At 45.8% G+C, this 141,864-nt stretch overlaps 5 protein-coding genes across 7 annotated transcripts in view; 4 read left to right on the forward strand and 1 right to left on the reverse strand.

Annotated features, from left to right (window-relative positions):
* Positions 1 to 7,663: 7,663 nt before the first annotated feature.
* Mycl (MYCL proto-oncogene, bHLH transcription factor) lies at positions 7,664 to 14,492 on the forward strand. Its single transcript, XM_090335160.1, has 3 exons — positions 7,664 to 7,744; positions 8,172 to 8,670; positions 11,722 to 14,492. The coding sequence occupies exons 1-3, from the start codon at positions 7,664 to 7,666 to the stop codon at positions 12,318 to 12,320; spliced, it is 1,179 nt and encodes a 392-aa protein (XP_090191286.1). The 3' UTR covers positions 12,321 to 14,492.
* Positions 14,493 to 35,027: 20,535 nt separating this feature from the next.
* Trit1 (tRNA isopentenyltransferase 1) lies at positions 35,028 to 78,899 on the forward strand. 3 transcript variants are annotated; one of them, XM_090335153.1, is made up of 11 exons: positions 35,028 to 35,207; positions 49,544 to 49,684; positions 58,028 to 58,126; positions 58,823 to 58,971; positions 63,244 to 63,386; positions 68,428 to 68,539; positions 68,936 to 69,048; positions 69,281 to 69,358; positions 75,243 to 75,352; positions 75,665 to 75,782; positions 78,065 to 78,899. In XM_090335153.1, the coding sequence occupies exons 1-11, from the start codon at positions 35,034 to 35,036 to the stop codon at positions 78,229 to 78,231; spliced, it is 1,404 nt and encodes a 467-aa protein (XP_090191279.1). In that variant the 5' UTR covers positions 35,028 to 35,033; the 3' UTR covers positions 78,232 to 78,899. The 3 variants fall into 3 exon arrangements, with proteins under 3 accessions (XP_090191279.1, XP_090191280.1, XP_090191281.1); XM_090335154.1 differs by having other exon boundaries at positions 68,434 to 68,539; XM_090335155.1 differs by lacking the exon at positions 69,281 to 69,358.
* Positions 78,900 to 112,651: 33,752 nt separating this feature from the next.
* Bmp8b (bone morphogenetic protein 8b) lies at positions 112,652 to 137,546 on the forward strand. The gene is made up of 7 exons (XM_090335159.1): positions 112,652 to 112,988; positions 124,203 to 124,392; positions 124,807 to 124,955; positions 133,309 to 133,503; positions 133,923 to 134,002; positions 134,508 to 134,618; positions 136,260 to 137,546. Exons 1-7 carry the CDS (start codon positions 112,652 to 112,654, stop codon positions 136,407 to 136,409), a joined length of 1,212 nt encoding a protein of 403 aa, XP_090191285.1. The 3' UTR covers positions 136,410 to 137,546.
* Oxct2 (3-oxoacid CoA-transferase 2) lies at positions 126,819 to 128,610 on the forward strand. Its single transcript, XM_090335144.1, has one exon. It carries the CDS (start codon positions 126,867 to 126,869, stop codon positions 128,406 to 128,408), a length of 1,542 nt encoding a protein of 513 aa, XP_090191270.1. The 5' UTR covers positions 126,819 to 126,866; the 3' UTR covers positions 128,409 to 128,610.
* Positions 137,547 to 141,631: 4,085 nt separating the features above from the next.
* Ppie (peptidylprolyl isomerase E) overlaps positions 141,632 to 141,864 on the reverse strand; it is a 13,853-nt gene continuing 13,620 nt past the window's right edge. The window contains exon 10 of the mRNA XM_090335167.1: positions 141,632 to 141,864. This exon is cut by the window's right edge and continues 2,697 nt beyond it. The gene's annotated coding sequence lies outside the window, so the exon portion shown is untranslated.

Here is a 141,864-nt window from a genome sequence, read left to right on the forward strand (position 1 = left end):
ACATATTGTATGAGTCTGATTATCCGAAAGAGTTCAAGTAGGTGAATCTATGGAGACAGAAGACAAATAAGTAGCTGCTAGAGAAGAGGAGCAATTTGAGAGAGAAGAGGAGTAATTGCTTAGTGGGTATAGGTTTCTGGAACGATAACAAATATTCTGGATTTATAGTAATAGTGTTTGTTCAAGAGTGGTGATGTGTGTGTGTGCATGGTAGGCTTGAACTCAGGATGTGGGTGTTGTACAGAGCTCAAGGCTAGTACACCACTTTGAGCCACAGCTGCACTGCCAGTTTTTGGTTTTGCTTTTGTTTTGTTTTGTTTTGATTTTCTGCCAGTTCTGGGCACTGAACTTCTTTTGCTCAAGGCTGGCGCTCTACCACTTGAACCACAGCATCACTTTTGGCTTTTTCTGTGTATGTGGTACCGAAGAATCAAACCCAGGGCTTCACACATTCACACGTGCTAGGCAAGCACTCTTATCACTAAGTCACACTCCCAGCCCTCCACTAGCAGTTTTTGAGTGGTTAATTGAAGATAAGAGTCTCATGGGGACTTTTTTTTGCCTGGGATATCTTTGAACTGTGATCTTCAGATCTCAGCCTCCTGAGGACAGGCATGAGCTACCAGCACTTGGCTAAAGGAGTGAATTTTGGTGGGGGGTCATGGGGCTTGAACCCTGAGCCTGGGTGCTGTCCCTGAGCTCTTCAGCTCAAGGCTACTGCCCTACCCCTGAGCCACAGCACCACTTCCTGTTTCCTAGAGTTAATTGGAGATAAGAGTCTCATAACTTTGTAGGCTCTGTAGTGCCTGGGCTGTCTTTGAACCTAGATCAAATTCATGTCATGTGAATTTTACCTCAATTTATATAAAGATCAAGTGGGCTCAGTTGTACATGCCCAGCATCCCACTTGCTTAACTTGCTAAGACAGGAGGGTCGCTTGAGCCCAGGAGTTCATTCAAGGGCAGCCTGACAATATACCAAGACACTTGGCTTAAAAAAAAATTTTTTTTTAAGTAAAGAGAGAAGAAAATGAGAAGAGACAGTAGCAACTGAGATGTCTGCAAACCTTGAGAAACTGGAAAGCAGACAGATAAGGACTAGCTGACTCAGCAAAAGGTCAGAGAAAGCAAGAATTGTAACTACTGATGATGAGAGCAGAGAGAAAACACCGACAAGAAGCAATCCCTTAGTGCCTTTGAACTCAGCAGCCGCACAGAAACTGCCAGCAGGCATGGAGCACGGGTTGGAAGGAGTTAATCTTGACCCTGTCTCCACATGATCATGCTTCCTCCCACCTGAAAAGAGATAGCTTGAACTGAGAGGCTGTGGATTCAGGAACACCAGGCACAGGACTAAGAGACTGGGCAGAACTGGAACTTCCCCTTCTCCCCTTTCTCTTCTTGTTTCCCAGGAGACTGCCAGCTAGGCTTGTAACTCATCCCTGCTAGATTACAGGGCATCGCTGAGGAAAAACCAAAGGCACTTGAGGAGTCTCAGGTGAAACTGTTGTACTGCCCTGAAGAGAACTCAGCTGTTAACCTTACCCCAGACGCCCATGCATGCAGCTTTCAATCTGCTTCTAATGCTTTTCTCTTTCATGTAAAGGAAAATGGCAGCCAACAGTCATCACCCAATGGATGATCGCTTCCCACAAAATAGCACAGGGCACCAGGAGGTGGTTCATGCTTGTAGTCTTAGCTACTCAGGAGGCTGAGGTCTGAGGATGGAGATTCAAATGCCAACCGGGACAGGAAAGTCAATGAGACTCTCATCTCCCATTAACTACTAAAAAGTCAGAAATGGTACTGTGGCTCAAAGTGGAATAACACTAGCCTTGAGCACAAAAGTTCAGAGACTGCATAGTCCCTGAGTTCAAGCCCCAAGACTGGCACAAAAAAGAAAAAAAAAAGTTTTATTTTCCAAGTACTAGAGGATGTGTTTTACCAAATTGAGGAAGTAAACCAAGAAAGAGGAAGAAATAAGCTCCAGAAAACAAGGATCCCGCACAGGACAGAAGCAGAGGGGATTTCCAGGATCATAGTGAAGGGAAGTTGCAGGATAACCGTTGTGAAACAGGCCAACGAGACCAGTAAGTTCAGGTTGGAGGCATTTGGTGATATGATACATGCCTGTAATGCAAGTACTTAAGAGGCTAAGGCAGGAATATCACAAGATCAGAGCCAGCCTGAGACCCTGTCTCGAAACAAAACAAAACAAACAAAAAACATGTAATCCTACCCACTTAGAAGGTTGAAATCTGAAAACTGTGGTTCAAAGCCAGCTCCTGAAAGCAAGTCTCTGACATGCTTATCCACCATCAAAAAGCCAGAAGTGGAGCTGTGACTCAAATGGGGTAGAGTGCAAGCCTTGAGCAAAAAAAGCATCCAGGTCTTGAATTCAAGCTCCAGGAGCTGCACAAGAAGAGAAAAAGGAAAAGGAAAATCAAGTTCAGATTTGGAACAGTAAAACGAAGGGCTCATAGAGAAACAGTTCTAAGAGAGGAATGGGGCAGGGGACAACTTTCTACACTGATTTACCTGGATGTTGATCATGATCGTATGGAATGATCTTTGTAGCTCTGGCAGGAATTAGTACGGTTAAACTCATAACAGATATAGAAATATGTAAGCAAAAAAAGAGAAAATTATATGAGAAGATGGCCTCTGGTGGCTTACACCTGTAATCCAGGTACTCAAGAGTCTGAGATATGAGGATTTTTGTTCAAAGCCAGCCTGGGCAGAAAAGTCCTTGTGAGACACACTCTCTCTCTCTCTCTCTCTCTCTCTCTCTCTCTCTCTCTCTCTCTCTCTCTCTCTCTCTCTCTCTGTCTCTCTCTCTCTCTGTCTCTCTCTCTCTCTCTCTCTCTCTCTCTCTCTCTCTCTGGGAGGGTTTTGTTTTTGGTTTGGTTGGCCAGTCCTAGGCTTGAGCTCAGAGCCTGAGCACTGTCCTTAAACTTTCTCAAGGCTAGAGCTCTACCACTTGAGCCTCAGCACCACTTCTGGCTTTTTTGTATGTATGTGGTACCGAGGAATCGAACCCAGGTCTTCATGCATGCTAGGCAAGCACTCTACCACTAGACCAAACCCCTGGCCCTCTCTCTTTTCTTTTTTTCATATATTTTTTATTGTAATTAATAGAAGGGTTACATTATATTCACCAGATAGAAGGTGCATTACTTCACATACATTAATACCCTTTCTCATGTATTGGTCCCCATTTCCTCCCCCCCTCTTGTTTTTGTTTTTAAACGGCATTTTAGGCATTTTTTTTTCCATATAGAGTTTTATTTTTCTCTCAAGGCTGGTTTTTCTCTGCTCACAAACCATTAACCTTTTGGTCTCTCTTCTCTCCCTCCTTCCCTCCCCCTCTTTCTTTTTTCCAGTCCTGGGGCTTGAACTCAGGGCTGAGCACTGTCCCTGAGCTTCTCTTGCTCAATGCTAGCACTCCACCACTTGAGGCACAGCGCCGCTTCTGGCTTTTTTCTGTTTATGTAATATTGAGGAATCAACTCCAGGGCTTGCTGCATGCTAGGCAAGCATTCTACCACTAAGCCACACTCCCAGTCCCCTGTGAAGCTTTTTTTTTTTGGTGGGTCATGGGGCTTGAACTCAGCCTGGGCACTGTCCCTGAGCTGTTCAACTCAAGACTACCGCCCTATCCTTAAGCCAAGCCCCACTTCCCATTTTCTAGAGGTTAATAGGAGATAAGAGTCTCAGGTCCTTTTGTGCCCAGGCTGGCTTTGAACCTTGATCCTCAGATCTCAGCCTCCTGAGTAGCTAGGATTATAGCCATGAGTCATCAAGCCAGCTCCCATGAGACCCTTATCTCCAATTAACCATCAGAAAACCAGAAGTGGTGTTATGGCTTAAAGTGCTACAACACTAGCCTTGAGTGAAAAAGCTCTTGGACATTATCCAGGTCCTGAGTTCAAGCCCCATGACCAACAAAAAAAAGAAAAAAGGAATGGTTACTTTGAGGGAGTAGAAATAAAGGTGGGAAAAGCAAGCAGAAGATTGCTTGCCTGCCTGCCTGCCTGCCTGCCTTCCTTCTTTTCTTCCTTTTTCTTTCTTTTTTCTTCCTTTGTGTCCTTTCTTTCTCTCATGTGTATGTGCCTGGGATCTTGAATTCAGTTTTCAGGTTCTTGCTCACTTTGCATTTTTGCTCAATGCCAGTGCTCTCCCACTTGAACCATGCCCCCACTTCCCAACTTCTGTTTTTTTCAAATCTTGTCATCTGTATAGTTGATTTTTAAATGTATGCGTGTTGTTGGGATTAAAATGTTTCAGGAGAGTGGAGAACACACTTAGTAGGCAGGCACTAGGTTATAGGTTGGATCCTCAGCATTACCAAAAGAATTAAAAATGTAAGCCAGGTAAGCACTGGTGGTTCATGCCTATAACCCTAGTTAATCAAGAAGCGGAGGCAGGGAGTTTGGCCTAGTGGTAGAGTGCTTGCCTAGCATGCACGAAGACCTGGGTTGGATTCCTCAGTACCACATACATAGAAAAAGCTGGAAATGGTGCTGTGGTTCAGGTGGTAGAGCTCTAGCCTTGAGAAAGTCTGATGACAGAGCCCAGGCCCTGAGTTCAAGCCTCAATAATGGCAAAAAAAAAAAAAGAAGAAGAAGAAGAAGAAGAAGCCGAGATCGGAGGCTGGTTCAATGCCAGCCTGGGTAGGAAAGTCTGTGACACTCTTCAATTAACCATCAGAAAGTCATTAGAGCTGGGGTTCTAGTGGTAGGATGTCAGCCTTAAGTGAAACACACACACACACACACACACACACACATTAGCACTTTCTGCCATCTTCTCATGCTCTACAATGAGATCATTGAAGGTTTTGTTCTCTAGGCTATCTTCAAAATCACCATCTAGTTTCTAACTGCTGATATAGTATAGGTACATGGCTGGTTTTAAATCATTGATGAGCACCAAGCTGGGAAAATTGTTGTTACACTCACCAGAAACCAGGGTGAGGTAATCAGTCCTGGATTTGATGTGCAACTCAAAGACCCAGAAAAATGCAAGAAGAATCTACTCTCTCCCACTAGTTTGGTTTCTCACAACCTCAGCTGGAATCACTGACCATGAAAAAGAAAGACAAAAACAGAGGAAGGGAAATCCTGGGATTCTTTTGCTATGCATATATACACTCAGATGCTTCAATTGGGGGTGGGGGAGAGGAAGTGTTATTTTTTAAGGAGATTTTTTAAAATGCAAATAATTTGAATGTCCCTAGAGGAGCATTTGTTACCTTGGTGAATTTATCACCATTCTGGGTCCAGACATTAGCTCAGAAAGCACAGTTGTTAGTCCTAAAAACAGCAGCATCTCTATGGAACAGACACACATTAACCAGGCTCATGAGACTGATATTTCAAATCACATGCCAATTCATTAATTTCTAAGGGGAAGCAGGGCTTTGAAGCAGCCTGGATCTTTCCGTTTGCTGTTGAGTGCATTCTCTCCCTGTGGGCGGATCTACATCGGGGAACAGAATGATTTTCAGAGGGTTGCTTGGTGATCCAGAGCATGAGTCAGGTGGAGAATGAACTAGGTGGCTTCAGAGAATGATGCTGCTTCCATTTCCTTTGACCCTAGGCCAGCATTTTTGTCCCCACAGAGTGCATTGGTGGACGTTGATGATGACTGCCTTGGCAAATTTCCTGATCTCTGGCTTCCTTAGCTGTCCAGAACTCTGCGTGTGTGTGTGTGTGTGTGTGTGTGTGTGTGTGTGTGTGTGTGTGTGTGTGTGTGTGACTACTGGTGCTTGACCTCAGGGCCTTGCATTCTTGCTTAGCTTTTTCAGTCAAGGCTGACACTCTTAACACTTGAGCCACCCCTCTACTTCTGGCTTTTGGTAGTTAAAATTGGAGACAAGAACCTCACGAAATTTTCTGCTTAACCTGGCTTTGAACCAAGATCCTCAAATCTCAGCTCAGAAGGCAATTTAATTTCCCATTTCCTCCTTTTGGAAATGAAGGCACCTCCTGATTGTCTCCAGATAGTGTCTACAATAATGAAAATACAGGAAAGGGTTATGGTTGCTGCTGAGTAGAGGCTCCAATCTAGAAAGAGAAAGCCCATTCTCCAAGCATAGGTGTCCATTCTCCCATGAATTATATACCCACATATTTACCCAATGGCCACTTCCTGCTAAATTTATCAGACTGTTTTCTATCACTTCTAACCAAAAACCATGAGAGGTACTGCAACCATCCCAGGCACCTGTAAACAAGATGACAGTACACAAATGTCTGCTACAAATTATCCTAGGGGCAGTAATTGCAGAGTCACCACTGAGCTTGTTTCTGTCTTCAAAGATGTCCCACACCTACCTTAGACCTGACAAATCCAAAGCTGAAGGCATCATCTTCCCTGCCTTCTGGTTCATCCATACATCAGCTCAAACTTGAGTCCTCTGCTTCACACCAGCATTGTGTAGTTTGGGGTTTTTGAACCACAAAGGTGGGATGGAAAGGGGGGGAGGACAGGAAACACGAAAGTGAGCAGGAATACACGAATACCAGGTAGAGGCTTCTAAATTCCCTGGCTGCTATCTTTAAGTTACTTTCCTTAGACGTTCACCTCAGGCCTTTACAGTTAGTGGCAACACAAGGGTTTTAACAAAGTTTCAAGACTCCAACTTCTTTTTCCTCTACTAAAACAGTACTTAGGTGGGGTTTTTTTTTGGGGGGGGGGAGTGAGGTTGTGATGCGGAAATAGGAAGAGGAAGAGAGGTGGGTGACAACTTGCCTTGGAGAAAATGTATTCCAACCTACCCACAGCCTCCAGACAGGCCCCAGAGACCAAGCTGGAAAGATTCTTCCCCTTCAAACCGGATCCATGGATCCCGACGATTGCTTTCCCTACGTGTTCTTAGCCTCTTAAATCCTCCCCACATTCTGGGAGGTGAGAATCCCCATTCCTTCATTTTACAAATGAACACCAGGCTCAGAATGTGTGGCAGGCACCAAAGCGTGGAAATCTTCACTCCTCTCTCTTTCACTGCCATTCACGTTTGGGCCACCAAACTTGACGAAGCGATGGCCCGGCGAACCCCAGATCCCAGCTGAGGGCCGCCAGGGGGCGCGGTGGAGGTGCAGCTCCCGGAGCCCCCGCCGCGGCCGGGACGGTCTGCACCTGAGGCCGGCGGGGCGCGGGGCGGGGTGGGGGGGCGTAGGCTTGCCGGGTGGGGCGGGGAGTAGTCTCCTTCTCTGACCCAGAGTGGACCGGACCGGGCTTTAGGTCGGCGGGCGGGGACCCCGGGCGCCTCTCTGGAGTACTGCCTCCACCGGGCGACCCAGGGGCTGCAGGAGCTCCGCGCTCCCCAGCGTGCCGTTGATTTAGCGGAGGGCTACCAGGCGGTAGAATGGAGCTGACCCGCGCAGCCAGGGGGTGGGGCCGGCCCCACCTGTCGACTGCGGGGGAGAGGGGCGGGTCAGGGGGCGGGGCTTGCCCCTCAGGGCCCCCCCCCCCTCCCCACGGTCCCTTAGCCCCGGGCGCGCGACGAGATATAAGGCAGCCGGGAAACAATGCGCCTGCAGCTCGCGCTCCCGCGCCGGCTGCAGTGCTCGCAGTGCTCGAGCGTGGCTGGGGCCGGGCGGGCGCGCGCACAGGGAGGGGCGCGCTCGTGAGTGCGGGGCGCGCGCTCGGCGGCGCGCATGTGTGTGTGTGCAGGCTTCCAGGCTGCCCCGAGCCGGCGGGGAGCCAGTCCGCTCCAGGTGGCGGGCGGCTGGAGCGAGGTGAGCTTGCGGGTGGCCCAGGGCATAGGCGCGGGTCCCAGGGACGGTCTGGGGCCGAGGGGGCGGGGAAAGGAGGAAGGGGACGCGGGCTGTCTGCCGGCTGCCCAGTGAACACAGCGCGCCCCCGCTCGGCCCGGCCCAGAGGGGCCCTGGGAGCCGCGCTCCGCTCCAGGCGGTGCTGGCAAAGTTTGCTTTGAACTCGCTCCCCGCTGCCTGCTCCGCGCTCCGGGAGCCGCTTCCCGGGGCGCTGTGACCCGGGGCCGGGCGCTCTGGGGCCGCAGGGCGGGGAGCGAGCCGACCGCAAGCCCGGCGGTGGGGTTGGGGAGGGACCCGAGCCCGGCCCGCCGGCGGTGCCGGGGAGCCTGGGGGGGTGGCCTCCTCCTTGGGGTGGGCACCCCAGTCTGCACGTCCCGCTTCCCTCCCGCAGGGAGCGGACATGGACTTCGACTCCTACCAGCACTATTTCTACGACTATGACTGCGGGGAGGATTTCTACCGCTCCACGGCGCCCAGCGAGGACATCTGGAAGAAATTCGAGCTGGTGCCGTCGCCCCCCACGTCGCCGCCTTGGGGCTCCGATCCCGGCGCCGCCGGGGACCCAATCTCCGGGGCTGGTCCCCCGGAGCCGTGGCCTGGAGGGGACGAAACGGAATGTCGGGGTCACTCGAAAGCATGGGGCAGGAACTACGCGTCCATCATCCGCCGTGACTGCATGTGGAGCGGCTTCTCCGCCCGGGAACGGCTGGAGAGAGTGGTGAGCGACCGGCTCACCCCTGGCGTGCCGCGGGGGAACCCGCCCAAGGCACCCGCCACTCCGGACTGCGCTCCCAGCCTAGAAGCCGGCACCCCAGCGCCTGCCACCCCCTGTCAACTGAGCGAGCCCAAACCCCAGGCCTGCTCGGGGTCTGAGAGCCCCAGCGATTCGGGTAAGGACCGCCCCGGGCCATCTAAAAAGGGGGCACCCCCATGGGTGGCCACAGCTTTAACGCCGGCAGTCTGGACACTGGATCTTCTCAAGCTCTTCCATCACCCCCCCCCTTTTTTTTTGCTAGCTGAAGCTGTCGGGGTAGCCCCTAGCAGTGTCTGTCTGGCACGTGGGTGTGTTGGTAAACAGTTTGGAGAAGTGAGGAGGGAGCCCGCGTCCCTCTCACGGTGATTGGAGCCCCTGCGGACAAGGGAGACTCGGTGAGGGCTGGTGCTTAGAAAGAATAAGACTCCAGCTGGACTGTAGGGGATTTCTGTCCTTAGGAGGTTGGAAGAAGTCTCTTAGGAATCACTCCAAGCTTGAAGCTGACCTCTCTCTCTCTCTCTCTCTCTCTCTCTCTCTCTCTCTCTCTCTCTCTCTCTCTCTCTCTCTCTCTCTCTCTCTCTCTCTCTCTCTCCCTCCCTCCCTCCCTCTCCCTCTCTCTCCCTCTCTCTCTGGAAACGCACACTCCTTTAGGGACAGAAAAAGCTGAGGAGCCTTTTTGCAAAGCCCAAACCTCCATTCTTTAAAAGCAACATCGAAAACAAAAACACTCCATCTTCTGTCTGCTTTACTTTAAAGGGCCAATCGTGTTCTCCTGTAAGAGGAAAGGAGGAAACTATTTCCTCTTGCAGGAGGAAACTATTGTACATTCCTTCACTCCTTGTACATCATTTGTGAAACAGATAAAAGAGGAATAAATATTTCGCTTTAACAGATAACAAAACTGAGGCTTTAGAGATAGGAAATCATTAAAAGTGAGCCTAGCTTTCCATCATCTAGCCAACTTCTTTTTCCAACCCTCCATCCTAACCAGGCACTTCTTCCTCGATGTTTAGTTTGTCTGAGGAAGGTTATCCCTTACCTGCTGCTTTGGCATAAGGTATAATGATGTCTTAGCTTCCTTCTAATACATCTGTGGGCTTCAGCTGCTCTCCTGCTTTTAATAAAAGTTCACTTAGCCCCTTTTCTGTGCCATTGTTGGGTGAGGTACTGGGGTCATAGCCATGGAATTCCAGACCCCCTCCCCAATCCTTGACACAAATGCAAACCACTGAGGACAGACTAGTGTATTCTTCACCAGACTATGTTCAATCTTTTAGTCCTCTCTACCCATGAGAAATATTGGAGAGGGTGATCTTGTACGGTGCAGATTAAAGCTATTGGCACATAATCAAGACAGAAAAAAAAATCTAGCTTTAAAGAATAACAAAAGTGTTTTAAGAGGGAACTTGGATATGGGATGTGGAAGTTGTATGTACTAAAGGGAAAGAGTAGAATAAGAAAAACTAAAAGATTCCCCCCCCCACACACACACAATGTGTTAGTCTTCTTAGCCGGTTTTCTCTCTACATCAAGAGCCTGTGTTTGTTTAAGGCTGGAATAGGAGTCTTGTATCTGTTCAAGGGCTGGTGGTAGACGGATAGAATAGAAAGTATTGTTTCAGAAGTTTGGAAGTCTGAGATCCAGAACGTCACAGAAGTGATAAGTGGTTGATCTAGGTCTCTCAGTTTCTCCCTTTGCAATGCAATTGTCTCTCTGAGGATGATTCCTTATCTGGTTAGAGGCAGACAACTACTCTCTGAAAAGTGAAACAGGCCTTAAATGATTTCTTCCTTACATGGATCTTTATCAGCCCTGGGGTTTAACACTGAGAGTTAAGAGTTTGTGCTAGAGGAAAGCCTTCTGAATCATTTTCTGACCTGCTCTTTAACCTGAACCTGTTTGTGGGCTTCAGGTTCACTCTCTGGCCACATGGCTTAGAACAAAATGCAACAGATTGCAAACAATGAGGGGGGGTGGGGAGTGTGACTGACTGCAGAGATCAACCAATAGCAGCTAGGGGCTGGGTAAAACAACATTCCAAACACAGCTTAGCCAGCCAATCACAGGCTTTGGGGCCAAGAAGGCTGAATGGTCAGGTTTTATTAATGGAGAAATAATGTGATTGTCCACACAATGGAAGCCTTCCTGACAAAGGGGCTCAAGCTTCCTGATATGCAAAAGAGGCTGAGAACCAAGCTCTTCTCTCTGGGGCCAGAATGCATTAAAGTGGCCTTCTGTGTGGGGGCTACAAAATGTGGGCAAGCGAAGGGCTTTTCCTCTAATTGTCTCTTCCCTGGTTGGGTTAATCTAATAGACAGCCGAGCCAGGGGATGGTAGGGAAATGGCCAAATGTCTCCAGGTCCTGGGGGTTTGTATCAGTTATTCTCATGTGTCAGGGTTATTCTCCTGCTCCTCCTTCATTCGCTACCTCTACTGCAGCTCACTTAGAAAAGGTCACTTGTACCTTTGTAAAGTTTCTGCAGCAATTAGTGACCTGTGATTCCAAATCTAACCCTCTTCTGGTCCCAAGAAGGGGGTGGGGCAGACGACCTATCAATGATGGATGACTTTAGGAACCCATTGAACCCAGGAGCAAAATGCTCCTAAGGGAAACCTTTCCTCACCCCTCTGTGGGTGAGAAGGGCTGCTTGTGACCCTCCCTTCTGTGCCTATTCCTCTGAAAGGATGGCAGAATAGAGAGGTGGGAGAATAATAGGATTTATAACTTGTGAAAAGTAACAATTCCCAAGTGCAGGCTGTGCTGGGCAGGAACAAAGGGCAGCTCTGCCCACAGACCCCTCATTTACAATTCTGATGGGGCATGAAAGAGCCCGACTGGGGAAGATCTTTATAGCTAAACTTTGTCCCAGGCCGGTAGCTCTTTCTCTCCATCCCCTGAGTGGGGGAGGGGAGAGCCTGTGCAGACTGGGGGCTGTTGGCTTGGGTCTGCCTTTTGTTCTTTTCTAAGCCTTGCTGTGCAAAAGGAAATTGGAGAATATTTTCCTTCTTGTTTATTTTCCCTTCCCTCTGCCCTTACCCCAAATACAAATGAATCAACTACCTTTCTCCTCACTTCAGTTGGTTGATAATCGACATTGAGAAAAATGTCACCTATCGTCCCAAGTCCCTACATAGAGCGCTAAGGATGCATTTCTAATGGATGCATTTCATCTCTCTTCTTGGACAGAGGGTGAAGAAATCGATGTCGTGACAGTGGAGAAGAGACAGTCTCTGAGTCTACGGAAGCCAGTCACCATCACTGTGCGAGCAGACCCTCTGGACCCCTGCATGAAACGTTTCCATATCTCCATCCATCAGCAGCAGCACAACTACGCGGCCCGTTTCCCCCCAGAAAACTGCTCCCAAGAAGAGGCTCCAGAGAGAGAGCCCCAGGAAGAGACTTTGGAAAAAGATGCCACCGAGGAAAAGGAGGATGAAGAAGATGAAGAGATCGTGAGCCCTGAACCTCTAGAAGGCGAGACTCCTCAGTCCTGCCATCCCAAGCCTGTCAGCTCTGACACTGAGGATGTGACCAAGAGGAAGAACCATAACTTCTTGGAGCGCAAAAGGCGGAATGACCTTCGCTCAAGGTTCTTGGCACTAAGGGACCAGGTACCCACCCTGGCCAGCTGCTCTAAGGCCCCCAAAGTAGTGATCTTAAGCAAGGCCTTGGAATACTTACAAGCCCTGGTTGGAGCTGAGAAGAGGATGGCTACGGAGAAAAGGCAGCTCCGGTGCCGGCAGCAGCAACTGCAGAAAAGAATCGCATACCTCAGTGGCTACTAACTGACCAAAAAGCCTGTCTCTTTTATCTTACAAAGACACAGGTTTATATTTTAACCTCCCTTTCCCCTCTAGTAATTTGCACATTTTGGTTCCAGGCTCAATGGTCTGAACAGTAGGTCCCAGAATGCATTGCAGCCGGTGCACACACAATAAGGGCTTGCATTCTTGGTAACCTTGAAACCGAGCTCTCCCTCCTCCCTCACTCATGGGGAGTGCAGTGTCCTCCCTGGCGCCTCTGGCTTTCTCAGCAGGCAGCTGACTGAGGAGTCTTGAGGTCTGCCTAGCTCACTAGCTCTGAAGAAAAGGCTGACAGATGCTATGCAACAGGTGGTGGACGTTGTCAGGGGCTCCAGCCTGCATGAAATCTCACACTCGGCAGGCTCTTTGGGCTAGGAAAGGATGCTCCCTCTGCTGTCTCTGGGGGTGATGCAAGGACAGCTGGGCCTGGACGCTCTCTGAGGCTCCTTTTTCCAAGAGACACACGAGCTGTCCTAAGTGAAGACTAGCTCACAGACTTGATCAACAATGGACCATTACCTCACTGTCAGACACTTTACAGTAGATGAGGAGTGGAAAACTTTAATATGCATATATGTATATGTGTATGTATATATATACACACATGTATATATGTATTATATACATATGCATACACATATACATATATATGTATATAAATGATGTTTAGGCCCAACACTCTCTCCCATTCTCCCTCAATGCTGCCACCTTGAGAACATTTAAAGAGCTTGGCCTCTGAGTTCTTCAAGTCAGAGCTCTTAGGGCCCTTTCCTCTGAGAGAGGGACCTTTCCATCCCCACAAGGGACTTTTGTTGTTGTTGTTTGTTTCATTCTGCCTTTGTTATGCAATAGGCTGTACAGCATCCTTTTCCATAGGTCAGACATGTTTCTCTAAAACACAGGGAAGTGGATCCTAGCCCGGGGCCTGAGGAAGGTTTGGAGTCTAGGTGCTTGAACTTGTTCCCTGCCCGGTTATTTTCCTAGGATCTTTTAAGGCCAGTCTTGGAATCTTCTCCAGGCAGGGTGGTATAAGCACCTCAGAAGGAAGCTCTGTACCATTTCCTCTTTTTTACCTGCCTCTTGTCTCCGTCCTTGACTGTATTGAAGTTCTACCAGAACCATGCAAAACTTGTCCTCATCATGCAACTCCAAAAAGCTTGCTGGCTCTGTAAGCCACCAGCCTGGTTCTCTACCAGGGTGATAGGAGTCAGATTCCCCTCCCCAGAACCTGGGCCTTCCTGAGGTGCTGGGACGAGCTGCTGGAACTCACCCACTGGTTCAGAAGGTGGACTTGCTTCCTGGTGGTTGTAAAAGCATCTCTAGGAACTCTGCTTAACCTACCCTTATAAATTGCCCCAGCTGGACTTGCAGCTCTGAGAGGTACCCACATGTGCCCTCTAATCTGGGGACCCACCCAACCTAGCAGGTGCTGTGTGGTCAACCTCAGGAACTCCTCAGCCTGGCCTGGAAGAAGAAGCAGCCCTTCCAGAGCAGCAGGGTCAGCCCAGCCAGCAGGATCCTGATGGCTCTGGGCTGGGAAGCGGGGGTACAGGAGGGGTGGTCAGAACGATTTGCTGCTCCCTCCTAACCTACTGTGTGTGGTAATCTGTTTCTGGATTGCCTCCTGGCCTCAGAGAACTTCGGTGGAAATGTCAGAAATAGCCTCTGTAACTACGGAAGCAGGATTTTCAGGAGCCACCTGACTTGAGAACTATCTTGGAAATGTAGGAGTGGAACAGGTTACCGAGGTCTCACCTGAGTAGTTTCTGTTTTATAAGCTGCTGCTGGGTATATTGCTGAGGGAGTTGTTTTGTTTTGTTTTATACTGTATTTTTGTATACCTTTTGCAAAGTGGTGTTAACTGTTTTTGTACAAGGAAAAAAGAAACCTTTTGGGCAAGTCCCTTGTTGCAAGGGTCTGATTTATTTTGAAAGGCAAGTTTACCTGAAATTTTGTATTTAGTTGTGATTTCTGATTGCCTGATTTTAAACTGTTGCCTTCTGGGACATCTTCTAATAAAAGATTTCTCAAATATGTCACTGTGGGGGTAGCTTATACCATATGAGTCTTCTGGATCCAAGGAAAACTATTTCAGGGCAGTCACAAGTGACCCAGACGGCTACATTTCTCTAACCATGCTATTAACCTGCTCATTCCACTCTGGGTTCCTGAAATGCCATTTCAGACATGCCTAAACAATGTCGGCTCAGTACTCCATGAAAATGAATTCTCTAGTGAATTGCAGAGTGCTGAATTTGTGCTTCAGAAGGCTCAAAAGTCCCAGCTCTTAACCACTTCTGTGCCTTTTCATCATGCCTTCTGAAGTCTTAGTTTCCTTACCTCCTATGAGATGGGGATAAATGTTATTTCCCAGGGTTTTGCTCATGATCAATGAAGTAGTAGAATTTGGACTTCTTTTTAAATTGTGAAGTTGTTTTTGTTTTTTTGTGTGTGTGGGGGTGCCAGTCCTAGGGCCTGCACTCTGGACTGGATGCTGTCCCTGACCTTTTGTGCTCAAGGCTAGCACTCTATTACCTGAGCCATAGTTCCATTTCTGGCTTTTTGGTGTTAAATTGGAGACAAGAATCTTACAGATTTCACGCCCCAGATGGCTTTGCTCTATGAGCCTCATATCTCGGCCTCCTGAGTAGCTAGAATTAAGGCATGAGCCACTGGCATCCAGGTTCGCTTAGCTATTTTGCTCAAGGCAGGTACTTTACCACTTAAGTCACGCCTTAATTTCTGGCTTTTGCTGCTGAATTAAAAGTAAGAGTCTCAGATTTGTCTACCTAGGTAGCCTTTGAACTGTGATGCTCAGATCTCAAACTTTTACATACCTAGGATTTCTGGCATATACTACCAGTGCCCAGCAAGTTGTATATTTTTTAGGATAAGGCTTTTCTTATTTTAGTGCTATGATGACCTTTTGCAAGATTTTTTTAAGTTCGTTCAGAATTTTTTTTATGTAAGGTGTGACTTTCCTTTCTCCTTCAATTAATGAAAGGAAAACTAAGGTTCTCCCTGCTGCCCATATTGTTTCTATAAACTTGTTGCAAATGAAAGATGGGAGAAGCCAGGTACCAGTGGTTCACATCTGTAATCCCAGCTACTTGGTGCTCAGGTCCTAGCTACTCTGAAATCCGAGGATCACAGTTAAAAGACAGCCTAGGCAAAAAGGAAAAAAAAGGGCTGGGAGTGTGGCTTAGTGATAAAGTGCTTGCCTAGCAAGCATGAAGCCCTGAGTTTGATTCCTCAATATTACATAAACAGAAAAGGCCAGAAGTGGTGCTGCAGCTCAAGTGGTAGAGCCCTAGCCTTGAGCACAGAGGCTCAGGGGCAGAGCCTAGGCCCTGAGTTCAAGCCCCAGGACCAGTGAAGAAGACAAAGGAGGAGGGGGCTGTTAAGCCTGGCACTGGTGGCTCTTGCTTGTAATGCTAGCTACTTAGGAGGCTGAAATCTGAGGATCATGGACAGCCTGGGCTGTCTCCAATTAGCTATAATAAAACTGGAGGTAGTTTTGTGGCCAAAAAAAAAAATGTGGTAGAGTGCTAGCCTTGAACAAAAGAGCTCAGAAGCTATACCCAGGTCCTCGGTTCAAGCGCCCTGACTGACCAAAAAGAAAAAACAAGTCTGCATAGCTCTTATCTCCAATTATCCACCAAAAAACCCCAAACAAACTAGAAATGAAGCTGACTCAAATGGTAGAACACTGGTACTGGCACAAAAGAATAAAAATGGGATGGGAATGTGGCTTAGTGGGAGAGTGCTTGTCTAGCATACTTGAAACCCCTGAGTTCGATTCCTCAGTACCACATAAACAGGAAAAGCTATGGCCCAAATGGTAGAATGCCAATCTTGAGCAAAGAAGCTCAGGGATAGTACCCAGGCCCTAAGTTTAAGCCTCAGGACTGGCAAAAAAAAAAAAATGAAAATAAATAAAGATGGGAGAATTTGCTACGAACTTCCTCATGTAACTATATTTCATATTATGCTTCATCAGTCACATGTCGGGGCTACGGATGAGGAAACTGGGGTTTTACAAGTAAACAAAACTACCAGATTTACCCAGCTAATGAGTGAGTTGGGATTTAAACCAGCCTCACTTAACTCTAGAACCAGGTCAGTTTGCTTGAACAGCAGGGTAGAGGAGGAGGAAGTAAACATGGAATTACATCACTTTAGCTGTCTCTTTTAGGGCCAATAGTCTGCCACTTACTGAGATTGAATGGAGCAAATGTTCCATGCCACTCAACCTCGGGGCACCATTTATGTACTACTGGGCTTGCTCTAAAGGGGCCCCGCCTGGGACTGAAAAGAAAATGCTGTTCGGAAAGGTCATGAGCATCATGGTGAAAGAAGGCTGTTTCCCTTCTACTAATGTTGGCTTTATAGGAAGGACCTAGGTTGGTATAGATTATCTGAACCCATGGGCCTTAAGTAGGTCAAGAAGTTACTCTGCCTTTTAAATTTTTTTTGTTGGTTGTAGGGTTTGAACTCAGGGCCTGGGCACTGCCCCTGAGATATTTTGTGGCTAGTACTTGACCACTTTGAGCTACATCCAGCTGTACTTGATACTCCTTTTTTTTTTGGCAGTTGTGGGGCTTGAACTCTGGGCCTGGGTGTTGTCCTTGAGCTCTTCAGCTCAAGGCTAGCATTCTGCCCCTTGAGCCACAGCACCACTTTTGGTTTTCTGGCCGTTCATTGGAGATAAGAGTCTCATGGACTTTTTGTGCCCAGGTTGGCTTTGAACTGTGATCTTCAGATCTCAGCTTCCTGAGTAAGATTACAGGTGTGAGCCACTGGCACCTGGCTTTGATACCCTTTTTGTTGTAGTCTGTATAGGGGTTTGAACTCTGGGTTTGAGCTTGAGACACACCTCCTGCCAGGCTTTTTGCTGGTTAACTGGAGCTAAGATTTCATGGACTTTTCAGCCTGGCCTGGCTTTAAACTCCATCCTCCAGACATCAGCCTTCTAAGTAGCTGAGATTATAGGCACATGAGACATAGCCACACAGGTAAGGGGTTGGAGGCTTGGCTCTGAGAGTAGAGTGCCACCCTTTGAACAAAGACATCAGGCACCAAATTTAAGTTCTGGTCCTGAGGAATAAAAAAGAAAAAAGCCAGAAGTGGAGCTGTTGTTCAAGTAGTAGAGCACTAGCCCTGAGCAAAAATGCTCGGGGGCAGCACCCAGTCTCTGAGTTCAAGCCCCAGACCTGGCACAAAAGAAAAACAAAACACAAAACTACTCGATTCTTTACTTATTTTTTTTTTTGGCGGGGACGGGGGAGGGGGGGTCGTCATGGAACTTGCACTGTGGGCCTGGGTGCTGTCCCTGAGTTCTTCAGCTCAAGGTTACTGCCCTACCCCTTGAGTCTCAGCCCCACTTCTCATTTTCTAGTGGTTAATTGGAGATAAGAGTTTCATGTTCTTTAATGCCAGGGATGACTTTGAACCTCGATCCTCAGATCTCAGCCTCCTGAGTAGCTAGGGTTACAGGCGTGAGCCACCTTACTCTGCAATCAGTTCTTAACTTCTGTAAGGTAATCCTTCTGTCCTTTTGTGATCCTAAGCCACAGCTTGGTTAAGTGAGCAATATCTCGAGATTTGATATTTGCAAAATTAAGATTTCTAGTTCAGTCTCTTTCCACTTGGGTTTGATTAAGCAGGTTAGGACACTTTTTTTCCTTTTAGTGCTAGCAATAGGGCTTGAACTCAAAGTCTGGGTGCTGTCCCTGAGTTGTTATTTGTTTGTTTGTTTTTCTTCAATGATCTACCCATAGCTCCATTTAGACTTTTTGTACTCTATTGCTGAAATTCATTCTTGTTTGGAGACCATTTGTTGAGACTGATTTATAGGACTATCTCTCTTTACTAGACTTTGAAAAAAATTCAAGGGCATTCAATAAAATGATAGGGCACTAACAGTTTTACATAACTTTTTCTTCTTCTTCTTCTTCTTTTTTTTTTTTTTTTGCCAGTCCTGGGCTTGAGCTCAGGGCCTGAGCACTGTCCTTGGACTTTCTCAAGGCTAGAGCTCTACCACTTGAGCCTCAGCACCACTTCCGGCTTTTCTATATATGTGGTACCAAGGAATCGAACCCGGGTCTTCATGGATGCTAGGCAAGCACTTTAACCACTAGGCCAAACTCCTGGCCCTCTTCTTCTTCTTTTTTTTTTTTTTTTTCCCTGTGCTAGTACTGGGGCTTTAACTCAGGGCCTAGCATTCCTGCTCTGCTTTTTCTGCTCACGGTTGGTACCCTACCACTCAAGTCACTTCTCCTGTTTCAGTTCTGGCTTTTTGTTGGTTAATTAGAGATGAGAGAATGTCACCCACTTTCCTGCTTGGGCTGGCATGGAACAGTGAACCTCAGATCTCAGCCCCCTGAATAGTTAGGATTATTGTTGGGAGCCAACTCTACGGGTTTGTTTTATATATCTTAGTCCTTACAATAACCTGGACAACCCCATTTTATGGATCAACATGCTGATGCTTAGACATAGTTAAGCCATTTGTCTAAACCCACACAGCTAGTACCAGCTGTGGGGCTCAGAGCAGCAGTTTCTTTGACTCAACTTTGCTAAGAAACTGAGAGGGAATAAAGCCATCTCCTGGGGGGAAGGGAGGGTGTTTCTGGAATGTGAAGTATTTTAAGCTTCTTTCCCAGCTCATTTCTAGACTCCTACCTCTATCTTTGTCTGAAAATAGCCAAGAGTTTATTCCTGGATTTCAGAGAGCAATTTCTACAAATTAGGTTTGCCTCTGAATAGTACACCTAAGGGATTTACATGCCCAGCTCAGCCTGAGAACAACGAGGGATGGCCTGGAAGCCGGCGTTGAAGAAGGAAACAGAGGTCATCCTCTCCATTAGACGATGTAAGGCGCAGACAGACACTTAATTCCTGCCTCTAGGAATAGTTATTTTGGGGGAACAGACAGGTCCAACTCTCTTAGATGTGCTGGATGTGTTTAAAGCGCTCCTGAGATCAGTTTCTCCAGAATATTCACTTTTTAGAAGAGGAAAAGTGGGGGCAAGCTTGAGGGTACCTTTCCTGCTCTGGAGGGTGATAGCAGTGTGTGGCAGAGGGCCCCGTCTAAGGATAAGGTAACCAGTTGGAAGATTATTAATAACAGAGTGACTGGTGATGGAGGGCCGGGGAAGATGTCTAACTGTGTCATTTCTACTGTAAAAAGCTGTGGGCTGCTTTTTTTTTTTTTTTTAATTGCCAGTCCCAGGGCTTGAACTTGGGGCCTGCACACTGTCTCTGAGCTTCTTTTGCTCAAGGCTAGCGCTAGCTCTACTACTTGAGCCACTGTACCACTTCCAGCTTTTTCTGTGTAAGTAGTACTGAGGAATCAAGCCCAGGGCTTCATGAATGCTAGGCAAACACTCTACCACTAAGCCGCATTCCAATCCAGGGGGGCGGCTTTTAATGTCTCTTTAGGACTGCTCTCACCAAAGGGATTGGCTGTGTTGTTACCATTCTCTTGGCAAGGAAATGTAGTCATGTCCTTAAGATCTGTAATCAGGTTTGTTATTAACCTATTAACGGATTAGGCTCAGTGGCAGTAGGTGTCTCCGTAAGTATTAGATTGCCTTTAATGTAATATCCCAATCATTTTGGGGTCCCCAAGCCCTCCAGCAATGAAATCACCAACACCCAGTGAACAGAACTAGGAGTCAGTTTAATAGCAGTGCAGTGGCTATTCTCCGCATTCGGGCTGGTAGAGAACAGCCCCAACCTTCTGTGGGGCTGAGCTTTTAAAGGAGAGCACAACACACAGGTGATCCTGTTCGCCAGAAAAATACCACACGCTGGTGGTCGAGCAGTTGAAGTATTTTCACAAAATCAAACAAACAAAAACAGAGTTAGACATCTAAGCCTGACATGTTACTGCATTTAAGCTTATGGGGAACAGTCCAGTTAAGGGGTAACCCACATTGAATTAATCAATCTAAGTTCCAAATCTTAGCTCTGCAGTTTCCCTGCTGTGTGAGTCTGGGCTGGTTACTGACCTTCCCCAACTCCAATTTCCTCATCTATAAAGTAGGTATGAACCTGCCTCATTGGGTTGAAAGCAATAGTAACTGCTCAGTAAGTGATTAGTATTATTTAAACCATGTTCACAAGCCAGACCCGCAATTCAGATGAGTCATAGTTGAAAGGTGATGAACAAAAGGAATTGGTGTGTATGTGTGTGTATATATATATAGTCTTTCTAGAAGTGGTACTTGAAGTGTACCACAAGAGGTATAAATTATTAGGGAAGGAATCTCAGAGTTTGATGAGACTAAGACAGGCAGAGAAGAAAGGGAGCAAGGACCTGAACATCTGACTGGACCCCAGCATCCATGACCCATGGTGGGCAAAGCCTGTATGTAAATCAGTTTAATATCATCCTTTGGAGGCACTGTATGTTTAAACTGAGATGGAGCCAACTAACACCATTCAGTCATTAAATACTCTAAAGCAAAATTTGTTATAGTGTAATTTGGTGAAAGGCTACATTTTGAGAGGTCAAAATGAGAGGTGACTGCATGTGGATTTCTGTTTCAAAGACCAGCAGCCTAGAACAGAGTTAGCATATAGTTTTGACAGACAAAAAACAAAAACAAAAACAAAAACCACATGCTTGGGGTGGAGACCAAGCCTTAACAGCCTTAATAAAAGTGTCATAGACAGAGCAGACCAGATGGGGATACTTATTCCTAATAAAAGTGTTATTCATTGGGCTGGGAGTTTGTCCTAGTGGTAGAGTGTTTGCCTAGCATGCACAAAGACCCAGGTACCACATACATAGAAAAAGGCCAGAAGTGGTGCTGTGGTTCAAGTGGTAGAGCCCTACCCTGAGCCCAAGCCCAGGATTGGGGGGAAAAAGTGTTATTCATTGGCAAAACCAACTATCCAGGGAAACAATCAGGGGTCTTTGGACCCCAGTTATCTAGGTGAAGCATAGCTTTCCTGAAGCTCAACAACTCATGACATATTTGCAATCCAAAGAATGTCCTCTATAACCTCTAGATTTTTCAGAAAGTCCCCATCTTCTATTAACTTTATTAAGATGTCAAGATGGCATTACTTAGGTGCATTACTTCTTGCACATTGATACCCTTCTCATGTTTTTGTCCCCATTTCCCTCCCTCCACCACTACTCTCCTTTTTTTTTTTTTTTTTGCCAGTCCTGGGCTTGAGCTCAGGGCCTGAGCACTGTCCTTGGACTTTCTCAAGGCTAGAACTCTACCACTTGAGCCTCAGCACCACTTCCGGCTTTTTCTATATATGTGGTACCGAGGAATCGAACCCAGGTCTTCGTGCATGCTAGGCAAGCACTTTAACCACTAGGCCAAATTCCCGGCCCACTACTCTCCTTTTTCAATAGCGGTGATTCAAACCTTAGAGTGTCTACCCACATCCAAGACTCCAGTAATAACTCAGGGCCAGGAATTTGTATTGTTTAACTGGCAGGCAAGAAGAGTGGATGCAGCCAGGTACCAGTGACTCATATCTGTAATCCTAAGATACTCACAAGGCTGAGATATGAGAGTCATTGTTTAAAGCCAGCCCAGGCAGGAAAGTCTGTTAGTCTCTGATCTTCAATTAACCATCAAAAGGTCAGAAGTGGAGCTGTGGCTCAAAGAGCCAGGCCCAGAGTTCAAGCCCCAGGAACAGCACAAAACAAACAAACAGAATGGTGGATGCAGAGCATTAGTCTTAAGAGCACATTAGAAAAATATCTGCTGCAAAGGACTGGGAGTTTGGCCTAATGGTAGAGTGCTTGCCTAGAAAAATGTCTGCTGGTAGTAAGGGCAATATGTTTGCAATTAACCTATGGGTCTTCTCTTTAGAAGTTTGAGTGTGCAAACATGATCATGGAATAAGACAATATGTATCTCAGGCAAGGTAAAAAACTTCAGAGCTCTGAGCACTAGAACTTTGGTAAAGTCATTAAGAAAGTCTCTGACTGGGCATAGGTGACTCACACCTGTAATCCTAGTTATTCAGGAGGCTGAGATCTGCGGATCACAGTTCAAAGCCAGCCACTGCAGAAAAGTCATTGTGAAACTCTTATCTCCAATTAATCATCCAAAAAACTGGAAATTAGGCTGTGATTCAAAGTGGCAGAACACTAACCTTGAGCAAAAGTACTCAGAATGAAGTAAGGAGGCTAAGTAAGTTCTTAAAGCCACCCTGGTGCTTCTTACTGAATAGAGGAGTTCTACACCAAGTGCTAAAAAACCTAGAGTTGAGAGAGGCCTTTCATAGCAGATGCCTAGCTCAAGGTGAGCTAGGAGAACTCTGCTTCAGAGAAATGCAGATGTCATAGCCTTAGGAAAGCTTTGCATAGAGAATGCTCTGATTCTGCCTTGGTTACCTCCCTACATGGCTTGAATCACCTGCTTTTGAGTAGCCTCTAAGATTTCCCCTATATGGAAGGTTGAGGTATAGCTTCCCTAGCTAGAAAAGTTCTGTTGGTACCTGAGCTTGTAACTAACTCCATATAAGGTCTGCTTTTGTTAAGGCATGGTTCAAAGCCAGTATGCTTAGTAAAGTCCAGGAGAGGCTTATCTCTAGTCAACCAGAAAAAAAAAAGCTGGAAATGGAACTATGGCTCACAAGTGGTAGGGTGTCAGCCTTGAGGAAAAAAAAGCTAAGGGAAATAACATACAAGGGAGGGTTCTAGGGACAAAGGGGTCATGGCCCAATGATGGCTTGATTACGAGAGGCATCTGGCCTCTACAACAGGAAGAAAGAAATCACTGTATTATCTACTTAGAGATAGATTTCTTTATTCAATCATTCATTTATTTTTATTAGCATGTATTAGTTGTACAAAGGAATTTCCTTTCTTTCTCTCTCTCTTTCTTTCTTTCTTTTTTTTTTTTGTGGGTCATGAAGCTTGAACTCAGCCTGGGCGCTGTCCCTGAGCTCTTCAGCCCAAGGCTACCGCACTATGCCTGGGCCTGGGTGTTGTCCCTGAGCTGTACATGACAAGGCTACTTACTGCCCTACCTGTGATCCAAACCCCACTTCCTGTTTTCTAGAGGTTACTTGGAGATAAGAGTCTCAGGTCCTTTTGTGCCCAGGCTGGCTTTAAACCTTGATCCTCAGATCTCAGCCTCCTGAGTAGCTAGGATTATAGGCGTGAGCCACCGCCCCAGATGCAAAGACAATTTCATTGTGATTATTTCCACATGTGAATACAATGTATCCCATCAACCTCATCCCTTCTATCATTCTCCATTTTCCCCGACTTTTTTTTTTTTTTGCTGGTCCGTTATTGGTGATCTAAGATGATTCTACCATTTGGCTATTTTGAACAAACCTGATCATGGGTACGACGTAGGTATCTTTCGTGTGTATCTAGACTCCTTTGGATATTACAATGTAGGTATCTTTCGTGTGTATTTAGACTCCTTTGGATATATATTCACAAGTGGTGAGTCCTGGGTACATTTCGTTTTAGTTTTTTTTTTTGAAGAAACTTCATACTGATTTCTATAGTTTACATTCCCACCAACAGTGCAGGAGAGATCCTTTTCCCTTGAATCCTTGACAGAGTGTGTGTGTGTTCACAGGTCCTGAGGCTTGAACGCAGGGCCTGGTTGCTGTTGCTAAGATTCTTTTTTTTTTTTTTTTTTGCCAATCCTGGGCTTCAGCTCAGGGCCTGAGCACTGTCTTTGGACTTTCTCAAGGCTAGAGCTCTACCACTTGAGCTTCAGTAACACTTCCAGCTTTTGTCTATGTATGTGGTACTGGGGAATCGAACCCGGGTCTTCATGCATGCAAGGCAAGCACTCTACCACTAGGCCAAACTCCCAGCCCCAAGATTCTTTTTTTTTTTTCCTCAAGAATAGCAGTCTACCACTTGAACTATAACTTCACTGCCAGCTTTTTGATGGTTACTTAGAGATAAGAGGCTCAGGGTCTTCCATGTCCAGATTAGCTTTATACTGTCATCTTCAGACCCCAATCCCCTGGGTGGCTAGGCTTATAGGTATGAGCCACCAGAACTGGACTTACTTATTTTCTTGATGTTAGCCATTTATGGCAGGATATGTTCAATATCTATAAGGATATGTTCTGTATCTATCTATGGCAGGATATATTCATGTATCTATACGCCATTTGTATTTCTTTTTCTATCTGTTCAAATTAGTTTGTCCATTTATTAATTGGATTATTTGTCCTGTTAGCATTTATTTTTTCAGTTCTTTGTATAGTCTGGATATTAATCTTTTATCTGCTTGTAATTCAGCATTTATTTATTTATTATTTTTGCCAGTCCTTGGGCTTGGACTCAGAGCCTGGGCACTGTCCTTGGCTTTCTAGCATTTGGTAGACTAGCACTCTACTACTTGAGCCACAGCACCATTTTCAGCTTTGTCTGTGTATGTGGTACTGAGGAATGGAACCCAGGGCTTGCCTCTTTTTTATATTTATTGAAAATAATACAATTTCCCTGTCCTTTCACCTATCAGTCTTTCCTCAGAAAGACCATTCAGAGTAGATAGTCCTAAAGATGCACACATTTAAGAGGGGATTCTAGAGGATTCTAGAAGCATATCAAGCTAGAAGTATGGCCTAGTGGTAGAGTGATTGCCTAGCATGCAAGATGCCCTATGTTTGATTCCTCTGTACCACATACACAGAAAAAGCCGGAAGTGGCGCTGTGGCTCAAGTGACAGAGCTTTAGCCTTGAGAAAGCCCAAGGACAATGCTTAGGCCCTGAGCTCAATCCCAGGACTGGCAAAAAACAAAAAACAAAAACAAAACCAAAAACACTGGGTTAGAACACTACACATCTGTGTGTGTGTGTGTGTGTGTGTGTGTGTGTGTGTCTGTGTCTGTGTGTGTCTGTGTGATGGGGCTTGAACTCTGGGCCTGGGTCCTGTCCCTGAGCTCTTCAGCTCAGGGCTACTGCCCTACCCCTGGGCTTAGGCATTGTCCCTAAGCTTTTCAGCTCAAGGCTACGGCCCTAACCCTAGAACTACAGCCCTACTTCCCCTTCTCTAGAGATTAATTGGAGATAGGAGTTTCAGGATCTTTGTTGCCAGGCTGACTTCGAACCTCCATCCTCAGGTCTCAGTCTCCTGAGTAGCTACGATTACATGTGTGAGCCACTCTTATTTGTCCACATATCATTTGTTTTTCTTTGTTGTTGTTTTTCTCATTTGTGTATATGTGTGCTTATTTGTTCAGAACAGCCAAACCAAATGAAACAAAATATACCTCTTCATGCATATGTGCATATCCTCTTCTCTGCTGAGCATTAGGCTTTGGGTGTGAGCTGATTTAAAGGGTATGGGTGAGGGGCTCTGACCCACCCAGCAGTGAATATACGAAAGAAGGGGACAGGCCTTGGAGATTGAGTACTTAGAAAATGTCTGTCTGAAATGTTTTCTTGCCACCCTGGCTTTAGAAGATAGGAGTCATTTCTGGCCAGGGAGGAGGACATAGCTCTCAATAAGCCTTTTGCCCAAGCCTTTGGTGTCCCAGCTGCCTCTACGGGTTCTTCTGCCAGGCATTTTAAGCTGCAGCTGCTCTTTGCCATGGTGGACCACAGTGGCTGCCACACATGTTTCTCTGAGCCTCCCAAGGGAGGTTCCAGCCTCAGTCACACATCTCTGCCAGGTGTCTCAAATAGCTGCTGCTGGCGTCTAAGCAGCCATTGTAATTCTTCTCAGCTTCAACTTTGTGGGGTCATGTCTCTCCATCTGTTTCTGTCCTGTCTGTCTGTCTGTCTGTCTTTGTCTCTCTCTCTCTCCTCACACACAACTTCAGTGGCAAAGTGTCCTGAAACTCCTCTCACCATGTTATCCCTTGTTTTCAGGCTCCCAGAATAACTCAGTCTCTAACAATGGGCACTGTCTCAAGATGACATCTGACATTGCTCTGTAAGGTAAAGAGAGTGACAGGCTGCCTTTACTCCCCAAGGCTGCCCTGCCATCCCTGTCTTACAAAACCCTAAAACTGGGATGAAGCCTCGTGGGATGTGTGGGCTTCTCCCACAACTAGAATTGGCACTGTCACCAAGACTATTTTACCTTGTGAAGTTAAGAAGGCTTGCCTAGCATACATGAGGCCATTCTACCAAACCATTCCAGGGAGCCAAGCTTGGAACCCTTACTGCTTTTCATCAATTAGATTGATTTGTTTGTAGTTTTTGCCTTCTTTTTCCTGGTTTTCTTTCTTCACAATTTACTCTCTCCCTTCCTTCCTTCCTTCCTTCTTTCCTTCCTTCCTTCCTTCCTTCCTTCCTTCCTTCCTTCCTTCCTTCCTTCTTCCTTCCCTTTCCTTTTTTTTTTTTCTTTTTGCTGATCCTAGGACTTGAGCTCTGGGCATGGGTGCTATCCCTGAGCCTCTGAATGCTCAAAATAGCACTCTACCACTTGAGCCACAGCACCACTTATAGCTTTTTCTGAGTGGCATATTGGAGATTAGAGTCTGGTAGACTTGCCAGACACAGTGGCTCACGCCTGTAATCCTAGCTACTCAGTAAGCTGAGATCTGAGGATCAAGCTTCAAAGCCAGCCCAGGCATAACAGAACCTGAAACTCTTATCTCCAATTAGCCACTGTAAAACTGGGAAGTGGGGCTTGGCTCAAGGGTAGGTTGGTAGCTTGAGCTAAAGAGCTCAGGGACAGTGCCCAGGCTGAGTTCACATCACACACACACACACACACACACACACACACACACACACACACACACACACACACAAAATCTCATAGACTTTCCTGGTCCAGGTGGCTTTGAACCTAGATCCTCAGATCTCAGCCTCCTAAGAAGTGAGGATTAGAGGCATGAGCTACCTGCACCAAGCAGATTTTTTTTAATAGAATGAAAATGATAGATGTTTCTGATCTTCCATCTTGCCAAAAATTTGGCAAAAATTCTGAAGCCTACTGGTTGACAAATAATTTATTATAGAAGTCATAAGGATGAAATATGGACACCAGGCTGATTATCCTGCTCAGGAAACGTTTCCTCCCCACTTTGGGATAGCTAACATAAGGAATGAGCATCTAGGGCTCTTAGGTTGTACAGAAAGGTTAGTGTTTATCTTTTCCCCCCCTTTGGCCAGTTCTGTGACTTAAATTCAGAGCCTGGACATTGTCCTTGAGCACTTTTGCTCAAGGCTAGCACTCTGCCACTTGAGCCACAGTACTGCTTCTGGCTTTTTCTGTGTATGTGGTACTGAGAAGTTGAACCCAGGGCTTCATGTATGCTAGGCAGCACTCTACCAGTAGGCCACATTCTTGGCCCATTGTTTATCTTTTTTTTTATGAAGCATTATTTTATATTTTTTATTTTTTTTTGTAATTAGTAAAAGGGTTACATGATATTTGCCAGATAGAAGGTACATTAATTCACATACATTGATACCCTTTCACATGTCTTGGTACCCATTACCCATTGTTTATCTTTTAAAAAGATTTTTGTTTATCTTTATTTTTTTTTTGTTTATGTCGTAACAAGAAATTGAACCAGGGCCTCATGTATGCTAGGCAAGCATTCTACCATTAAGTCACATTCTCAGCCTAGTGTTCAAACCCAGTGTTTTAACCTTGAGTTTTGTCAATGCTAGCTAGCACTCTACCACTTGAGCCACAGAACCATTTCTGGCTTTTTTCTATGTATGTGGTACTGAGGAATCGAACTTGGGTTCTCGTGCATGCTAGACAAGCACTCTACCACTAGGCTAAACTCCCGGCCCTAAAATACTGGCCTTGAGAAAGCCAAGGACAGTGCCCAGGGCCTGAGTCCAAGCCCTAGGACTGGCAAAAATAATAAATAAATAAATAAATAAATAAATACATGTTAAATTACAAGCATTATGGAGGTGGGGGCGAGGGTAATGGGTACCAAGACATGTGAAAGGGTATCAATGTATGTGAATTAATGCACCTTTTATCTGGCAAATATCATGTAACCCTTTTATTAATTACAATAAAAAATTAAAAAAAATAAATTACAAGCATTGGAAGAAAGAGGCTAGCTATCTAAAACTGATCTCAGCTGGGTGAGGTAGCTCACGCCTGTAATCCTAGCTACTCAGGAGGCTGAGATCTGAGGATCGTGGTTCCAAGCTAGCCCAGGCAATACAAAGCCCAAATCTCTGAGACTCTTATCTCCAATTAATCACTAGAAAATAGGAAATGGAGCTATAGCACAAGAGTAGGGCGGTAACCTTGAGCTGAAGAGTTCAGGAACAGTGCCCAGGCCAGAGGTCAAGCCCCATGACCCCCCCCAAAATAAATAAATAAAAATAAAAAAATACAAATGCTCTTTACACTTGTATGGCTATAACCTGGCATGTCTTCTAAATACATGGACAAATAGTAAAAGGAGATTGTAAGTACTCAGATTATTATTGAGTTTGTTACCACAAAAAGTTGAGTCGTGTCGGGCAATGGTGGCTCATGCTTATAAACCTAGTGACTCAGAAGCCTGAGATAGGAGGATCATGGTTCAAGCCTCAGTATACTCTCTCTCTCTGTTACACACACAGAGTTCATGTGGTTAATTTAATTAATAAAGTGAAAGTTTTGCAATTGTTGTAAGGCAGCATGTCTGTCTGGGAAGTTGGGCAATATTATGAGAAAAAAAAAAAGACCAAGTATTTGCAGTACAACACTGAATTTTGTATACCCTAAATATGCATGTTTTTCTACCTCTTTTAAACCCTATATCCATTGGTACTGAGGGAGCATTACCAAGATATTCTTTCTTAGCTTCTTATATCCCTCTTGGTTTTCTGCCATCTTCCTATGTGTATTCTACATGTACCGTGCTGGTTTCCACAAGGAAGGGAGGTAGTGTTGTGAGCATTTAATAGGGTGAAAATATTAGCATGATGGATATAATAAATATAATATGAAAATGGTATATTGTGGGATGCTAAATGAATATGATATAAAATAGTGATATAATAATATGAGAAGAGTAGAGTAATTAAATGAATACAGTAATAAATGAAACTAAGAAATATATTGCCAAAACAAACTTGTACCTAAAGGCTTATGGACATGGGAGATAAACCATGACTTAAGGACACGTATGACTGTAACCATAGGAACAGTCAGGAGCCTGGCTTACAAGATGAAGTATCTTAGGAGCCCAGACACCTGTGCAGAATAGATAGAGCAAGCAACCAGCACATCTCTGGGCACCACTGACCAAAAGGTATAGCCAATCCAGACAGAGCAAGGACCAAGACGTAACCAATCCAAATCAAACACGAAGAGTTTGGGCCAGAGAGAAGCAGGCCAAAGATCAATATAAACCAAGGAATCAGAACTAGGAGCAGCACTTCTGCTGGCCTTAACTGAGACTGCGGTTCAAGGATCTTTGGCCATGCAGAAGCTGTTCCTTGCCCCAGAAGACCGACGGCCCCGGAGCTCACACAGCAGCAAGACTGGGAGCTGCGTATAACATCTGACAGGCAGGCCCTGTTGGACTTTAGGGTTGAGAGATGTCGGAGAGGTGTGCTGGGTGGGCAGATTAGGATGAGGCAAGTTAGGACTAGAATATAGGAATTAGAATATAGTGTCAACTCTACTAAACTATGTTAAATCAATAAACTATGGTGCATCATATTTTCTGCCTATTGGTGAGTTACTTCGCCTGCTCATGACAGGTACACAGTGAGTTACCTGACACATACACTTGGAATGAAAATTAGGTAGCTGACAAAGTTACTACTACATTTTGACAAAACTCCTACATTTTGGTTGTAGCCCTCCAAACTTTACCTATCTTGACATTTTCCCTTTTAGAATTAGAGTTTTTGACATGGTGGTACATATGATAATCCCAGCATTCAGGAAACTGAGACAGGAGACTGGAAATTTCAAGGTCAGTGTGGCCTACATAGCTAGACCCTCTTGTGGAGGTGTGGCTCAGTTGGTAGAGCTAAACCCTCTCTCAAAAACAAACAAGGGTCGAGGGCATTTCTCAAGTACTAAATAGACTGCCTAGCCAATATGGGTCCCTGTATCCAAATCCCAATACCATCAACAAACAAAGCATAATACAAACGCACAAAAGCCAGGTGCTAGTGGCTCACACCTATAATCCCAGGTATTCAGGAGGCTGAGATCTGAAGATCACTGTTCAGAGCCAGAGTGGGTAGAAAAGTCTGTGAGACACTTATCTCCAATTAATCACTAGAAAACTGAAAATGGCTCTGTGGCTCAAAGTGGTAGAGCACTCTCCTTGATTGAAAGAGCTAAGTGACAGTGTCCAGGTCTTGAGTTCAAGCCCCACAAGCGACAATAACACAACAGCAACACCACACAAACACATGCACTCCACAAGCAAACAAACAACAAAGTAAATAAAAATAGGATTTCTGGAGGCCGGGAGTTTGGCCTAGTGGTAGAGTGCTTGCCTAGCATGCATGAAAACCCAGGTTCAATTCCTTGGTACCACATATATAGAAAAAAGCCGAAAGTGGTGCTGAGGCTCAAGTGGTAGAGCTCTAGCCTTGAGAAAGTCCAAGGACAGAGCTGAAGCCAGGACTGGCAAAAAAAAAAAAAAAAAAAAAAAGGATTTCTGGGAAGTGGTTCTGTGGCTCAAGTAGTAGAGCACTAGCCTTGAGCTGAAGAGCTCAGAGACAGGGCCTAGGCCCAGAGTTCAATTCCCACAACCAACAAAAAAAAAAAAAAATAGGATTTCTGGGGTGGGGCTTTAGCTGAGTCCTTGTCTAGTATGGGTAAGGTTTTGGGTTCAACACCTCAAAATAAAAAGTATAGTCAGGCCAGGTACAGGTGGCTATAATCCTGTAATCCTAGCCAATCTGGAGGTAGAGACCTAGATTCTTTAAAACTAACCCAGGCAAAAATGTCCATGAGACTCTGTTTTTAAAAGAGCCAGCAAAAAGCCGGGCTGGAGGTGAGGGGTAAGCAAGCTGAGCAAGAGTTCATTTCTTTCCTGACATAATTTGTAATGCATTAAGTACTTTGGAGATAGGATTCTGCAGTCTTCTTTGCTGAATATATGCATAGTTTTTTTGTAAGTCTTTTTCCTCTTCTAAAGTGTAGTGTGAATTCTTTCACATTTAGTCTTATAGAAGAGGGAGAGGGGTTAAGACCAATACCTGGGCATGAGTACAAATAGCTTTCTGGACTCCCTTGTTCCTTCCTTTGTCTTTTTTATTATCCTGTGAAGCTTCCCAATGCAGGGTTTTATGCTGTTGTTTTGTTTCAGAAATACTAACTCCTGATCATAGTCTTCAATTTCCTAATTTCCCTTGAATTTCATATATCTGATTAGAATTTCTCAATATAAAATATATCTTTCAGGAACTATTTTCAATATAATTTAGAGTCCAGAAGATCATTAGGAACAAGGAGTGCTACAAATAAAATAGCTTAAGGTATTTAAAATGACACGTTCCCATTTTCTTCTAGTCAGACTGGTAGAAATGCAAGGAATGGAAATGGTCTGATGTTTTTCTCACTTCTCATTTGTTTTGGACCACAGGCTCTATTCTGATTTAGGAGTGTTTCCTGCTCAGCATTTCAGCAATAATTCTCCCTATGGTCTACAGGATCCCTGTTCTCCTTGTTTCTATAGCAACAGTCCTGTGTTGCTTGGCTAAAAGCAATTTTCTGCTGCTGTGGTGAAGCCCTATTTTTTCATTCCTTTCTCTCCTGTTGCCTTGGTAACCAGCCTCTTCCTCTTCTAGTCTCTTGGTGGTGAATCCACAACCCCCTCCCCCCCACTTATTTTTCTCTTTCTAGTAACAGTCACCTGGGCATGACTTGGACAGTGCGATTCCACCTGTGAGTGAGAATACTCTGTCATTGTCAGACTGTCATGAAATCAGCCTCCCCTTTCCTTTCTTTGCAGCATTTCTCTAGCCTGCCATCTTTCTGGTGGTTGTCATGGTAACTATACCCTCTGAAAGTCTCCAGGCAAAGGCTCTACAGTTAACAACCATCATGCGAGAGTGTCTGCCAATATTCGGCTACACATCTCCATTTTAAACCTAGCCTCAGGCAGGGTTCCACAAATGAGAGAGAAGAGAAGTTTTCATCAGAGTAGACTGGGTTGAGAGAAGGCAGTACCAAGGCCCACAAACTGATGTTCTCCAAGCAATATACATGACTATAAGGTTCAGGTTGGGTCTGAGGAGATTTAAGTGATTGACTAATGTAAAGGAAGTGCTAGGGAGGCAGAGATGTCATATGCTATATACTTCAGAATTCAGTCCTTTGACACAAAGAGTTGTTCTGGTTCAATCTTAGGTAGAGAGCCGATCTTAGAACCTTGAACTTGGGATCTTACCCTGTAACTCAGCTTGCTTGCTGGGTTGCTTGGAGTCATGTCTCCAAACCTGACAATTTGCTAGGTAATTGGAGGAGCTGGAAGGCTAGTATGTGTGTATAGGGGAAGTGGCTCATCCCTGTTATCCTTGCTAGTCTCCAGGCTGAGATCTAAGGATTTGAAGCAAGAAAATTCATAAGATTCATCTCCAATTAAACAGCAAAAATCTGGACGTGGAGATGTGGCTCAAGTTGTAGAATGACAACCTTGCGTGAAAAAGCTAAAAGGTAGCGCTGAGACCCCAAATTCAAGTCCCAGTACTGGCGTGCACACGATTTTTTCCTCTTTTTACTGGAGAAGTTTTTGTTTGTTTGCGAGTCCTGGTGCATGAATTCAGGGCCTGAGCACTGTCCTTGGGCTTTCTCAAAGTTAGAGTTCTACCCCTTAAGCCACAGCACCACTTCCAGCTTTTTTCTATGTATGTGGTACCAAGGAATGAAACCCAGGTCTTCATGCATACTAGGCAAGCACTCTACCACTAGGCCAAACTCCCGGCCCCTTGCCCCCTCCCCAGTTCTGAGGCTTAAATCTAGAGCTTCGGATCTCAACTTCCTGAGTAGCTAGAATCACAAGTGTGAGCCACTCTGCTGGCTTGTAGTTCATCTTATGTGCTTTTGTTGTTCCTTGTTTTGTTTTGGTGTTGGTACTAAGGCTTAAACTCAGGCTCTAGGCTGGCTCCAGTAGCTTCTTCCCCTACTCTTCAAGGATAGTCTTTTAATACTTGAGCATCACCTCTATTTTCAGTAATTTTAGTCAATTGAAGTTGAGTCTCAGATTTTTCTTTCCTAGCTGGCTTCAAACTGAGATCCTAATATTTCAGCCTCCTGAAAAGCTAGGATTTACAGGAATGAGCCAGTGACACCTGGCTGTTCTTTTTTCTTTTTAGACAGGATTTGATTGTGTAGTCCCTGCTGCCTGCCCTCAAATTTATAGAAACCATACATCAGACATTCAAGTGTTGAGATTGCAGTAATGTAAAATAAAACCTTTGTGTTTGGTCATTGTTCTCATTGGGTTCTGGGGATTGAAGTATGGAGCCTTATGGATACTAGGCAAATGCTCCACTATTAAGTTACAAGCCCAGTTCCCAAACCCCTTCTCTCCTCCCCCCTCAGATCTTAGGGCTTGAATTGGAGACAGGGCACTATCCTAGAGCTTTTTTCTTCAAGGCCAATGCTTTATCATTTGAGCCAGTTTCACTTTGGCTTTTTGGTGATTAATTGGAGATAAGCTCTCGTGGATTTTCTTGCCAGGTCTGGCTTTGAACTACTATCCTCAGATTTTAATGTCCTCAGCAGCTAGGCATGCGCCACTAGCAAGGTCTTTCCCAAATCATTTTTGAAAGGGGTATGTGCAAGTTCCTAAACTTTGGTCCTTTTTGATCCCAAGTTTTCCCACCCTCACTGGAATCTAAGAATTGTCAGTATTTTATCCTTTTTGCATTCTTTCCATTTCTTCTTTTAGTTTTCTAGATTGTTGTTTACTTGCTTGCTTTTCTGTTTTCATCATATCTTTTCCATCCTTTGGCCCAGGAGATGGAAAATTTTGTCCTGCCTTCTGATTACCTCTGAGGTTGGGGAGTGAAAACATTAGAGCAGCCACCCCTTGTGTGAGAATGGAGCAGGTCTAGTTATGGAGACTGCCACACACCTTTTACCTCATAACCTTCAGCACCAAATAGACAAGTCATTCTTCTCTCCATCGAATGATTGAGGTTGGGCGAAGGGAAGAGGGAGGAGTCTATTCTCTACCAGAACTGTGCTTGGTGGGTAGAAGAGTACAGCAATACTTAGAATTTGTCTTTTGTCTTTAAAGTCAGACAATAAAATACACCAGAGGCAAATAGACAAATAGTGACATAAAGAAAAAGAGCTGTGCCTTGAAAGAAAGAATAGTCGGGGCCGGGAGTTTGGCCTAGTGGTAGAGTGCTTGCCTAGCATGCACCAAGACCCGGGTTCAATTCCTTGGTACCACATACTTAGAAAAAGCCAGAAGTGGTGCTGAGGCTCAAGTGGTAGAGCTCTAGCCTTGAGAAAGGCCAAAGACAGTGCTCAGACCCTGAGCTCAAGCCCAGGACTGGCAAAAAAAAAAAAAAAAAAAAAAAAAAAAGAATAGTAGCACAAATCTACTTTAGATGGAACTACCATTCCCCTTTTAAGAGAACAGGTAATTGAAGTTCTCAGAAAGATACCAGCAACTAGTTCAGGACAGTCTTTCAGGGATCCTCCTAAGCCTAGGCACCTTTGTCTCCAAGCTTCTGCCTCCCTAGTGCTTTCCCTGGAGACCCCGAATTCCGCGCAGGCGCACTGTGAGTGTTGCTATGGTAACAGCGGCCCCGGCGCAGGCGCAGTGGATACCAAGATGGCGACGGCGGCTGTGGCACGAGCGCTTCCAGTGGGCCCTGGGCTCAAGGGTCTGCCACGCAGGCTGCCGCTTGTAGTGATTCTCGGGGCCACCGGCACTGGCAAGTCCACCCTGGCGCTGCAGCTAGGCCAGCGGTTCGGTGGCGAGATCGTCAGCGCTGATTCCATGCAGGTATGCCCCTGTGTCTGGGGGCTGGGGAACCCGGGAAGGCGCCTGCAGGCCTCGGAGAGTGGACACGGGGCGCGTGGTCGCAGGGACTGACCCCGAGGCTTCTGCCTGCGGAGGAGGTCGGTGGAGGGACCCCAGGCTTCCGAGGCCCACGGTATGCCGAGCCTTTTCCCCTTGGAGGGCCTCTGATGAACTTGCCACGCCGTTACTCTGGTCTCCATTTACGGAGGCCTGGACCACGGAACCGGCTTTCCCCGCGTCGCGGAGCGCGCAGGAGGAGTGGGTGGTGTTTCCGCTTATAATGAATACTGCCTTTTCGAGTGGCATCTATTCCAGAGCTTTTTGCTGTCATTCTCAACCCACCGGGCCCAGGATAAGTAACATAGCACCCAGTGTGTACGGGGCAGTGGAACGGGGCGGGCAGTCGGGAGATCCTGTATTCTAGGCAGATTCTGTCGTCGGCTCGGGATCCGCGGTGTCCTTTATTTGGGCAAAGCGGAGGAAATGTCGCCTACCTCACAAGGCTGGAGTGACCAGTAAAGAGATGAGGAGCATGACTCCCCCCGAAGAAGGCCATGGGTGTGAGACATGCTCGCACTTTTAAGACTTTTAATTCTGTGGCCGAGGGAGAAGGTTGTTTCCTTTCTTAAGCTGGGAAGCGAGGAATACAGTTTTTCCAGATATTTGCCGGAGAGAATTTGCAGTATGTAGTGTAAATGAGATGTTGGACATGAAGTCAGGCTCTAAACTGAGCACCAGGCACCACCCCTGAGTCTCCTGGCCTGTTTTCTACCCTTATTGGTTCAGTTGGGGGTCACAAGAACATCAGCACGCATGAAATGATAAGGTAATTTACCAAACTTTTTTTGTTTGTAACGTATTTGCTGCTAGTGTTAGAAGACAGAATGTAGCTCGAGTCCCAGCCTTATACAATTTCATCCTCATATCTCTGTAGCTTTATTTTCCTCTTCTGAAAAATAGGAAGGACAAGAGCAGTCATACATTTTTTTTTTTTGCCAGTCCTGGGCTTGAGCTCAGGGCCTGAGCCCTGTCCTTGGACTTTCTCAAGGCTGGAGCTCTACCACTTGAGCCTCAGCACCACTTCCAGCTTTTTTGTTTTCTATGTATGTGGTATCCAGGAATCGAACCTGGGTCTTTGTGCATGCTAGGCAAGCACTCTACCACTAGGCCAAATTCCCGGCCCTCACACAAGTTTTTTATGATTAAATAAGATAACACTATGTGAAATAGTAAATACAATATATAGCACACAGTAAAAACTAAAAATATGGTGACTATTTTTGCAAGATCCTATTGCAAATATAAGACCATAATCCCTGTACTTAAGGAGTTTTAGTCTGGCTAGACATGAAACATGGCAGAGCTAATGCTTATGGTGCTTTGCAAGGTGGACAGGATTAGGAGAGGAGAAAGACTTTAAGGCAGAGGTTTTATGGTAGGCTATTAAATATGCAATTTCCTTTCTTTTTCTCTCTTCCTTCCTTTCTTTTTCTTTTCTTCTTTCTTTTTTTTTTTGTGGGTCATGGGGTTTGAACTCAGCCTGGACGCTGTCCCTGAACTCTTCAGCTCAAGGCTACTTCCCTACCCCTGGGCCTGGGCATTGTCCCTGAGCTCTTCAGCTCAAGGCTACTGCCCTACCCTTGAGCCAAGCCCCACTTCCCATTTTCTAGAGGTTAATTGGAGGTAAGAGTCTCAGGTCCTTTTGTGCCCATCTGGCTTTGAACCTTGATCCTCAGATCTCAGCCTCCTGAGTAGCTAGGATTACAGATGTGAGCCACCACGCCTGTCTTGATTCCTTCTTCCTCCCTCCTTTCCTTCCTTCCTTCCTCCCTCCTTTCCTTCCTTCCTTTCTTCCTTCCTTCCTTCCTTCCTTCCTTCCTTTCCTTCCTTCCTTTCTTCCTTCCTTCCTTCCTTCCTTCCTTCCTTCCTTCCCTCCCTCCTTCCCTCCTTCCCTCCTTCCCTGCTTCCTTCCTTCCTTCCTTCCTTCCTTCCTTCCTTCCTTCCTTCCTGGTTCTGGGACTTAAATTCAGCATGGAGGCACTATCCCTGAACTTTTGTGCTCAAGGGTAGTGCATTGCCACCAAGTCACAGCTCAATTTTTGGCTTTTGGTGGCTAATTGGAGGTAAGAGTTTTACATATTTTCCTGCCTGGGCTGGCTTTGAACTGCAGTCCTCAGATCTTAGCCCCTTGAGTAGCTAGGATTCCAGGTATGAGCCGCCAGCACTCAGCTTAAATACACAGTTTTGGAGAAGAAAGAAATCAGTGAAGGCTAGCGTGGTTATGGAAAATGCTGTAAAACAGGGCTTGAAATATAGATCAAGTTTAGGTGATAAGAAAGAAGACAAAGTATACTTATACCAAAGGAAGGAACATGAATGAAGATTTTAGAAGGTAAGCAATGGGAACGAATATGTAGGGCAGTGAAAGAGACTTCCATAGGGAGATAGAGACTGGATATGCGTAACATGCCGGAGCACCTGTCCATAAGCAGTGTGTGTGATAAATTGGGCTTGGGTAGGTAGGATGGGGCATATAAAATTGTTGTGTGGTGTAATTATAAATATTGTGATATCTCAAGAGTCTCGCGTTAGTGGCTTATGCCTATAATCCCAACTATTTAGGATGCTGTCATAGAGGATCATTATTCAAAGCCAGCCAGGTCAGGAAAGTTTGAGAAGACCCTTATCTCCCATTAACAAGCAAAAGAATAGAAGTGGAGCAATGGCTCAAGTGGGATTGTACTATCCTTGAGCAAAAGTAGCTCAGGAACAGAGTTTAGGCCCTAGTTTAAGTTGTAGGACCAGTATAAAACAAAAACAAAAAAATCTTATGTTTGCTTCTTTTTTTTTGATCCAGAGGTTTTGGTTTGATGCCTCACACTTGATAGGCAGGCTTTCTGACACCTGAATCATACCCTCAGCCCCTATATAGGCTTCTTAATTTTTTTTTTCCCCAGTCCTGGGGCTTGAACTCAGGGCCTGAGCACTGTCCTTGGGCTCTCTCAAGGCTAATGGTCTGCCACTTGAGCCACAGCACCTGCTCTGGCTTTTTCTATGTATGTGGTACTGAGGAATCAAACCCAGAGCTTCTGGCCTGCTAGGTGAGCACTCTACCACTAGGTCAAACTCCCAGATAAAAAAATCTTTATAATCACTTTAAAAGTAGTTATTCTGCTCATGTGGTAGAACACCAAGTGAAATAAAAGGTCCTGAGCTTAAGCCCCAGTATCAGTATGCATACGCACACGTGCGCGCACACATAGACACAACCAAAACCCCACAAAACCCCACTTTGAATCCCCACAGCTCCTGCCTCCTATAAGGGCCTATGCCTGTGTAGTGATAAAGCACTGCTCCTGGGCAGTAGAGGCCTGCGTTCAGCTCCAGTTCTACTATTTCCTCTGAGATTTTGGATCTGTTAACTGTGAAATAATGGTATCTACTTTTTTGAACTCAGAATGTTGCACTTGCTCTGTTTGCTTGCTCACTTAGTTGGTATTCTTTATCACTTAAACTATGCCCCAAGTCCTGCTTTTTGCTGGTATTGTGGAGATGGAAGCTCTGATTTTCCTAGCAGGCTAGTTTCAACCCATCATTCTTCAGATCTCAGCCTCCTGAATAGCTAGGATTATAGGCATGAGCTACCATTGCTTGGCTAGACAGAATGGTGCATTGTCTTTCATAGGAATATGCTACACTTTGATCATGATATAAAAGGAATTTTAGGATTCATGTGGTAAATCATTATTGTGAATTCACAGCAGTATCTGTCAGGTAGAGAGTTGTGCGACTGGTGACCACAGTTACAAGAGATAATTTTTTGTGGGTTTTGTGTGTGTGTTTTCCCATACTAGGGTTTGAACTCACAGTTTTGGACTTGCTTAGCAGATGTTCCACCACTCTAACACTTAAGCCATTCTTCTATAAGTAAGAGAGGATTTGAACGCCAAGTCAGTACCAAAGACAGAGAAAGCTTACTGGAACAAAGGGGAAACTTGACCTTCTGGAGAATTTAGCATGGTAAGCTTCCTCATTAACAGCCACATGGGCTAAACAGTAACTGAATGGAAAAGGAATAACTACAAAGGTTTTTTGTTTTTGTTTTTGGGACTTTGAACTGAGGGTCTGGGTGCTCTCCTTGAGCCTCTCTGTATTAGTATTCTCAAGATTAGTATTCTATCCCTTGAGCCTCAGTTCCACTTCCTGTTTTCTAGAGGTTAATTGAGATAAGATGTTGGGAGCCAGAGTGGAATCAAACTGTACCTTGACTTGCATCAGATGATGGCTATATTGTCTTATTGCTTTCTGGCCCTATTCTATGTAAATGACCTGAGAATTACCATATGAATGTAACACCTGGAGGTTCCCTGGGAGAGGAGGAGGAAAGAAGGGGGAGTGGAAAATAAACGCGGCAGTCTCGGCAGTCTTTGCCTGGACTGCGGACATCCCGGACCCGGTGTGTCTGTCTCTCTTCTTTTTCTTCCTAGTCCTTGTCCCCTATTTCAGGAACCCCAATCTGCGAACCCTGGTTTGCTGCCGGTTGGCCCCGGCAATAAGAGTCTCAGGTCCTTTTGTGCTAGGGCTGGCTTTAAACTGTGATCCTCAGATCTCAGCCTCCTGAGTAGCTAGAATTACAGGTGTGAGCCACCATGCCCAGCTATGCGATCCTTAGTCTTTTATTCCCAACACTGGTTTTGAACTCATGGACTTGAGAGATCCTTTGTCTCCAACTAGCTGTAACTGTAGTCCCCTTCTCCGCTCCTACCAGGGGTGAATCTTTTTTTTTTTTTTTTGGTTGGTCATAGGACTTGACTTGAACTCTGGGCCTGGGCCTGGGCCTGTCCCTGAGCTTTTCAGCTCAAGGCTATTGCTCTACCCCTTGAGCCATAGCACCACTTCCATTTTTCTGGTGGTTAGTTGGAGATAAGAGTCTCACAGACTTTAGTGCCTGGGCTGGCTTTGAACCTTGATCCTCAGATCTCAGCCTCCTGAGTTGTGGAGACTGCAAATTCTTCTGCCCCACGTGATAGCTAGAATTACAGGTATAAGCCACTGGTACCAGGCTAATCTTTTCATTTTAATGATCCTTTTAGATGTAGAAGGGTATCAGGCCGGGTACAGTGGCCCATGCCTGTAATCCTAGCCAGTCGGGAGGCTGAGATATGAGGATCGAGGTTCAAAGCCAGCTGAAGCACTAAAGTCTCTGAGGCTCTTATCTCCAATTAACCACCAGAAAACTGGAAGTGACACTGTGGTTCAAGGGGTAGGGCAGTAGCCTTGTGCTCAAAAGCTCAGGAACAGTGCCCAGGCCCAGAGTTCAAGACTGCAACAGACCAAAAAAAAAAGTGTGCCAGTAAATGAAATATATTGTAAAACACTATCTTAAATGCTAAGTTGTCTTGCATCTCATTGGCTTTTGGTTGTCCTTTGTTCTCCCTTAAAGGTAGGGTCTATCCAAGGAATTTCCTTTCCAGAGGAGTACTTGTTTTAGTAAACATGGATTAAGTAAGTAAGTATAGAGATTACTATGTGAGGCAAAAATATAATGGGGTTGTTGAGGGTAGCAGGTCTAGAGTGGTAATTTTATCTTTGGAGCCTGGTATACACTGACTTGCTTCTGTATCTACCTAGCATCTGAAGGCTATGCATGCCTCTCGTTTCCCATTATTCTTATGCATTGGATTTGTGGAGTATCAGAACTACTTTTTGAGGGCTCACTTACGTAGGCATTCTTGTTGGGCTCTACCATAGGTTTCTACATGGCAGATCTTACAAAAATGAGGAATTTCTGTGATTAATTTTCTCTTTTATCCAAACCCTGATTGTGCCACAAACATATAGGAACATAAATAGTTTCATTCAATAGTTGAGAACCTGAATTCAAGGAGGAATCAGAAATACAATCTCTGTTTTCCAGGATAGAAAAACAGAGGTACAGAAAGATTAAAGAGCTGACTAGAGATCATACTGCAGGATGCCTGTGCACCTGGAAATTGGATCTGGGTCGTCTAACTCATTTGTAGAGTCTGATATATTGCAGGAAGATGATACTGAACATCTTCTTTTCAGCCTGAGTCGTCTTCTTGGCATGTAAATTCACGGTACAATGAGTCGCCTTCAGTGGTTGGATGAAACATTGTACTGAGAAATTTGAAAGCACTTGCTAAACATGTACAATGACTGCCTGGAAATACAGACTCCAATATATGCTAAGAAAAAATAACGTGTTCTGTTTGGGTTTATAAAAAGGAAGTATTTCTGATGCCTCAGTTCTTCTAGTCCTGTGGAGAAACACTAGTCAGAACTAAGAGCACAGTTTCATTTGTACTTTCCCAAACGTACAAGAGAATAAGGAGATGATTTTTGGCAGTCTGACTAGTAATCAGAATATGTGCCATCTAATAGATGTGGAGCTCAGTGTTCTGTCTGCTGTGGGACATAATTTAAGATCAGTGTTTTCTACTAAAGAACGGCCTGTGTAATAGTGCTCAAGGAAGATCTGGGATGCGGGGGGGAGGGGTATGAAAGAGACAGGCTGGTGGATCAGGTCATGAAATAAGAGACACAAAGATGGGTTAACCAGGAGTGGGGGCCTACCCAGAGGCTTTTTGCTGTCACTATCAACTGTGGTCTTATTTATTTACTTACTTATTTACTTATTTATTTTTGTCGGTTGTGGGGCTTGAATTCAGTGTGTAAGTGCTGTCCCTGAGCTTTTTCACTCAAGACTAGCGCTCACAGTGCCACTTGCAGTTTTCTGGTTGTGGGGATAAGAATCATATGGACTTTTCAGCCCCTGCTGGGTTTGAACTGTGATCCTCAATCTCAGCTTCCTGAGTCACTAGGATTCCAGGTGTGAACTACTGGTAAGATAGTCTTTTAAAATGACTCTGACAAGGGGCTAAAAAGGAAATCTTAAAATTTTTTAACTCATCTGCTATAAATACATCTGATCAGTTTTTAGGTCCCTGGGCTCACCTTTATTTTAATTAAATTTAGTTTTTCTTTGGCTATACTATTATGCTGTCTAAGTGGTACATATGTGGTTCCCTTTTTTTGGGGGGGGGGCCAGTCCTAGGCTTGAGCTCAGGGCCTGAGCACTGTCCTTGGACTTTCTCAAGGCTAGAGCTCTACCACTTGAGCCTCAGCACCACTTCCAGCTTTTTCTATGTATGTGGTACCAAGGAATTGAACCCGGGTCTTTGTGCATGCTAGGCAAGCACTCTAACACATAGGCCAAACTCCCGGCCCCCTCACCCCCCTTTTTTTTGGTCGGTCATGGGACTTGAATTCGCTCTGGGTGCTCTCCCTGAGCTCTTCAGCTCAAGGCTCCCGCCCTATTCCTTGAGCCACAGGGCCACTTCCAATTAATCACTTTTTAGTGAATAATTGGAAATAAGAGTCTCACGGACTTTTTAGTGCCTGGGCTGACTTTGAACCCTGATCCTCATATCTCAGGCTCCTGAGTAGCTAGGATTACAGGCTTGAGCCTCCATGCCTGGCTTCTAGTTACTTTTTTTTTTACAGCTACATTGGGAACTTTTGTTGTTGCTGCTGCTTTTTGTGGGTAGTGTGGTTTGAACTTTGGGCCTGGGCACTGTCCCTAAGCTTTTCAGCTCAAGGCTAGTGCTATATCATTTTGAGCCACAGTGCCACTTACAGTTTTCTGGTGGTTAATTGGAGATAAGTGTCTCAGACTTCCATGCCTGGGCTGGCTTTGAACCACAGTCCTCAGATCTCAGCCTCCTGAGTAGTTAGGATTACAGGCATGAACCATGGGCACCTGGCTGGGAGAACTTGGAAGTAAAATCTTCCATGCTAGGAGGAAGGAGAAGTGACTACTGACCAAACAGGAAGCCACAGGAAAGCACAAATGGGACTTGAAGATTCAGTTGGTTCTGTGACGAGTTGCCCTGATGCTTTAGTGCTTGGGGCACGGTGTTGACACAGCTTTGCTTCAAATACAAGCACTGGTTAAAAGTCTACAGTAACTTTAGGTGTAGGTGCTCAACTTGATTTAACCGAATTGGACTCGTGTAATTTGTTGGATTCTTTTTATATATTTGAATTAAACCAGGGTCCTGTTTGCCTTGTTTACCATGGACATCCAGAAGCTTCACTGGTCCATTCTTATTGTGGCAGCTACAGTTAAAGCTCTCACTTCTGTACCAAGAATGGTGAAAATAATACTGACAAAATAATGAGTAATATACCAGACAGCAATCTCACATATTATCACAGAAACATTGTCACATTATTATCTTCACCACAATCTGTTGGGGTAAGCACTGTTACTTTATCCTGCCCAAATTACTTTCTTGAGCCCTTACCTCTGTGCTGTTCTGTATTTTCCCTCTGGTTCTTTTCTTTTTCCTTTTCTTTTTTTTTTTTTTGGCCAGTCCTGGGCTTGAGCTCAGGGCCTGAGCACTGTCCTTGGAATTTTCTCAAGGCTAGAGCTCTACCACTTGAGCCTCAGCACCATTTCCGGCTTTTTTCTATGTATGTGGTACCGAGGAATCGAACCCGGGTCTTCATGCATGCTGGGCAAGCACTTTAACCACTAGGCCAAACTCCCGGCCCCTCCTTTTCTTTTTTCAGAGCTAAGGACTGAACTCAGGGTTTGCACTTGCCAGGCAAGTGCTCTTCCACTCAGCTAAATCCCCAACCCCTCTCTAGCTCTTCTTATTCATCCTTCCTCCCTTATTTCCCCTCTATCATACTTTATACAATTTATCCGTATACAAATAGAAAGAATAATCCTGCTGGGCATGGTGGCTCATGCTAGCTATTTAGGAGGCCGAAATCTGAGGATGAGGATTGCAGTTCAAAGCCAGTCCGGGTACTAAAGTCCTAGAGACTCATATCCAATTAGCCACCAGAAAACTGAAGTGGCACTGTGGCTCAAGAAGTAGGGTAGTCGCCTTGAGCTGAAGAGCTCAGGGACAGTGCCCATGCTCACAGTTAAAGTCCCATAACTGACAAAAAAAAAAATTCCTGACAAAAAGAATAGCACAAGTACAGTGAAGGATGAGTTAAAAGTCAAGGTCCTTTTGTGTGTCTTCAAAGAATGGTCAGCAGCTGTTTGTCAAGAGGATGCTTGAGGGACAGTTGCAGGAGGTGAAACTATTTAGCCTGGGAACAAATTGTTGAAGCCCTCAAAAGCCACTCCATGAGGTTGGGGTTTTAACAGGGAAGTGATATTAAATCACTTTGATGAAGTAACTCAATGTCTGCATGTAGAGTGGGTTAAGGAGGGAAATCAGCGGAAGATTCTGTGACATTAGCTTGGTAGAAGGCGGTGTGGGCTGGCATGGCTGGAAAGATCGGATAACCTATTTTGACATCATTGAAACAATGTCCTGATTTGGAAGCTTTATGAGAAGAAAATAAAATGAAAAAGCCTTTTTGTGTTTGGAAAAAGAGAAACATACTTATTGGAAAAGATCCAAATAATACCAAAAGTGAAAAGAAAATATCTAAGTATCTAGTGGCTGTTTTTAATATCTTGTTATACATATTTCCAGAAATAATCTGCACTATCTACATGTGCAATTTTTTTTTTTTGCCAGTCCTGGATCTTGAACTCAGCGCCTGGGTACTATCCTTGAGCTTTCTCAAGGCTAGTACTCTTATCACTTGAGCCACAGCACCACTTCTGGATTTTTCTGTGTATGTGGTACCAAGGAATTGAACCCAGGGGCCCCATGCATGCTAGGCAAGCACTCGATCACTAGACTACATGTCTGGCCTACATGGGCATATATTTTATATAAGTTGATATATATTTGAGGCTCTGCTGTATTCTGCTTTTCCATTTTTTTTTTTTTTTTTTTTTTTTGTTGGTCCTGGGGCTTAAGCTCTGGGCCTGGGCACTATCCCTGAGCTCTTCAGCTCAAGGCTATCCCCCTTCCCCTTGAGCCACAGTGCCACTTCCTGTTTTCTAGTTGTTAATTGGATATAAGAGTCTCACAGTCTTTGGTCTTTAGTGCCCAGGCTGGCTTTGAATTGCGATCCTCAGATCTCAGCCTCCTGAATAGCTAGGATCACAGGCGTGAGCCAGCACACTTGGCTTCCTCTTAATTTTAACAAGATATTATGTATGCCTTTAGCTGTTTAATGTCTATAACTCCACAGTAGTGGTCTCAACCTGGAATGGTTTTGCTTGCCAAGGGAATATTTGGCAATCTCTGAAAACACTGTAATAACCAATAAGCTAGTTTCCTGGCATTTAGTGAGCATAGAAAAAAAACATAGCTAAACATCTTACTAAGTATAAAATAGCCTCCACAATGAAGAATTATCTGGCCTCTAAATAATAATACTGAAATTTGGGGAAAAACAAAAAAACAAAAACAATGTGAGAATCTATACAGAGATATAACAGAGTTCTTGTACATATTTTGAGTTTGACTTAATATTAACATTTTGTATCATCCTAGTACATTCATCACAATGACAAAACTGACCTAAATGGTAGACCTTGATTTTACCAACTTTTTCACTAGTGTCCCTTTTGTGTGGAAAATCCAGTTCAGATCTCATGTTACATTTAGTCATCCTGTCTTTTGTTTTGTTTTTGTTTTTGTTTGCTAGTCCTGGGGCTTGACCTCAGGGCTTGGGCACTGTCGCTGAGCTTCTTTTGTTCAAGGCAAGCACTCTACCACTTGATCCACAATACTACTTCTGTCTTTTTCAGTTTCTGTGGTGCTGAGGACTCTAACCCAGGGCTTCATGTGTGCTAGGCAAGCACTCTACCACTAAGCCACATTCCCAGCCTATTTTACTTAATTTTATGGTTTTAGCCAGTCTGACCTCAAACTTGTGGCTTCTCTTGTTTCTGTCTCTATAGTGCTGGCTACTGTGCCAGGTTACCCCTGGTGCCCCTGTTTGATTTCCCCCCTTTCTTTGATCTCTGGCACTAAAAGTAATGTTAGATATTTAAAAATGAGAAATTTGAGGTTTCACAGAGAAAGTGACTTCTCTAAATCACAAAGCTGATTTATGTAGGCCAGGTGTTAGCAACATGATAGGGAAAGAGCACTGACTGAGGTCAAAATGGTAAAGATTCAGTTTGCCTGTGCCACTGACCTGTGTGACTTTGGGCAGGTCCCCTAATGCATCTGAATTTTATTTTCCTCATTGATGAAGAGAGGATGTGGAATAGAACTCAGCATCCGTGCCTTCAGTGTTTACTATTTTCCTTAGATTTAGTGCTGTTAGATGCTTGGACTACAGGTCCACATTTCATTTCTTTGGCCAGAGCTTGTACAGCTAAGGAGATAGAGTATTTTAAAGTCATGTTCAACAAGTTCTGTAATAGAGAAAGATGGAAAGTGCAGGGTATGGTGTGAGGATGAGGAGAGACGGGAGTGTGTGTGTGTACATGCGCATGTGTATGCATGGTGTCAGTACTGCAGCTTGAACTCAGGGCCTGTTCCTAAGCTTTTGTGCTCAAGGCTGGCAGTCTACCACTTGAGCCACAGGTTCACTTTCAGCTTTTTGGTGGTTAATTGGAGATAAGAGTCTCACAGACTTTCCTGCCTGGGCTGGCTTCAAAAAAACCCCACGATTCAAGCCAGGCAAGGTGGCTCCTGCCTGTAATCCTAGCTACTTGGGAGACTGAGATCTGAGGATCAACGTTCAAAGCTTGCCCTGGCACAAAAGGACCTGATACTCTTATCTCCAAGTAACTTCTAGAAAATGGGAATTGAGGCTTGGCTCAAGGGTAGGGCCATAGCCTTGAGCTGAAGAGCTCAGGGACAGTGCCCAGGCAGAATTCAAGCCCCATGACCCACAAAAACAACAACAACAACAACAAAAATCTCCAAAAAACAAAAAAATATGATCCTCACATAGTGTGCCAGGCAAAACTAAGCTCATTTACTGTGTTACCTCATTTAATTCTTAAGACATCCCTGAGATGCATGTTATTGTCTCTGTTTACTGGTGAGAGATTGAGATGCAGAGGCTTAGAAATGGAATACTCCAAAAAGGCAGCTTGGCGCCAGGGTTTTCTCCTAACCATAACCCTGTACTACACCTATCTGACACTCATACAAGTAAAGGGAAATGGAAGATTAAAAAATGCTTTTTAGCATCTTTGTGGGCTCTGTGGAATTTATTATTCGGTGCTCCATGTAGAATCAGTGATTACAGAGGGCACATTTAATCCTCAAATACTCGTTCTTATTTTCAAACTATTATTTTCGAATCTGAGACCTTGCATTTACACAAAGTACACTTGAACTTTTTAGTTCAATTGACAGATCAAGAGCTTACAGACAGGATATTGAATATTTTGACTGTATGTGCTGACCCTCGAAAGCAGTAATATGGATAGATCAAAATACTTTTACTAGAATATGGCAAGTATTAGGGACTTTGACTTCAAAGTGTATGTGTTTTATATGTATCTTTGTAGATAGACCAGTTTTCCATAAATAGAACCAGTCTTACATGAACTCTAAAAACCTTTTATAGCCATTTAAATCTAAGAAATATTTTAAGTATTTTGAAGTAGAATTATGAGCAATGCAAAATTTTACCTTTTTAGAGATTTGTGATAAGTAGAATAACTTGTGGTAAGTAGAATGCACAATACAATCTCCTTTCTTTTTTTTTTTAATGTGTGGTTCCTGGGGCTCGAACTTATGGCCTGGGCATGTCCTGGAGCCTTTTTGCTACCACGGGAGCCATAGCTCCACTTGTTTTTTTTGGAGGGGGGGGGGTCTGTCTTGGGGCTTGTGAACTCTGAGCCTGGACGCTGTCTCTGAACTCTTCAGCTCAAGGCTGCCACCCTGCCCCTTGAGCCACAGCACCACTTCTCCAGCTTCATTTCTGGCTGGTTTTGTTGTTGGTGGTGGTGGTAGTGGTGGTGGTAGTAATGAGGCTTGAACTTAGGGCCTGGGCACAGTCCCTGAGCTTTTTAGTTGAAGGCTAGTGTTTTGTTTTGTTTTACCTGAGCCACACCCTCACTTCCAAAATGTTTTGGTACTGAATTGGAGATCAGTCTTATGGATTTTTTTTTTCTTTTGTCAGTTGTGGGGCTTGAACCTCTGGGCTTGGGCACTGTCCCTTGAGCTCTTTTGCTCAAGGTACCACAGTGTCTCTTCAGTTTTCTTTGGGTTAATGGGAGATAAGAATCTGACATGATCCTTAGATCTCAGCCTTCTGAATAGCTAGGATTACCAGTCTAATCTACCAGTGTCCAATCAACTGTTCATTTAAAAATGCAAGTTCAGCCCTGAGAACCTCCTTTTGATCTTGGATAACTCATTCTTACTTGGGCATGGATTTATACCTTCTTCTCCTTCTCCTTCTTTTTTGGTTGGTCCTGGGGCTTGAACTCTGGATCTGGCAGTGTCTCTGAGCTATTCAGCTCAAGGCTACTACCCTACCCCTTGAGCCACAGTGCCACTTCTGGTTTTATAGTGGTTAATTGGAGATAAGAATCTCAATCTTTACTGCCCAGTCTGAGTTTGAACCTCAATCCTCAGATTTCAGCCTCCTGAGTAGATAGGATTATAGGCGTGAACCACCACGCCTGGCCAGTCTTCTTTTTTTTTTTTTTTGCCAGTCCTGGGCTTGAGCTCAGGCCTGAGCACTGTCCTTGGACTTCCTCAAGGCACCACTTCCAGCTTTTTTTTTTTTATTAAATAATTTTTTTATTGTGATTAATAGAAGGGTTACATTATATTCACCAGATAGAAGGTACATAACTTCACAAACATTGATACCCTTTCTCATGACATGGTCCCCATTTCCCTCCCACCCTCCCCCCTTCCAGCTTTTTTTTTATGTATGTGGTACCAAGGAATTGAACCCAGGTCTTCGTGCATGCTAGGCAAGGACTCTACCACTAGGCCAAACTCCCTGCCCCAGTCTTAGTAGCTATTATTTGAAAAACAAGCTACTGTTGTCATTTCTTCTGTGATGTAGCTTTTGTGGATCTAGCTGTCTTTGCAGATATAGGGTAGATCAGTTGTTTTAAGTCAGTCAAGTGTTTGGCAGGAGCGAGGAATACATAATCATCTCCTCCCCTCCATCAAGTTACCTTTTGTGGAGGCAGATGACTTTTCTTTTTTTTTCTTTTTTTTTTGCCAGTCGTGGGCTTGGGCTCAGGGCCTGAGCACTGTCCTTGGATTTTCTCAAGGTTAGAGCTCTTCCACTTGAGCCTCAACACCATTTCTGGCTTTTTTCTATGTATGTGGTACCAAGGAATCGAACCCCGGTCTTTGTGCATGCTAGGCAAGCACTCTACCACTAGGCCAAACTCCCGGCCCCAGATGACTTTTCTTATATTCATTTTCTTTCCCCAGGTCTATGAAGGGCTAGACATCATCACCAACAAGGTTTCTGCCCAAGAACAGAGTATATGCCAGCACCACATGATCAGCTTTGTGGATCCTCTTGTGACCAGTTACACAGTGGTGGACTTCAGGAACAAAGCAACTGCTCTGATATCCTTTTAAAAAGCCAGGTTATGCCAGGCATTGGTGGCTCATGCCTGTAATCATAGCAACTCAGGAGGTTGAGATCTGAGGATCAAGGTTCAAAGCCAGCTCAGGCACTAATGACCCTGAGATTCAGTTTATTTCCAATTAACCACCAGAAAATGGGAAGTGGCACTGTGGCTCAAGGGTAGGTTGTTAGGCTTGAGCTGAAGAGCTCAGAGACAATGCCCAGGCCCAGAGTCCAAGCCCCACACCAACCAAAAAAGAAAAAAAAAAACCAGGTTACAGCTGAGTGCTGATGGTGCACACTTGTAATCCTAGCTATACAGGAGGCTGAGATCTGAGGATTGAGGTTCAAAGCCAGCCCAGGCACAAAAGTCCATGAGACTTCTCCAGTTAACCCCTAGAAAACTGGAAGTGGCGCTGTGACTCAAGTGGTAGAGCGCTATAGCCTTGAGCTAAAGACAGGGCCCAGCCCAGAGTTCAAGTCCTATGACCAACCAAAAAAAAAAAAAGCCTTGAGCTGGACAGGGCCCAGCCCAGAGTTCAAGTCCTATGACCGACCAAAAAAAAAAAAAAAAGGCAGGTAGGTGGGGACAAAGCAGCCAAGGCCAAAGAAGGAGTTTTCTTTCTAGTTAGTTCCTGCAAAGCAAGGGTGTTCCATGACCTAAGCACCAATAGGTAGCATCACTGCCACATTGATGGGGCTTGAAAGATACAGTTCTCTTTCTACTTAAAAGTCTTGGCCAGATGCAGTGGCTCACGCCTATAATCCTAGCTACTCTGGAGGCTGAGATCTGAGGAACAAGGTTCAGAGCCAGCCTGGGCACTACACACTGTGAGACTCTTATCTCCAATTAAGCATTAATAAACGGGAAGTAGGGCTTTGTCTCCAGGGGTAGGGCGGTATCCTTGAAGAGCTTGGAGATAGGACCCAGGCACAGAGTTCAAGCCCCATGACCCACAAAAAATGACTTGGGGGCAAGTCTTGGCCACTCACTGCTGAATCTTAGGTCCTTCTCCAGAGCTACACAATTAGAACCTGCATTATGACAAGTGGGCCTGGGTGATTCTTATAGTGAAATTTGGGGAGAACTGTTTTAGTGACAATACTCAGATTTAGGACTGAAAGAAGTAGTTCTGAGGGGCCGGGGGTGGCAGGGAGGGAAATGGGGACCAAGACATGAGAAAGGGTATCGATGTTTGTGAAGCAGTGCACCTTCTATCAGGTGAATATAAAGTAACCCTTCTATTAATTACAATAAAAATATATGGGAAAAAAAGACGTAGTCCTGGATAAGACTGACATTTTTGAGAAAAGAGTAATATGACTTTCCTTAATCTTCAAAGTCTAGATTGCCTTTAGAATCTGAAATGCCAGATATTGAAACATAATGAAAATTTAATATGGAGTTTAGCATGGAATACTAGATAAATTATGGGTATAGACTAGAAAATCCCAGTTAGAGATTCAAATGGATTTATTTGTGTTATAAAATAATAAATAAGAAAGTAGTTAATGATTTCTGGGACAGTAAATTGTTTTGGAAAAAAAATTAGGTTCTCTTATGTGTTACATTACATATGCCATAATAAATTCTAGATTGATTTTGGATACACACACACAATGAAACTTCAAAGTAGATGGGAGAATATACAATTGATTGAGTAGAGGTTTTGTTTTTTTGGTTGGTTTGGGGGTTGAATCCAGGATCTGGGCATTGTCCCTGAGCTTTTTTTGCTTAAGGCTAACATTCTACTACCTTGAGCCACAGCATCACTTCTGGGTTTTTTTGATGGCTATTTGGAGATAAGTCTTAGGAACTTCCCTGCCTGGGCTGGCTTTGAACCATGATGCTCAGATCCTGAGTAGTTTGGAGTATAGGGGTGAACTATTAAGACCCAGGTTATTGGCCTATGAGGAGTCTTGTGTACTTTGTTCATAATTTTTTTTTTTTTTGCCTGTTCTGGGTTTGAGTTCAGGGCCTGAGTGTTATTCTTGGACTTTCTCAAGGCCTAACCTCTTCCACTTGAACCTCAGCAAAACTTCAGTTTTTTTTCTGTGTATCAAGGAATTGAACCTGGGTCTTTGTGCATGCTAGGCAAGCATTCTACCACGAGGTCAAAACTCCTGGCCCCCATAATCTATTTTTGATAATCTACCAGAGTTTGATTTTAGGGTCTTGTGTAATATATTGTACTTAATAGCAAAAACGTAAATTCCTACTTAGAGAAAAAAATATAAAATTTGTTTCACTCATAAATTCTTTTCACATGTGAAAATGAATAAATTGTAGCTACATGCATCAGTTGGCATGGAAGAATCACTTTTCAGGAAGAGTGTAAATGTGGGAAGTTACAGAAGAGTGCCTGTATGTATGTCCCATATATGTTACTATAAAAGCTAAAAAAGAAGCCGGGCATGATGGCTCACACCTGTAATCCTTGCTACTCTGAGGATCTCAGTTCAAAGCCAGCCCTGGCACTAAAGTCCATGAGACTCTTTATCACCAATTAACCACCAGAAAACCAGAAGTGAGGCTATTACTTAAGGGTTAGGGCAGTAGCCTTGAGCTGAAGAGCTCTAGGACCACACCCAGGCCCAGAGTTCAAGCTCCATGACTGACTAAAAAAACAAATGAAAACAAAAAAGCTAAAAAGGTAGCAGAGCTGGGGCCGGGAGTTTGGCCTAGTGGTAGAGTGCCTGCCTAGCATGCACGAAGACCCGAGTTCTATTCCTTGGTACCACATACATGGAAAAAAGCCGGAAGTGGTGCTGAGGCTCAAGTGGTAGAGCTCTAGCCTTGAGAAAGTCCAAGGACATTGCTCAGACCCTGAGCTCAAGCCCAGGACTGGCGCAAAAAGAAAAAAAAAAAAAAAAAAAAGGTAGCAGAGCTAACCAATATTTTATTTTTATTATTATTTTATTTATTTATGTTTTTGCTAGTTCTGTGGCTTGAGCTTGGGCCTGAGCACTGTCCTTTGGCTTTCTCAAGGTTAGAGCCCTACCACTTGAGCCACAACACCACTTCCATTTTTTTCTGTTTATGTGATACTGAGGAATCAAACCTGGGTCTTCATGTAAGGTAGGCAAGTACTCTACCACTAGGCCACATTCCCGGCTCTCAATATTGCTTTTTTACTGGGGACACCTACCCATTACTAATAATGTAAGAAAAGTGAGGGAATAATAACGTTTCAGAATGGCAATTCCATTTTAGATGGGAGGCAGGGGTTGTTGAGAATGCATATACTGGGAACTTCAAATATATTGGTAGTATTTTATTTCCCACATTGAATTCAAAAATGTTTGTTTTGTTATTAGGCTTCATAATTTATACATATTTCTTTGTACTAATATTGGGGCTTGAACTCTAGACCTTAGGTTTTTGCTTACCTTTTTCTACTCATGGCTGATTCTCTACCACTTGAGTCATACCTCCAGTTCCAGTATACAATGTACATATTACATATTTGCTCTTATGTAGAGTACTTTGTAATTAAAAAAGAAAGGAGCCAGATGCCAGTGGGTCACCCCTGTAATTCTAGCCTCTCAAGAGGCTGAAGTCAGCACAGGTAGGAAAGTCTGTGAGATTCTTGTCTCCATCAAATTGCCAAGACAGCTAGAAGTAGAGGGAGCCATGGCTCAAGTGGTAGAGCACTATCCTTGAGCAAAAGAAGCTCAAGGGAAGCACCTAGTCCCTGAGTTCAAGCCCTAGGACTGGCATCCAAAAAAACCCCCAAAAACTCAGTTTACTGTAAATACAACTTAAGAATAGATTATAGACCTGGAAGAAAATATTTGTAACATAAGCAAGGCAAATGGCTAATACAGTTAATATGTGATTTTTTTTTTTTCTAGTTTGGAGCTTGGACTCAGGACTTTGGCATTGTCCCTGCTCAAGGGTAATGCACTTCCACTAAGCCACGGTGCCACTTCTGATATTTTCTGTTTATGGTTCTGAGGAATGGAACCAGGGTTTTTGAAGAATTTTTGAGAAGTATTAATTCACAAAGGAAGAGACTCAAATGGAGTTAAATATAAAAAATATTTACCCTTGTTGCTAATCATGGCATACAAACAAAAACAATGAGATAATTTTTTTAACCTACCAAGTGGACAGATTGAAATATAGATAATGATGCTTGCTCTATCTGCTTTACAAGATTGTTGCATCAGATGAGATAATATGAAAGCCATCTTCAGATGGCTTATATGTCCAATTTAAGTTGTTGCTGTGAGACAATTCAGTTGTTTAGGAAAAAAACCATATAAAAAGGAGTGCTAATTAAGATTTTCAAAGAACAGAAATGAAGTGGAAGACTTAAAGGCTGGATACTTGAGTGTTGATAAAAGCCTATATCAGAATATTAGACCAAAAATACCTTATGAAGTATATACTAGCGAGGCACCAGTGGCTCACTGTGATAAAAGCCTTGTATCAAAATGTTAGACTGAAAGTAACTTATGAAATGTACACTGGCTAGGCAACTGTAAGCCTAGCAACTCGGGAGGCTGAGCTTGTAGGATCGTGGTTCAAAGCCAGTGGGGCAGGAAAGTCTATGAGACTCTTATCTCCAATGAATCAGCAAAAAACAGAAGTAGATCTGTGGCTCAAGTCATAGAACACTAGCTTTGAGCAGAAAAAGCCCAGGGACAATGCCCAGGCCCTGAATTCAAGTACCAAGACCTGCATTTAACAACAAAAGAAAGTAGAGAGGGGCCGAGAGTGTAGTCTAGAGGTAGAATGCTTGCCTAGCATGCATGAAGCCTTGGGTTTGATTCCTCAGTACCACATACACAGAAAAACCCAGAAGTGGTGCTGTGGCTCAAGTGGTAGAGTTCTAACCTTGTAAAAGCTCAAGGACAGTACCCAGGCATTGAGTTCAAGCCCCAGGATTGGGGGGCGGGGAAAGCATATAGAGTCCCATCACTTTTTTTGGCTGGTCTTGGGACTTGAACTCAGGGCCTTGGTGCTGTCACTGAGATCTTGTGCTCAAGCCTAGCTAGCCCTCTACCACTTGAGCCATAGCTCCACTTAAGGTTTGTTTTTGCTTTTGGTGTTTAATTGGAGATGAAAGTCTCACAGACTTTGCTGTCTGGGCTGGCTTTGACCACAGTCTTCAGATCTCAATCTCCTAAATAGCTAGGATAACAAGTGTGAGCCACTGGCTCAGCTCAGAATCCTAGTACTCTTTTTTTTTTGGCCAGTCCTGGGGTTTGAACTCAAGATGTGAGCACTGTCTTTGGGCTTTCTCAAGGCTAGAGCTCTACCACTTGCCCCATAGCACCACTTCTGACTTTTTCTGTGTCTGTGGTGTTGAGGAATCAAACCCAGGGCTTCATGCATGTTAGGCCAGCACTCTACCACTAGGCCATTCTCCCAGTCTCCTAGTAGTCTTTGAGGCAAGAAAATCAAGAGTTCCTGACTAGACTAAGCTAAGTAATGAACCTAACTACCAGCAAAAGTAATCAGCCAGCCTGTTTTGTTTTGAAATGATAGTCTTGCTCTGTTTGCCAGGCTGGTCTTAGCTCCTGAGCTTAAGTGATCAGCCTGTTTAATTCTCCCAAGAAGTTAGAGGTCACTTCTGGTTAAGTCAGCTTGTATTCTTCCTTTTTTTTTTTTGGCAGATCATAGGGCTTTAACTTGGCCTGGATGCTGTCCCTGAGCTCCTCAGCTCAAGACTACCCACCCTACCCTTGAGCCAAGCCCTACTTCCTGTGTTCTAGCGGTTAATTGGAGATAAGAGTCTCAGCTTCTTTTGTGCCCCGGCTGGCTTTGAACCTTGATCCTCAGATCTCAGTCTCCTGAGTAGCTAGGATTACGGGCATGAGCCACCGCGCCCAGCTCTTTCTTTCTTTCTTTCTTTCTTTCTTTCTTTCTTTCTTTTTTTTTTTTTTTTTTTTTTTTTGCTAGTTCTGGGCTTGGACTCAGGGCCTGAGCACTGTCCCTGGATTTTTTTCTCAAGGCTAGTGCTCTACCACTTGAACCACAGCACCACTTTTAGCTTTTTGCTACATATGTGGTACCAAGGAATCAAACCCGGGTCTTTGTGCATGCTAGGCGAGCACTCTATCACTAGGCCAAACTCCCGGCCCCCAGCTTTTCCTTTTTTTATAGCAGAGATCCAACCAGGGCCTTATAGATTGTAATCAAGTGCTCTACTACTGAGCTCTTCCCTGGAGAATCAAGCTTTTTAATTAAAAGGAAAATATTCATACTGAGGCCCAGAGAATAGGGTATTATTCAAGATTACAATAGTTTCAGGGCTTGGGCAAACACATTAAATGTTTTCCCATTAAATACATTTCCCCTCTCTTCTATTCTCTGTCTGGTATCTCACCAATTTTCCTTCCTCTTCTAGTTCCTAGCCCTTTTGCTAATTATGTTATATAATGATGTTTTAGTTTTCTCTGTAATTATATTCCCTATACTTAAAGAGAATAGAAAATGTGTTTTTCTTTTTGAAACACATAGCAGTGCTTTTTCTTTATGAGCCTTGATTGGTAACATTTTAAGTGTTATTGGGTTTCATTTTGATAGAAAGGTTATCTGGAAAAGAAAAAAGAAAGAGATTATCTGTTTCTGTGCCCACAGATTGACTGCTAAGGGAACAAGGGTGGAGAGGATGCTTTATCTAATTATAGAATTTGTTTTTTAAGTTAGCTGGGTTGATGATGGTTCACCTGTAAATCTAGCTACTGTGGAGGTTGAGAACTGAGGATTATGGTTCAAAGCCAGTCCAGGTAAGAATGTCTCTAAGACTCTCCAATTGATCACCAGAAAGGTTGGAGGTGGAGCTGTGGCTCTCAAGTTGTAGAGCATTAACGTTGAGCAAAGAAGCTCAAGATAGTGCCCAAGTCCTGGGTTCAAGCCCCAGAACCCCCCCTCTCCTCCCCACACACAAGATCTTTTCAGATCAAGCTCCAGGGGACGGACACACACACACACACATACACACACACACACACACACACACACACACACACACACACACACACACACACACCTTTTCAGAAGCAAAGCCTCTACACACACACACACATACACACACACACACACACACACACACACACACACACACACACACACACACACACCTTTTCAGAAGCAAAGCCTCTGTTAAAGCAAATAGCAAGTAGCAGGAATATAAAAACAAGTAGCTAAAGTAAATAGAGTGCTGTGTTATTTTCAGAGGCTTTTAGTGGGAGCTTTATATGTTACATTTGACAGGTGAGAAGACTGAAGCTCAGACAGGTTGAGTAACTTGCCCAAGAATGGGACTCTGGAATTTGAAGTCTCTTTGAGAACTTGTGCTTATTTGGGTAAAGTCTTGAGTGACAAAATGTGTACTTCTGCTACATAGAAGTAGAGACTTCCTGAGTCTAAGAGCTGTGGTTTAGAGACTAATTTATCCTACTTTCTCTTAAAAAGCAGAGTTGCACACTGGATGTTACCTTAGTGGCTTCCTGTGCAGCTGACACTTGGTTCTGTGAGAGCCCTTGTGATTGTGCTTGTTAAACTGCTTTGAAATAAAAGTTGGAATTTTTCTTTTTCTTTTTTTTTTCCTTTTTTTTTGGTCAGTACTGAAGCTTTAACTTAGCCTCATTTTTTTAGACAGGTACTTCACCACTTGAGCTGCATACCCAGCTTTAAAACTTTGGCTTCTAGCAGCAAGACACAAAAAAATTCTATAATAAAATAATAGCCAGGTGCAGTGGCTCCTGTAATCCTAGCTACTCGGGAGGCTGAGATCTGAGGATGGGGGTTCAAAGCCAGCCTGGGCAATGCAAAGCCGGGCAATACAAAGATACAAAGCTGTGAGACTTTTATCTCCAATTAATCACTACAAAACGGGAAGTGGGGATGTGGCTCATGGATAGGTCAGTAGCCTTGAGCTTAAGAGCTTCAGGGACAGCACCCAGGCTCAAGGGTGGGATTGTAGCCTTGAGCTGAAGAGCTCAGGGACAGAGAGTCCAGGCCAGAGTTCAAGTCCCATGACTCAATAAATAAAATAAAACAAAATTAAAAAGCTAAAAATTTCTAGACCGCTAAGGTGTTACTATTATATATGTGTGTGTGTGTGTGTGTGTGTGTGTGTGTGTGTGTGTGTGTGTGTGTGTGTGTGTGTGTGTTTTGCTTATGTAAATTCCTTCAGAAGTAAGTAGAAATTTTAGTGTGAACTTAGAAGGAACAGTCAAGGCTGGCATGGGTCGGTTTCCATTGACCCCTCCCCCCCCCCCCCCCCCCCCCCGCCTTCTTGTTGTTGTTGTTTTGCAGTGAATGAGATTTCTTCTTCCTGCTACTTCCTTTCCCAAATATTCAGGATTTTCTTAACTGTGATGATATTGAAGATATATTTGCTCGAGACAAAATCCCTATTGTTGTGGGAGGAACCAATTATTACATTGAGTCTCTGCTCTGGAAAGTTCTAGTTAATACCAAGGTAAGCTTAGTTCATTTGTAACTCACTGAGGAAATGGGTGTTTCTTTCATGCCAGCCAATTTTAATGGGAAGAAGGTTGACTCTTGGCTTATTTCTTATACTCAGCACTTGTAATTTCCTACTTAGTGTTCTGCAGAAAACACCACCTTCATATGTGAAGTATGTTCCTCCAGGCAGGCCTAAGGGCATGGGCTGTGTGTGGGAAAAATGTTCCTGTGTGGATTAATTAGCATCTTCGTGTAAGTTAGCAGTGCATTAGTCTGATTCAGCATTTCCAGGCTGGCAGCACAGTACATGTCAGAGAGGGCCAACACTGACCTCTCTTGTGAAGATGTTTCTGTGTGGGGTGAGGCTTTTCCAAAGGTAATTTACTGGCAGTTCCGGGCCTCTCTTTGGTCATTCTTGCTGAAAGACTAGTTTCCTGAGTATGTTAAATAGATGAGTTAGCACTGGTACAGGGAAGCAGGGTAGCTGAGTACTTCCCTATGCAGTAAGTCTTCCTTCTTTGCTGTGGCTTCACAGTACTTAGCACAGAGTATTGAAATTTTGGTTTATGATCTATCTCTTGCTATATAGCAAGATCTTCTGATTCATCTCTGTTCTTTATTCATAATGCTAATTAAGCAAAGTAGCTCATACGGCCTAAAAGTTTATTGTACTATTGTTAAACCATATTTATTCTAAATTTTCGTTCAGCGGCCTCAGGAGGTGGGCACTGGGAAGACGATTGATCGGAAGATAGAGCTTGAGAAGGAGGATGGCCATGTGCTCTACAAACGCCTCAGCCAGGTGGACCCAGAAATGGCTGCCAAGCTGCACCCACATGACAAGCGCAAAATGGCCAGGTCAGAAAGCATGTGCCCACTGCCCCTGAATTGCTTTAAAGTTGAGAGGCAGAGAAGTTTGCTTTGCCTAAATAATAGAAGGCTTGGTAATAGTGGAGAGTGAGTATAGCTCAGCCGATCAGGATGCCCAGGACTCCCAACTGAGACAATTGCACTGTCTCAATCCAACTCCCTCAATGAACAGTTACACCCTACTTTGTTGTTATATTTTAAATGCATAGTATATGATTGTTTTTTCCCTGGGGCCTATGTAGTCTTGCTTCATTTTCTATTTGATCTTTGCTTGTATAACAGTTTTCATATAAATTTTTTTCTGGCATCTAGTCCGTTTACATTGTGATTTGGGTTTCATAATGGATTGTGCAATGAGTTGTGCCCCAGCAGCTTTCCCAGTGGGAGGTGAGTTCTGTGAACTGTCTCATGGATCAGCTCACCTTTGCACATGAATGCTGTCTCATAGGGAAGAGACGTGGTGAATTAACTCATAAGGTCATGTGGTTGTTTTAGAATTGCAGTCCCATGTGTTGGCTTTATTTTGCTGCATTTTTGAGAGGGATTATCACATCAAACACAACAGAATATCTAATGAAAGACATCTAATAAAGCTGTATGGATACAGCCTAACTAGTACAGGAAGAGCTGGGCTCCACTGCTTCACACATGTAATCCTAGTTACTCCAGAGGCTGAGATCTGGAGATTATCATTCAGGGCTAACAGTTTGCTAGATTCCATCTCCAAAATAAGTACCAAAAAGCAGGGTTGGGGTTATGGCGCAAGTGATAAGGGGTCAACCCTAGCAAGCACAAGGCTATAACTTCAAACCCCAGTGGGAGATACATATTATGGAAACATCTGGAATTCGTAGACCTTATGAAGTAGTCCACCCAAATGATTTTTCAGGGTCAGCATTTCTTAATCTTTTCTTTCTCCATTATTCTGTCCCTAGAAACCTTTTCAGAATCTTTTCCTAGTTGTACCCCATCTCTTGAAAAAAAATATATTTTTGAAAAAAAATTCTTCTTGTAAAATATTTATCTATCTATCTATCTATTAAATAATCTATTTTGTCAGTTGTGGGGCTTGAACTCAGCCTGGGTGTTGTCCTTGAGTTCTTTTGCTCAAGGCTAGTGCTCTGCGGCTGAACCATAGTTCTACTTCCAGTTTTCTAGGTGTTACTTGAAGATAAGGGTCTCACAGGGACTTTTCTATCTGAGCTTGCTTCAAACCGTGTTTCTCAGATCTTAGCTCCTGCATAGCTAGATTATAGATGTGAACCACTCTCACCTGGCAGAGTAAAATCTTTTCAGGTAGGATTGTTATTTAGAGGACCATGTTTCATTCTAACTTTTTTTTTTTTTTTTTTTTTTTTTGCGCTCCTTTGAAGGCAATATCACTCATGTTCTTCCTGAGGTCCGGAACCCTCTTTCTACCCAGGGCTATTTGGATATAAGTCAGTAGAGACAGGTGGGCCATGGGTAGCATAGAAGCATAGGTGGCTGGGCTGTTATGTACCAAAAGATTTTAGTCAGGTATGAGTGGCTCATGCCTGTAATCCTAGCTACTAAGGAGGCTGAGATCTCAGGATCACAATTTGAAGCCAGCCTGGGCAGAAAATTTCTTACCTCTAATTAACCACTCCAAAAACTGGAAGTGGAGCTGTGGCCCAAAGTGGTAGAGTGCTACCCTTGAGCAAAAGATTTTAAGCGTTTTGGGCTAGTTGTTTGCTACCCCTGTAAAACTTCATTAAGTTTTATTTTTAACAAACCCTTAGGGGCTGAGAATGTGACTTAGTGGTTGAGTGCTTGCCTAACATGCATGAAGCCCTGGGTTCTAATCCTCAGTACTACATAAACAGAAAAAGCCAGAAGCAGCACTGTGGCTCAAGTGGTAGAGTATTAGCCCTGTGCTCAAAGAGGTTCAGAAACTGTACCCAGTCCCTGAGTTCAAGGCCCAGGACTGCCTTCCTTAGGATTCTTTTTTTTTTTTTTTTTTTTTGCCAGTCCTGGGCCTTGAACTCAGGGCCTGGGCACTGTTCTTGGGCTAGAGCTCTACCACTTGAGCCACAGCACCATTTCTGGCTTTTTTCTATGTATGTGGTACTGAAGAATCGAACCTGGGTCTTTGTGCATGCTAGGCAAGCACTACTACTAGGCTAAACTCCCAGCCCCATTTTTATGGCATGATTTTTTTTTTTTTGCCAACCCTGGACCTTGAATTCAGGGCTTGAGCACTATCCTTGGATTTTTCTCAAGGGTAGAGCTTTATCACTTGAGCCACTGCACCACTTCTGGTTTTTTTTTTATGTATGTGGTACCGAGGAGTTGAACCCATATCTTTGTGCATTCTAGGCAAGCACTCTACCACTAGGCCAAACTCCTGGCCTTATTTTATTTTATTTTTTGGACAGTTATGGGGCTTGAACTCAGAGCCTGGGCCCTGTCCTTGGCTGCTTTTGCTCAAGGCTAGCATTCTGCCACTTGAGCTGCTATACCACTTCTGGCTTTTTCTGTGGATGTGGTTCCAGGGAATTTAACCCAGGGCTGTGTGCATGCTAGGCAAGCACTCTACCACTAGGCCAAACTCCTTCCCCCTTATGATTTTTAAGGTAAGGTTGTTTATTCTCTTTCTGTCTGTCTCTGTCTGCCTGTCGCTCTCCTTCCGTCTCAAATTTTGTGGTTATAGGATTCGAACTCAGGATCTCCGTTTGCCAGGCAGATACTGTATTGTATTTCATCCCTTATTCTCCACTTCTTTGACAAATTAGTTAAAAAAAAAACTTATTTCTGATAGTTATTAAGTCATTGCACATACAGGTTACAGTTACATCAGTCAGATGAGTATATGCTTCTTGGTCAGTGTCATCCCTTCCTTCATTCTCTGGCCCCCATTTTCCCCACTCCTTGGCTACACTCAAGTTATATAGTTCATTTTTTACATAATATAAAAACGTAAATTGAATATCGTGACTGCATTCGCTTACCCTTCCTCCCTGCATTCCTTTGGCCTGCCCCTCTTTGTCCACCCCCAAAAACATGTTTCCACTTCCTGATATTCATTTTGATAAACAGTACTTTATTGGTTCAGAGGACATGCACCTTCGGATTTCTCCCCTATATATACTATACCCTCCTTTAATCAATTTGGACCAATCAGTCTTTTTTCTCTCTTAGCATTACTTCTTATTTTGTTGCTTCTGAACTAATATAAGCTCAGGATCATGCTTTAATTAGAGTTACAAGGTTCCAAACAAGAGCTCTTTGGAGAAGAATGGAGGGGGTTTTTGTTTTGTTTTGTTTTGTTTGCCAGTCCTGGGCTTCGGTTTTGGCCCTGAGCACTGCCCTTGAGTTTTCTCAAGGCTAGCACTCTACCACTTGAGCCATAGCACCACTTCTGGCTTTTTTCTACGTGTGTGGTACAGAAGAATTGAACCCGGCTCTTTGTGCATGCTAAGCAAGCACTCTACCACTAGACTAGACTCCCGGCCCCTCTTCCCCACTTTTATGTTGGGTTGAATCTGCATTCTAAACTCCAGATAAATGAAATATGTTACTTTTTTTTTCCTGATAGATCCACTTGGACTGGCTATTGATACTAAAAGACAAGGGGTCTCCACTGTTGTGTTAGGGTTTCAGGAAATAAAAATGGGTCAGAAAGAGAAAGATCACTTTCAAACTGATAAATTGTCATCGTCTGGTGTGGTGAAGTATAGATTTGAGAGTTTAGTTACGTAGTGCTGCGTAATGTAATAGATACGCACAGCCTAGAGCTGAAGTCTGAAGGTTTTTGTCATTGATCTTTGTTCCAGTGGAGTACTAGATTTGCCAGGAGCATTCTTGATTACTGTGAGACATATTTAAGAAGAAGGTTGATGAGCTGGATATACTGCATACTTGTGAACTGTGGGAAAGGCCCTCTAGCCAGACCAGACTTGCCGGCGTGTACAGTGCCCCAGCAAGCCTTCCCTGCTCACTTGAAAGTGAACTTCACTGTATTTGTGTAGAGCAGACCTAGGTATTTTTGTACCTTTCTACTGATTTTAGAATATTGGTTGGAAGAATAGTGTTATTTCTCACTTTCTATAAAGTTTTCCTATTTAAGATCTTTGAGACCCTGTAGGATTGGACTAACCCTGGATCTTGTTTGGGGGGGACATATATCATGAAAATGAAAATGTGTCTTTCTGTAATATTCAGCCCTTCTCTTTGGTTCACTTAACAATGATTATTTACTAATAATGTCTAAGGATTCCTTATCCCCTTTAAACAACTTAGGAGCTTGCAAGTGTTTGAAGAAACAGGAATCTCTCATAGTGAATTTCTTCATCATCAACATGCAGAGGAAGGTGGCGGTCCCCTCGGAGGCCCACTGAAGTTCCCGAACCCTTGCATCCTCTGGCTTCATGCTAACCAGACAGGTAAAAGCCCTTTGATCACCTAGAGTCCGTTTGAGGTAAAACTTACAATTCTCAGTTACTAGTTATAAAACGTTAGAACCATGGGTGGCTTATAATAATCACTAGTTAGTGCTGGCTATTAAGTTTATTATTGCTGTTATTATTTGTTGACTTGGGCACAGTGCCATTCCCTTAGGTGTCTGTCTGAAAAGTGAGGTTAGTGCTGGTTCTAAGATGAGATGCCTGGCTAGGATAGGATAGGATGAGAATGGAAAAGAGACAGCTGTCTAGTGAAGGTCCAAAGGAAAAAGAAAAGGAAGGCTTCCTGTGGAAAGTGTATTGGGGTTGTCAGTGGCTAGATCACTCATAATTTTAGCACAGGAGGCCTGAGAAGTGGATATCATGATTTGCTGATGGTGTTTGTTGCTCAAACATTATAATGTCCTATAATATTAACTCATTTATCCAACCAAGATTCAGTTAGCATTCTAATGAAGTACTAAGTATTCTATGAAGTAACTAGGTTTCAGAGGTACTGCTTGCTCTTAAGGACCTCCCAGTCTGGCGGACTGCCAGCAGAGATGGCTACTACATTGCACTGTTAGCAGTATGTTCAGAGTTCTGAGAGCCACAGATAAGGCCTGATGATCATTCTCTGGGGAGGCGAGCATTTTGTAAAGGTCATCTGTGAGCTGTGGCTGAGAAAGATGATTGTGTAGTGTGATCATGAACAGACAGGATTCAAGGCATATTGTGGGTCTTTGTGGTGTTTTTTTTTTTTGTTTTTTGTTTTTTGTTTTTTGCCAATATTAGTGAGGGCTTGACCTCAGGGCCTTGGCACTGTCCTTGAGCTTTTTCAAAGCTAGCGCTACCACTTGAGCCACAGCACCACTTCCAGCTTTTTTTATGTATGTGGTGCCGAGGAATCAAACCCAGGACCTGCTCCCAGTCCCTGTGTTAGCTCTTTTTTTGCTCAAGTCTGGCACTCTACACACAGTTCCTCTTCTGGCTTTCTGGTGGTTGTCTATTAGAATCTTACAAACTTTCTGCTTTGTCTGGCTTTGAACTGTAATCTCAGCCTCCTGAATGGCTAGGATTAGGAATTATAGGCTTGAGCCACAGGTGTCAGGCCTATGTGAGTTTTTAGTTTACTTTCTGTGCTCCAATTCTCTTATAAAATGGAGATAATTGTAGAACATATTTCATAACATCAGGGAGGATTAATGAATTAATATTACATATTGAAGCCAGGAAAATGGCCTAGTGGTAGAGTTCTTGCCTCGCATGCACGAAGCCTTGGGTTCAATTCCTCAGTACCACATACACAGAAAAAGCTGAAAGTGGTGCTGTGGTGCACGTGGCAGAGCACTAGCCTTGAGCAAAAAGTGTCCAAGAACAGTACCCTGGCCCTTAGTTCAAGCCCCAGAACTGGCTAAATAAATAAATAAATAAAATAATACATATTGATTTGTAGGCCAGGATGTATAGCTCAGAAGTAGAGCAGAGCATTTGGCATACACAGCACCCTAGGTTTGATCGAGCACTGCTAAATAAAGGAGTAAATAAATGAATCACAAAGTACTTAGAATGTGCATGGCACATGGTACATCCTCAACAATGCAAACTTTTTTGGAAAGAAAGTTTATTTCATTGAATGATGAGAGAAGTAGCAGAGATAGCAATGGAGAATGTAACTGAAATGAAAATAAAAAAAACAACTTTGGTGTTAAATTATTTTGTTACTAAGTTTATGGGGGTGGCGGAAGGAAATAAGTATATATATTTATAAGCAAGGGGTGTCTAAGGCTTGAACTCAAGGACTAGATGCTGTTTCTGAGTTTTTTTGCTCAAGACTAGTGCTTTTTTGAGACACAGTTTCACTTCTGGTTTGTTTTTGTTTTTGTTTTTTTTTTATGGTTAATTGGAGATAAGAATCTTGTGGACCTTCCTGGCTGTGTTTGGAGGGTTTTGTTTGCTTGTTTGTTTTGGTTTTGGTTTTTTGTTGTCGTTGTTTGCCAGTCCTGAACTTGAGCTCATAGCCTAAGCCCTGTCCTTGGACTTTCTCAAGGCTAGAGCTCTACCACTTGAGTCTCAGCACCATTTCTGGCTTTTTTTTTTTTTCCCTATGTTTGTGGTACTAAGGAATTGAACCCTGGTCTTCATGCATGCCCATCAAGCACTCTACCACTAGGGCAAACTCCTGGCCCTCCTGGCCAGGTTTTAAACCATGATCCTCAGATCTCAGTCTCCTGAATTGCTGGGATTGTAGGTATGAGCCACTAGTACCCAGCTCAGAAAAAAATATATATACATATTTTTTGCCAGTCCTGGGGCTTGAACTTAGGGCCTAAGCACTGACCTTGGGCTTTCTCCAGGTCTGCCACTGAGCCACAGCACCATTTCTGGCTTTTTCTTTATGTGTGGTACCGAAGAATTGACCCCGGGTCTTCGTGCATGCTAGGCAAGCACTTGACCACTATGCCAAACTCCTGGCCCAGGAAAAGATTTTGTGTGTGTGTGTTTCTGTCTTGAGTATTGTCCCTAAGCCTTTTTTTGTTTTGTTTGTTCTTTTCTTGCTCAGGACTAGTGCTCTATCACTTGAGCCATAGCTCCATCTCTGGCTTTTTGGAATTTAATTGGAAATAAGAATCTCATGAAATTTTCCTCACAGGATGCCTTTGAACCTCGATCCTCAGGTCTCTATCTCCTGAATAGCTTAGGAATACAGGTATGAGCCATCAGCACCTGGCAAAGATTTTTTTTTTTTTGGTTGGTCATAGGACTTGAACTTGGCCAGGATGGATAATTTTTTTAATTAATAATTTTTTTCTTTCTTTTCTTTTTTCTTTTTTGGACTGGTCATGGGACTTGAACTCAGCTTGGGCATTGTCCCCGAGCTTTACTGCTTAAGGCTAATGCTCTACCACTTGAACCACAGATGTATTTCTGGCTTTTTTGGTACTTACTTGGAAATGGGCTTCTTGTAGACTTTCTTCTCTTGAGGTTGGCTTCAAACCAGGATTCTCAGATCTCAGTCTCCTGAGTACCTAGGGTTACAGGTGAACCACCAGCATCTGACTGATGAGCAAATTTTCATAAATAAAAACTTGTATTACAAGCTGGGCACAGTGGCGCACGCTGTAATCCTAGCTACTTAGGAGGCTGAGATCTGAGGATCAAGGTTCAAAGCCAGCCCAGGCACAAAAGGACCTGAGACTCTTATCTCCAATTAACCTCTAGAAAACAGTGGGGCGGGGCCGGGAGTTTGGCCTAGTGGTAGAGTGCTTGCCTAGCATGCACGAAGGCCTGGGTTCGATTCCTCGGTTCCACATACTTGGAAAAAAAAAAAAAGAAAACAGTGGGGCTTGGCTCAAGGATAGGGCTTGGCTCAAGGACATTGCCTAGGCCCAGGGGTAGGGTAGTAGCCTTGAGTTGAAGAGCTCAGAACAGCACACAGACTGAGTTCAAGCCGCATGACCCACCCAAAAAAACCACAAACAAAACAAACAAAAAAACCTCCAAAACCTTGTATTACAATTTAGTGTGGAGTAATTGTCATCGATTCATAATACAGCTATGTTGTGTAACCACATCTGGATGATTATGACCTTTTAATCTTTGTTCCTTTATCTGAAGATTTACTGAGGATGATTTTGAATGCTTCTGAGATCTGAGGAACATGTTCAGAGCCAGCCTGGGTAGGAAAGTCTGTGTGATTTATCTCCAGTTAACCACTTGAACTGTGGTTCTAGTGATAGACGCTAGGTTTGAGCAAAAAATCTCAGGGACAGTGCCAACCAAGGCCCTTTAAAAAACTAATTTGTAGGGACCGGGAGTTTGGCCTAGTGGTAGAATGCTTGCCTAGCATGCACGAAGACCCGGGTTCGATTCCTTGGTCCCACATACATAGAAAAAGCCAGAAGTGGTGCAGTGGCTCAGGGTAGAACTCTAGCCTTGAGGAAAGCCCAAGGACAGTGCTCAGGCCCTGAGCTCAAGCCCAGGACTGGCAAAAAAAACCAAAAAACAAAAAAAAAAAACCAACCAACTAATTAGTGGGCGCTGAGAATTTGGCCTAGTGGTAGAGTGTTTGCCTAGCATGCATGAAGACTGGGGTTCAATTCCTCGGTACCACATACATAGAAAAAAGCCGGAAGTGGTACTGAGGCTCAAGTGGTAGAGCTCTAGCCTTGAGAACGTCCAAGGAGAGTGCTCAGGCCCTGAGCTCAAGCCCAGGACTGGCGCACACACACACACCTAATTAGTAGAGCCGGGTACTGGTCTGGTAGCTATTTAGGAGGCTGATATCTAAGGATCAAGGTTCAAAGCCAGCCAGGGAATAAAAGGTCATGAAACTCTTATCTCTAGCTAAGCACCAGAAAACCAGAAGTAATGCTTTGGGTTAATGTGGTAGAGCAGTAGCCTTGAGCTAAACTGCTTAGGGACAGCACCCAGGCCCAGAATTTAAGCCCTACAGCTGACAAAACAGAAAACAACAACAACAACAAAAAAACCCAAAACTTATTAGTGCACAGTTTATACAAGAATAAAGTATTACCCTTTATAATAGCTACGTTGTGTATAGTTTTATATATAACAAGAAGGCTTATTTTGGCTATTTTTGTTTGGAGTTGCCAAGTCTGACACGTGAGTTAAGTTATATAAATTATTTTCTCACCTTTTTTTTTTCTGGGTAGGTTGTGGGTCTTGAACTCGGGGCCTGGGCACTATCACTGAGCCTGATGAGCCTCTTTGTGCTAGGGTTTTACCCACTCAAGCCACAGTGCCATTTCTAGTTTCTGAGTGGTTAATTGGAGAGAAGTGTCTCACAGGAACTTTTCTGCCTGGGCTGGCTTCAAACCACAATCCTCAGATCTCAGCTTCCTGAGTAGCTAGGATTACAGGCGTGAGCCACCGGCATCCGGCTATTATCTCACTTTCAAAATCTGAATAGTTCTTCCATTTGAACAAATTCTTTTCTTTGTGGCAGCCTGTTCATTTACTGTGTAAGTGTACACAAGGTACCTGCAATATGTTGCTAGTTCATGGACTAATTTCATTCAAGTTTTAGATGAGCGCTTGGATAAGAGAGTGGATAACATGCTCGCTGCTGGTCTGTTGGAGGAACTAAGAGATTTTCATAGACGCTATAATGAGAAAAAAGTTGCAGAAAATAGGTGAGTATTCAACTGTGACTCTACCTCTTTTTACCCCTGTTCTATGGTTGAGAGACTGGAGACAAATACTAGCTTTGGATCTTATTTGTTTATCAGTCTCTGTCCTTGGCTTTGGCAAGAGTTGGAAGACAGGGCTGGGAGTCTGGTGCTTAGCTGGAGTTTGGTAGATTGCTTACCTAGAATACACAAAGACTAGTTACAGTTGCAATTTTCTTCAGGCATTCTTGGGAGTTACTTTTCAAGGAAATAACCTAGGAGGGAAAGGGAGAATTTTAGAGTCAGAAACTGCTCAGAATCTCAATTTTCTCATCTGAAATGAAGTGACTCATGAAGATAACATCCAGGCCCTTGTTAGTTTTCAGAGGCAATGGCTCATCTGCTGATGTTCTCTCCCAGCCAGGACTATCAACATGGTATCTTCCAGTCAATTGGCTTCAAGGAATTTCATGAGTTCCTGATCACTGAGGGAAAATGCACACCAGAGACTAGTAACCAGCTTCTAAAAAAAGGTGTGACTTCATCATTCCAACTAGTCTTGGCCATCCTTGGGTGACAGACTGTTATGACCTGATCAAGAGCTGAGGCTAGAAAAAGCCCCCAAATGGCCTTCAGCTCAGAACCGAGATTGCCACCCTAGCAAGTCTTAACTCGATGCTGCTTTTCTCTGTTGGTTTAGGTGGGCCTTTTCTTAGCAAGGAAAATACTTACCTAAATTTTCCCATGTCTAACCATATCTTTCAGGTATTGAGGCTTTGAAGCAAGTAACTAAGAGATATGCCCGGAAGCAAAACCGATGGGTTAAAAACCGTTTTTTGAGCAGTAGGTCTCTTTTTTTATCATTATTCTTTGGGTCCTGAACTGTTTTTGGACCTGGCCTGGGGGTGGGGGAGTGGAAACCTGCTTATATAAATGATTGTTCAGGGTAATTTTCTTGTGATAGCTCAGAAAAACAAACAAACAAAAATGTAACTATTAAGTTTCCAGTAAGTAATCTTCCTTACACCCTGATGAAATGGTAAATGAACAGTGTATCAGAGTTGATGTTCAGGGTTGATTTTAGCTTCAGCTTTTTACCTAAAGAATACTTAGAAATGTATAGGGAGCCTTTCTAATTAAAATGTTTTTCTGGGTTAGGCATGGTGGCTTTCATTCTCCTAGGGAAGTGGAAATCAAGAGGATCATAGTTTGAGATTACCTGCAGCAAAACCCTGTCTTAAGAAACAGGCTAGCTGGGCGCAGTGGTTCAACCTATAATCCTAGCTACTCAGGAGGCAAATCTGAAGATTGCAGTTCAAAGCCAGCCCAGGCACTGAAGTCTGAGAGACTCTTATCTCCATTTTACCACTAGAAAGCCAGAAGTGGGGCTGTGGCTCAAGAGGTAGGGTGGTAGCCTGGAGATGAAGAGCTCAAGGACAAGGCCTAGGCCCAGGGATAGGGTGATAGCCTTGAACTGAAGAGCTCAGGGACAGTGCCCAGGCCCAGAGTTCAAGCCCCGTGACAAAAAGAAATTAAAAAACAGAGACTGGACATGGTGGTGCCTGCCTGTGGTCCCAGGCCTGTCTAAGCAAAGGTCAAGATCTTATCTGAAAAGGTAAAGCAAAAAGATCTTGAGTCAGGAATCAGGTAAAAAAAAAACCCAAAAAACTTGTCTAGTGAATATGAGGTCCTAAGTTCAAATCACAGGACTGCAAAAAAGTTTTTGACCCAAATGATTACATAAAAGGATAAAACCTTCAAGCCAGGTGCTAGTGGCTCATGCCTGTAATCCTAGCTACTCAGGAGGCTAACATTTGAGGATTGTGGTTTGAAGCCAGCTCAAGCAGGAAAGGCTGTGAGACTTATCTCCATTTAACCACCAGAAAATCAGAAGCAGCACTCTGGCTCAAAGTGGTAGGGCACTAGCCTTGAGCAGAAGAGCTTAAGGAGAGCACCAAAGCCCTGAGTTCAAGCCCTATGACCACAAAAAGAAAGGTAGGGGGTGACGAGAGCATAGCCTAGTGGTAGAGTGCTTGTCTAGCATGTATGAAGCCCTGGTTTTGATTCCTTGGTACCACATACATAGAAAAGGTTGGTAGTGGCTCTGTGGCTCACGTGGTAGAGCACTAGCCTTGAGCAAAAAGTGTCCAAGGAAAGTGCTTAGGCCCTGAGTTCAATTCTCAGGACTGGCAAAAAAAAAAAAAAAAAAAAAGCTCAGAGGCAATACCCAGGCCCTAAATTCATGTCCCATGACTGGCACACACAAAAGAACACATAACCTTCACCCATTCTCCCAGTATCTTATTATGGTCAGATATAGATTACTTCAAATGAAATTTTAACTGAGCAGAACTTTTTGCCAGTCCCAGGGCTGAAACTCAAGGCCTGAGTATTGTCCCTGAGCTTTTTTGTTAAGGGCTAATGCCCTACTACTTAACCCACAAGTCCATTTCCAATTTTTTGGTGATTAATTGGAGATAAGAGTCTCATGGACTGTACCAGGCTGGTTATGAACAGTGAGTGATCTCATATCTCAGCCTTCTGAGTTGCTAGGATTACAGGTGTGAGCCACCAGCCCTTGGTTGAACAGATGTTTTTTTTTTCTTTTTTCGTTCTTACTTTTCCTGGTCCTGGGATTCGAACTCTGGATTTGGACACTATTCCTGAGCTATTGTGATCAAGGTTAGCACTCTACCACTTGAGTCATGGCTCCACTTCCAGCTTTTTTTGGTCAGTTGGTGAAAAGAGACTCTGGGACTTTCCTGCCGAGGCTGGTTTTGAATGGTGATGTCATATCTTAGCTTCCTGAATAGCTAAGGTTACAACCATGAGCCACCAATACCTGGCTGAACAGAACTTTTTTTTTTCTTTTTTTGCCAGTTCTGGAGCCTGGGCACTCAGGGCCTGGGCACTGTCCTTGGACACCTTGGTTTCCCCCACCTGAGCCACAGCTCCACTTCTGGCTTTTTCTGCGTATGTGGTACCGAGAAATCAAACCCAGGGCTTCATGCATGCTATGCAAGCATCTACCACTAAGCCACACTCCAGGCCTTTTAACGCTTTTGTTGGGGGGGAGGGGGCATGGTCTGGTGCTTAAACTCAGTGCCTGGGCACTATCCTTGAGCTTTCTTAAAGCTAGCACTCTACCACTTGAGCCACAGCACCACTTCTGGCTTTTGTGTGTGTATATGGTACCAAGGAATCGAACCCAGGGCTTTGTGCATGCTAGGCAGGCACTCTACTACTAGGCTACACTCCAGGCCCCAAGCAGGCCCTTAATTATTGTTATAAAGGTGATGTACAGAGGAAGTCAGGTAAAATGTACTTATCTTTTTAGACACCTCTTCCCATGCTCTTCTTTTTCCCTCTTGTCCCTACTTACAAGTTTTAAAGTTCATTTTCAACATATCTTAGTTTCTAGTGATTACCACCGCTGTGAACAGAACTTTTTTTTTCTTTTATTTTTTTTGTCATGGGACTTGAACTCTGGGCTTGGGCATTGTCTCTGAGCTGTTCAGCTCAAGTCTACTGCCCTACTCCTTGAGACACAGTGCCACTTCCTGTTTTCTGGCAATTAATTGGAGATAACAGTCTCAAGGACTTTTTTGTGTCCGGCTGGTTTTGAACCACAATCCTTAGATCTTAGCCTCCTGAGTAACTAGGATTACAGGTGTGAGCCACCGTGCCCAGCTGAACAGAATTTTTTTTGTTCTTAATAGTTTCTTTTTTTGTTGTTGTTATTGTTGTTGTGTTGTGGTAAAATATAAAAGGGTTACAGTTACATTTGCCAGGTAGTAGGTGCATTACATCTCACACATTGATACCCCTTCTCATGTTGAACAGAACTTTTTTTTTTGTTTTGGGTAGTGGGGGATGGAGGTTGTGGGGTTTGAACTCGGCCTGGGTGCTGTCCTTGAGCTCTTCAGCTCAAAGCTACTGCCCTACCTTTGAGCCTAACCCCACTTCTTGTTTTTTAGAGGTTAATTGGAGATAAGAGTGTCAGGTCCTTTTGTGCCTGGGCAGGCTTTGATAAGCTAAGATTAAAGGCATGAGCAATTGTGCCCAGCTTTGACAAGAACTTTTCAGGGAAGGAAATTTTCTAAGTTGACCCCATCGCATGTCTTTGCCTCTAAATTTGGTATTGTATGTATTTTGTTGAGCCTTCATGAGATATGGAGGTTGTGTGTGTGTGTGTGTGTGTGTGTGTGTGTGTGTGTCGTGTCTGTCTGTCTGTCTGTCTGTCTACCTGTCTACCTATATCTATTTTTGTCATTTGTGGGACTTGAACTCAGGCCCTGGGCACTGTCCCTGAACTCTTTTGCTTAAGGCCAGCATCCTACCACTTTGAGCCACAGCTCCACTTCTGGTATTCTAGTAATTAATTGGATATAAGAGTCTCACAGACTTTCCTGTCCCGGCTGGCCTTGAATCCCCAGTTCTTAGCCTCCTGAGTAACAAAGATTACAGGTGTAAGTAAATAACTTGTCACAAATTCCTCGGCTAGATTTCAGTAGAGATTGGAGGCAGCCCTGACTCAAAAATCTATACTCTTGCCAGGCGCCAGTGGCTCACGCCTTAATCCTAGCTACTCAGGAGACTGAGATCTGAGGATTGTGTTTTAAAGCCAGCCTGGATAGGGTAGTAGCCTTAAGCTAAAGAGCTCAGGGACAGGGCCCAGGCCCAGAGTTCAAGTCCCATGACTGACAGGGAAAAGAGAAAGAAAGAAAGAAAAAAAGAAAGAAAGAAAGAAAGAAAGAAAGAAAGAAAGAAAGAAAGAAAAGAAAAGAAGGAAGGAAGAAAGGAAGAAAGAAAGAAAGATTAAGTGTAAGTGAAACTTCAATAGTATTCTATGGATAACCCCCCCCCTTTTTTTTTTTTGGCCAGTTCTGGGGCTTGAACTCAGGCCTTGAGCACTGTCCTTGGGCTTTCTAAAGGCTAGAGTTCTACCACTTGAACCACAGCACCACTTCCGGCTTTTTAAACCTATGTATGTAGTACTGAGGAATGGAACCTGAGTCTTTGTACATGCTAGGAAAACACTCTACCACTAGGCTAAACCCGCAGCCCTCTGTGGACACTTTTAAATATACTTCTGACTCATCTCCTATTTGCATTTTCTCAGTAGACTTCAACATTCAGTTACAAGTAAGGCCATCTGAAGTTTCTGCCCCTGTCTCTGGTACCTCTGGATACACGCACCTTGTTCCATGTTGTAACTTGGTTTGCTTTCTTCTGCTTAGCCTCTTTTCTCTGTACATCTTGACAGAGGGGAACACAGTCTCAGCTAAAGTTGACTTATTTCCAGCATAACTTCTCCCAAGTTTGACAATCAGTCTGAAACAAAAGGCTCCTTTTTGTAATAATTTGGAACTTCCTTCTGTGGTTACCCTTCAACTCCCCCATCTCTGAGGCAGGAGGAGTTAGTTGATGGCATAGTGTGTCATATGCCTGTTCCTCATTCACGTGTGCTGGCACAGTCCTGGTGCTAGAGTGAAAGGCACAGCTGCCCTGTAAGTCAGGAGCCACGTTTGATTGGTCATAGCTGCTCTTCTGGGATATGGTCTGGCATGAAGCCAGAGGGACTTCCCTACCCCAGCGTGGCCTTGGACCCAGGCCAGAAATAGCAGCTGGGAGCCGAGAACTTGTTGAAAGGTGCTTAGACAGGGCACAGAAGCTCAACAAAGGACTTAGAGAAGAAAGGAAAATGTAGAGTGTCCTGGAAACAGGTGCAGAGCTTAGCCAAGGCCAGGTGTGCTGTGGGTGCTACTTGCACCCTCATAGTCTCACCTTTCTGTGTGGTGGCAGGTGCAGCCCAGTCCAGTTTACGAAGACTCTTATTTGTGGTTGGTACAATCAAAAGGCCAGCACCTGCCAGCCGTTGGCATCCCCATGCCTTTGATGTTTTTGTCCATGGAGTGATGTTCTTTGCCTTTCAGTAACTGATTTTACCTGGCCAGGGAAGGCAAAGTGTGTCCAGTGGCTGGTGAAGCTATCAACAGAGGCTAAACTCTGGCAGCAAGGCTTACTGAAATGGTAAATGAATGCCTGAGCTGAATTCCTGACTACCTCCAGTCTCGTCCCTACTCACAAGAGTTGTTTGGGTACTCCACTAGATATAGCTAGCAAAGAAAGGGTTTAGTTCCATCAACTTAAGGGCCCTTTCTAGTTCTCAGGTTTGGTGGCTTATTGGCTCCTATTATTGTTCCCAGCCCACCATTATCAGCATGTTATCAGAGTTTCCTGAGCATGGGGTTGCCGAAGTGCTATGCAAACTTGAGGCTAGTGTCTACTTCTAAAGAAAGTCGTGAACTCTCTTTCTTGCCAGAGCACCATAGATGGCATGGAACTTAAAACAGGCACTTAAAGCTGTGAGTTTATTTCCTTCTATGTTATACTATTGTTAGTTTTTATTTAGAAAGTTTTTTTTTTTTGTTTGGCACTAGCTAGGGTTTGAAGTAAGTCCCTGGGCTTTGCACTTGGTAGGTGAGTGCTCTGACGTGAGCCACACCTCTAGCCTGTGTGCTGTCTTTATGTCGTAGTCCCTACATAAGGCTGCAGATAAGTCAGTGTTCTGGGTTTTTCTGGGATTGTGGTTTGTGTTGATAATAGAATGACCAATGTAGTCAATGTTCCTTCATTCTGTGTTTCTCTTCAGGGATTTAGAGTCTTGAGAGTAGAATAGATTAGATATTGGAAGTGACCTCACAACTTTTCTTTGTCTCTTTAGGACCTGGTCCCAATGTCCCCTCTGTATATGGCTTAGAGGTATCTGATGTCTCCAAGTGGGAGGAGTCTGTTCTCAAACCTGCTCTTGATATCGTGCAAAGTTTTATCCAGGTGATTATTAATAATGGTTGAGTCCATTCTCAGATTTTCAGAGCACTTTCATTTGCTGACACTTTTGTTACTGTGTCAGGAAACCAAACCTTGTTTTTTATAGAATGAAGCAGAAGGTCTGGCTGCTTTAAAATCTGGAGGCTGTGTTTCTTCTTTCACATTTAGAAAGGTTGTTACTAAAACCTGTTCACAGCCCACCTGCTTCCTGGGGTACAAAAAAGGAATCTTGGGAAAATCCTACCCCTCTTAATTTCAGAGACTTACATCCAGAGCTCTTTGAATATAATGTTTTACTTACTCTTGTTTTCTTAGGGTGACAAACCTGCTGCCACTCCAATAAAGATGTCGTACAATGAAACTGAGAACAAGAGAAGTTACCATATGTGTGACCTCTGTGATCGAATCATCATCGGGGACCGTGAGTGGGCAGGTAGAGTTCAAGGGAAGGGAAGGGAAGTCATAAGAGGGGGGAGAGTGTCATGCTGACTTTCTGAAATTTAAAGGTCTTAGTAGTTGAGTGCTGGAGTGTTAAGAGACTGCCACATTCCTTTCAGACCCTGTACTTGTCATTCTTTGGAGGCTTTCCAAACTAGGGAGTTGCTTCTATATTCTGAAATGCAAAGGAAGGATCTGTGACCTCTAGGTCCACCTGGCATAAGTGTTCCTTAGACTTCATGATCCTGCCCAAGAGGCATTTCCTGGCCTTTCATGTTTAAAATTTAGTGGAGGGGCCGGGAGTTTGGCCTAGTGGTTAAAGTGCTTGCCTAGCATGCATGAGGACCCAGGTTCGATTCCTCGGTACCACATACATAGAAAAAAGCCGGAAGTGTTGCTGAGGCTCAAGTGGTAGAGCTCTAGCCTTGAGAAAGTCCAAGGACAGTGCTCAGGCTCTGAGCTCAAGCCCAGGACTGGCAAAAAATAAATAAATAAATAAATAAATAAATAAATAAAAAAAATTTAGTGGAGGTGAGATACTATGATAATGGGAAGAAGGCAACTCATGCAAGAGACTGAAGAAGCAGAAGCATAGCTGGGAGGGTGCAAGAAGTACAGTCATTCCTCTAGAGCATGTTCTTTAGAAGCCATGCTTCTTCAGTATTTCCCAAGGTAGTTTATTGAACTAGTGTAATGGCTGAGATTGTGCTGAAAGATGGCAAGGGAAGTTTTAAGAGCCAACCTGCTAGTTATACATACTGAGAGTAGTTCCACTGGCACAAGGTCACCGCTCCAAGGCTCAGTGTCTCTGTTTAGGTCTGTGCATTTGTGCTCTCCTGTGGGATTTCTGTAATCATGTAGTGAAGGCCTAGGAGGTTTTGCCCATTTGAATTTAGTCACATTCCAGGGCTCACTTCATTTAGGTACAGTGGGGCTTACAGCTTATCCAGCAGCCAGGGATCCTTCTGCTTAGAGAACTGCTTTGCTTGGGTTCTCAGAAAAGGGTTTTTTTCTCCCATTATCCACCAGTAGAATGATTAGGTCTATTAACTGGTAACTCTGGCAAAATGAACTCCATTGTCAGAGACTGGGGATGGCTGTGATTGCCCAACCAGAAGAAGAAGCCACGATTGTTCTTGGTTTATAATGATGAAAGGGGAAGAGAAAGAGTGTCTGATTGTTTTGTATAGGAAACCTAGTGATTTGGTTTGTCAAATGTTCTTCAGAGGGCCTTAGAGAAGCAACATTTATGAGTCTTTGTAAGCTTGGCTATGTGAGGCCTTCTATAGTGCCATCTGTCAAGTCCCTGCTCCCATCCCCTGCTGCTATGGAGAACCAGTCCAGAGCCCAGTTTTTGCCTTAGGCTCTCGCTGGAGAACAAAACTGACTTTTCTCCCCAAGTCGATTTTCTTTGACTTCTAACTTCTTTATTTTAGGTTTGATTCTGATCCTTAAAAATGATGTTTTAAATACACACAAGAATTTAATCTAGCCATCCCTTTCTTTAGATATTTCCAGGTGAGATTTTCTTGGGTAAATGAGTGCAGACAAAATAGTGAAAATGAGACTGTATGAGTTAGTTAGAAGGTGAAAACTGCTAGGCACTGGTTGTCCTCATCTATAATATAGCTATTTAGGAGGCTGAGATCTGAGGATCATAGTTTGAGGCCAGCCTATACAGGAAAATCTGTGAGACTTATTCCCAAATTAACTACCAAAAAGCCACAAATAGAGCTGTGGCTCAAGTGGTAGAGTGTCAGCCTTGAGCAAAAAGCACAGAGACAGTGCCCAGGCCTTGAGTTCAAGTCTCAGGAGTGCATATCTATAATCTCAGCAGTTAGGAAGGTCACAGGGTCAAGGACAGCATGAGCTACATAGTGGGAGCCTGTCTCAAAAAAACAAAACCAACAGCTCTGCCACCATTGAGCTTGCTATTTGTGTGGTTTTTTGGGGTTTTTTTTGGTGGGTCATAGGTCTTGAACTTGGCCTGGCACTTCCTCTGAGCTCTTCAGCTCAAGACTAATACCCTACCCTTGAGCCAAGCCCCACTTCTCATTTTCTATAGCTTAATTGGAGATAAGAGTTTCAGGTTCTTTTGTGCCTGGGCTGGCTTTGATCCTCAGATCTCAGCCTCCTGAGTAGCTAGGATTACAAGATTACAGTTGTGAGCCAGCTGAGCCTGTTATTTGTTATGAAAGGATTATGAAGCTAAATTTAATTGATCTTTTAAGATTAATCCTGGAAAATCCTGAGTTTTGATTGTTTATGTTTTCTCAGCACATATGAAATCCAAATCTCACTTGTGCCACCTGAAGAAAAGAAGAAAGTTGGACTCAGATGCCGTCAGTACCAAAGAAAAACAGACTATTTCTCCAAATCAGAACATAGAGCTTGAGAAAGAATCTTCAGGACGGCATGATCAGGATCTACAATCAAGCATTTAAGAGATCAGTTCAGTGGCTTTTGCAAAGGAGGAAGGGATAAGTTCAGGGAGGAGGTTACATCTGTTTCTCCTGCCTGGGCTGCATAATGCTGGACAGAAAGCCCACCATATTCTTGCTTTCTGTAGTATGGTTTTAGGTCTCCCTGGCAGTGGGTCTTTTTAGCTCCTGAGTGGCTGGTAATGATGTAGTTCAGGGTGTTTTTTTTTTTTTTTCTTTGAACCTTACAGGTTTGATTTTAGAAAGACACACATATTGTACATTTAATACACGAGAATCCTTTTAGGGGAGAATACAAGGATCCACTATATCCCTTAAAAGAAGGTTTTTGTCCCTGATACTGGCTAAAAATATCTGATTTGCAGATGTTTTTATAGATGACTGAGGTATTGTAAGGCACAAATCAGGAGTTGTGGATTTGGGGACAGCATGAAAGGATGAGCCCCACTGAGATAGTTAAACGAGCCACATCAGCTCTTGGAATTCCTGAGGGGAGGAACCAGGATGAAATGGTTGTGACTTGGAGTGTAAAAGCTAAGGACTCAGAAAGCTATTGAGCTATTCCTGTGTGATAACTGCTGTCACCACTATCTTTCTAGTCAGATAGAAATCTACATTTTTATTGAAAATTAAAAAGTTTTTAAGGATTTCTATGATCATTGGGTATATGTATATATATATATATATCTTCATAGATCATGCTGTCTACCGATTTGTGCAGCAGATGTGTTCCTAAAGAGTCTAGAAATGGTCTTTCATTACATTACAGGTCTGCTGTCTGTTAAAGTCCTCTTTCTATAGTGATCTGATTTGTCAGCAGTATTAAATTTTTATTAACTTGTAACAGAATTAAGCATTTTTAGCTGTTTAATAGTCACCACTGCTACCTATTTCCAAAATGTTTTTCTTCCTTTCAAGCAGGAATTCGATTTCTGTGAGGTAGTACCTCTGACCTAAATGCATGTGTTCAGAATCTTGATATGAGAGGCTCTACACTAGGGACTACAGAGGTGAGATGTGACTCTGATTTCAGGGAGCTTATTTATTATCATATGTGTACATAAACAACTAGTCTAGGTAAGAGGGTATCAAAGTATATAAAAGCTGTGTAGAACGGGGTGCCAGTCCCTCACACCTGTAATCCTTAGCTACTCAGGAGGCTGAGATCCGAGGTTTCAGCCCAGCACTAAAGTCCACAAGACTTTTACTCTTTTTTTTTTTTTTTTTTTTTTTTTTTTGCCAGTCCTGGGCTTGAGCTCAGGGCCTGAGCACTGTCCTTGGACTTTCTCAAGGCTAGAGCTCTACCACTTGAGCCTCAGCACCACTTCCGGCTTTTTTCTATGTATGTGGTACCAAGGAATCGAACCCGGGTCTTCATGCATGCTAGGCAAGCACTTTAACCACTAGGCCAAACTCCCGGCCCAAGACTTTTACTCTTATCTCCAACTAACCACCAGAAAACAGGAAGTGTCACTGTGGCTCCAGGGGTTGGGCAGAAGCCTTGAGTCAGGGACAGTACCCCGACAGAGTTCAGATCCATGACTGAAAGAAAAATAAATAAATAAATAAATAGCTAGCTAGCTAGCTGTGCTGAATATCATTTTAGAGAGGAGAGAAAGGGATCTGGGAAAAAAAGAACATGTCTTCTCTACCTTAAAGCAGTTTTTGTGATGACATATATACCTGTAATTCCAGCATTTTGAAGGCCAAAGCATGATGATTGCAAGTTTGTTTGTTTGTTTTTTCTTTCTGTCTCTACCACTAGGTTGAAAATCTCTTGAGGGAAGCCTTGTACTTACCAACTAGCCCAGGGTCTTAACTATGTGGTATTTTAAGTGTATGAATGTATAAGTGAACAGAGGAGTGAATATACCTCCTTTGGAACTGATGAGAGGGAAAAGCATACAGCAAAAGTCTTTGGTAATCAGTTGAGTATTCAGTTCTCCATGTGGTAGTGTAATTTTTCCTATAGTGTGTATGTTTTGGTTTCTTGTTATTCTTAAAAGTGGAGAGAGAGGGGCTGGGAGTTTGTCCTAGTGGTAGAGTGTTTGCCTAGCATGCATGAAGACCCGGGTTCAATTCCTCGGTACCACATACATAGGAAAATAAAAAGCTGGGAATGGTGCTGAGGCTCAAGTGGTAGAGCTCTAACCTTGAGAAAGTCCAAGGATAGGGCTCAGACCCTGAGCTCAAGCCCAGGACTGGGGGGAAAAAAAAGGTGGAGAGAGAAAGGATAAATGTGTACTTTTGGAGTTATTGGTCAAGTCAAGTTGGTTTTCTTTAAGAAATTCTCTGTTCCTCAGTAAATTGAATCCAATCAAATATTTGATCACCTGCCTAGTTAACTCATTGAAAATAAGGGGTCCAGGGAACTTTTCAGATGTATTTCCTACTGTCTGTTAGCCTTTGGACTAGCAAGGGACTTTGGAAGGTTTTTGTTAGTATCAAGTCAACTATGGAAAGGTAAAACCTTGTTTTTCATTCACATCTTCAAGGAACAACATCTGTGAAAAGGTGTCAAGTAATGCATCTCTTTGGACAATTCCTAAGTTTACCCAAGATGCTCTCTAAACAAAATGAAAATCCTTGATAAACTAATACACCCAATAGTGTACTAGCAATTGGTAGCTATAGATGTATAATAGCCAAACTGTCTTTACAAATGTTTTAACAAGGGCTGAGAGTTTGGCCTAGTGGTAGAGTGCTTGCCTAGCATGCATGAAGACCTGGGTTCAATTCCTCAGTACCACATACATAGAAAAAAGCCAGAAGTGGTGCTGTGACTCAAGTGGTAGAGCTCTAGCCTTGAGAAAGTCCAAGGACAGAGCTCAGGCCCTGAGCTCAAGATCAGGACTGGCAAAACAAAAACAAAAACAAAAACAAATGTTTTAACAAAGTGGCAAAAAAGAACCATGCTGGGCCAGGAGTTTGGCCTAGTGGTTAAAGTGCTTGTCTAGCATGCATGAAGACCCAGGTTCGATTCCTCAGTACCACATACATAGGAAAAAAAAAAAAAAAAGCCAGAATTGATGCTGAGGCTTAAGTGGTAGAGCTCTAGCCTTGAGAAAGTCCAAGGACAGTGCTCAGGCCCTGAGCTCAAGCCCAGGACTGGCAAAAATAAAAAAAAAGAAGAACCATGCTTTGATCAGTTTGATCTGTACAAGTTAACAATAAAACTGTCATGAATATAGTAAGATTTATTGTCATGGGATGTGTAGATAATACGATACAATGGCATTTATGCTTTGCTTCAGTCAGCTTTTCTTTTTTCCCTTTTCCCATCAGAGACATCCAAAACTTTCCAGAACTCCACTGTTTTGGTTTCGTCAAGTTAGAGTGAAGGAGATAGTTATCTGTACATCAAGGATGGAGAAACCAGACAACAAATGGAAGGCAGGAGGGAGAAAGATTGTTCTGAACGTCACTAGGCTTACTGGCCTATAGAACTTAGATTGCATGTGTAGATCATCAAATGATGGAAGATAAAATAAAGCAATAGTTTGAAGGAGTTTTAGAGGAATGTGCCATAATCAGGAATTTTTGGGAGTGACTAGGAATGAATGAAGTAAAGGCTTCTACTCTGGATACTACACAGAAATTCATTTAATTCTTACTGAATTGAAATGGCAAAAATAACTATGTGCTGGGGTATGTTTGCCCAGCATACGCCTGTTAGAAGCTTGTGAGTGTCTGTGAAAGAGAGAGAGAGTGTTTGTGTGTGTGTGTGTGTGTGTGTGTGTGTGTGCACACTCTATTGGGGCTTAAACTCAGCCTGGGTGCTGTCCTTCCCTTTTTTACTCAAGGCTGGTGTTGTACTGCTTAAGCCATAACAGCACTTCCGGCTAATTGGAGGTAAGAGTCTCAAGAAGTTTTCTGCTGGCTTCCAATTGTGATCCTCTAACTCAGCCTCCTGGGTAGCTCAGATTGCAGGTGTGAGGTACCAGTATGGCAAGATAAGTATATTAGAAGTCCTCTTTTACATAAGAAAAACTGAGCTGGCTGTTACTCAGCTTGTAAGGAAAGGAATAGAACTGAAAACTAGGTTTCTGATTCCAGATCTCAGGTCAGGTGTTTCTGGAGCAGTGAAGAAGAGTAAGACCTAAGAAATTAGAGGATGGATTATAATATAGTCTGGGAAGAAAAGCAGAAAAGAAGGGAATGTTTTAAAAGGCTTTCTAGAATGGTTCCTACCAGCTGAAGTGGGGGAGGTGGAGATCAACAAAGGATCCCTAGTCTAAAGCCCTTAAGCTTTGATTTGAAAGTTGGCTTTGACATGAGTGTAAGGTTGAAAAGCCTGGGGAGATTCTGCAGCTATCTCCTTAAATAGAAAGTGCACATGGTCATTTTGTAGACGTGGGAGCAGAAGCACATGTGTTTGAAATGACTTCATCTTATTCATGATAACATATCAATTTGGGTCATTTGGGGAGGAGTTTGAGAGCCATAAGTCATATGCTACCCATATCAAATTATGTCAATCCTGGGAAAACAGGCTTGATTCTTAACATCTATGTGTTTAATACCTCCTCACCCTTCCCCTGGCTCTGTCTCACCTCTTCATTCACTGACCATGATTTTTGCAAGTTTGAAGCTACATAGTGAGATTTCTACTCCCACCCTTACCCCCTCACCCCCCACAAAGAAAAAAAAACACAAAACAAAATTAAAAATGCCCTAAAGGTTTTTCTCAAATTGCTGTTATGGGGACAGAGGCCCAACAAAGAGTACAGCCAGCAAGTGGCAGGGCTGGACTTGAGATGAGCCGGTAGACTGGATCTCTTAAGTGCTGGGTTAAGCTGGCTGCTTTTAAGGAGGAAGTTTAGTCTCTGAAACGTTCTTTACTCAAGTTGCTAAACATGTTTAACACTTTAAAAAAGTCTCAATGGACAAACAGGAAGAACTAGTTTTAATAATCCTACCTCCCAAAGCTTTTAATCCTTCCATCTAAAAGAAAAATATCTAGAGCAGTAACTTCCAACTGAATTCACTACTATCTCTGCCAGTTGGATTTCAGGAATCCTTCCCCTTTCCCATACCCTGCAAAATACATAAACAGAAGTGCCTAATATTTTTTATTAAATGTCTGCTGAATTAAAGGTATTGTGATTGAGCCCATTGCTCAGATTCTTAGACACTGTCAGATCAGCGAGGTGAGATTCCAGCACCATCACAAAAGCACCTGGGCAAGGTGAACACTAGTGATCTATCTGCTGCGTGTCCAGGTCTGAGACATTGCACTGAGGATGGGTCTCTCCCTGCTGCTGCTGAAGGCAGGAAGGAATTCTTTGTGCCTTGTGGTTATCTAGGGAGAGATGAAACCGTCCTTAGCATCTTGAATAGCTGGGAATGTGAAATCCAAGTAAATATGTCACAGTCATGGTAAAGTTAGGATAATCTTTCAATCACTTCCCTCCCTCAGCTACTAAATCTCATGCCAAGTTTTCTTTGATAACTAGGAATTGCCATTGAAACCTACTTTGGCTGTTTGCTCAGCCTGGAGTGAGGATTAGGAATGCACCATCTGGCCTTAGCTCGTCCCCAGAGAAGCAGAGACTTTCCGTCTCGGTACTCAGTTTCCAGGCCATCATCACCAGCCATGATATCTAGATGGCTCTAGGAACTCATTTCAGCATTTAGTGAGGCATTAGTTTCCTCCACCTGTGTCAGTAGAAATCTTGATTAGTCTTCTTGCAGATTGTACTTGCTATTTAAACGATGTCTCAAATGAACAAAAGAACTTGAGTCTCAAGAGTTGGTGTTTCCTTTTTTGTTGATGTTGATTTTTGTTTTATATGTATGTGTGCTATTACTGGTGCTTGAACTTGAGACCTGGGCACTGACCTTCAGCATTTTTAGGTGAACTCTACTACTTGAGCCACAGTTCCACATTCCAACTTTTGGTATTTAATTGGAGATGAGTGTCTCATAGACTTTCCTGCCTGAGCTGGCCTTGAACCATAGGCCTCAGATCTCAGTCTTGAATAGCTAAGATGACAGGAGTGAGCCGCTAGCACCTAACTGACAGTTGGATTTATAGTTTTCAAATATTTCACTTAATCTTTAGGCCTAAGCAAGTAGAGTTCATTTATAGTCCCCAGATCTGAACCTTCGTAACTCTCATTATTTGTACCGCTAGCCTTCCTTCCACATTTAGTAAAGAAGAATTTTCTACACACACATCTCACTACCACCACCACAAGGATAGGAGAGTAAGAGTAGTGTGCTTGCTTCTTTTGGCTAAAACAAAACTCTTAATAAAAATAAACAAGAACTGGGCAACAGGAGCCAATACCTGTAATCCTAGCTGCTCAGGGAGCTGAGATTCTGTGGTTCAAAGCTAGCCCAAGCAGGATAGTCCTCAGCACTTATCACCAATTAACTACCAGAAAACCAGAAGTGGATCTGTGGTTTAAAATAGTAGAGCACTAGCTTTGATCAAAAGAGCTGAGACAGAGGCCGGGAGTTTGGCCTAGTGGTAGAGTGCTTGCCTAGCATGCATGAAAACCTGGGTTCGATTCCTCGGTACCACATACATAGCAAAAAGCCAGACATGGTGCTGTGGCTCAAGTGGTAGAGCCCTAGCCTTGAGAAAATCCAGGGACAGTGCTCAGGCCCTGAGCCCAAGCCCAGGACTGGCAAAAAAAAAAAAAAAAGCTCAGAGACAGTGCCTGGGCTCTGAGTTCAAGCCCCACAACTGACAAGAAAAAAAAAAGGACTAGTTTTGATCCCCAGCTCTTCAAGAAAATGAAAGCAGTATATTAAAGGCCAAGAACAGAAATAATACATATCCATGTGTATATATGCACACACAGCATGTTTTTATGAGTGCAGTGACTGTGTCTTCAGCATCAACAGCTTAATATTGATGAAATTGCATAAAAGCTAAATAGGTCTCTATATAAGTGATCTGATTGAGCCATTAAATACTCTAACCAGACTGATGAAGTCTGGGTACAGGAGCCACAGGCAGGAATTTTAATATTTGATTATCACCTACTAGGTGGGTTAGGGTCTTTTTCCAAAATGTGGGCTAACACTTTTCTAAGTATGTACAAATATAGGTAAATGGTTGTTTTAGTTAAAGTAAAAGGCTAAGTTGCTGTAACAAAGAAACTCAGCAATGCAGTGGCTTCAGAGAACAAAGCAGTTGATTGTTTCTCCTGTAACAGCTCTGAGTTAGTTTTTCTGAAGAGTGGTTCAGGTCAGTGGAGCAGCTCTGTTCTAGATGGTCATTCAGGGACACAGGTTCCTTGTATCACATTGCTTTTCCATCCTGTAGATCATTATTCTGTTCTGTGCTTGAAGCTGGGTCATCCCTAGTCCCAGCCAGTGGGAAAGGGAAAGGGAGGAGGCAGGAGGTGTGCCTGCTGCCTGAAGGCCTAGACCCTGCAGTGGCATGCCTTCATACACTCACTTTCCATTGGCAGGAATTTAGCCATATGGCCACACCTACCTGCCAGGGAGGCTGAGAAAGGGAGTCAAGTCGTATGCCAAGAAAGAATGGGAGAACAGATTTTGGTGGACAACTTGCAATCTCCTCAAAATGGTATCAGAACACTGAATTCCAACCTCATTTAACTAATTAGCTGTTAGTTTGCTAAGGGCAAATCTCTCTATTTTCCCATCTGTGAAATTAGTGAGTCATATGAACTGACCTCTGAAATATTTCAAAAAATAAAGCTTGATAAAATCCTAGCTGGTAAAACTTGTTTAAAACAAGAATTGAAAAAAGCATGAACAGAGTCTGAGTCTGTGTGAGCCTCCAGGGTCAACGGTGCCTAGACCAAAGGAAGGGGAGGGAGGGAAGATGCAAAGTGCTTTGGTGATGTTGCGGAATAACCAAACTAGTGGCTAGCTGCCTGCCTCCAGATGTGTTTTTTTGTTTGTTTGTTTTTTGTGTTTTTTTTTTTGCCAGTCCTGGGCTTGAGCTCAGGGCCTGAGCACTGTCCTTGGACTTTCTCAAGGCTAGAGCTCTACCACTTGAGCCTCAGCACCACTTCTGGCTTTTTCCTATGTATGTGGTACCAAGGAATCGAACCCGGGTCTTCGTGCATGCTAGACAAGCACTTTAACCACTAGGCCAAACTCCCGGCCCCTCCAGATGTGTTTTTATGGGAGAAAACCCCAGTATTTGTAGCTACAAATACTGCAGGATATTTTCTCCTGCCTACTAGGTAGGTTATATAACCTTTGGAAAACTGAACCATCTCAGTTTGTTCCTGTGTAAAATGGAGTGATGTCTATTTCAGGGGATGTTGATTTGGTAGTGCTCAGTAAACAGTTGGTATACATTAGATTTATTTTCTCCATTGCAGGAAGTTTGATAATGCTGCTAGTATTGGTTTATGGTATGGTGTCTGTTCTCGAAAGTGACCTGCTAGGGCATCTCTGACTTAACACTGACTGGTTTTGCTAATGGTCAAAAATGGTGCCTCAGACTTTACTTTCCAACTGGGCTTCAGTGATAAGACTTGTTTGATTGTTTGGATGTGTGTTTTCTTCCTTGGTTCTGCTTACTCACTTGACTTCTTTTCTTCACCTGAACTGTCCGTTTCCTTCTCTTCACCTAGTGAACTGAACATCCTTCCAGATCCACCTCTGATGTCCTCTCTTAGCAAAACTTGTTGACTCTTCTAGAGCAGCTTGGTTTTTCCTTGCTGCATGATCCACAGCAGTTTATACAACATGGTATTAGTGTTAGTGGCTGCGTTATGTCACTCAGTGCTGTGTAGGGTTTTAAGTATTTTTGTGTGTATGTGTGTATTGGTGGGCGGAGCCTTGAACTCGAGATCTGGTTAGTGTATCTGCGCTTTTCTCAAAGTTAGCACTCTACCATTCTAGCCACAGTTCTTCCAGGTTTCTGAGTAGTTTATTGGAGATAAGAGTCTCACAAACTTTCCTGCCCTGGTTGGCCCTAAGATCCTCAGATCTTAGCCTTCTGAGTAGGATTATAGACATAAGCCACCAGCATCTGGCTTGTTCTAAGTATTTTTACACATAATCTCATTTAATCCTCACAACAGTCCCCATGAAAACAGGCAATACTGTCATTGTCCTTATTAGTTCCATTTAGAATTGAGGAAGTGAAGAAAACAGTTAAGTGAAAATAGGTGGCTCTATCTGCTTCTTCTGCCACAGTGCATAGCACATGGAACTATCTCTTGTTCCCATTGAACGGTAAATTCTGCAGGGTATAAGTCCTGTTTAACACAAATGTGCAACTGGAGTGGGTGCTCAGTAGATATGTGACTGCCAGCCTGCCCCTCTAAACATGATCGCTGGTCATTGAGTCTTCCTGCTAAGCTTTGTGTGGTGAGCGCGTGCCAACAGGCCTGACAGTTCACTAGCTCCATTTTATAAAAGAGCAAGCACATTCAGTCCTATTAATTGTGGGTATGTATACTGGGCTTGAAATCAGGGCCTGGGCATTTCTCTACCTTTTTTGTTCAAGGCTGGCTTTCTACTTCCTACCACTTCTGGCTTCATTGTGGTTAATTGTGATAAGAGTCTCATGGACATTACTGCATAGAATCATTAGCTCTCAGTCTTGTTAGCCTCTGGGATTATAGGCATGAGCCACCAGCACCTGCTCACATTCAGAGTTCAACAGTGTCTGCTACAGAGTAGACATGAGTAGATTTTCTAAGCACTAGAAATCTAGCTTTGGGAGGGCAAATATTTTTGTCCCATTCACTACTTTACCTTTGACACAAGAGCCTGCTTTTTGTTTTGGCCAGTCGTAGGGCTTGAGCTCACTGTCCTGAGCTTCTCTAGAGCTCTACTGCCTTTTCTGTTGATGTGGTACTAAGGAATGGAACCCAGGGCTTCTGCATGCTAGGCAAGCACTATACCACTGAGCCATATTCCCAGCCTGAGACTGCTGCTTGAAGTGAGCATTTGTATGTTTTGATTTTTACTTTAAGCTAGTCTTTATGTCTTCCCAGCTTTATTGAACTGTTATTAACAAAACTGTATTTAAGGTATGCAACATGATGCTTTGAAATGCTTACTATAACCAAATTTGTTAATGCATCCAGTAATGTCTGTTGTTGAACTAGGATTTGAAGCGAGTTTGGACTGACTCCAAAAACCTACACTAACCACTATAGTCTGCTTCTCCAAGCACATTCCTGCTTTTTGTTTTGTTTTGTCTTTGTACCTGTCCTGGTGTTTGAACTCAGGTTCTGAGCACTGTCCCTGTGCTTTTGTGCTCTATCACTTGGAGCTACAGCATCAGTTTCAACTTTTTGGTAGTAAATGAGAATCAGAAGTATTTTCCTGCCTGAGCTGGCTTTTTAACTTTTGATTATTTCTTATTGCTATTGTATACAGAGGGGTTAGGTTTGTATACGTCAGGTAAAGATACATTTCTTTATGTGCAATGTCACCCCTTCCCTGGCTCTCCCAGTTTTCCACTCCTATACCCACCCACAAGTTGTGTAGTTCATTTTCAACATGATGTCTAGTGAGTACTGGGCTAACTTTGATCCTGGATCCTCAGTGCTCAGCTTCCTGAGTAGCTGGTATTGCAGGCAGGAGCCACTGATACCTAATGCCTGTTGGGTTGGGTTTTTTTTGTGTTTTTTGTTTGCTTGTTTGTTTTAATGCCAAATTATTCTATATCCTGTCTACTTCTAAAAAGGGATCAGAGACACAAAAGCAAAAAAAAAATCTCTACAAAGCTGACTTTTGTCTTAGGATGGTGTTGATGGTAAAAACTCATGATTAAAGACTAACGGTTAATACCTGTAGTCCTAGCTGCTCAGGAGGCTGAGATCTGAGAATCCTGGTTCAAAGCCGGCCTAGGCAGGAAAGTATGAGACCTTTATCTCCAATTAACTACCAGAAAACCGGAAGTGATGCTGTGGCTCAAAGTGATAGAACCCTAGACTTGAGTAAAAGAGCTCAGGGACAGCACTCAGGCTCAGATGTCAAGCACCATGACTGACAAAAGAAAAAAAATAGTATTTCATGATTATACAAATGGAACAAGCCCAACTCAAACTAAGTAAAAAAGATCACCTTGACCCACCCTTTTCTTACCACTCCCAGGCTTTCTCCGCTTGGCGGAGGCACCTCAGCTTAACAACCCAAACAAGCTTGTGGTACTGATGCTTATTATAGTTCTGTGTTCCAAAGTCCCAGGACACCTCACATGCCAGGGTGATAGTAACAGATGTTGACAAGGATGCGGAGAAACGGAGCCCTGTGCAGCTGCTGTGGAAGACAATATGGCAGTTCCTCAAAAACTAAAAAACAGAATTACCATATGATCTAACAATCCCACTTGGGGGTGTTTATCACAAAGAACAGAAAGCAGGATCTCAGATACTTTTCTGCAGCAATGCGTGTGTAACCACGGAGTAGAGGCAGGCTGAGCGTCCCTCAATGGATGGAGGATAATATGGTGACTGTGTCCTGTGGAATATTCAGCCTTATAAAGGAAGGAAATTGACACATGCCGCAATGCAGATGAACTCTGGGAACAGTCTGCTAAATGAAATAAGCCAGTCACAAGATAACCGTGGTATGATTTCATCTGTCTAAGGTTTCATGTTCAGGCCTGGGATGTGGCTGTAGTGACTGTTAGGATACCTACCTGGTAAGCACAAGGTATTGAGTTTAGAAGTTTAACTCCCCAGTAAATCCCCCCTCAAAAATGGGGTAAAGTGCCTAGATATCAAGTTCCTAGAAAAGAAAGCACAATGGTGTTGCCAGGGTCTTGGGTGAGAGACAAATGGGAATTGTAAAATGGTATGTATAGGAACATGCCAGTTCAAGGGCTTGAACTTGGGGTTTTGGGTGCTGTCCCTGAGCTTTATTGCCCAACAATAGTACTCTACTACTTGAACCACGCTCTACTTCTAGCGTTCTGTTGGTTAATTGGAGATTTTTTTTTAAAAAGTCAGATGGACTTGAGTCTCTCTCTTTTCCAGGGCTGACTTTGAAACATGATCCTCAGATCTCAGCAATTTTGTTTCTGCAAAATGGGAAGTTCTGGAGATCCTACTGAACTGGAGACACTACTGAACTTTAAAATTAAATGGTTAAGATGGCAAATTTTATCTTGTATATAAAGCAATTTTTCTTTATTTTAGCTGGTCATAGAGCTTTAATTCTGGGCCTGCTCCCTGTTCCTGAGCTCTCTGAACCATAGCACCATTTCTGGTTTTCTGGTGGTTAGTTGGAGATAAGAGTCTTGTGAGCTTTCTTGCCTAGGCTGGCTCTGATCCTCAGATCTCGGCCTCCTGAGTAGCTAGGATGACAGGTGTGAGCATCAGTGCCTGGTACAACTTTTTTAAGTCTCAAGAAAAGGATCCATTACCCCAGCTTGGGTTTAGTGCTTACCCTGAAGCCTCTGAGTCAAACTGGGGTGGATTCCTGAAAGGTTAGAGCAGTTCCCATGGAAACAAAGGATGGGATGGAGTTGGAATGGTTCCCAGAAGAAGTTGGTCAGAGGGGAGGATAGCTGGACAGACAAACAGTGAGCCCCTTCTGTGGACTCCCAGCCTGTGAGACTTGTTCTAAGCCAATTTAAACTCCCTGTAGGTAGCACGTGTGGTTGTAGCACGTGCGGTTGTCTTCATTCTACTGTCTAATAATCACTCACTGCAAATTTGTGTCTCAGTGGAGTTTTCACAGAGCTGTGTATCTCATGAGTTCTTGCCAAAACTTAGAAGCTTTTTACAAATGAAGAAACAAACTCATCCTATTTGAGTGCTTTGACATAGGGCTGGTGTTGATTTCAGTTGTAAGGAACCAAAAGTCAGTTGGAACATTTTAGATATAAAAGATTTATAACTTCATGGGATCTAAGGAAGAGCAAAAATTCAGTCCTTCCACCGAACCCCTGGAGGGCAAGGCAGTGCAGCTGGTCCTCGGGAGCTTCTAGCAGGGGCTCGTGGCCACTGTCTGTCCCCTCTCTCTTCCCTGCCTGCTGATTTCATTTTCCTCTTCATGCAAATGAGCTCTCTACTGGAAGCTTCCATACTTTGCATCTCACAGCTTTCCCCCACTACAAAGAAGGAGACCTGAGCCCCAGGCTAAACAATCGTGGGTTCAAATGGTAGATCTGGATTCTGTTGTCTCCCCTAGAAGAAGTAGGAAAATCTGTCATCTGAGAAACACAACAGCTCCCTGTAGAAATCCGTGACTAGAATAGGGGCATGGGGAAGAACAGTTTTCTAAAAGAATGGGGGTGAGATTGGTGTCAAGCAGATCAAACACTGAGTGTCCTTAGAAGTGGCAAATGGAGAGAAGGCCAGGTCTGACTATAGCCTTCAGTAGCATGTGCTGCCTCCTATGGAAGGCTGGTAAGGCCCAGGGATAGTGTGAGCAGATGTGATGTCAGTCTGTGAATCACCAGGAGTGAGGTGGTGTAAAGGGAAAATGACTCCCGTCTGTGTCTTCTGTGTAAGCTTCTTTATCTCTTTGCAGTGTGCGGATCAAGCCCGGGGTTCTGTGCAGGCTAGGCAGACATTCTGCTGTGTTCCCCCTGCCTTCATCAATTCCAAGGAAGGTTGAGGGAGCTCGAGTATGCCTATGTAAATGTTATACCAATATCAGTTTTATAAGTTCATATCCTACTGCATCTGCATAATAAGGTAGAGTTTCATGGGGACTGATGAATCTGACAGAAGACTAAGAGTCAACCCTCCTTCTCAAGGATTTGCTATTTAAAAAAATAAAAAGCATATTTGACCTAATAGTCATTGGATCACTTGTAATCCTAGCTGCTCGGAAGGCTGAGATCTGGGGATCATCGTTCAAAGCCAGCCCAGAAAGGAAATGGTGAGACTCATTTTCAATTAACTAAGAAGTCAGAAGTTGAGCTGTCATTCAAGTAGTAGAGTGCTAGACTTGAGCAAAAAGGTCAGAGACAGTGCCTTGTCCCTGAGTTCAAGCCCCAGAACACACGTGTGCACACATACAACACACATGAATCTTCTTTTTTTTTGTGGGTCATGGGGTTTGAACTTGGCCTGAGTGCTGTCCCTGAACTCTTCAGCTCAAGACTGTCACCCTCCCCTTGAGCCAAGCCCCACTTCCCATTTTCTAGAGGTTAATGGGAGATAAGAGTCTCAGGGACTTTAGGGCCTAGGCTGGCTTTGAACCTCGATCCCCAGATCTCAGTCAGCCTCCTGAGTAGCTGGGATTACAGGGATGAGCAACCGTGCCTAGCTATCAATATTTTTTATTATTATTTTAAAAGATTTTTAGCATTGATTTTTACATCATATTTCAAATGTCATTTTAACAAACAGGTATTCAAGAAAGGAATCTATATGCAATCACTGGCATGTAGATTTTAGAACATAAAGTTAAGCTGAGTTTGCATGCCATAGATATGTACCGATCTATATAATGTAACATGTCTATAGAGCATATATCTCATCATAGATTTTTATGTCTATGGAGTTTTATTTACATTTTCAAGACTGTGTCAATGACCTTGGGTACCCAAATATTGAGTCATTGCTCTTGTACTGTTTGGATTTAATATCCACATATCAAGGCACAAATCTTTTTTTGTTGATCATGGGCCTTGGACTCATGGCCTGGACACTATCCATGAGCTCTTTTTGCTCAAGTCTAGTGCTCTACCACTTTGAGCCACAACGTCACTTCCAGTTTTCTGATGATTAATTGAAAATAAACAGTCTCACTGACTTTTATGGCCAGGATGTCTTTGAACTGAGATCCGTAGATCTCACCCTTCTGATTATAGGCCTGAGCCACAGTGCCCAACTTGTTGGTTTTTTTTTTTCCTTCTTTTAGTCAGTACTAGACAGGCTTAATGATACATTGTTCTTCACAAAGAATGTTAACAAGAATACACAACCATGCAGTGCAATCCTCTGGTCTGAGTACAGTGCTAGGATTACCAGCATCTGGCAGAAACTACTTTCTTATGCTAAACCTTGTTAGCTCATACCTATAATCCTAGTTACCTGGAGGCTGAGATATAAGAGGATTGAGATTTGAAGCCAGCCTGGGCAATAAAGTCCTTAAGATTAGATCTGTACACAAGTTTAGCAGGTACAAGACCCTGGATTCACATTCTGATACTGGAGGGGGAATAAAAAGGCAAAGAAACTACCTTCTTATTTTAGCACCATTCATGATTTTCAATGTTTATAAATATCAGCATATAAAGGGTACAGAGGGAAGTGGAAAAATGGCTCAAGTGGTAGAGTGAAAAAAACAAAAACAAAAAGCCAAGCCAAAGCACAAGGCTCTGAGTTCAAGTCCCAACATTGGCACACACACACACACACACACACACACACACACATACACACACACACACAATGGGTACACAGAATTCAGTGATCATCTGGTTCCATTGATTTAAAACATTTTAGTTAAAGATTTCTATTTTTCCCCTCAAACAAAACTATAGATGAATCCCAATATTGAGGCGAGGTCCAAATGGAGCAGTCTGGGCTATCGGGGCACAGTCTTCAGGCTCCTCTGCTTCCGTCTTCTCCCTGTGAGACTCATTGATTCTCCCCTGAGAATCATTGGCCTAAAATCACCACCTTAGATGGAGAGGAGAAACTGAGTCATGGAGAGACTAAGGAGTCAGCACATCACAAAGAGTTGATAAACAAGCCATAAATATCTGGGGCCCTGGTCTCCTCCTGCAGCTTTCTTTGCTGCACTGTACTGCTTCTGGCTATTTTGAAATAAGCCTTTAACAAAAGTAGTTGCGTTCTTCAGCTACATGGTAATTTGAACTGGACAAGTAGAGGACTTTGGGAGTCTAATGTAATCAGCAGATAAGAGCTTTATAATTAGGAACATGTTTGTTAATGTATCCAGCAGACTTAATGAGTGCTAGAGATGAGGGAACAAGACAATTCCTGTCTTCAAAGAGTTCAAGCCTCTGTGCTATTTCAGTGAAGGTGATAAATGCTGTGATAGAGGTGTTAAGGGAGCATACATGCTTTCTCCTGACCCACCAGCATTGTCTGGGAAGGCTTTCCTGAGGAAATAGCACCTCAGAAACATCAGAGCCAGGCAGGGGCAGAGAAAAGGGCCCAAGAGGTCTGCAGAAAGCAGGTCATTGAGTGCCTGCAACACACCAGTCCTAAGATAGCATCAGATGTGTTTATTGGTGAGATCACTGTACAGTGTGGGGAATGGATGGGCTGGAGACACCCTAGAGGAAGGAAGACAGTTAAGATACTTAGCAGGTAAAACTTGCAAGGCTTGAGGAAATGGTGATAAGAGAGGACAGCATATAGAAAGGAGGTTCAGGCTTCTGGCTTGAGCAGTTGGCCAAGATGAAAGATGAAGAGAAGGTGTGGGTCTTGCTGAGACTAAACTGTAGAGTCCTGATGGAAAGTACAGAAAGGAACTGGATAGTCAGGTTGAGTCCAGATTGCATCCTAGGTTGGAGATAGAATCTAAGTCATCAGCACTGATGGTATTTGAAGCTGCAGAAGATGAGGTCACTGGAGCAGAGAAACAGTCCAAGCAGAACCTTAAAGAATAAGACACTCCCCAGTTTATCTTACAACACTTATTACTGATTCACATAGAGATGAAGTATCATCCCCAGGAAAAAGGGCCCACTGCCGCAACCCACTTAAGAGAAGTAGGCCCTTAACTTGTAGGTCAGTGGAGGACCAGCAGGCTGGGCCAATTGGACTCCTCCTTGGAATTGAAAATTACATCTTAGTTGGGTACACTTCAACACATTTGAAATTGAAAACCTGTGGCTGGGCTATGCACAAAGCAAATGCTGGTTGTATGAACCCATGCCTTGCAAAAGAGAGAAGTCTGAGCTGCAGAGGAGAAACCCAGTAGATGTAGGAGTAAAACCTAGACAAGGAAGAGAGCGAGATAAATGGCTTCCTGATAACACCCAGTTCCCATTTCTAACTCTCCAGCTCTGTTCCCTTGGGTTCCTGAAATCCCTTGTGTTCTTATTTAAAAAACAAAAGCAACACACACACACACACACACACACACACACACTCCTTTTTTGCCTAACTGGCTTTTGAGTTCAACTCCAGGACCACCCTGATCTCACTCTGATAACTTTAAAGCTCCCATCCTTCATAGCTTTGTTGTCTCACCTGAGCTGCTGGAGCTGGCTTTCCACTGCCTCACCAACTTGGACTTTGTTACTGATTTTTGTCTCTAGTTTTATGATCCTCTAGGGTTATCTTAAAGGTAATTAAATTTGCATTTATTTCATTCTTTGGTCAGACCATCATTTGCCTGAGATAACATTAGAGCCATGTTGTATACATGTCAAGTCTAAGTAGAATCTGAGGGTTGCAGTTCAAAACCAGGCCATATCTGCTTTTTTTTTTTTTTTGCCAGTCCTCGGCCTTGAACTCAGGGCCTGGGTACTGTCCTTGGGCTTTCTCAAAGCTAGTGCTCTACCACTTGAGCCAAAGCACCATTTCTGGCTTGTTTTTCTAGTATGTGGTACTGAGGAATCAAATCTGAGTCTTTGTGTAAGCTAGGCAAGCACTCTACCACTAGGCTAAACTCCAGGTCCCTCATCTGCTTTTTTATAGGCATAATGGACACACCGTTTTCATATACTCTTTCATTTTTTAAAATAATTGACAGGTAAAATACAAATTCATTCAGAAACATTCCTTGAGTTCCTACTATGTATCAGGCCTGAGGATATAAAGATGAGAATTTCAGGGGTTCCTTCCTCTCCTTTTGCCTATTAAAGTTAGCTGCCTGAGGTGTCACCACACCCCAGCCCCTATTTGCCCAAATGATTCTGTCTATTATCAGGCTTTAGCTCTACCTGTTTAGCAGGGTGGACAGGATTTTAAAATCCTATGTGACTTTTACCCCATGCCCTTTGTATTCAGTGTTGGGATGTGAATCTTAACCCATGGAAGACCCCACTGAGGTATGTCTGTTGCTATCAAAATCACCCTGATAACTTGAGTTAAATTAGTTTACACAGGAAGAGGTATCTTCAGATAGACCCAGGAGCTAGGGTGACCCTTCAGGAATCATTTGTACTCATCAGAAGCAGCACAGCAGACCTGCTCTCTCTGGGCCCTTGGTTTATGAGCTGGCTCAGAAGCCCTGGTCCCTGTGAGGTCGCCTAGATTCCATGGCTTGTAGCTGTATCGTTTTAGTCTGTACTGATCTGTCATACCTTCCTCCCCCTCACTCTGATTTCCTACCTCTTTTATGTAAGGATCCTGTGATCATAATCTCCTCATCTCAGGATCCTTAATTTAGCCACATCTGTGAAATCCCCTTTGTTATATAAAATGGTACTCAGATTCTAAGGATTAAGATGTGGACATCTTTGACATCATCCCACTTATATAACCTACATCACCTTTCTGTCATCAGCTGCGTTTGTCATTGGACTTCAGGCCAGCTCATCTGGGCTGTCTTAACAGCCTCCTGATTAGTTTCTTCTCTGGCCCTGCTCCTCCCATCCATTATCCTCGTCGTGCGTCTTCTGTCTTGCAGAGTTTGTCCTAGGTCCCTTTTGCCATCAGGAGTTCCCTAGATAGCATCCAAAACTGCTTAGAGTGCCTCAATACTGAGCATTAGGAGTTTTAGGGCTACTGGAGCCACAATTCTTAGACTGGAATCCCAGCTTTGTCATTTGTCACAAAAGAATTCTTGGGCCACAACCAACCTCTGTGTCCCTTAATTTTCATCTTGTTAAAAATTTGGCTCTCAAAGGCTATTATGATTAAGTTGATTCTTTGTCATTGGTGGTGGTGGTTATGGGGCTTGAACTTGGGGCCTAGACACTGTCCCTGAGCATTTTTGCTCAAGGCTAATACTCTACCACTTTGAGCCATAGCATCATTTCTAGTTTTCTGTTGGTTAATTGGAGTTGAGTCTGACAGACTTTCCTGCCCAGGCTGGCTTTGAACTGCACTCCTCCGATCTCAGGCTCTTGAGTAGCTAGAATTGCATGAGATACCAGCACACAGTTCAAACTGATAGTTAAAGTAATTTTTTCTTTTGTCAGCCATGGGACTTGAACTCTGGGCTTGGGCACTGTCCCTGAGCCCTTTAACTTAAGGCTACTACTCTACCCCTTGAGCCACAGTGCCACTGCCATTTTCTGGTGGTTAATTGGAGGTTAAGAGTCTCACAGACTTTAGTGCCTGGGCTGGCTTTGAACCACAATTCTCAGTTCTCAGCCTCCTGAGTAGCTAGGATTACAGGCATGAGCTACCAGGCTCAGCGAAAAATAATGATTTTAAGTGTAAGACTTGGACTTGAACTTGGTACCCGTAGCTTTTGTTCATTGGCTCACACTCTACTGACTAAGCGACAACTGCAACCCTTGAATTGATTTTTTTTTGGTCAGTCGTGGGGCTTGAACTCTGGGCCTGGGTGCTGTCCCTGAGTTCTTCAGCCCAAGGCTAGTGCTCTACTATTTGAGCCACAGTGTTTTATTCTGGTGGTTAATTGGAGATAAGGGTCTCATAGACTTTCATGCCTGTGCTGGTTTTGAAATGCAATCCTCAGATCTCAGACTCCTGAATAGCTAGGATTACAGGTGTGAGCCACGAGCGTCTGGCTCTAAATTGGTATTTTAAAAGTAATGGGTAAGACAGTGCTTGGTGCACAACTTTTTCCTACTTCATCTGTGTCCTTTCCAGTATCATGGTTGCCTTTTGGAATGCTCTCCCCACACCTCTGGTTCCCTGGTAATCTTGCCCACCCATTTCAAGTCTCTGCACTGGCTCCCTGCTGTCCCTCCCATGGCTGCCAGAAGAGGTGGCTATTTTCTTCTTGAATTCCAAGAACTTTGTCGTCTCTGACTAGAGGCCCTACTACCTTGTAGTTATCATTATTTGGTAATGTGTGTAGAAGAAAAAACATTTCGATATACTAACATTTCTTTTTCTTTGCCCCACATCCTTGGAGGTGACCCTCCACCTGGTCAGCCAATGACATTTATGTAGCCAAACGATCTGTACTTTGGGCTAGAAGAGTAGCTTAAAGGTAGCACACTTGTCTAGCACACACAGGGTTCTGGGTTTGGTCCCTAGTGATATAAAACAATAATAATATTGGATTTCATAGCAAAAGTATCAGAAGAAACAGAACTTCAGTTTTTCATCTTCCAAAGTAGATTTCAATATGGACATCCACATGAATAGGTTTTTTGTTTCTGCTAGTTGTGGGGCTTGAACTCAGGGCCTGAGCATTGTCCTTGGGCTTTTCTCAAAGCTAGCACTCTGCCACTTGAGTCACAGCACCACTTCCAGCTTTTTCTATGTATGTGGTACTGAGGGATCAAACCAGGATCTTCATGCATGCTAGGCAAGCACTCTACCACTAGGCCAAACTCCCAGCCCACATGAATAGTTTTGAAAGCTAAGTGGAAGGCTGCATGGAGAGAAGGGGCTGCTCTGAGATCCAAAGGAGTATCCCTGAAGGAAGCGGAGATTCAATGGGCTGAAAAAGCTGTAGGAAGGAGTCTGGCCCATCTTGCTTACAGGGAAGCTGGTTTGGGATAATGGGCTAGAAACAGGAACAGGAGATGGCTCTGGAAGAAACCAGATAGGTCTGAGATGAAAACAAAGACATGAGGAGGAATGATGTCAGCATTAAGAGACTTCCCAGCTCTCTGCATCATGGCAGCCAGGCCAGTAGAATGGTCTCCAAGCGGTACTACCGCTGAGCCACCTCCCTGTGGCTGCTGAGGTCCTTGGCCGCTGCCCATTTATTGTCCCAGTCATCCAACAGAAGTCAACCCCCATTGCCAGGCCCCATTGGAGCCACTTCCTGTGGATACACACTTTTCCTAACAGCTCAGTTGTCTTGGGAGTTTCTTCACACGAAGGATGTGATCTTGGCACTGTCAATCTGGAAAGCAAGTCCCCAGCCTGAACTTAGGAGGAAATGGGCAGTGGGAGAGACACATGGGACTATAGGCCAAGCCAGACTGGGCTTCTGGGAAGGCAGTAAACCTGGAATGAGAGCATCTTTGCACTCTGACAGGACTGGTACTCTCTAGGTACTTCCTGGACTTAATGAATGAAAATCACAGTCTGGCAAGGAAGACAGGCACCTAAACAACACAGCCCATGTGCTGTGATAAAGGATTGTAGAAATTGGTGCAGGAACAGAAGCTGAAAGGATATTTCCCGTGATAATACCAGAACTAGTATGCAGGTGTCTTAACTCCTTCCCAGAGCACCGTTGGAGAGGATGCCCTCGAGGGTTCTGCTCCTCTCGAAGGCTAGCTGTAGTTAATGGAGCCCATTGGTCATTTTGCTATTTGGATTCAGAGATGCCAGTCTTTGTTTTCGTTGCTGTCACAAAATACTCAAGGCTACGCGATTTTGAAACAAAAGAGCTTTAATTTCACTTAGTTCTAGAGGTTGAAAAACATGGTGTTGGCTTCTTCTTACTCTGGTGGAGGTCTAATAGCAGACAGCACCACAGTGATGAAAGTCTGTGCTGTAGAGATGACATAGCAAGACAGGAAGCCAGATGGGGCCAAGCTTGCTTCTCCATGACACTCTGCTCAAGACAACCAACCACAGACCTATGAGCACTCCATTAATTCTTTGTCAGGGCAATTCTTCCAGTGACTAACTCATCTTGCTCTAGGCTTTACTATTTGTAGATCCCATCACCTGAAGGTGGGATCCAGTGTGGGATTCCCACACTGGATGGAGCTCCCAATAGAATGTGGAGGGTACACTCAAACCATAGGTCAGTCCCTGACCCAAGAACAGAGCTGGCGGTGTTTGACATATATTCAGAAAAGTGAAGGTTTTGCTGTGAGAGATGAAAGTAAAGTGGAAGCATGGAAAGGCCTGTAGGGAATGGTGAGGAACACACAGAGAGAAATGCTTATTTTCTTTTTTTGCTTTAGTATGCCTGAGAGTTTCCTTTTCTGCATCCAAGTGTGTGTGTGTGTGTGTGTGTGTGTGAACGTGTACATGCTCAGTTTTGAGTGTGGCTCAAAACTGGTGCTACTAAAGCCATAGCTCCATGTCTGGCTTTTTGTTGGTTAACTGGATATAAAAGTGTCATAGACTATTCTGCCTGGGCTGACTTTGAACTTCACTCCTCCAATCTCAGCCTCCTGAGTAGTCAGGACTACAGACATGAGCCACCAGTGTGTGGTTAGCATTCATCCCATTCATGTCAGAATCACAATCATAGCAAGCAGTTCCATAGCTTGTACTAGTCCCCGGACTTCTGAGAGCTTCACAGGTAATAACTTGTCCAGTCCCCACAATAACGCTATGAGATGGGTACAACGATCATCCCCATTTTTAAAACAAAGAAATGAGGCACAGACAGGTTGAGTAACTTGTCTATGTCCCACATCTAGTGAATGGTGAGGCAGGACTCCAATTTTATTGAGCAAGAGTTTGTATTTTTAACCCATTCCCCTGGAAGTATGCAGTCTGAAGTGTGCAGTCTGTCTCTAGACTCAGGGTCCTTGCCAGAGTCGTGGGCTGGGTGGGTTGAGAGCCTGGCAGACTCTCTTCTCCACAGGTCTTGCCTCTCACTTTGCCGGGCCTGGCAGTGGAAGCGCGGGAAGGAGTTGCTGAGCCAGGTACAGGGTTTGGCGGCAAAGCTGCTTGTGGGGCGGGAGGCCAGAGCCGCACCCTGGCATCTGGCAGGTAGCCCAGACCCGCCGTTGAGAAAATACCTGGTACAAAAGAGGCCTCCCGCCACGCTAGCCGCCTCTTCTTGTCCCTGTAGCACCTCGGCTGAGGAATCTGACCTCCAGGCCAGGCCAGGCTAGGTCCTTACATGACCTTAAAGGCTGCAGAAAAACCCGAGTGATGCTCAGCCTGGAGGGGCTGGCCTGGGGGGATCATGATGGGCTCCCCAATGTCACGCCATGGTGAATGGATTCTAAGTTGATCACCAACCAGCAGCTCTGTGAGGTTGTCTGCTCTTCCTCTTCTTCCCTCTTTCTCTTTCCTTTTCTTCTTCCCCTTCCCCTTCTCCTTTTCTTCCTTTCTGTTTTGCCTGTCCTAGGGCTTGAACTCTGGGATCTGGGCACTGTCCCTAAGCTTTTTTTTTTTTTTTTGCTTATGGCTAGTACTCTACCACTTGAGCTACAGTACCACTTCTGGCTTTTTCTGAGTGGTTTATTGGAGCTAAGAACACCATGAATTTCTCTGCCTCGGTTGGCTTTGAACTGTGATCCTCAGATCTCAGCCTCCTGAATAGCTAGAATTACAGGCATGAGCCACCAGTGCCCGGCTTGCTTGCTAGCATTTAATCATTACTCCTTTCCCCAGGGTTTCCAGGTCACTTGGCTTCACAGTTCTAGAGCCAGATGTCCACTTGGCAAATCTAGTTTGTTCGAGCACAGACTGGACAGGTATGTCTATGGAGAAGGAAAGGCCCTACAGAGGGATTTGGATACAAGGACACTTTGAATAAACCTGATGTCTGGAGAATGCAAAGTGGGAAGGCCTCTGGACCCCCAAAGGTTTGCAAGATGGTCTCAGTGAACATACCTGAAACATAGTACTAGAAGCTATGCAGACTCTCACCTGTTCCTTTTGTCTTCAGAAAAGAGTGAGGGGCATGCAGCTTGACAAGAGGCCATATCCCTGCTTTTATTATTATTATTTTGTGGGTCATGGGGCTTGAACTCAGCCTGGGTGCTGTCCCTGAGCTCTTCATCTCAAGGCTACTGACCTACCCTTGAGCCAATCCCCACTTCCCATTTTCCCTAGAAACTAACTGGAGAGAAGAGTCTCACAGGAACTTTTCTGCCTGGACTGGCTTCAAACTACAGATCTCAGCCTCCTGAGTAGCTAGGATTACAGGCATGAGCCACCAGCACCCGGCCCTGCTGCTTTTTCATTCAAGGAGAGCTGTCCCCAGAGAACCAGGCCAGCATCTAGCCCTGCTGCCATCAGCCTATGTGTTTTATACAGTGACTTAGATGAAGCAACCATTTCCTGTAGGTGGGCACAGCCTTGCTCCAGTGTCCCCCACAGTGCCAGGTAGGGCAGACTATGGAACTCAACTTCAACCCCCACTAGCCTCTCAGCTGTGGGACCTCTCATAGCCCTGACCTGCCCCATCCCATGCAGGGGAGGAGGTCTAGGATGGTCTAAAGCATGAGCAAGAGTCCCTGATCCCCTGCCAAGCTGTGCTTCCTAACAATGGCATGTCCAGAGGCTAAAAAAGAGGTCAACCCCTGTGGCCACTCTTCACTGGCCTCCAACCTCCAACAGGAAAGCCAAGACTCAGGAGTGGTCCTGGAGTACAGATTCTGAACCACTGGAAGGAGCCTTCTCCCTCGAAGAGTCTTCTGAGTTGAGGAAGTGTCCATGGGAGGGCAGGTGCCAGCCTGTGATTTGATGTGGAAGACCAGCAAATCCTGGTTAGCTGTCACTGGCACAAGCCACATTCTCAAACTTGGCCTTTGGTATCCTGGGCTCATTGTTCAAGGATTCTCTAGGCTGAAGGCCTGGTCTAACTTAGTTTGTTCAATTCCACCCTGTTCTCTTCAGGGTGCAAGGATGGCCCCTGGTACCCACCATAGGAGCGGCTCTAAGTGCCTCCTGTGTAAATAAATGCCCATCCAATGACCGAGTTAAGAGCTGTCAACAGGACCGAGTGCTTGTGGCTACTCAGGAGGCTGAAAGCTGAGGATTGTGGTTTGAAGCCAGCCCAGACAGGAAAGTCTGTGAGACTCATCTCCAAAAAAAGGAAAAGCCAAAAGTGGCACTGGGGCTCAAGTGTAGAGTTCTAGCCTTGAGCAAAAACAGCTCAGGGCAGCAGAAGGCCCTGAGTTCAAGCCCCAGGTTGGGGATGGGGGGGCGGGGTGGGAGGGAAAGAGTTGTCAAAGGAAAAAAGAGGCCATCCTGAGGCAGGGCAGGATGACACTACTGCTGGAGTGTGTTGGGGTCTCTGAATCTCTTACTCATGGCTGGCTGTGGGACTCAAGTCCTGTGTCTTCCCTGAGAAGTAGGTGTCTCAGTGGCTTCTGGGCAGCTCATCACTAAGGATAAAAAACAGCAGCAACAGCACACTACACTGGGTGCTGGGAATGTCCTCAGTGGTGGGTGCTGCGTGTCCAGCAGGGCCTTGCTTCCCAGCTCACAGGGATGTGATCACAATGAGCTGGACTCAGGAAATGGCAGCTGTGGCTATGAGCGTGGGTTGCACGGAGTCTGTGTGTCTCTGGGGTTCCCAGGTTGGGCTTGGGACTCAAGCCCACCACACCCCTCCCACCTCCCCCAGGCTCCAGGGCTGACAGGTTGGAGATCTGGGTGCTGGCCTAGGTCTACCCAGGATTGGCTCTTCCACTTGAGACCAGCCATGATCCCTCCCTGGGCCTGAGGGGAAGTGAGAATTAAAGGGGCAGACCCCTTGATCAAGATCTCTCACCACAAAGAGCAGCTCAGGGAAGTTCCAGGAGCACATGGGAGCCTGTGTGAATCCCTGGCCTCTCTCTGCCCCCTGGTGGCCAGCAGCAGGCTCACATCCAGGGGAGATGGCAGCTGAACACCGTGCTCTGTGACCTCTGCCTAGGCTCCCCTCCTCTTTTAATAGAGCTGGCAGTACTGACGTCATCAGGATGCTGCGAGGACTTTGTACTTTAACAGATGGGAAACCCTGGCTTCCGAACCACAGATGTAGGACGTGCCAGTGAGCCCTGCTTATTTACTTACCGTCAGTCACTGGGCACTGACTCTTCTCACCCCATTCCTTCCCTTTGCACCCAGATGGGCCTCACTCTCTCTATGTCTTTCCAGCCTTCTATGTCTCCACCCAGCCTACCTACTTCACAAATACTCCCCATCTCCATGGTGGTCCATGGCACTCAGCCTAGCCCTCCGGGACAGGACCACCTCCACCCTCTGCCTTTCTACACCAAGATGCTGCCTGCTTGTCACCAGCTGGCCTGCCCTCAGGCTCCCTGGTCCTGACTCTCAATTATTCACTGGAAGACTACTTCAGTGGTCTCTCCTGGCTCTGCCTGGGTTCAGAACCCTCCCTAGGCCTCTGTTTCCCTCTCTGCCAATTGGATGTCCGTAGGAATTAGAGGTAATACATGGAAGGCCCAGAGAAGCCACTCAGCAAGTCAGGTGCCTACATTTGGGACAGCAGGATCCGTTCTTGATTCCTTTAATTTTGATCTTTATCCTTATGTTGAATATGATAGGTTTTGATAGTTTCTTTTTAACCAATTAAGTTTCAATTGAGAGACTTAATCTATTTAAATTTAATATACATAGTGGTACAAGTTTGTATTTCATTTTAGTATTAAGTTTGGGATGATTAATATTAATGGTTAATATTAATTGGTACACTCTTTCTAGATAATACAAGAAGATTCCCTTCTGATTTATCTTCTAATTTGTATGTCATTCTTACTGTATCATTACGTGTATTTTATATGCTTACATTTTTATCTATTCTTCCTTCCTTTTTTTTCCTTTTGGTCACTTGTGGGGCTTGAACTAGGATCTGGGCACTGTTTCTGAGCCTCGACATGCTCCACATCCATGCTCTACCATTTGAACTATAGTGCTATTCTGGCTTTTTCTGAGTAATTTATTGGCAGTAGTCTTGTAGGCTTTCCTGCTGTGCTGGCTTTGAACGGTGATCCTCAGATCTCAGTCTCTGAGTAGTTAGGATTGTAGACTTAACCCACTGGTTCCCAGCATAACTTAATTTTTTATTAAATAATTTATTAACATTGATTTTTACCATCATATTTCAAATGACATGTTTAACAAACAGGTATTCAAGAAGGGAATCTCTATATACAATCACTGGCACTTAGATTTTAGAACATAGTCAAAATTAGGCTGTAACTCAATTTTTGAAGAATGTTTTTCCTTGTAGAATTCTTTTTAAAAAGCTTATACTGTTTATGTTATTATTATATATTATATATGAAAAGCCATACTCAAAGTATTTTTATTTTCTCAGTCATGGGGCTTAAACTCAGGGCCTGAAAATTGTCCTTGGGCTTTCTCAAGACTAGAACTCTACCCCTTGAACAACAGCACCACTTCTGGCTTTTTCTGTGTATGTGGTACCGTGGAATTGAACTCGGGTCTTCATGCATGCTAGGCAAGCACTCTAACACTAGGCAAAACTCCCCACCCCAAGTCTGTTGGACTTGAGCAAAATAGCTCAGGGACATCACCTAGGTCCTGAGTTCAAGGCCCAGGATTGGCACAAAACAAAACAAAACTAAACCCATGCCTGCTATTAGTCTCTCATTTCAAAATGACCATGTTTAGTCAGTGTTTGCATTACAAAGAGCCATTGAAAAATTCAGAATTGAAGGACTTGGAGGTTAGCCTAGTAGTAGAGTACTTGACTAGCATGCACGAAGACCTGGGTTAGATTCCTTGGTACCACATACATAGAAAAAGCTGGAAATGGTGCTGTCGCTCAAGTGGTAGAGCTCTAGCCTTGAGAAAGCCCAAGGGCAGTGCTCAGGCCCTGAGCTCAAGCCCATGACTGGCCAAAAAAAATTCAGAATTGAATTCCTAATTTGAATCAATTATCTTGACCATGCTAACACTTCTTCCTATCCATTTTCGAGCCTGTTATTGAGATTGAAAGCAGCGGAGCTCATGAATTGAGAAGTCCAGTCCAGCTTCTTTGGTTAGTACAGAAGCTACTTCACAAAAATATCCTTGCTTCAATTAACTGTAATGTACCACTGTTAATAATAAATTTGGGTAATACATTTAATGAGAATTCTAGTGCTAAATTTACCCTTATACTTTACACTCTCAAATGAGGGAAAGTCCTAATAAGAATCTCAGTTTTCTATGTTCTGATATAACAAAATGCTTATCTCTCTCTCTCTATCTCTATCTCTCTCTATCTCTATCTCTCTCTATCTCTATCTCTTTTTTACTGTTTTATGAAGGTGATATATAGCAGGATTACAGTTGCATGTCAGGTAAAGAGTACATTTCTTTTGGCCTAGTGGATGAGTGCTTCATGAACGAAGACCGGGGTTCGATTCCTTGGTACCAAATACATAGAAAAAGCTGGAAGTAGTGCTGTGGCTCAAGTGGTAGAGTGTTAGCCTTGAGGAAAGGACAATGTTCAGGCCCTGGGTTCAAGCCTTAGGACTAGCCAAAAAAAAAAAGTACATTTCTTTTTGGGCAATGTCACCCAACATGCCTCTTCAAATAATGACTGTATTGTCACTGGTTGAGCTGTGTCCTGAACACAGCATTCGAGACAGGCAGTGACTTCCAGCACATTGAGTATGTTATTCAAAGGCTTCTGGCTTACATTGTTTCTGTTGAGAAATAGGATGTCAATCAAATTAGTTTTCCTTCAAAGGCAAATTGTTCTTTCCTCTAGTTGCTTTATAGATTTGGGTTTTGGTTTACAGCTATTTTGTCCCATTGTGCAGAGGTGTAAGATAGACCTTCATATAGAATCTCTGTCTCTGTTGGGAAATGCAGTCTGCCCTGGACTTTGAGTGTTCCTTCATAACATTGTGTTAAATTTCAAGGCTTCACAGCCCCTAATACCTGGCAGGTCGTGTAATCACATAAACCTGTAAACAGATGGTGTCCCCAGAGTGGGGCTGCTCTGAAATAGCTCATTAGGAGGACTTCCCAGCTCACTGCAATATAAAAAGAGGATGTGCCTTTGCCCTGATCTTGTCAACTGAGGAGCAATCCTCTTCCTGCATAGCCTGTGATGGGTCCACAACATCACCACGGTGGGAAGAGAGGATCATGGAATGTCTTTCCTCTAGGGACAAAACTTGCTTTCTGATTCTCTCATAATCCTCTTAATTCTTGACAAATCACACTGCCTGTTGGATCATGTTTACCTCTGTTAGGATCCTCTGTAAAGAGCAGAGCAGTATGTGTAGCAGTCATTGAATCCTGGCTCTATACCAAAGTAAAGTCCTGTTCTTGTCAGCAGAGACTATGCTTTAGAGGCAATGGTCAGAAACATCTCCTGTAGCTACTACAGCAATGAGCTGGCACAAGTCCTCGATCAGCTGTTTAGTCCTGCAAGGCTGTGAGGCCAAGAGGCTGGCTTCACTCCACACCATGGAAGAAAGCATGTTCCATTGCCAATATTTCCTGTTATATTTAGAATAATGGTTTAATGGTTCATCTGTGCTGGAAGAAAAGATCCAGAAAAGTGGACTGAAACAATACCTATACAACCCCTCTACGACAGAGTTCAGTTAGAGACAAGGGTTCTGAGTGCATGGTAAGATAAATACAAGACCTTGGGCTTTAACTCAGGTCCTGGGTACTGTCCTTGAGGTATTTTTTTGTTTTTTGCTCAAAACTAGTGCTCTACCATTTGATCCACAGCTCCACTTTTAGCTGTTTGTTGTTCTTCTTGTTGTTGTTACTTTTGTCGTCAACTGGAGATAAGAAGGTCACAGACTTTCCTGCCTAGGCTAGTTTTAAACCTTGATCATCAGGTCTCAGCCTCTTGTGTAGCTAGGATTATAGGCATGAGCTGCTGGCAAAGCATTTTGTGCCAGTCCTGGGGACTTAACTCGGGGCCTGAGCACTTTCCTTGGGCTTTCTTGAGGCTAGAGCTCTACCACTTGAGCCACAGCACCACTTCCAGCTTTTTCTATGTATGTAGTACCTAGGAATTGAACCCAGGTCTTTGTGCATGCTAGACAAGCACTCTACCATCAGGCCAAACTTCTGACATCATTTGATAGTGATTGCTAGTGATTTTAAATTCCACAAATACATGTACTGATTCTTGCATCTTACCAATACTGAGATTTTTATATATCATGTGAAAGATTCTGGACTGTTACTCCTTATTGTTCTCCTTTTCTTTCTTCTTCTTCTGCCAGTCCCAGGGCTTGGTCTCAGTACCTGGACACTGTCCCTGAGTTTCTTTTGCTCAAAGCTAACACTTTACCACTTGAGCCACAGAGCCACTTATGGCCTTTTCTGTTTATGTGGTTCTGAGGAATTGAACCCAGGGCTTCATGCATAGTAGGCAAGCACTCTACCACTAAACTATATACCCAGTTCAAAAATTACCCACTTGATTTCTTCTTGGTCCTGGGGCTTGAACTCAGGACCTGGACACTGTGTCTGAGCCTTTTTGTGCTCAAGTCTAGTATTCTACCACTTGAGCCAGAGTACTACTTTCTCCACTTTGTCCTCCTCTTTCTCCTTTTTCAAGAGTACACATTAATATGTAGGATATTTTTAAATTAAGAAATGTATTAAAAATAATTCATGATTCATTTTGGTACTTGTTTTTAATGTTTTATACCCCTAAACTATTGACTGAACTAACCATATATTAAAAAATGAACCAAATAAGAGCTCAGCAGATACTAAACTACAAGAAGTAGCAATGAAATAAGTTGAGAATTATGATAAAATGTGGCTCTTAGGCTAGGGATTGTTGCTCAGTGATGGATCACTTGCATGGTATGCTTGGAGGCCTGATCTCCAACACTGGAAAACAGCAACGAAAACTATGATTCTCCTAAAATACCCAGGGTTCTGTAACCAGTGCTCAGAGAGTCATACTCTCATTGCTCATCCTAGCAGAGGCTGAAGTCTCTGAGAATCTTATTAAGTTTCTAACATGGCTCAGATGACTGCATGGTAGGGGACCATTGAAAAGTCCTTGAATTCCTCTAATCCTAGTTTGAGCTAGAGTTTAGAAGAGAACTTAATCACGAATTAAATGTACCTATTGTTCCAGTTTCAATGGTGCCATCTAGCAATCACTATCAAATGATGTCAGTCTTGTAACCGGGCCCTTAGCCATCCCTTTGATATGCCCACCCCCTCAGCAGTCCTGGGTGCTACTTGCATGAGCTTATTTATGTCAGTATTGTTGGTGATGATAGAAAAATCTGGAAAACCCAAAGGTCTATTACAAAGGAAGGAAAAGGCTAAATAAACAAGTGAGGATCCCAGTAGGGGTCGTTTATCCTAGGGATCTCAGTCCAATTTACAGCTTCAGTAAATGGCAGAGGTTTCCAATAACAAAAACCTCTTCTAAGCTGGTAGTCATTACGTTCTTTCACTGAAGATGGCCTGACTGGCCATCCTAACCAAGGATCTGCCTTCTGTAGACTGACTAGACTGATTCTACCTCTCAGGTACATTGTGTGTTTGGTCCTTGTTCACCTTCACAACAGCCTAAAGATACATATGTCATCATTGTCACTTAACAGATGGCCACTGAAGTCTATGGGGTAGGAGCCTTGTCATCACAGCATATCTACAAGTCTGACACTCAGTCTTTAGCTGCCATCACTCACCTGGATGCTAGGCTCAAGTTGACCACCAGGAGGCAGAGACAGAGAGGGAGGGGGAGGGAGGGAAGGAGGAAGGGAGGGAGGGAGAGGAGAGAGGGGGAGGCAGGGTGTCAGACAGGGCCTCTCTTTCTGGTGAGAGATCCTTGATCAAGAGGTCTGCCTCTCTAATTCTCCCTGGCTGCCCTCAGTGGTAGAGTTCATCAAGGGTAGACCTGGACCAGAACCTAGGCCTCCAGCCTGCCAGCCCTGGAGCCTGGGGGAGGTGAGAGGGAATGGCAGGCATGGATAGTGAGCTCAGCCTCGGAGCTCTACATATATACAAACCCTACAGACTCCACACCGCCTGCACATGGAAAGGCCATGGCTGCCATTCCCTAAGCCCAGCTCATTGTAGCCACATCCCTGTGACCTGAAAAGCAATGCCCTGCTGGACACCCAGCACCCATTGGTAGCATGCTGTTGCTGCTGTTTTTATCCTTAGTAATGAGCTGCCCAGCAGCCACCTGGGGCAGGTGTCTGTGACACCTGCTTCTCCGGAAGCCATGGCCCCTGTGTGTGGTGGGGAGAGAGGGGTGTTCTGGGACTCTAATGCCTATCCTGCAGTAGTACCCCATTCACCCACCCTCAGGAAAGCCTCTTTTGACAAATCTCTGCCTCATTCATTGGGTGGGCATCTGTGCAGCATGCATTCTGCGCCTTGTCCTGTGGCGGACACTGGGGCTCTGCCTGGAGGCCAAGGTGCAGCCAGGATGGCAGCTCTCTACAGATGTAATTGTAACCCCATCACACACATGGGGCATCAGATCCAGAGATGTAATGTGTCACGCAGTGTGGAGCTTGGGTACAAACGCCTGTCTGACTATAGAGCCCACGGCCTTTACTTAACAAGTACTTCCCTCTAAGGTGTGTCCATGTATTCAGTATTGAACTATAAGATGCCGAATGTCTTTAGACTTGTCTCTGCACTCTGTTTAATCCAGCTAGAGAATGACTTGGGTACGAATGTTCAGTGTTGGTCATGTTTTATTGTATGCAAGATTACTGTTGCACTATTACTATTATAGTCATTTTAGGGTACAGGTCAGTGGCATTAACTGTTTTCACATGTGCAACCATGCCCAGCCCCCCCTATCTTTAGAACTCTTCTATGTCTCCCAAGTGAGAAACTCTACTCCCTGAACAACTTCTCCTCTAGTCTCCTGAGTTGTCATAAGACTCACACAACCCCTTGGTATCCCTGTCAGTCACGAAGCCCTGTGGATTCAGCCACCCAAAAGGCTTTTTCTGGCCCTCTACCTCAGCACCATCAGAGGTTCAACCTCATACCCTGACGTCATTGCCGTCAGCATTGAGGCTCTATTCTCACCTTGAGCACTTCAATAGCTAATATGCGTCCTTAGGTTATTAGTTCCATGTCTAGGAGACGTGAATTCAGTGTGGAAATGTACTCACTGAGTAAAAAGGCAGGTGAGGCACATGCTTTCTGAAGTGCCGAACAAAAACCTTCACATGAAAATTTAGTTGATATTTAAACTTGGAAGTGGTCACAGCAAAATGTGATTTTAGGGAGCACGATACTGTAATTTGGAAGTTTACTTTTGAATCCAGGTGGGAGACACCATAATTGCTGAGTGTCCAAGGTCTTCATATATTTCCCTGCAAGCCCTTACTGCATCCATGGTCCCCCTCACCCTCCTCCCTCCACACACCTCAGGCTCCAATTAGTTTAGTAGCTAGCCAGCAGATGCCCATGAGTTCCAGCTCAGCTCCACTGTTACATGTTCTATCTGTGAAAAAAATCCTTAAATTTTCAGTATATGTAGTATATTTAGCTGTTAAAGAAAGGCATGTAAGCTGGATGTTGTTGGCTCAGGCCTATAATTCTATTATGCTGGAGCCTGAGATCTCAGGATAGCAGTTCAAAGCCAACCTGAAGCAGGAAAGCCCTCCAGACTCTTATCTCTAATTACTCACGAAAGAGCTGGAAATGGAGCTATAGCTTGAGTGGCAAAGTTGCCACCCTTGAGAGAAATAGCTAAGGGACAGTGCTCGGGCCTTGAGTTCAAGTCCGTATACTGGGGGGTGAGGGGAAGGAGTGTCGGGGCGGGGGGGAAGCGATTTCAGAACCGATAGGGGCACAAGACGGGTAGTTACTTGCCAGTACATCGTTCCCTCCATCCAGGCCTGACTCAAGCTTTGCAGGGCTCACGGCAGGGACCGGCGAGGACCGGCGTGGCGGGAGACCAGGACCGCCAGGGAGCGCACCGGGCCGCAGGCTGGGGACTTGTCCCAGCAGGAGGCGTCCGGTGTAGACCGCAGAGAAGTCCCGGCTGCTGCGGGCAGAGGAACGAGCCCGCCCTCGGGGCACGACGGGTACCGCCAGACAGACAACTGGATAACGTGGGGGCCCTGGAGTCGCCCGGGGCCGGGCGAGGCTGCGGGTCCGGGCTGCGGGACCAGGACTCAGGTCCCCGCCGTCCAAGGGCTCCTCCCCCAGGGCACGGGCTCCCCGTTTCCTGGGACGGCCGAGGCACTGGGGTCTCGGAACCCAGCCCCGCGCCGCCTCACGGTGGACCGGTGGGAGACCCGGGCCAACCCTGACGACCCCTGCTCCATCCGGGCCTCCACTCGCCCCCACCCAGACTCTGCTCTGCTCCGGGTGCAGCTACAGCTACCGGACCAGCCAGCCGGGGTCGGGGACCAGGCGGGAGCCGCACCGCCCGATGGCCACGCCCCCGACCTACCATTGGTCCGCAGGGAAGGGGCGGGGCCAAGCGCGGCGGGGCCGCCGGCCGCCCGCCCGGACGGCTCCGACGAGGCACCCACAGGCCACTCGCGGGTCGGCGCCGCGGCAGCCCCTCAGAGCCCGGCCGCTGCCCCTGCCAGCTGCGCGGCCTCCTTAGGACTGGCAGAGCCCGCGGCCACAGACCGATTGGCCGGTAGCCCCCAAACCCTCAAGCGGCCCCTGCTTCTCAGGGTGTCGACCGCCCGTGGCGGAGCCCTCACAGGTGCGGGGCGCGGGGCGCTGTGGGGACCCCGTGAGGACCCCGCTGAGGCTACGGAGGCCGCACCCGTCCCGTCCCGTGGGCCGCGGAGTCGAGCAGCCACTCGCCGTCGGGGCGTCCCTCGGCCCTGGGTTCTGGCCCGGCTGCCGAGTCGATGCGAGGCCGCTGAGCCGTCGGCCGGCCCGCCATGGCCGCGCGCCCGGGGCCCCTGTGGCTCCTGGGCCTGGCTCTGTGCGCGCTGGGCAGCGGTCCCGGCCCGCGACCCCCGCACAGCTGTCCCCAGCGTCCCCTGGGGGCGCGCGAGCGCCGGGACATGCAGCGGGAAATCCTGGCGGTGCTCGGGCTGCCCGGGCGGCCCCGGCCCCGCGCGCCCCCCGCCGCCGCGCGGCTGCCCGCGTCCGCGCCGCTCTTCATGCTGGACCTCTACCACGCCATGGCCGGCGACGACGACCACGAGGACAACGCCAGGACCCCGGAGCGGCGCCTGGGCCGCGCCGACCTGGTCATGAGCTTCGTCAACATGGGTGAGTGCGGCCCGGGGTGGCGCCCGGGCCCCGGGGAGGGCGAGCGCCCTCGGCGTCTGGGCGCGGAACCCCGGCAGCCGGCCACTGTGCACGTCCTTGGGTAGTGCCAGCCCCGGCCAGGACAGGGAGTCGGAGTGCAGCGGACACCACCACGGGGGCGTGGGGCCCGCGGTGGACGAGTAAGGACGGCCGCAGGGCTCCCTGAGCTTTGGGGCCCTAGGAACCCAAGTCCAGTTTCCAAGGGGCTGCGTCCGCGGACCCCGGTCACACCAGGAGGAAGTCTGGTGAGCTCCAGGCCACCTGGGCGGCTCCAGGAAGACCGTGGGTCCTGAGGAGAACGGTGAGCAAACACCGTGATAAGGGCAGGCCTGCGGAGAGGGACAAAGGTCAGCGTGGAAACCTGTGGTCACGTCACCAGAGTGACCAGAGCTGCCCCACATGCCGAGTCCACAGCAGCAGGAAGCCTTGGGTGGTGGGGGGGCGCTGTCAAGGAGAGCTGGGGAAAGACATACGGACAGCTCAGCTCCCTGGAGCGGGCACTGTGGGCTTCTGTCGGCAGCAATCCTCGTATCTGGGCACTGCTAGCCAGCCTGCCATAGAGTGAGGACCGGGCCTATGAGTTACCCAAAGGGCAGACTGTTCTTTCTCCAAGACAAAGCTTGGTTCTTTTCTGAGGAAGCTTCTAGAAACGAAGTATCCAATTACTCCCGAGGTCCCAGTGCTATTTTCTCAACACTGTCATCTACAGCCATGAATGATTTCTGTCTGTGGCTAGTGACAGGCAGGGGTCTGGTTGGGCTGGACAGCAGGCTGGGTCTGGGGACTAGGCAGTGGGGCTGAGAGGAGGGAGAAGGAGGACCTCTGGTCGTGGCCATGAGCCCTTCTGCCCATAGCAAGGTTCTTATCCTTCCAGCACCCCTGGGAACAGCCATCTCTCCCCAGGTCTCAGGTGAGGGTCCCAGGTGAGCACAGGGAGGCCTCGACAGGCAGGAAAGCCCAGGTTATCTGTCTCTACTCCCAGAGCTCAAAGAGGTGTCATTTCTGTTGGCAGGCCAGGCTTTCCTATGGGCTGTAGGCAGAGGAACACGAGGGACCTGGCAGCAGCAGGGCTTGTGAGTCCTTGCCCTTTGTTTCTATGGGGCAGGAAGAGGGGACAGCTAAGCCTTTGCTGTCCCAGCTCAGAGCTGGTAGTGGGTTGAGGATAAGGAGCTCCCAGCCAGAGACATCAGCTAACCAGCACTAGAGCCCAGGTTCAGCCAGAGGGATCTGGATGCTGTCCTCCTTAGAGGATAGGGTGGGTACCTAGAATAGAGGAGGCCAAATGTGGGACTGGAGTTCCATCCTCAGGACAAGCTGACTGGGCCTTCCCAGGATGGCTGGGTCTTCGTGGAGACTTGTCCCATGACCTCCCATGTGCTTTGAGCACAGAGGAACCTAGAAATGGTTTCTAGAAACCAACCAAAAGCAAAAGTGCTTGTACACCACTTGTGAGAACAACTTCCATGCCCTCCACTCCTCACCTAGTCCTGGCAACAGTGTGTGAAACTGTTTTGCTGGCTGCATTTTAAGGGTTCAGGTGGGAAATGGTCAGCCCAGGCCTCACAGTGCATCCAGGGTGACATCCAGGGCTGTGGATTCCAAATCCCACTTCTACCCACACCGGCTCTGCGTGTTCCCCTAGGATCTGGGCCTCAGACGCTGTGGGATTAATAAGCAGGCCTTTGTTGGGTGGCAGCAGCTGTGGGCGGCACCTTCAGAAGGGCCCTCTTTATTCTGATGGACGCTTTGCACTGGTACAACCCCCCTGGTCAGAGTAGTTTTAATTGGTAGTTACCCAGGCTGTTTGTGGGGATTCAGACATGTACCAGTCCTGAAGGTCAGGGCCCCAGAACCAGCATGGGGCCTATGGTCATCACTATACCTGCTTCCCACACCTCTGACCTTCAGCTGCACACATCCACATCCTGTGGGCCTCATCTGGCCTCTGGGAAGCTGCTGATGGCAGCCTGGAGAGCCCAGAGCCACAGGCCCACCCCAGACTCATGCCAGGACTTATGCCCACGAGAAGCAGGTGACCTAGGAAGCCTGGCATGGTGTGCAGAGCCTGTGGTGTAAGCCAAGGCTATGGTCAGAACCACTACCTTGCCTGGCCTGTTTGTCCACCCATTCTAGACTAATGACTGCCAGGCCTGCCCAATCAGGGTGCAGTGATGGGGCTGTTACTGTGTGGAGCAGAAGGTCCTGTCGCTGGTCTCCCTGTGCTCGCTGAGCTGAGCTCCTGTCCCTGGGCTCCCCGTGCTCCCTGAGCTGAGCTGGTCCTGTCCCTGGGCTTCTTGTGCTCCCTGAGCTGAGCTGCTGTCCTGAGCTCCTGGATCTGCCTTTAGTTCCTACTCACCTATGTCCCTGGTCCTCTGCCTTCTTGTCCAGGCTACAGGGATGGTGTCAGAAAATACAGGTGTCCACCATCCCTAACCCTTAGCTCCTGCTCACAGCACTGTCCCCTGGTCAGCCAGGCCTGCCTGGCCCTCCTGAGGGCAGGAAGAGGCAGAAAGGACTAACTGCCTGTGCTTCCTGCCTCCTTCTCCTCCATCAGTGGACAATCAAGTGCTCTTGGTCCAGACTGAAACTGAGGTGCCAACAGTGCTAGGAGGCCAAAGTGAAGTCAGGATCTTCCCCTTTGTGCTGAGCCTGACTTATTTAGTCCTGGGGTCTCAGGTGCCCAAGGACAGGGCTGGTGGTGAGCTGAGCCTCTGGGGTCTGGAGGATGTAGGCAGAGTGGAGATTGGAGTTCTAACCTGGATCTTGCTCTGACATGCCCAACCCGAGACTTTGAAGGCTGATGCTTTCTCAGAGCAGGTGTTTTTCCCAAAGCCACGTAGCAGGTCATCTCCTAACCTCCACATCCTGAACTTGTCCCCTTCATAGCCAGCAGCTCCTCTCCCCACAGCCCAGGCCCAGGCCCATCATCAGATACAGCAAGTGCCGCTGAGCTGCGTCAAATATGAATGGGTGCTGTGCACTGATGATCTTGTTTTGAAAGCGCTGTTACTGTTTGGGGATCTACAGAAGTTACTCCTGCTCATTGCCTAAAGCTCAGAGCACACGAAAACTGATGGGGACTAGGAACCCTAGTCCTGGTGGCCAACTGCCACGTGACTGCTCTCTGTCACAGCCTGGTTTGGCCTTTATTAAACTTTATATAAATGTAATCATAAAGGGAAGAATCTTGTGTCTAGAGTTTCAATATCAGTTTTTCTTTTTTCTTTTTGCCAGTCCTAGGCATGAGCTCAGGGCCTGAGCACTGTCCTAGGGCTTTCTCAAGTCTAGAGTTCTACCATTTGAGCCACAGCACCACTTCTGGTTTTTTCTTTATATGTGGTACTGAGGAATCGAACCTGGGTCTTTGTGGATGCTAGGCAAGCATTCGTCCACTAGGCCAAACTCCCAGCCTATCAATATCAATATTTAAATTCATCAGTGGTATTGTTGCTTCTGTGCATTTGTTTCATAATTGGGTATATTCCATTACATATATACATCATGATTTGGGCTTATTAATTTGTTCCTATTATTAGGCATTCAAATGGTTATTAGTTTGGGGTTTATGAATAAAGTTGCTCTGAATATTGTGTGTGTGTGTGTGTGTATGTGTGTGTGTTGTTTGTGTTTTCTCACATGTGCGTGCATACATGCAGTGTTAGGAATCAAAACCATGGCCTTGCCTCAAGGTGGGCTACTAAGCCACATCACTGGTGTAATAGGTAATAAACCCCTCAGTTTAATGTATTCTGTGGACATGTTAAACCTGGATTTTAATCCTGAATGCACTGAGGGTGGTGAGGTGTTGGACAGGGTTCTTAAAGTCTCTGATCCCCCATTTCCACACATTTAAAGCAAAAAGAAGTAAAGCTGCTGCCCAGGCTTATGTAAGACAAAGCAGAAGTGCTCAATGGCCAGCTGAGTGTGGACACTAGATAGGAACTCCAACACATGGGGCTGACTTATTATGCCATTTTATTAGCAGCCTCACTTTGCTGTTATTCCAGGTGTGGGGTATCTCAAAGAAAGAAGTGAGCAAGCAATCAGGTTCAGTGAAGTGGAAGTAGAAACAAAATGGGAATATTCTCCAGAGCTGGGATCTGGCCCAGATAAGAGAGCTCCAAGGTTCTGAGAAATGGCATCTGGGATAGTTTAAGGCTGATAGGAGCTGAAGGGAGGGGCCTTTCCTAGGAGGTTTTCTTTTCTTTTGTTTCTGTCAGTCATGGGGCTTCAATTTAGGGCCTGGGCACTCTCCCTGAGTTCTTTAGCTCAAGGCTAGTGCTCTACCTCCTTGAGTCACAGCTCCACTTCCAGTTTTCTTTAGTTAACTGGAGATAAGAGTCTCATTTACTTTCCTGCCTGGGCTGCTTTGAAACATTATCCTCACATCTCAGATTCTTGAGTAGCTAGGATTACAGACGTGAGTGATGAGCACTGGCTCAGGAGGTTTTGTTTCTGATGAATAGGGAGACCCGTGGGGGCTGAGAATGTAGCTTAGTGGTAGGGTGTTTGCCTAGCAGTACCACATAAACAGAAAAATCCAGAAGTATTGCAGTGGTTCAAGTGGTAGAGAGCTAGCCTTGAGCACAGAGAGGCTCAGGGACAGTGTCCAGGCCCTGAGTTCAAGACCCAGGATGAAGAAGGAGGAGGAAGAGGAAAAGAAGAAGAGGAAGAAAAAGAATAATAGTAGTAATAGTATTGACTGGTGGTAGTTATGTAAGTTTTTAAACTGTGTGTGCTCATTGCAATAATGTGTTCTGTTCTAATATTAATTATATGCAATCATGAGCTCTTAATTAGGATTTCTTTCCTGAAAGATTATGTAAAGACATACGGACAAACATTCAAGTTTTCAGAATGTAGCCCTCGTTTATTTGGCTGACAGTAAAAATTGTGTGTGTGGAGGGGGGCATTAGGATAGTATTGGGGCCTTCCTTTAGGTATTGGTAGATCCATAGGTTGGTCTTACCCTGTTTTATCTGCCTATCTTAGTCCCAGTTCAGGGTTTTTGCTTGTTTGACTCTTCCCAGATAACCTCCATTTCTACTTGTAAGAACTCCACTTTTGCTGGATGCTGGTGGCTCACACCTGTAATCCTAGCTATTCAGGAGGCTGGGATCTGAGTCAGATTGGGCAGGAGTCTTATCTCCAAAAACAAACAAACAAACAAACAAACAAAAACTGCGCAGAAAGGCTGGAAGTAACACTGTGGCTCAACTGGCTAGCTTGAGCACAAAGAAGCTCAGAGACAACACCCAGGCCAGGACTAGCAAAAAATTAAAATAATAATATAAAAAGAATCCCACCCTTTGCTGGGTCCTGGTGACTTACACCTATAATCCAAGCTACTCAGGAAGTTGAGATCTTGAAGTTGATGTTCAAAACTAGCCTGGAGAGGAAAGTCTGAAAGACTCTTCTCTTCAATTAACTACAAAGAGATTGGAAATAAAACTGTGGCTTTCGTGGTAGAGTGATAACCTTGAGCACAAAAGGTCAGGGACAGCACCTAGGCTATGAGTTCAAGCCCCAGAACCATCAAGTATACACACACACACACACACACACACACACACCACTCCACCCCTTTAAAAAGGGTATGGATATAAATCTGACAGTTCCTGCCACCCTTTATCCAGACAGGCTCACCTCTCTTAGATATCAGACTCACTCTGCCTGTCTAATTTAGCAGCACTTCCAGCCCCTCTTTCTTCTGGTCCATGGAAAATTGGACAACCTAATAACAGGAGCCAAATCTGACTCCTTGTGGCACCCCACCCTTCCATGTGCCCCAACCTCTGCCAGCAAGAGCTCAGAGCAGCTGCAAAGGTGAGGGGCAGGAAGCCAAGCATTGGTGGCTCTCACCTAATCCTAGCTACCCAGGCACCTGAAAGCTGAGGATGTTGGTTTGAAGCCAACCCCAAGCAGGAAATCCATAAGACTTCTATCTCCACTAAGTCACCACAAAAGCCAGAAATGGACCTGTGGCTCAGTTGGTAGAGTGCTCTCCTTAAGCAATAAGGCTTAGGGACAGTGCCCATTCCCTGCATTCAAGCCCCATGAACAGCTCAAAACAAAACAACTGGTGAAGGACAGGAGCAGTAGGAGGAGGCCCAAAGGCTCCAGAGCCTGGTGACAGAGGCTGTGTTGGGTGAGAAAAAAGTGCCCCATCTTCTTTATGGTGCCTATAATGGGTGCAACATCTCCCAAGCCCTTTGAGGGTCCTACATGGAGGAAGTCATTTTTCACAGGCACTCAATGGGTCCCTGCTTTTTTTTTTGTCAGTAATGGGGCTTGAACTCAGGGCCTGAGTGCTGTACCTAAGCTTTTTCACTCAAGGTGAGTACTCTGCCATAGTGCCACTGCAGGTTTTCTGGTGGTTAACTGGAGATAAGAGTCTTACAGATTTTCCTTTCCGTGGCTGGCATGGAACTTTGATCCTTAGACCTCAGCCTCCTGAGTAGCTAGGATTACAAGCATGAACTACCAGTGCCCAGGTTGGGGGGGAATCCCTGTTGACAGGTACCCACCACTCCACTATCACCCACCACTTGGACCACTCATTTCACATTGGCTCCAAGTCCACATTATAGGACCCAAACTCTCATGTGACTCCACAGTCATTTCCAAAGCATCTGGGCCTCAGTTTCCCCAGCTCTGCAGTATTGCCCTGAAGCTTCCTAAGTTTTGGCCCAAGAAGGTACCCACACCCTGCCTACTGATGGGGTTCCTGCACAGGTGAGCATGGGGTAGGGAGATTCAACAAGCCCGCCTCCTCACAGAAGCCCCTCTGTAGACAAGAGATGTGTCACCATGACTGTGTCTTTCTGGAAAATTCCCACAGTTCAATTCTTTCCCACTTTACAACAGAGGGAATCACATCCTTCTTGCTCACATCCCTTGGGACTATTTTTGGCCCTGGCAGGTTTGATGTGGTGGCCTGGGTGGGTGTTCCCTTTTAATTTAGAGTCTGAAGCCATCTAAGGCCTGGACCAGTAATTATGTGTGCAGAGTCACTTAGCAAAAGGGCTCTTGAGGAAAGTCAGTAATGAGCCTGGCTGGAAATACCTCACAGTGCACCTGGGCCTCCCGCCCACAGTATGGGTGTCTGTGGGAGAAGGGCCTTTGGGATGCTTGTGGCCCAGGCGCCTGGCTCTTCCTCCAGCTAGAAGGGGCGCAGGAGACCAGAGCCTTGTTTAAGGTGGAACTGGGGCCCCTTGGCCTTTGTTAGTGGCGAGAGCAGCCAGACAGGCTCAGCCTGTCCCCTCCCAGGTCCCTGGGGAGTCTGTCCCACCCAGAGGGGTCAGGTGGGAGAGGCAGCCAGTCCTACTGCAATACAAAAACAGCTGTGGCTTCCAATGAAGATGCTACGATGTGATGTGGGGCTGCTTCCTGACCAGCAGTGATGCCCCAGGCCAAGGGGCTCTGAGGCTGGATGAAGAGTCTCTGTCTTGGGACAGGCATCCCCAGAGAAGGACAAGTGGCACTCCCTCTCTCCCCTGGAGCACAGGGGTTTTACAAGCAGGCTGCTGAGAGCAGCCCACCCACATATTCTGTCTAAAGAGTGTGTCAGAGGCCAGCTAAGTCAGGGACAGGGACTTCTGGCCCCAGGAAGGGGGACAGATCAACAGCCTGGCCTGTGAGAGGTAGGAGAGAGGTGTGGAGGGAAAGCTGTCTTTAGAAGAGGCAGTGGGAAGCCAGGTATCAGTTGCTCATGCCTGTAATCCTAGCTACTCAGGAAGCTAAGTTCTGAGGACTGTGGTTCAATCCAAGTCATTCAATGCCAGCTGGGCAGAAAAGTACGTGAGACTCTGACCTCCACTAAACTACTTAGAAAAAGCCAGAAGTGGTGCTGTGGTTGAAGTGGTAGAATGCTAGCCTTGAACCCAAAGAGGCTCAGGGATAACACCTGGGTCCTGAGCTTAAACCCTGGGACCAGAAGGAGGAGGAAAGGAGGGAAGAAAAGGAGGAAGAAGTGGAGGAAGAGGAGGAGAAGGAGGAGAAGGAGGAGCAGGAGGAGGAGGAGGAGTCGGCTGCAGCAGCTGCCATGCAATGTAGGACAGTACAGCTGTCAAAAGGGGATTCCAGGGGGAAGGTGGCTGCAGGCAGAGAGTACAAGAGGGAATATAGACAGACCCAAGGCTGGGTCAGCTCAAGAAGAGCCTGGGATACAGGCCTGAGATGAGGCTCATCTTAAGGTTCTGGAAGGGGCTGGGAAGGATTTAAGGGGAGATGGGATAGATCAGAAAGCCCAATTTAAGCCAAGAATCAATGGCTAAAATCTGAGGATCACACTTTAAATGTAACATGGGGAGGACAGTACGTGAGTTATCTTCAATTAACCACCAAAAAGGTAGAAGTGGAGCTGTAGCTCAAGTGGTAGAGCACTAGCCAATGATAGCACACAGGCCCTGAGTCCAACCCCGCCCGCCCCCCACACACACAGGAAGAGAAGGGGAAACATAGCTTTCAAAGTCCTCTTTTGTTGAGAAACAAGACAGATTTAGGTCATCTAGGTGAGTCTGATTTTTGTCTAGGGAACCAATGCAGCAAATGCTTTGTTGGTGTTTGAACAGTTTGATATCTGGAGGTCCATCCTGTGAGTGGTGGGCCTGGGCACCAAATGTAAACAGACAGAATGAAGACAATGCCATGGCTGCCTCCTTCCCACAGTGCAAGCCTGGGCTCCATCAGACACTGGAGAAGTTTGCCCAGGGTGATTCATGATTGTTTATTTTTCTGGGAACCACATAAAGGCAAAAAGAAAGTAAATCCATTTGCTGTTCTCCACACAGAAGCTGGTTCACTGTCTGAACATTTTAGGCAGCTTTTATGATTTGTGGAAAGTAAACATTTAAGGGCGCTGATGGAACCAGGCATAGCTTTCCTGATGCCTAATGGGCTGCTTCCACGTGTCTTTTCATAGGGTCTCTAGGCTCTCTGTGGGGTTCTGGGGGCAGAATAGTAAATTTCTACAAAATTCTCCTAGGCAGAGCAAAATGCATCTTACTCAACATTGCTGTTAACAATCTGATCTAACATTTACTTTCTCAGACTTCTACCAGCCATACTGTGGAAAGCTCCTAACTATTCTCCTTCATTCTAGAGTCCATGATACTCTCTATGTCTATGACCCACACAAGAAATATGTATTTTATTTGTTGTTTTGTGTTGCTAGGGATCCAACCTAGGACTTCACATATTTATTTGATTTTTTAATGTATTATGTCTTCCCCATTTTTTCTTTGTCATTGTATTTTATCTACATTGTGTGTGCGTGTGTGTGTGTGTGTGTGTGTGTGTGTGAGTTATTTCTGAGGCTTGAACTCCTGGACACTATCCCTGAATTTCTTTGAGTTCAGGGATAGCATTCTACCACTTTAGCCACAGTGCCACTTCTGGCTTTTTCTGAGACTCTTATTGAAGATAAGACTATCATGGTCTGTAGTCTGGCATCAAACCACTGGTATTGAATGGCAACCCTCAGATTGCAGACTCTTGAGTAGCTAGAAGTATAGACATGAGCCACTGGTGTGTGACTGGTGTGTGACTTTATCTATGTCTTTTGATTTTATTCTGTGAGCTCTCAGTGCAGATAACTTACCTGTCTTTTTTACTGCAAGGTTTTCAAGAACACTGTTATATAAGAACAAATGAGTGAATAAATAAATCTATTTTGAAACAATATTTCTTGACCAGATTTTAAAGTAAAACTAAAAAACCAAAACAAAACATCCCAAGCTGCTATGAGACACTGCATGTTCCATTTCTTCTCCCTAGTGTGTGGATGGCGCCTCCCACCTGCTCCTGCCCAGCAGGCCTGATCCCAGTCCCTCCCAGCACAGCTGCATGCATGTGTCCATCCCTGGACCCCGTCCCCACCACTAGGACAGGAAGAGTTCCCCACATCCGCCTGGCAGTAGAGCCTGGTGCTTTTTAAAACCTGACATATGGTCAGTAAGGCCAGTAGTCAGAGATGGTTTCTAAAAGACACCCACACATATAATTAAAATCTCGGTTGTGTTTGGGTGGTTCCCACCTCTGCCATCCGGAAACACAGAGGGTTGGTGTTTGAAAGTGACAGGAGGCTAAAGTAACACTACCCTAAATATACCATCCCAGGCATTTCTATGCAGCTGCACAAACATAGAGTGTATTCCACCACCTTGGCCTTTGTCCAGACTGCTGCTGAGCCTGTCCCAGCCTGGTCTCTTGACCCAGCTCACACCCCTGCCCGTCCCTCATGCTCACCTCCATGTGCGCCCCTCAGGTCACTCTGCTCCCCACTGGCCACACACACAGCCTCACCCCCAGCCCTGGATTCCCTCCCCCTGCAGGCAGGCGCAGCCAAATGTGCGCACCCCACAGTATAGGTCTGTGGGCAGCTCCTGGTCCAATCACCTTGCTTAGCAGCTCCCCTCTTTCCAGAGTACCCCTGTGCTTCCTCCACCAACAAGATGCCTTCCCAGCCCTCAGGCCAGTATAGATGTCACCCCTGCCACCCTGTGATTTCCCTGGCTTTTCAGGGCATCTCCAAGAGCTTGTCATCCCTACCAGGTGTTCTTGTTCTTTCTCACCTTGCTCCTTCCTCATTCTTCTTGACCCCTAAAGGGAACTCAGGTACTCTGAGCTCTGTGGCATGGTTCTCCCTCCCATCCTCAGCTCCTCCACCCACTGCCTTGCTCTGCTGAGCTGACCTCTGATTACCCTCTTCCTGAACACAGGCAAATCCAATCTCCTTATACAGCATAGCTGCCAGAGCTGAGCTCCCTTTTCCACATCTCCCACTCTAGGCACAAGGTCTGGCTCTGGGGTGTCCCCTGTCCCCCTGAAATGCAGCTAATTATGGAGCATCCACCCAACATCCCCCTGCTATGACTGTGCCCTTTCCTGCCTTGGCTCTGGTATCTATCTCCCCTTTAGCCATCTCATCTGTGGGTCCTGGGCCCACAGAGGACTCCAGGAGGCTCACAAGTGGAGTGGGGGTTCAGGGCCTGTTGAGCACTCATGGAGTTCTCACTACACGTCTTCATGGTGCGCTGTCTATACCTGAATAGAGCCTGAAGCAAGCCGGTTTGCAGAGGAGGAAGCTGGCCTCCACCAGGCTGCCTGGAACCTTACTGGAGCCCAAGCCATGAGGGCAGCTAGCGACTGCCTGGCTCCCGCTTTGTCTTCCAGTGGAGCGAGACCGTGGCCTGGGCCCCCAGGAGCCCCACTGGAAGGAGTTCCACTTTGACCTGACCCAGATTCCTGCCGGGGAGACAGTCACAGCTGCCGAGTTCCGGATTTATAAGGTGCCCAGCACCCACCTGCTCAACACGACCCTCCACATCAGCGTGCTCGAGGTGGTCCAGGAGCACTTCAACAGGTGCCTTCTCTCTGCCCGAGCAGCTGTCCTGCCTCAGGGTCTCATGGTCAGGCCCTGCCTGACAGGGTGTCTTGCCCAGACCTTGTCATGGGGGGTGGGGTGTGGTCCCACAAAGGGGAGCCTCCTTAGAGAACAGCCTCAGAATGGAAAAATGGGAAAAATACTAAACCAGATGTCCTCACCCTCCCATTCTGCCTCAGGGACTGGGATGGGTCACTGAGCCTCAGTTTCCTCATTGTTCAAGGATATAGCAGCTGGTTTGTATGCCTGTTTTTGGTGAACTCTGGCACCAGAGGGCCTAGCCCAAACCAGGGCAGGGAGAGGTCCCAGGAGTAGCCCCCCAGGAGAAGCAGACACACACGGAGGCTTGGTGGCAACCTCGACACTCGGTTAATTGTTCTTTCGTGTCCACAGGGAGTCTGACTTGTTCTTTTTGGATCTTCAGACGCTCCGAGCTGGGGACGAGGGCTGGCTGGTGCTGGACATCACGGCAGCCAGTGACCGCTGGTTGCTGAACCATAACAAGGACCTGGGACTCCGCCTCTGTGTGGAAGCTGAGGATGGTGAGGCCAGGGCTTGGCTGGGAGCAGCCCCAGGACTAAGGGAGGTGGATTCAGCAGAGGCTCTGGGCACTGTGCAGAGCAGCCTCTCTTGGCTGTGAGCACTGTGGGGACTCTGGGGAGAGGTGAGGTCCTGATAGGTCTTGATAGGTCCTGGTGGGGTCTGCTCCCCTCCTCCTGGCTGAGGTGCACCTGAGCCAGTCTCTGGGGCTCCGCCCAGCTAATGGTGCCTCTCGCTGTACATGGGCCTGGGTACTGGGAGCTTCTGCACTGGAGGACACAGGGGAGAGGGGAGGGGCAGCACGCTCAGACTCTGAACGTCAGGGCCCTGGGTTAGAATTCTGCTAGATGCTGATGGCTCACACCTATAATCCTAGCTACTCAGGAGGCTGAGATCTGAGGACTGCAGTTCAAAGTTAGTCCAGGAATGAAAATTTGCAAGCCTCTTATCTCCAATTAACCACCAGATAAATGGAAGTGGTGCTGTGGCTCGAGTGGTGGAGCAATAGCCCTGAGCTGAAGAGTTGAGGAACAGTGCCCAGACCCAGGATTCAAGGCCCATGTCCAAAAAAAAAAAAAAAAAAGAATGAAGGAATCCTGACTTTGCAGTGTCCTGACTCAAGGACAGTTACTATTCTTTCTTTCTTTCTTTTTTTACTTAGAGCCTGGGCACTGTTCTTGAGCTTTCTCAAGGCTAGAGCTCTACCCCTGAGTCACAGCACCACTTCGAGCTTTTTCTGTGTATGTGTCACTGAGGAATCGAACCCAGGGCTTCCTGCCTGCTAGGCAAGCATTCTACCACGCTCCCAGCCCAGTTAGTGCCCTTTCTATGCCTATGTTTCCTGCTCTTCAGCCTGAATTTTACTCATTCACATACAGGTGTTTCAGACACAGACTGGCTTGCTGCTGCTGCTGCTCCTCCTCCTCCTCCTCCTCCTCCTCTTCCTCTTTCTATTTCTTCTTCTTCTTCTTTCTTCTTCTTCTTCTTCTTCTTCTTCTTCTTCTTCTTCTTCTTCTTCTTCTTCTTCTTCTTCTTCTTCTTCTCCTTCTCCTCCTCCTTCTCCTCCTTCTCCTTCTCCTCTCCTTCTTCCTCTTTTGCCAGTCCTGAGGCTTGAACTCAGGATGTGGGCACTGACTCTGAGCTCTTTTGCTCAAAGCTAGAACTCGACCACTTGAGCCACCAGTGCCACTCCTACCATTTTCTGCGTATGTGGTACCGAGGAATGGAACCCCAGGCTTCCCTCACACTGGGCAAGCACTCTACCACTAAGCTCATTCCCAGCCCCATCCTCAGCATTATTTTTTATACCAGCACGGGGGATGGAAAGGCCAAGGTGGGCACAAAACTGGCCTGTCTGTGGCCCAGCAAGACGTCCACACAGAGGAGCAGATGGAGGGAGGAGAGCTTGGAAGGAGAGGTCACAAGGCATTAGCAGAAGCTGCTGTTTGAGTTCGGGTCCCTCTGAGCTAGGCAAGGAGTTTGGAGCAAGGGGTGGGGTGCGTGTGACCAGATACGACTCCCATTTTAAACTCAGAAAGGTCATGTTTGAGTCAAGGCCGGCCCCAAGCAAAGCCTTAGACCCTGTGCGGCCATCGGTGTCCAATGCCAGCCACCTTGGATGGTGTCGGCAGGAGGACCCTGGTCCCAGGCTGGCCTCAGCCAAGATGCGACTATTAAGTGAAGCCTTTGCGTGGAAGGTCGGCGTCCGGGCCGCTGCGGCAGGAGGGGCTGTGGGTGTCAGCCAGCCTGGGCGCCTGGCGGTGGGCGCGGCCCCGCCCCCTGGGCGTGGGTGAGGACGCGGCCCCCTCCCTGCTTTGTGACGCGGCCGGCCAGGGCGCTCTCGCGGGGGCAGCGGGCTGCACGCGGGCTCTCCCCGGCCTGTCCCCCCGCCCAGCCCTGTGCGCAGACGGACGATGGCGGCCTTGCGGCTCCTGGCGTCTGCGGCGCTCCGGCGGCGCGCCCCGGCCAGCCGCTGGGGACCGCGCTGGTTCTCCACCAGCCCCCGCTCCCGCGTCCAGATCTACACCGACCCGGTGGAGGCGGTGAAGGACATCAAGGACGGGGCGACCGTCATGCTCGGGGGCTTCGGGCTGTGCGGAATCCCCGAGAACCTGATCGGGGCGCTGCTGAAGACGCGCGTGAAGAACCTCAAGGTGGTCAGCAGCAACGTGGGCGTGGACGACTTCGGCCTGGGGCTCCTGCTGGCCGCCAAGCAGGTCAAGCGCGTGGTCTGTTCCTATCTGGGGGAAAACGCGCTGTGCGAGAAGATGTACCTGGCCGGCGAGCTGGAGCTGGAGATGACCCCGCAGGGCACCCTGGCCGAGCGAATCCGAGCCGCCGCGGTGGGCGTGCCCGCCTTCTACACGCCCACCGGGTATGGGACCTTGGTGCAGGAAGGGGGCACGCCCATCCTCTATGGCAAAGATGGCCACAGAATCAAACTGAGCAAGCCCCGGGAGGTACGGGAGTTCAATGGCCGACATTGTCTCCTGGAGAAAGCCATCAGGGCAGACTTTGCCCTGATAAAGGCTTGGAAGGCTGACCGATCCGGCAACGTGATTTTCAGGGGAAGCGCCCAGAACTTCAACATGCCCATGTGCAAGGCAGCCGACATCACGGTGGTAGAGGTGGAAGAGATCGTGGACGTGGGCACTATTCCCAAAGAAGACGTCCACGTTCCCAACATTTACATAGATCGTGTGATAAAGGGGCCGAAGTTTGAGAAGAGAATCGAGCGTTTAATCACACGAAGTGAGAAGGATGATGGCAAAGCCAAAAAGGGAGAGGACATCAGGACCCGGATCATCAGGAGGGCAGCCCTGGAGTTCGAGGACGGCATGTATGCCAACCTGGGCATCGGCATCCCTGTGCTGGCCAGCAACTTCATCAGTCCTGATATCACCGTGTTTCTGCACAGTGAGAATGGACTCCTGGGCTTGGGCCCGTTCCCCTTAAAACACGAGGTGGACCCGGATATCATCAACGCAGGCAAGCAGACGGTCACCGTACTCCCGGGCGGCAGTTTCTTTGGCAGCGATGAGTCCTTCGCCATGATTCGAGGGGGCCATCTGCAGCTGACCATGCTGGGGGCCATGCAGGTTTCCAAATACGGGGACCTGGCCAACTGGATGATACCTGGGAAGAAAGTGAAAGGGATGGGTGGGGCCATGGATTTGGTGTCCAGTGGTGACAAGACCAGAGTTGTGGTCACCATGGAACACTGCTCAAAGGATAAGAAGCCCAAAATCCTGGAGAAATGCACCCTGCCGCTGACCGGGAAGAACTGTGTGGACCGCATCATCACTGAGAAGGCCGTGTTTGATGTGTGCAACTGCAAAGGGCTGGTCCTGATGGAGCTCTGGGAAGGCTGCACCATGGAAGAGCTCAAGAAGTGCACAGCCTGTGACTTTGCTGTGTCCCCGAAACTCAAGCCCATGCAGCAGGTGGCAATCTGAGGGTTGCAGCTCTGGGCCCCATGGGGGCCTCCAAGGAGGTCAGCTGGGGAGGAAGGAAGCTGACCATGCTGCAGTTTTCTTCACTTCAGCATGAAGACACTAGAATGCTGCTGGCTTCTCGGGCTTCTGCCACTAGGCAGACTGTGATCCGTCAAGAGTCATGTGTGTTTGATTAAAAGTAGAAGGAAAATTTCTAAGCTCAGATCCTGTGTCCTGAGTGCTGCCAGCCCCTGCAATGCTTGTTGAGGACCTGTCCCGCTCCCCACTCTGTGCAGGCAGCAGCGGGGACCCAGCCCACTTGCCCCCACGCTTCCCTCATGACTGAACCATGCCGTTTAGAGAAATGGGGAGGCAGCAGTCACTTCTGGCACCATTTTCTGCTGTCAGAAAAAAAAACAGGGAAGTTCTTCCCTTCAGCCCACCCCACCGCAACTTCTGTTCCCGGCTCACAGTTTTTTCTTATTTTTTCCTCCCATTCACTCTTCACTTCTGGGAGCGATGCAGGCGGGACTCCATAGGTCAGGACATGTATCTAGAGAGACCCAAGGAGCCAGTGGTGCTGGAATTCCATCCAGAAGACCCCTGTGTATATAACCTGTCTTTGCATTTGTTTCCAAAGGCTTTAGCTTGATATAGAGTGAGTTCTAGAAACAACCCCTGGCCTGGATGACATGACCCACTCAGTCCACACCACAATGGCATCCTTCATCTGTTCTGCAACCAAAGAGGCCATCTGTGTGCCCCCCTAACAACAGGGAATGTTGAATCTCCAGTCTAAAGTGAAGCAGAATTTGTAGCTCCATGTGGGGGGTACAGGGTGCACTTGCAGAGCCTCACTGTTATGGGAATGCTGCTCAGAGAGCAGATTCCAGCATCTCTTACCCCAAAGAATGGCTAAGTCTCAATGGAGAGACAGGAAGGGACTGCCTGAGTGCAGGGAAGTAACATAGACTCCAGTAGATGGGAAGCATGGACATAACTAAGTGCACAGCCAATGCTTTCTAGGCCTTCTTGGACACTTGCTCAGCCCTGCAGGTCAGGAGAAGTCTTTACAATTGGCAAGAAGAGGCAGAGGGATCTAGGGTGGGGAAAAAGGAAGATCCACCAGGAGCGAAATTAGGAAAGTGGGGAGAGGAAGGGAAGGGAAGGGACATGGTCCACAGGTAGCTGGCGACTCTATGTTAGGTGAGGCTGGGGCTTCAGGAAGGATCAACTGGCCCTACCACCAGGTCCATCTAAATCCTGCCACCAGCTGGAGGCAGAGGCCTGTCAATGGATAAGATGCAATGGGCAGAGCAATAGGGAAGGTGGAGCTGCATTCAGCAAGGGAGGCTTTCCTAAGCCAGTCAAATCCAGAGCTGTAAGAGAAGGAAGATGGCATCTGTCCCCTTGCCCTCCTGCCCCACATGGGTCAGGGATCTTCACCTGGGCAGGGAACAAATACAGTGCTTTGGGAACTAGGAATGTGGCTTAGTGGTAGAGTGCTTTCCTAGCATGCAAGAAGCCCTGGGTTCAACTCCTCAGTACTATATAAACAGAAAGCATCTGACATGGCGCTGTGGCTGAAGCAGTAGAGTGCTAGGCTTGAGCAAATGATGCTCAGGGATGGTGCTCAGGCCCTCGAGTTCAAGCCCCAGAACTGAGTAGCATAGACAGATATATATATATATATATATATAGATAGATAGATAGATAGATAGATAGAGCTATATATTTTTTTCAGGTCCTTGAACATAGGTTGCTCTCTGGGTCTTCTCTTAAAATACCCTTGTGTAAAATTGGAACCTCAAGCCGGGTGGTGGTTCACACCTGTAATCCTAGCTACTCAGGAGGCTGAAATCTGAGGATCAAGGTTCAAAGCCAGCCAGGGCACAAAAGGACCTGAGACGCTTAACTCCAATTAACTTCTAGAAAACACAAAGTGGGTCTTACCTCAAGGGTAAAGTGGTAGCCTTGAACTGAAGAGCTCAAGGATCAGCGCCCAGGTAGAGTTCAAGCCCTATGAATCATAAAAAAAAAAAAGGAACCTTAGCTTAGCTACATCCACGGGCCTTCTGTGCAGTTCATCGAACATAGATGCCCTGAGGCTCCCAGCATCCACCCATGCAGGTTCCAAGCAGCTCTGCGAAGGCCTGCTTTATAACTTAGCCTAATAAGTCAACTCCTGTGCCCGGCAGACCCTAGAAGACCCTTGAACACAACTGTATTAAAAAAAAAGTAGGGGGGCTGGGAATTTGTCCTAGTGGTAGAGTGCTTGCCTAGCATGCACAAAGACCCCGGGTTCCATTCCTTGGTACCACATACATAGAAAAAGCTGTAAAAGGTGCTATGGCTCAAGTAGTAGAGCTCTAGTCTTGAGAAAGTCCAAGAACAGTGCTCAGGTCCTGAGTTCAAGTCCCAGTACTGGTAAAAAAAAAGAGGTAGGTGAGAAGCTGGTGGCCTAGTGGTTGAGTATTTGTGCGGCATATTCGAAGCCCTCAGGTCAATTCCTTGGTACCACATACACAGAAAAAGCTGAAAGTGGTAGAGTGCTAGCCTTGAGCAGAACCAGCTCAAGGATAGTGCCCAGGCCCTGAGTTCAAGCCCAAGGTCTGGCAAAAAGAAAAAGTCAACAGGAATAGAGGCACTTAGGTCCTCCCTAACCAAATGATATCACTGGGCTGCACAGGAGACAACAGCGGCCCTCCCTCACAGGTCTAGGGAGCTATCCTAGGTCTAAGGCTGACCTATGTGTCAGCTGGTCCAGGGGGCCCACCCTTGTGCCTGGCACTGACTCTCATCCACTGTCCTGCTCACTGGTGCTCAGTATTCTCTGTCACTCCTCTGTGACTGACTCAGCCTCACAACTATGGCTTCCCTTTGGCTCTCCTTTCATGACCTACCAGCACCACTCTTGCAGCTCACAGCCCTGTCCCTGTGACTGCCACATTCCTGAGATGAGCCTCCAGGGTCCAGTGCATTTGTTTGGGGCAGCTGATGTCATGGGTCAAAGGTTGGTCTCCAGACTAATGGGTTGTTCCAGCAATAGGTCAATGGACACACATGGTCTGAGGCCTAGGCACTAAACGGCTGACCTCTGAGAAGACTCTGGGTGGGGCAGGCAGTGGCCTGGACCTGTGATATATAGCAGAGGATCTGGTAGGTTGCCTATGAAATAAACAGCCCAGAATGCGTAATACACACGTGAAAGTATGTCTGCCTAGGAAAATGTGGGTGTATACCTGTGTGTTGTGTGTTGGTACCTGTCACATGGAGATACAATGACTATATATGGTGCAGTCAACTGAGTGATGGTTCTGGCTAAAGAATTAAAAAAAAGCGCAGGCCTAGAAATGGATACCATTAATCTTGCTACTCAGTAGGGGAATTAGGATGATCAAAGTCAGAAACAGGCAAAGTGAGAAACACACACTATTTGAAAACCAAACTAAAAAGGATTGGAGAATGGCTTTAGTGGCTGAGCTGAACATTTGCCTATTAATTGTAAGTGCATGGGTTCCATCCTCACTACCAAAAAAATGAGTAGCATTGCCAGGCACTGGTGGCTCATACCTGTAATCCTAGCTGGTCAAGGAGGCTGAGTTCTGAGAAGCATGGATTGAAGCAGGCCGGACAGAAAGGTCCATGAGACTTCTAGCTCCAATTATTATTATCTCCACCCACAGCCAGAAGTGGAGTGAGGGCACAAGTGGCACAGCACTAGGATTTTTGCCCTGAAACAGGAAACACGTGATGCCTAAGAGCAACATCTAGGTAAGACAGGGATATCTGCTTATAGTGGTTTTATACATTGGAAAAATATTTTTATGTGGGTCCTGGAACTTGAACTCAGGGCCTTTCAGGCTTGCTTAGCTTTTTCACTTAAAGCTAGTGCTCTACCTATTGAACTACAGCTTCATTTTGGCTTTTTTGCTAGTTAATTGGAGATAAGTCTTTTGAATTTGTCTACCCGTTAGCTTCGAATTAATATCCTCAGATTTCAGCCTGCTAAATTAAGAATTACTCAACATTACAGGTGTGAGCCACCAACACCCATGTGCATCTGAAATGTTTGTTCTTGAGAATAATATTAAAAACAAGTTTATGTTAGAAAATTAAAAAGAGGGCCAGGAGTTTAGCCTAGTGGTAGAGTGCTTGCCTAGAATGCATGAAGCCGTGAGTCTGATTTTTCAGTGCCACAGAAGCAGAAAAAGCTGGAAGTGGGGCTGGGAATTTGGCCTAGTAGTAGAGTGCTTGCCTAGCATGCACGAAGACCTGGGTTCGATTCCTCAGTACCACATACATAGAAAAAAAGCCAGAAGTGGCGCTGAGGCTCAAGTGGTAGAATGCTAGCCTTGAGCAAAATAAAGTCCAAGGACAGTGCTCAGACCCTGAACTTAAGCCCAGGACTGGCAAAAAAAAAAAAAAAAAGCTGGAAGTGCCACTGTTGTTCAAGTGGTAGAATGCTAGCCTTGAACGAAAGATGCTCAGGGGCAGTGCCCGGGCCTGAATTCAAGCCCCAGGACAAATAAAAGAAAAAGGAAAAGAAACTCATCTGACTTGTAAAACTGTATGTCACCTTTATCATTAAGAAATAAAAAAGTTGAAAACAATTAGACTTCTTTGCTCATAGCTCTGTAAAACTTAAACCAACATGGTCTGGGAGTTTGGCCTGGTGGCAGAGTGCTTGCCTAGCATGCACGAAGACCCGGGTTTGATTCCTCAGTACCACATACATAGAAAAAAAAAGCCGGAAGTGGTGCTGAGGCTCAGGTGGTAGAGCTCTCCTCTTGAGAAAGTCCAAGGACAGTGCACCTTAAACCAACACAATGAGCCCCCAGCTCCTGTGGAGGAGCAGAGGCCTCTGCTAGATCCCTAGCAGGTCCAGCGCCCATGAGTGACTGTCTCCTCTCTGTCTCAGGACACAGTGTGGATCCTGGTGCCGCCGGTCTGCTGGGACAACAGGCCCCACGCTCCAGGCAGCCCTTCATGGTCACCTTCTTCAGGGCCAGCTCAAGTCCTGCCCGCGTCCCGAGGGCAGCAAGACCCCTGAAGAGGAGGCAACCCAAAAAGCCCAATGAGCTGCCGCACCCCAACAAACTCCCAGGCATCTTCGGTGAGGGCAGGGGCTGGGCTGGAGCCTTCTTCCCAGGGAGGAGCCCTGCTGCTGGGCTGGATGGAGCCCTGGACCCCCGGAGGGGTCCAGGCGCGGAGTAGGCAGGTGGCTAGAGGCAGCATCGGGCCCAGGGGAAAGGGAGAGAAGCCATGGGATGGCCGAGTGTCCTGCTGGGCATATATTGGAGGGCCTGGAGGCCCATAGTCTGCAAGACACAGGTCAGGTGCTAAACACAGGGCACTCAAGCAACATGGAGGCTGCTTGGCTGGGTCCCAGCCCCGGCGGGATCCAGGGGTGAGATTTGTGACGGCCAGTGGTGGTGTGTCCTCCCGCTCCTTGATTGAACAAATGTGCCCCACTCCATGGCAACTGCACAGAGCAGAAGCTCCAGAGCCAACCTGTACCATCTGTCCCCACAGACGACCGCCACGGCTCCCACGGCCGGCAGGTGTGCCGTCGGCACGAGCTGTACGTCAGCTTCCAGGACCTCGGCTGGCTGGTAACTTCTGCTTCCCCTTCTCCTGGGACAGTCCCCACCGCGGGCCCTGGGGAGGGAGTGGAAGCGTAGGAACATTCAATTCTCTTCTGAAGTTTTTCCTTCTGGGTTTCCCAACGTTTCTTCTGAGAATAGGCTGCTTCCACTGTGTGAAAGTCATTAAAAATAGATAAAAACTATGGAATCAGGGACTACCTCAGCCCCTGGCCAACTTAACTGCTAATACTGCCATGGGGAAACTGAGGCAGAGTAGGCAGAGCCTGGAGCATTTGCTCCGAGGGAGGGGGAGGGTTAGCAGGCGGGATAGGGACACAGCTCTGGCCCAGGCCTGTCTACCGAGGGTCTCCAGGAGGACTCCTGGAGTGAAGGCTGCCCGGGAGGGCCCGGGGTGGGGCATTGGGGCTCAGGGAGCACGAGGGCGCCCCAGGCATCCTGACGCTGCTGTATCAGGCCTAGGCTGAGGGGTGTGAAGGGGCTACGTGGACAGGACTGACCTTCTATCCCCCAGGACTGGGTCATCGCCCCCCAGGGCTACTCGGCCTATTACTGTGAAGGAGAGTGCTCCTTCCCACTGGACTCGTGTATGAACGCCACCAACCACGCTATCCTGCAGTCGCTGGTCAGTACCGCAGTGTAGCAGGTGGGACTCTGGGCCTGGGGGGTTGAGGTCAAGGCCTCTCTGCCAGGATGGCGGGGAGAGCAGCTGCTGGGAGGTGCTTTTTCCACAGGGACTTGCCATGTAGCCATCTGCCTACTCTGCAGGGCACCTGCATGACCTCTATATGTGCATGCTCACCAGCACACACACACTGTTTGTGGGATGTGCATGTGTGCTCACCGACCTCCATCCTGGTCCAGCCACATGGCAGTGTGCCCTGTGTTTCAGGGCCGGTGAAGCTTGAGTCCAGGCCTTTAAATGGTGGAGAAGCTTCTCTTAGCACAGTTGTTTGCTGCCTTGCCAAGGGTTTTGCATTGAGACTGGAGAGGCTATTGAACTCTAGAACTTTCTGCTAGAGTCCTATTGCCCAGTATCCTCCTTATGATTTTACAGTAGGAAGCTGGAGAGAGAGGGAGAAGTGGTGGGGGGGGAGGAGGAAGGGCGGGCTGTGGAGGTGGAGAGAAATGATTATGCACATCTTTGAGAAATGCTATTTTCCTGGTAGCGTGCATGTCAGAATGGAAGGGAATTAGTAACCCTGCGGGGCTGTCTAAACCCCATGTGTGGCCGCTGAGCGAATCAATAGATCTGAATGTATGCACCTGAGCAGAGAAGCCCAAGAAGGGACTTGGAATGTGAGGGCCATGGTGTGTGGCATGTGGAGGTCTAAGTCTATGTCTAGATGAGAGATGAGACTGCTGGAAAGAAGCAGCCAAGAGGCGAGAGATCAGGGGAAGCTGGGGTTGGGGAGGAGAACCTTAGGGTCCTGAGAGCCAAAGGAAGACAATGTCTTCCTTAGGCCCACCTGCAGTTCATGCAGCACCCGGTAGGCTCTCCCTAACATGGAAACCCACCCATGTTGTGCTGAGCCAAGAGACTCTGCATCTGCTCATTCTCCCCAGAGCAGCTGTGAGTTCTTGGCTAAGTACAGAGGCCTCTCATCATCCACCCTGCTCACCCATCCAACATCCCCAGCCAGGCACTCAGTGCTCACCCTGGCTCTCAGGTCACTGCAGGCCTATTTTCTTATGAGGTGATCCTGATGAGTTCATTGAAATGCTTCTATCTCCCCACCTGCCCTCTTCCCAGATGGTCATGACAACATGGACTCTGGCTGGTGTTAGGAATAGCGAGGCACATTTAGGGGGGTCACAGAGCTCCATGGGTGATTCCTGACTCTTGGCCTGCCAGGGGATGGAGGGTGGGACATGAATGGCTACCACTGGGAACCAATGGGGACTTAGTTCAGGTACAAAGAAGAGTGGAGAAGGGGGGTGCCAGGGACATCTGCGTCCCTTGGTGGGTGAGGGCACTTTTTAGAGGCTTAGGACAAGAATAGAGACCAGTGAGGATGCAGAATTGTGTGGAGAAGGGAGCACAGCTATAGAGGGTGCCCTGGGCAGGGTGTGTTGTGGACCAGCAGCCTTGTCCCTGTCTGGACAGGAGGGGCTGTGGTGTGGGAGGGGGTGAGTGCAGCCAGGGGGCTGAGATCTGAGACCGGGCTGGAGTAGGCAGACAGAGGCAGAAGCTGAGGCCATTCTGGGTGGGTCCTGGGGAGACCACTGGGCTCATAGTCCCCGCCTGTGTCCCTTCGCTGGCCAGGTGCACCTGATGAAGCCAGACACAGTCCCCAAGGCGTGCTGTGCGCCCACCAAGCTGAGTGCCACCTCCGTGCTCTACTATGACAGCAGCAACAATGTCATCCTGCGCAAGCATCGCAACATGGTGGTCAAGGCCTGCGGCTGCCACTGAGCCCCAGAGACCTCGTCTACTCACCAGCCCTGTGCCAGCCTCCTCCACCCCACAGGAAGCCCTTCTCAGGAGGCAGGAAGCCCTCAAACCTAGTCAGCCCCAAGGCCAAGGTGGCAGGAAGGGCCTTCAAACCTCATGTCCTTGCCCCTTCTTCCTTTGTGCCAGGGCTTAGTCTTCTCCAAGCCCTTCTGCCACTTCCTCTGTCTGAGTTGTTGACTGGCCTGCCCTTAGTGTCTGTGGACTGAGTCCTCAGCTGTAGTCCTGATCTCCCCCAGAGCCATGCACTCACTGATTCTAGGATTGGCACAAAAGTTTGGTTTATAGGGCCAGGAGTGTGGCCTAGTGGTAGAGTACTTGCCAGAATGCACAAAGACTTGGTTCGATTCCTTGGTACCACATACATAAAAAAAGCCAGAAGTGGTACTATGGCTCAAGTGGTAGAATGCTAGCCTTGAAGAAAGCCCAAGGACAGTGTTCAGGTCCTAAGTTCAAGTTCCAGGACTGGCATAAACAACAACAGAACAAAAATCTGGTGTACTGACCTACTCATTCCTCTCACAGGCCCAGACTGTGGACTGATGTGGGATGCCCTGAAAGGCACCTGGAGCTGTAGATTAGCACCTCAAACTCTTCACTCTCCACTACCATGTGTAACAGAGTCTAATCCAACCCCTGAGCTCTCCCAGTTCAGCCTGCCTTTCTCAGATACAAATGGAGTTTCTGGAGTTAAAAACTATGGACAGGGCTGGGAGTTTGGCCTAGTGTTAAGAGTGCTTTGCCTAGCATGCACGAAGACCCAGGTTTCGATTCCTCAGTACCACATTACTTAGAAAAAGCCAGAAGTGGTGGTGTGGTTCAAGTGGCAGAGCTGTAGCCTTGAGAAAGCCCAAGGACAGTGCTCAGGCCCTGAGTTCAAGCCCCAGGACTGGCAAAACAAAAACCAATAAAAAAACTGTGGACACATCTTCAGTATCAGCATTTATGGCTCTGGATTACCAAACTGACCCATCACAGGCCTTCGAGCAGCCCCTGGCCATGGATCACTCAATGGTCGCTATTGACATGTGAGTTGAGAATGACTGATGTCTTCTGCCATATTAAAGAGCAACGTATTCCCCCACAGTAATGAGTCTACCTTGTCTTAACACTGGCAGCCCGTCACCAGGCCTTGGGGCAAGGTCAGGGGCTTGTCAGTACCTGCTATGTCCAAGAGTTGTAAAAGATACGTTGGTCATCGAAGTTGGCATCACCTTAGGGACCTAGCAGTCCAGTTCTATTTCTGAGTCAAAGAAAAGACCTCTGTCCCAGGGGAGTGACACTGGTAATTAGAGGCTGAGTTGGGACGGGAAGACTGTCTTCACCTCTGCTGTTACCGGAAGTGCAAGTTCTCTATTGGAGCAGTCACTGGGAGCTGAAGTGTTTATCTGAGTTTGGACTAAGCCTGTAATTTACCTGCAGGAAGAGAGTCCAGCTGTATATACTATGTCATTAAGAGCAAGTTCTTCCCATCCGTGCCAGCTGAGGTGGACCCACCCAGAGGCCCAGGGATGAGCCCCTCTGAACTCAGGGCCTGAGCACTGTCCTTAGGTTTTCCTCAAGGCTACTGCTCTACCACTTGAGCCACAGCACCACTTCCAGCTTTTTTCTATGTATGTAGTAAAGAGGAATCGAACCTGGGTCTTCATGCATGCTAAGCAAGCTCTCTACCACTAGGCCAAACTCCTGGCTCACACTACACTCTTGGGTGGGTATCAGGGAGGCAGGTCTTGTTGCAGGAATGAGGCTGGAGCTTCATCACGGGGCAGCAGCCTCTGGGGCTGGGAGCACCCCTGGAGTAAAGAGGAAGAGACCCTCCCAGGAGCACAAAGGGTAGACTGAAAGACTTTCCATCTGCATGGTTCTTAGTGTAAGAAGACCTGATGGCTACCGTGTCTGGGAGCCTCTGGTGCTGGAGAGAACTGAACCTTTTGACTTTCTAAGAACCTTCAGCCAGAGACTCTGTCTACCAAGACTTGATGGCACTGGGCACGTATGCAGACTCACAATCCACACAGTGTGTAGCCCAAGTGACTGTCACAAGTCAGCTGGCATAACAGAAATGACAGTCCAGAACTTCTCTAACAATTCTGTTTCCGACATCAAGGATTGTCTTCTAGATAACCATAAATAATACATTTTATTATTGTATGCTTCTGGTGTCCTTTGTGTCCAGCCAATGACCTGGGATAGTTTGGAGCTCAGTGAGGCACAGCACCCATGAAGGAGCAGGATGCTTATCACCTTTTTTTGGTCAGTCATGGGGCTTGAACTCAGAGCCGAGGCACTGTTTCTGAGCTTTTTGGCACACGGGTTAACACTCTACCACTTAAAAGCCATAGCACCACTTCTATTTTTCTGGTGGCTAAGTAGAGATAAAAAGTCTCATGGACTTAACTTCTTGGGCTGGCTTTGAACCACGATCCTCAGATCTCAGCATCCTGAGTAGCTAGGATTACAGGTATGAGCCACTGTCACCCAGCAACCTTCTTAAAAAAAAAAATACAGAAAGGAAAAACAAGGAATTACCCATGTGGATGTGGGTGTACTGGGGGCTTGAACTCAGGGCCTGGACACTGTCCCTGAATTTGTTTTGCTCATGGCCAGTGCTCTACCACTTAAGCCACAGCTTCCCTTCTAGCTTTTTGGTGGTTTTGGTTTTGTTTTTTTTGTGGGTCATTGGGCTTGAACTCTGGGTCTGGGCGCTGTTCCTGAGCTCTTCAGCTCCAGGCTATTGCCCTACCCCTTGAGCCTCGCTTCCCATTTTCTTTTCTTTTTCTTTTTTTGGTGGGCCATGGGGCTTGAACTCGGCCTGGGCACTGTCCCTGAGCTTTTCAGCTCAAGGCTACCCCTCACCCTTGGGCCTGGGCATTGTCCATGAGCTCTTCAGTTCAAGGCTACTACCCTACCCTTATGCCAAGTCCTACTTCTCATTTTCTAGAGGTTAATTGTAGATAAAAGTCTCAGGTCCTTTTGTGCCTGGCCTGGCTCTGAACCTTGATCCTCAGATCTCAGCCTCCTGAGTAGTTAGGATTACAGGTGTGAGCCACTGTGCCCAGACTTTTTGGTGTTTAATTGGGGATTAAGTCTTGGACTTTCTTGCCTGCTGTCTTTGAACCTTGAACTTTGATCCTTAGATCTCAGACTCCTAAGTAGCCTACAGGTTTGAGTCACCAGCACATGGCTAGACTTCCCATTTTTGATGGTCACCAACTGAAAAATAGAAAAGCCCTTGAATAGCGTAAGAGTTGTAAATGGACACAACTATTTTTCGAGGAGTTTCCTATTTCCTGGGCCATGCACAGCAGCTGCAATGGATATCTTATCTGACAGCACTGTAATAGTACCATTTGTCCCCCTTTTTTATTGGGGGGGAGAGGGTCTGTTTATCCAGTTGCCCCAGGGTAGGAAGTAATATAAAGGTATTCAGACCTGACAGAAATGAGAAATCAGTGACAGGCCTATGTGTTAATACCACTAGAGGATCAGTATTCACTGTGTGACTGTGCGCGCGCACGCACGCACGCACGCACGTGTGTGTGTGTGTGTGTGTGTGTGTGTGAGAGAGAGAGAGAGAGAGAGAGAGAGACACACACACAGACAGACAGACAGACAGAGACAGAGAGACAGAGAGAGAGCATGCCAACACTGGGGCCTGAATGTCAGACCTCAAGCTCTCCCTAATTTTTTTTGTTCCTGCTTGGTGCTCTACCACTTGAGACACACTTCCACTTCCAGTTTGCTGGTGGCTAACTGGAGTTAGGTCTCATGGACTTTACTGCCTGGGCTGACTTTGAACCCACAACTTTTTGCTAGTTAACTGGAGCTAAGAGTCTCTTGAATTTGTCTACCCAAATTTGTTATTTGGCCCTGAACCTTGATCCTCAGGTCTGACTCCTGAGTATGTAGGGTTATAAGCATGAGCCACAAGCATCCAGCTATGTTGACTGTCTTTTAAGGAAAGAAAACAGTATGTCTGAAAAATTCCTATGAAATAGGAAAACAGTTGATATAGGAAGAAATGGAACTATAAAAATTAGATACCTACAAACATTTGGGATGTCTGGCATATAATAAACATTTTGTACCTGTTGTCACTATATCTTCTCATTTGGAGCTACTTCTGTTCAAAAATGTGATGTGAAAGAGACAGTGTAGCTCAGAGCTGTTCTTTTTCAGAAACATGCACACTGCATTCCTTCAGAGCAGGATTTGCCTTCTCACTCTCTTTAAAGACCTGGCAGACATCTGGTGAGAAGGTGGAGGCCGGGCTGTGAGCCTTCCATTCCTGTGTTACCAGACATGGAGACCCACACGTGCTGAGGGCCATCTGCACCCACAAGGCCCCCACAGCAATCTTGTTCCACCGGTAATAAAAACAGACCTTACATAAACACTTGACCCATTTTTATTGTGATCTTCCAGTGGTTGTACAAGGGGTTACAATTTAACACGTATGCATCCTATGCTTCTTGATAATCACCCTACTATGGCTCTCCTCTATTTCCCATCCCCTCCTTTCCCACATATGTACATTGAGTATTGTCACTGTATTTGTTCCCCATTCCCTTGCCCATTTATCCATTCCTTTCCCACTAGCCCCCTTTTTTCATTTTTTTGAAAAAAAAAAAAAACTGACGTCTGAGAGCATGGCTCAAGAGGTAGAGCACCTACCAGCAATTATGAGGACTTCAGTTAAAGCCCAGTATTGGTAGGGAAAATAAACTGGTTTTGGAAGTGAATACAAAAAAATAACATGTGGCCAGGAGTGCTTGCCTGGTATGCACGAAGCCCTGGGTTCAATTCCTTGGTACCACATATACAGAAAAAGCTTGAAGTTGTGCTATAGCTCAAGCGGTAGGGTGCTAGCCTTGAGAAAGCTTAGGGACAGTGGCCAGGCCCTGAGTTCAATCTCCAGGACTGGCAAAACAAAACAAAAACAAAAACAAAACCACGTAATTAAAATCACTAATAGATCGATCAACTTATTTCTAGGCTGATTTCTCATACATATATATCGACATATTAGATATCATTTTTATGAAACTGGGATACCGTATTATATGAACTGCTTTTGCTGTGCCTTTTTTTGCTGTATTACAGAGTGAAAATGACCCTGTTAATAACCTTTTTGAAAACATGATTGCCTGTTTTCCCATCACCTAGACACTGTCTGCATCACTGAAAATGTGGTCCATACTTCCATTCCTCCCTCACAGCTGCTAGGGCTGCTGGACCCAGCCCAGTGCAGCAGAGCTGGAGACAGTCATCATCACCTGAGAGGAAACACCAGTGGTTTCCTGGTGGAGGAGCAGCCTGCTCTCTGCCTTGGTCCATCCATCACAGGCTGGGCACAGAGGTTCCCTACAAGGCCCAACTCTGTATGAGTGAGCAAAGAGGAGCCTGGGCTCTTATCATA

The sequence above is a fragment of the Megascapheus bottae genome, chromosome 6, assembly GCF_031878675.1.
Source record: "Megascapheus bottae isolate mThoBot1 chromosome 6, mThoBot2.hap1, whole genome shotgun sequence".
NCBI classification, from domain to species: Eukaryota; Metazoa; Chordata; class Mammalia; order Rodentia; family Geomyidae; genus Megascapheus; species Megascapheus bottae.

Bases quoted from the DNA above. Each gene is read 5' to 3' on its own strand.
- Mycl (XM_090335160.1), top strand. From the start codon at position 7,664: ATGTGTGTGTGTGCAGGCTTCCAGGCTGCCCCGAGCCGGCGGGGAGCC. The intron at 7,745-8,171 runs GTGAGCTTGCGG...TCCCTCCCGCAG, and splicing joins TGGCGGGCGGCTGGAGCGAG to GGAGCGGACATGGACTTCGA. The intron at 8,671-11,721 runs GTAAGGACCGCC...CTTCTTGGACAG, and splicing joins TGAGAGCCCCAGCGATTCGG to AGGGTGAAGAAATCGATGTC.
- Trit1 (XM_090335153.1), top strand. From the start codon at position 35,034: ATGGCGACGGCGGCTGTGGCACGAGCGCTTCCAGTGGGCCCTGGGCTC. The intron at 68,540-68,935 runs GTGAGTATTCAA...GTTCTCTCCCAG, and splicing joins AAAAAAGTTGCAGAAAATAG to CCAGGACTATCAACATGGTA. The intron at 69,359-75,242 runs GTAGGTCTCTTT...TTGTCTCTTTAG, and splicing joins TAAAAACCGTTTTTTGAGCA to GACCTGGTCCCAATGTCCCC.
- Bmp8b (XM_090335159.1), top strand. From the start codon at position 112,652: ATGGCCGCGCGCCCGGGGCCCCTGTGGCTCCTGGGCCTGGCTCTGTGC. The intron at 112,989-124,202 runs GTGAGTGCGGCC...TTTGTCTTCCAG, and splicing joins CATGAGCTTCGTCAACATGG to TGGAGCGAGACCGTGGCCTG. The intron at 124,956-133,308 runs GTGAGGCCAGGG...TCTCTGTCTCAG, and splicing joins CTGTGTGGAAGCTGAGGATG to GACACAGTGTGGATCCTGGT.
- Oxct2 (XM_090335144.1), top strand. From the start codon at position 126,867: ATGGCGGCCTTGCGGCTCCTGGCGTCTGCGGCGCTCCGGCGGCGCGCC.